Below are 109,786 nucleotides of genomic sequence, written 5' to 3' on the forward strand. Positions count from 1 at the left end.
ATGTCCAATATTCTGTTTAACCACTGGCAGTCCACCCTGAAAATGACAAGCAAAACGTCAATGGGCCTCCAGGTTTGCCATCAGTAAAGCAAACATGGCCCACTGTCTTCTTGCTATCTGAGCAGACAGAAAGGCTGATTGATAGACAAAGAGACAGACAAACTGTTAAGACAAAGATTACAGTAGAATGGATGTTCATTCATGCTTTAGGATTACAACTTTCTATTTTAAACCTGCCCTCCCAAGACAAGTTTAATCCTCTTCACAAATACCTTAACACTCACTGTTACAAAATCAACATTAAAACTGTTTCACTGTCCACATTTCAGTTCACCTAAACACGGTTTTAGTGGAATTAATACCACAGTTTTAGAATCCACCTTAACACTCTCATGGTTTCAGAGTCCAACTTAATACATTCAAGGCCGCATGAGCTCATTGTGAGTCCTGCTCAACACTTACACTGTTTGAGTCCACCTTAACACTCACACAAACTGTTTGAGTCCACCTTAACACTCAAACTGTCTGCCTTTCCACAGACACCATTTAGAGTTCACCTTAACTCTATCCTGGTTTCAGAGTGCACCTTAACAGGTCCACGTAGTAAGGTGTGGGGAACACAAATTAAAGTGTGGGAGCGACTTAATAAGGCGCTGGAACGATATATTTAATATATGTAAACAACATATTAAGTATTTCCCACACATTATTAAATCATTCACGCGTCTTAGTTTATTCTGAAGGGACTCCACGGGTGGAACTCCAAAAAAAGACTACATCTGAAACTACAACTCCCAGAAACCCTCGACACACGACCCGGAGGCCGCGCATGCGCAACAGATGCTATTATTTCGTCCATCCCGCAACGCTGATAAATGGAGGATCGTTTTGATAAAGAATAATATTGTTTCTGCGCGGAAGGGAGCTTCCATTGCGCTCCGGATTATAACCCCATGGATCTGCGAAACACCTGAACACCGTTCTGCGGGAATCCCGGGCTCGGCCGCGGGAGATTAAGGACCGACTGCAGTGTTAGTGTTAATGTAAATGTAGAGTACTGTGTGATATAATAACAGCTGGACATCAGGGCTCCGAACCCAGCACCGGATCATTCTCCTCTTTTTTGAGCCGAAAAGGGGCTGAATCCGCCGGATCCGCTCAGCTCCAGGCGGCAGAAGGGATGGCGCACCTCCGTGTAAGGCGTGGGAACGAGATAATTAACTTATGATGCGTAAATCGTGGCCATGATATAGAAGGGGAAGGGGCCTTAATAATGGGGTCAGAGCAGTGATTTATAAAAGTATCGGATTGAAATGACTGAGCTGTGATAGAGAAGTTCACAACAAATTTATCTTGTCTCCATGGCTTGTTAAGGTGTGCGAACAAGATAATTTTGTTTTGATGGTTAAATTGTGGTCAGATTAATGTATTGAGGCCATGTTGTTTTTATGAATTCATTTGAGATAAGTTATGATAGAATTGTGTAAGATGAAGCCACCGTTTAATATGTTGTGGTAACCCCATAACTAATACGTGGCCTTCAGATCATTTTTTTTACTGGAACAATTTATTTTTGCCAATCAACGGTGGCACAATCTGTTTCTGTTCAGAATAAGCTTACGGTATGGAGCAGGTTAGGTAACCAGGCCTTTGTTTTTTAATAAGGCGTGGTCACAAATGAATATGTAGTGGCCACAAGTTAATATAAGAGGCCATGAATTATGTTTCTTGTGACCACAACTGAAGAAGGCCATAAGTTAATATATGGAGGCTTTCTCTGTCTGTCTGTGCGTGTTCAGAATGCCCGTCTGGACCCTGAGGAATACTTTACGAAGCAGGAGCGTATTGGGAAAGGCTCGTTTGGAGAGGTCTACAAAGGCATCAATAACCGCACGAAAGAAGTGGTGGCCATAAAGATCATAGACCTGGAGGAGGCCGAGGATGAGATTGAAGACATTCAACAGGAGATCACCGTTCTCAGCCAGTGCGACAGTCCATATGTCACCAAATACTATGGCTCTTATCTGAAGGTACCCTGCCCACAATACTTAAGCCTTTTTTCAGCCAAGACGCAGCATTTTTTTGCTGATTTTTATTTCCTTGTGATTTTTTTCCCATATTCATAAGTGAATAATGGTTCAGCTGGCAAATTATCCGGTTCAGATCTGCTGCGCCAAAACTCTTTGGTCTCTGAGCTCTTTCTTGAGCTTCTCTAGTTGTACACGCCCATGGATCTGCGTTCAGAAAAATGTATTGTTGTTTGGTTCCAGCTGGGAATAACATTTTCTGGTTCTGGAACATGATTATTTTGGTGGAAATGAGCTGAACGGTTTGAAACTGCATGCACAAATGCAAATGGGAATGGAACAGGTTCCACTAGGAAAAGAGCTATTACAGTAATGCACTGGTTTCTTTGTGATATGTCTGGAGTATGTGGTACATCAGAGAGCCACCACACCCTTCAAGTCATTACTTGCCAGTGAACAAAATAAAAATTATTTGAGGTTAAAAATAGATAATCCTTTTGCAGAAACAAGAAGAAATTTAGAAAATGGGAACCCCAACAAGTGTGTATCTCACCACCAAACCTGTCACCATCAGATTCACAGCTCTTAAAGCTTTTATTTCTGAGGGAGAGCAGAACATACAGCTCCCTCCCTTCAGATCTGGACATGTCCACAGCTGTCTGTCTCCATCAAGGAATATGGTGGAAGGCAGGATGGTGACATATTATTAAAAATCTCTTGTTCAGTGTATGTTCACATGCCCACCAACCCACACACTGTGAAAAAAGAAAAAACAAGTTTTCTGTGAGCGGAGTGAGAAAACATGGGATAAACTAGCCATTCTTATTCTGCTCCACTTCTGTCGTCAAGCGCAGGGAATTTAGAACCACCCCGCCCCCTCGTCTGAGTCTGTCCAATCACAGCGTTAGTTTATGTGCGGAAAAACAGAAATAGGGCAGTTTAGACAGGAGGAGAGCACTGCTGTGGGGCTTGTGTGTTTTCGATGGGAGCAGGTCAAAGACATTTCATTAAGAAACAACTGTTTCACTGTGCTGAAGAGGGTGGATAGTTTTTAAAAATACTTAAATACATTTTAAAAACTGATTTTGATCAAAAATGAAAAACTTTGGCAGTGGTCTCGGCACTGATTTTGTTTTTAATGTGCTCTAATTGTCTACTAGGGAACTAAACTATGGATCATCATGGAGTATTTGGGAGGAGGCTCGGCTTTAGACTTGGTGAGTTTTAAAGGATGCTTGTCTAATTCTCAATTGAGGGTTTTGTAGCAAGAGCATTGAGAAGGTGCTGAAGGTGTGCGATCTGTTGCTGATCTTCTGCCCACAGCTGCGTCCAGGGCCGCTGGAGGAGACCTACATCGCTACAATACTGAGAGAAATCCTCAAGGGTCTGGAATATTTACACTCGGAGAGGAAGATTCACCGTGATATTAAAGGTGATTGTCGGGAAAACGCACACACACACTTCCACAAACAACCATGTACGCTGCTTGGTGCACTCCCTAGTCATAGACAGTTTGCAGATAGCATAAATGTTCTTCTTAATCACTGTGAGCTGCTTGCCAGTGTGAGTGTATGTTACCCGAGATAACTGAACTGAGCCCCATGTGTTTTCCTCCCAGCTGTGTAAGCACTACTTTTACTGTTACATTCTACAGCTACATTCTGCTTGCTACATGCTACTTATTTTTATCAATCGTTCCAATGCACAATCTCTTTGCTTTGTTTTGTTTTGTCAAGACTTCCAACAGAGGCTTTGTCACATGACTGTGTCTCACGAATCAAATGTAGCCACTAGCGAAATCTGACTCTGTTTCACCAATCAAACAGCCAAGCTGTCACATGAACGCACACTAAATCCCTGTGGTAAACACAAGCGTCATGTGCAGAGTGCCTTGTTCTTCTTGTTGTTATTCTTTGTAATCTCTGCCTATTGAGCCCATTGGTTTGTTAGTGAACATGTAAATACACACACACACACGCTTTACAGTTTACATATAACTTATTTACAGATGGCCTTTTTCTTGTTCTTATTCTTTGTACCCTCTACCTATTGAGTATGAAGGACCAATCCTGACGAATTTAAAAATAAATAAACAAATTAATAAAATTGGAGTTAAAGAAAGAAAAGAAATATGGGACATAAACCAAAAACAAATAAAAATATCTGGTGGAAAATAATACAGTTTATATATTTATGCATAGTTTTAAATTTTGTGCATTTATTTATTATTCTTTATATTTATTTCTGTATTATTTACAATTTTTTCTGCATTTTTTTTTTTTTACTTTTGTTTGGTTTACATATTAATTTGTTTACTTTCATTTATTTATTTCTGTATTTCTCTCTCAGTATATGCTAATGAAGAGGGTGTGTTTTTCATGCTCACCCTCAAGTTCAGAACAAAGCAGTTAATTCTAATATATGTCAGAGCACAAATGTTGGGGGGAAGGTTGGTGTTGGATCTGCTCAGAGAAGCAGCTGCTCCCCTCAATGAAATGAAGCAATGTATGTATCTGCTTGTTAAGTGTGCTGCCACACCATTTGATGGGTCCAATCACACCTTTGGTCCTGTGTCATACCTTTTTATACACATGTGTTTAATGTTTGACTAAAGCTGAATGCCTTAATCATGGGATCTCAGTTCAGTAGTTCAGAAAAAATGAATGAATTCAACGTAAAAGGAAGCAAGCGTGACTTTGGCAGTACTTATTGCACATTCACAGCTCATTCTGATGTGTGTGAGCTGCCAAGTGGACTGATTGTGCTGTTCCATCGCATTGTACTATGGGTATATCAAGGCCACCGTTACTATACCGCATATGGAGCAAGTCATGTACAGTTGATCTACAACGTTTAGACGCCATGATGTCATTGATGGACAGCCCTCTTATCATATAAGTGCAAGAAAATGTGCATACACAAATGTTTAAAAAATGAAAAATAAATTAATTGAGAGAGAAAATTAAATGCATGTGCAGGTAACCACTCATTTTAAGTTATTGTGGCTGTATTTAATTTGTTACTTTTGTAAAGATTTAATTTATTATTGTTTTAATTGTTTAAGAGAGATTCTCTCGCTCTGAATTTGTGTATTGCTGTTTGTCCATTGGTGTATTATTTAACATCCTGGTTATTAAAAGAGGTTATGCAGCAATTACTCAGTACTCAATATTTTTTTACTCTTAAGTAATTCATTGCATGACTACTTTAACTTGACTCATATTATTCTGAGTAAAATGCTACTCTACCCACCTCGAAATAAGGGAGACTTTAGTTAATGCGGCTAGTCGTCGTAAACTAAAGTAGGTGACGATGTGATGCAACGCTTATACAGAGTTACAATTGAAAACTATGATTCACTGGTATACAACACAATACAAGGAATGTAATGAAGATTCTCTCTCTCTCTCTCCTCCCCCTTCCCACTCCCTATCTTCCCCTTCATTGACTCTTTTTAAATTCTTCCTCTCTCCTTCACTCCTCTGTCTGTGTGTGTCTATTTCAGCTGCGAATGTGCTGTTGTCTGAGCAGGGAGATGTGAAGCTGGCTGATTTCGGAGTGGCAGGTCAGCTGACGGACACACAGATAAAGAGGAACACGTTTGTGGGAACTCCGTTCTGGATGGCTCCAGAGGTTATTAAACAGTCTGCGTATGACTTCAAGGTGAGTCACCTGTCCAGGCTTCGCCCACAGAAATGCTACTTCATAGCTGTGGTTTTACAAACCTGTGCTTCATTTCACTCAAGCTAATGAGAAACTGTAGCACATGACTCAATGTGATGCTCCATGGCATCTTCCTAAATTATCGTTAATGCAACGTCCGTGCAGCTCAACATGCTTGAATGAGAACACAAATGACGTTACCAAACAGATGAACACAGTGTCTAGAATCATACTGAGTGATGGGTGGAGCGGGAGAAGATAGAGATACTCTGTTCGATTCCTGGTTACCGATGGCTGTGGTGTCATTGGGGGTTGAAATTGTGATCTCCAGATCATAGGGATGCTGGACAGCATTATGTGGTGACATATACAAAATTCTGTGGGGGTGGAAACCAATATTAACTAATCATAACACATGATCTGTCCACCCCAGCCAATCAGCAAGAACACTCCTCTAAATTCCAGTTAATACAGTGATAAACAAGTAGGAATTCGACTCACTAGCACAAGGTCAGGAACATGGGCAGAAGATGTGTGTTTGGTTCACTACTAATAACCACAACCCTGTTCCCAAAAAGCCTAGGGGTTCCGACATTTACATTGGGATAATGTAATGTGGGATAACAGACAATACACTGTTCTGTTCCGTTTGTTTCTGGCCGGACTGATTCAGTAACCACCCTTAGGTTTTATTCTTTTATTATATCATTTTAATAATGTGCAGTTTATTTATTTGTTTGTTTATTTTTTGTTATATTTTAATTGTTTTAAATGCATTTTCTTTCTATTCTTGCTTTTATTTAACTGCTTTTTACTGTATCTTGACTCTGTAAAGCACTTTGAATTGTCCTTTTGTATGAAAGGTGCCCTATAATAAAACTTGCCGTGTGTGAGTGATACGGTACTCACTGCTGGACTCTCAGCTGAACTGACAGGCAGTGGCAATAATGATCCCTAAACTCATACCTTAATAAATGTAAAGTGCATGTTAATATCCTTTACCCAAAATGAATTAGATTGAACTGAATCAATTCATTTGACTCTGAATCATTTAAAGAAACAGGTTAAAAAAAATTGATTCAGGAAATTGGTGAGCGGAACACTTTTGACACAGGAACCAATCAAATCTCACTAGGTAAAATCATATCCTTCCCACATTACTCCACTCCCAATTGTCCTGTTTCACTCGTCACATTAAGGATATACATCACCTCAAAGAACTAAAGAGTTGAGATTTCCATTTCTTGCTGAATTTAATAAAACCATGAGTATTTGTTTGTTATGTTTAGGCAGATATCTGGTCTCTGGGCATCACGGCGATTGAGCTGGCCAAAGGAGAGCCGCCAAACTCTGACCTCCACCCTATGCGTGTGTTGTTCTTGATCCCCAAAAACACGCCGCCAACACTGGAGGGCTCCTACAGCAAACCCTTCAAGGAGTTTGTGGAGGCGTGTCTCAACAAAGACCCGCGATTCGTGAGTATTTCTGCAGCAGGAGGTTCTAGACAACAAGGTTTTTGTTGAAGTAATACACAATACACTTGTCACAAAACCATTCTATTATCATATTAACCATCATTGTTTTGTACTTTAGGTCTGCATTTGTTTATCTTGCGCTCCTCTGGATCTGATCTGTAGTTTTAAGGCTTGTGCTCGTTGGCAACATCATCTGTAAAAAGATGCTCCTGAAATCTGGTTGGCCGAGGCCCATTCTGAAGCACATTGACACATTAAGTACATGTCCCAAAGTTTGTTGTCCCTGTTCTCTCGTGGTTCAGAGCAAGCCAAGTAGGGATTAAACTGTGACATGTAAACATTGCTCTATGCCACGCAATGCAGACATCCAGCAAAAACTTAAAATCTCCAGCTGCAGCAGAGATCACATTTGTTTTTAACCGACTCATGATTGTAAAATTACACCATGGTGTTTTGAAGAGGTTCAAATGCTCCTTGGATTGGTGGCCGACCAAAGAATTCAGAGAGAGGTGGACACTGCAACAAGGAAGGAACAAACTCTGCTACTGTGTTCAGTCCCCAATAGCAACAACAACAACACGCCAATACACGATGAGTAAACAACACTTAATATTACCGCCGCCGCCGTTGTTGTTGTTGTTTACAAAGCCCGCTTTTCCCGATAGAGACAACAGATAGAGTTTTGAGACAACACCGGGGAGTGGAAAACCAACCAGGGACCAAACAGAGAGTAGAGTAGATACCATACGGTGGAAAACCACCTTATGTGTCCTTGGGCAAGCCTCCTAACACTGCAGTTGCCCAACACTACAACACCTCTGTAATAACTATAAGTCCTCTGAATAAGAGTGTTTGCGAGATGCTGTAATGGTACACATGTATTGGATGCAACTGTTTGACCAGTAGAACAGTAGACACTTTGGATTTACCATGATCAAAGCCAGTCATCAGCTAGAGAGGTAGACATCTCATCAGGTCCTCCCAGGATTTTTAGAAAGAATTGGAGTTGCTCCCCAGGAGATGTGGTCATAACATACTCTTTGTGTTGCCTCTTTGTGGGTGGAGTTCACTGCTGTTCCTCTGTTTTTCAGAGACCCACTGCTAAAGAGCTTCTGAAGCACAAGTTTATCACACGCTACACCAAGAAGACATCCTACCTGACGGAGCTGATCGACCGCTATCGCCGCTGGAAATCTGAGGGCCATGGGGAGGAGTCCAGCTCAGACGACTCAGACATGTACATATATTGTTTGTTTAATATTTGTTGAATAACATAATGTTACAGCATTGAAGGATCATGTTATTTTTGAAGTAGCATCTTCACCCAGAAGAGTTTAAAAAAGAGGGCTCCCGAGTTCACTGCCGTGAGTCCTAGAGATCACAGTCAGCCTCATTCTCTTTCAGCTGACATTACAGAGCTGGGCAGTTTGCACTCTTCTCTGACACATGTGACACTGTTTAGTTTTGTATTTGCAGCATTTTTAAAAGCAGTGGGCTGCCTCACATGTAAACATTGAAACATGGATTCATATAATAATTAGGGAGAAATTTTGGCAAAAATATATATATATTTTTTAAAGAAAACTGTTATTTAGATTAGCGAAATGATTTTTTCGTCTGTTCACTCACATAAACAGGGGTTGTGTGAGCAACAGACGCGATGGCAGCAGGTGCCCGCGCCATTTATAAAGATTTATAGGTATTTCCAGAATGAATTATGTACTTTTGTGTGCTTGTGTATCTTCAGGGATGGAGATGGAGACGAGAGAGACCAGGGTCCAATATGGACGTTCCCCACTGTCCGAAACACCTCCATCAACAAACTGCAGAAAGGATATCCCAACACAGACTCTGAGGTCAGACACAACCACACACCAGTGAACAGCTGCTTTTAATGATAATAATAAGTTACTTATATTGGGGGTGGTATGGGCAGATTTATTAGTGTTTAATAAGACTGAATGTACTGAAGTAGATGCAGTGTTTTACAACCTGGAATTACTTTACTGATGTAGCTGCTGATGCAGTGCTTCTGAACGTAATCAGACGTGAGAACAGCGTTTTCCCCACAGATGTAGACGTTCTCTTTAAACATCAACTTCAAGAACTGAGAGCTCACTCACTGCCTCATATCACTAACCTGAAGAATGCACTCCTGTGTCTTGTTAACTTTCTCTGGTCCAGTTTTTTGCCCCTAGACACTTTTTTTTTTTTTTTAATCTGCTTCTTGTTCCAAACCTAGAGCTCATTTTTAAACCCCGCTGATTCACTGCAGTGAGCCACACAGAACCAGCTGATGTTCCACAGCCCCCTGGGATTAACTGTAGACTCCATGAGCTCAAACTACCTATGAGATGACATAAACATAAAAAAGGGGGAAAAAGTGTATTTTAACAGAGCTAGCATCACAGTGAACACAGAGAGCAGCAACAGGCAGCTTCTTAACAAACAGTGAAACTATAGGGGGCTCTCATGCACTGCACACCTCTTAATGGAACAAAAACCCATTTCCCAAAACTCGGCAAACAGCTACAGAGTTCTCAGAGAACACTTTCAAAAGGTAGTGGGGACAAAAGCAGGCATTTTTGAGTGTTTTGGGACATTTTGTTTTTTATCAAATTATGCAAAACAGTTTAGAATATTGAAGTACAGAACATGAAGGAAAACTTACAAAAATAAACAAAACATGCAGGATGCGTTGCTAGTTTCCCAATTCCCGTTGCTAGTCATCCCAATTTCCCAATCTAACTTAAATAGAACCAGTTTGGTTTTAGATAAAGAGGAAGAAATACACAAAAAGGAGGAGTACGAAGAGATGATTAGTGTTGATTAAAATTTATATAAAGAGCGGACTTCAGTTTGTCTTTTGAAGGGGCATGTTGAGTTGCAGACAGTTCCAGATACAGATCCCTGAGTGTGAAATGGGAATTGGCTTAATGTGGTTCTGTAGAAGGCAGGATGGAAGTTGTTGGAGCTTTTGGTGAAGTATTGATGGATATTAAATGTATGTTGAAATATGTTTTGGAAGCAATCTGGAAATCTGGGTTTTTAAGCTAAAATAATGGGTGAGAACAAGTATAATATGAAGAGGTGATCATTCAGACAAATCAGTTTTGACAGATATTCAGATAAATATTCCACACTGATACTGTTTTTTACCAAGCACTGCGTATTCAGATGAAACAAGGACAGAGATTTATTGTTCTGTATGTATGCTTCAGTACAAAGACTCTCAAAAGCCTGTCCCCAGAGTAAATAACACTGATTTATGGTAATGATCATAACAATATTAAACCATAGTTCAGAACTCTGAAATAGGTCACTGGGATGGTCTAAATGACAGATTAAACTGTGTTTGTATTGTGTTATTGTGTTCTCAGGCGGCTGAAGTGAAGAGACAGCCCAGGTCTCAGTGTCTGACTGCACTCGTCTCCCCCATCTTCAGAGAGGTACGCTCCTTTGTCTCTCTCTTCACCATTCACATCTCTACATTTACACTTGTAGACATTCCTTCAGATGAGTAGGTTCAGCTACTTACAGGTGCATCTGTTGCACAAAGATTAATCTCCAGATAAAAAGCACAAAATGAAATGGAAAGCTCTAGAGCAGCTGCACATGAGTAAGAACACCTTACCCAGTGCTTTGTGTGTTCTAGAGAGATACAGAGCCCCATGCATTGGGCTCAGGAGCAGAGAACCTGTGATCTTCGGGGTGATGGAGTACCATCCAATAACTTTGGGAGTGTGTTTGTGTGTGTGCGTTTGTGTGTGTGTGTGTTCCAAAACTAACCCTCCAATATCATTACCTAAACTCACTCATGATTATGTAGCCGAATGCCATAACACAGCAAGGGTTTAGCATTGAGCGTAAATCCTTCACAGAAGAGCAGAAAGTCTTACTGCAACAAAGAGGAACCATTCTGATGTTGGATAAGTAGATGGTTCAGGGAAGTGTGTGTGTTGAGATTTTTTTTTATTATTATTATTATTTTTTTTTTTATACCTGCTCTGGTCTTTTTCTGCAGTTAAAGGAGAAGAGGAGGGTGAGTGGAGGGGGAATGGGGGCAATAGAGGAGTTGGAGAATGCCTTTAACCTGGCGGAGGAGTCCTGCCCAGGAATCTCTGACCTGCTGGTCACACACGTGATGGAGAGAGTGTGCAGGTGAGACCCAACACTGGCACTAATTCCTCCCCATACTGATTGGCCAAAGGGAATTTTTGTGGTCAAAGCGTGTGTAGAGTACATACCATAGAGTGGAAAAATCACCTTAAGTTTCTTTAAGTTTGCTCTAGACCAGGGGCACCTCACTTTTTTGTGGTCCAGAGTTCAATATTTGAAAATGACATGGACTGCAGTTTAGATTTGAGCGAGAACATGTGTAATAGTATTACTGTTTTTAAACTGATTTGTTTATCCCTCAGGTTTGCTCTGAATGGAAATGGAAACTCCGCCCCCTCGTCACGGTGAAGCCCAAACTGGACCTCTGACGCCTGACCACATCCCTGACGGTTACCATAACTACCATACAGACCACACCCTTTATCTCCATCTCTCCACCCCCACAGATCTTTTTAATTAGTAAATATTTTTACATGTTTCTTTATAGAAGGAGAGTATTTAAGAGACACAAAAGCCATGACATTGACAACGCTGTGTTTACCTGTTAGATCAAAAATCCTATTATAAAAGTTTATGGAAATATGAATCTGTGTGATGTCCTTTTGTGATATTGATGCATGCAAGGGTCTGGATTTCTCAGATCTGACATTTTGAATTTATACACACACACACACAAACACACACACACACCTGTTTTTTGCAGAACATGTCCCCAGCTATCAGTAATCAAAACTGGGATGCTCACACCACCCATTTGTACTGCTGCTAATGCAGTGTCATGGGAAACACAGATTGCCAAGGTCCTTCACCTCATCTGACAGCAGTCATCAACTGCTGAAACAGCAGTGACAGTTATGGACAAGTTAATGACCTGAGGGCTTCAGTTAATCAGTTAATCCAGACAGTAACACCGCTCTCCACAGCTGTGTTTGGAAATGTGTGTCAAATCCATCCAAGCACACAGGTCCAACCAGTAAACCGGGTTTTTTTTTTTTAAACCAGTACTGTAGAGCACACAGGTCCAACAAACACACCAGAGATTCACAAGTACCGTAGAGCACACAGGCCCAACCAACAAACCAGTTCCGTTTTACTGCACACAGGTCCAGCAAACATACCAGGTTTTATCACTAGTACTGTAGAACACTTGGGTCCAACCAAGAGTTCTGTGTTACTGCAATATTATAAAGCACACAGGTCCAACAAACAAACCAGGGTTTCAGTTTGTAGTTCTTTATGTCTATATATTATTGTGTCCCAAAAAAATTTATAGAAGACGATCTGTATGAAGTCATAAGAGTTCTAATTATAAATAGTACCACACTGTAGATATCTTACTCCTTCGTTTAAACAGACCATATACGAAGTGTAAACCATAACTATGCTGTAAAAAGTTTATTTCCATTTTTATGTATATCTGCCAATCTAACTCTCATTCAGTCTGGCTATAAAGTCTGTTTATGATTTTTAAAGATGATTTTTGAAGTGAGGTGAATAATGAACAGCCGCTCAGATATAAATTAGTCTTTTGGAGAAATAGTGATGAATTGGATAAAATAGTGAAAAATGTGATTTTTTTTTTTTTTCAAAATATCTTCAAATTAGACATTTCCTCTCTTCTAGATATAGGGGAGTTGTGAATGGATATGACCAGTACAACTACACAAAATACAGCCATAGAAATCTGTTTCAACTGTCAGGCACAGAAAGGCACATTGGTTCATTCTTTTTGGACCTGTAATAAAATCAAACACATTTGTGACATGCAGTTTGCCATGTGCCCCTCGCTGTACCTGCTGGATGATATTTTTGATTTCTTGAAGCCAAATAAGGCACTTTTTTGCTATAAAATCCAACAAAAAGTGTATCTTACTACTTTGGTCCTCTCAGTGAGCCCCATCACTGACCTCATGGCTCTCTCAGCTGACATCCCTCCTTCCCCTTGAGAAACTGACATATGACCTGCGTCAGAGTTCGGAAAGGTTTTGGCAGATATGGTCCCCTCTGGACCTACCTGGAGGGTCTTAGGTAGAGTTTTTCAGAGAGACTGTTGTTTTTTAAATATTGTGTGTGGCTACGATGTATGGTGCTATTACTATAATTGATGTTCGCATGCAAAAAAAAGGCCTTATTTGGGCAAGGGAGGGAGGGAAGAAATTCATACAGAAATGTACATTATAAAACAATATGTTTAAATCCATATTCACTTTACATATTTTTTTTAGAATTGTTCCTTCATCTTCTGTAACCATTTCATCCTGTTCAGCAGGTGGTCTGGAGTACACCTTTATCATTGGCTACAAAGTAGGAACACACCATACACAGTGCACCCGCAAACCCAGCTCCCATACACACTCTGCCACACCACCTACCAATGTGTGTTAGGACTGTGGGAAGACCTGGAGGAAACCTGCTCAGACACACAGAACACACCCAGGACTTCACTTTAATGAAATGATTGGAACGATACAGAACTGCACGGAAAATTGTACAGGCTTTCATAAAACCTTTATTACAGTACAAGATTAAAGCCAACAAGTTTTATTAGAGAAAGTTTTCAAACCGTAAAAGTGGAATGTTAACAGCTTCAAAATAGGGATAAAAGTATGGACAAAGGGGCGATTTACAGAGACACATTGGAGCAGACAGGAAGGGGACAATCCTGCTGCTATGTAACTTCTTGTTTGAAGAGACGATGAAGTCTCAGAGAAAGGGCAGTAGGTGCACACAAACACAGCTCACCATGATATGGCCAGGGCTTATTAATATTTGTGATGGGAGGAGTTTCTGGCATGCATCAAGGCCTATAAACATAGAAAATCAGTCCAATACCTCACTGCAATCCTGGGAGTTTCACTGCACCAGTCAACTTCATATCATACAGCTGTTTCTCACAGCTGGGGGACAGAATCCACAGAGGCACATACAGCATATACGTAATCACGACTGACGACCACCTTAACAAACACATATTTTCATAACAGAAAGGGGGGGGTGGGGGCTGTTACCTGTAATTTATTCAATTTATTCATAATTTCCGGGACTAAACAACTGACACTGCACAGTATTTCATTGATTAATCATAATCACAAATATGTAAATGAGGCCTCTAACCATGTTGTCGCTTCCCGGCTAAATGCCCATATTTGCACGTCCAGATCTAAGATAATTTTCATTATCAGAAAAAATTAACCAAGCTTTCAATAACTGCTGATAATGTGGGAATCAAAATGGTTCTATTCTGCTCCGCTTTTGAGGTCCGTGTGCAGAGACTTTAGAATTGCCCCGCCCCCTTGTTTGTCCAATCACAGCACTGGTTAAATGCAGCAAAACAGACTAGTGCGGAGACAAAAAGAGCACTACGGCACTCACTCGTGCAGCAGGATGATATTTCTGGACAAGTTATCCCAGGTCAAAAAAAAAAAAAGTCCGTCCTCCATACCAGCATTTACAAATCCTATTAACATCCAAAAAAAGTGGTTCAGTCATCACAGTAACTGCCTAACATACTCTGCCGCTGCAGTCTTTTCACAGTGTTAGTTTGGAACCCGCTGGCAGGTTCTTGCCCCATGATTAAAGGGATTGATCAATGGTAGAGGAGCAGCTACAGAATTTAAAAGGAATGATTTGGCCAGAAATGTTAACATGGTTTGCGATAACAATGCTACCATTCACAGCCCACTGGCCTCGGTTCACAGAGAGACATGGTTATCATTTGGGGAAAATGTATTTCCTGCAAGTGACTCTCTTTCTGATTATCAGCAGCATGTGGCCAGAGGAAAAAATATAATTCATAAAGGTTCCCATATCAATGATTCTGAAACCCCCCCCCACCCCCCCCCCCACCCCAAAATAACCCTACTTTCTGGTGTGTATGCTCCAAACTGGTTATAGGCATAGTTCAATATACTGGTATAAAATAATGTCATTAGAAAAAGCATTTGGGTAAATACAAAAAAAAACAAATAAAATAACAATAATAATAATTACTATAATACTGCTTACAAAAAGAAATATAACAAAAAACCATTATCCCAAGTAAGAGTAGAAGAAACTAAGAAAGTGGCAAGCAACACGAGACATGGACCAGCCTCCTTCCCCCTCTTCCTCCATCCTTCCTCTAGTCTGCCCTCCTCTTCTCTGTTCTGTCCATCATTCGCTGGCTCATGCTCAAATAACAGCTCAGCACCTGCAGAAGTACATTAACTGCTTTCAATTTTCAGAGTTTATAAACCACATGATGCTCCAGTGCCTCTCTCTTAGTTGCCTCTAAAACATGAAAAAATTAAATATATTGGGGATGCTGCTTTTAGCCTCTACGCTTCAAACCTCTGAAGCAACCTACCAGTAGAGGTGGGAGGAACTGAAAATGCCAGACAAATTAAAAACCTGTGTGAACATAATAATAATAATAATAATAATAATAAATGTTTAAAAATTGAAGTTGGCCATTTTCTATTTAATTTTACTATTTATTATTTATTCTATTTGCTCACATCTTTAATTCATTAACCATTAATTTTACTTATATGCCAATTAATTTGAGTTACATTTCATTTGTTTACTATTAAATACTTAAATGATTTATAGCTAATCTATTATTTATCGTATTATTTTACTATTAATCATTGTTTTTAATTGGAAATGACTTGTTCTTTAGCCTTAAGCCCATTTTATTTTTTGTTTTGTCAATCATATCTAAAGCACAAACAAGTGTTTGTAGAAACCTTTTACAACAAGTGAATTCACAATTTTAAGGTAGACCCTGTGTGGACGCCGGGTATTATCTCTACTTAAAGACATAAAATGCTGGTTGTGGCGGCACGGTGGCGCAGCAGGTAGCGTCGCAGTCACACAGCTCCAGGGGCCTGGAGGTTGTGGGTTCGATTCCCGCTCCGGGTGACTGTCTGTGAGGAGTTGGTGTGTTCTCCCCGTGTCCCCGTGGATGGATGGTTACAGATGATGGATGGATGGATGGATGCTGGATGTGCACTAGTTTACAAACATTTGGCCACCAAGAGTATTCTTCTCTTGTTTTAGTATGATACATACACATAATTAATAATATTAAAATCTAAAAATATAATTGAAGTCACTGTTTCTGAGCTGTAAGTGTTGCCTTAATTTTACCGTGCTGTTCATGCATGAGGTCCACCTCCCTCGCCTTCGCCGTGCATCTGCATCTGCGCCTGCATTTTCGCAATCATCTCCTGCATTCGTCTCAGCTGCAAGACACAGACAAGCAGTTTTAAATAGTGTTAAACAATGATAGCTGTGTTAAACTGAGTCGCTAGCGTTCACGTGCCTCTCGGACAATTTCTATTAAAAGGTGCACGAAGCAATTTTATCAGACGGGTTGTCAGTGTTATTGTTGTTCACCTACCTAGAGGAGCACACCCCAAATCTTGACCAATGTACTAGAGCATTAGTCAGGGCGACATCTAGAGGCCGTGTAGGTGAACCACAATAATAAAGACAGCTCTTCAGTCCCAACATAAAATTATTTATCATGTTCTTCACATTTTAAAGTTTATAAGTACTAATTAAAAGTGAAATTACATAGCTTACCGCACCTTTAATGCAGCTGTTTTTGGCTATGACCCAGGGCTGCTAATCTCATGGCTCATCGGCCTACTACATTTATCTGGAGAGATAACTCTCACTGTGTGCTCTGAGAGCTTTCACAGACTCAGATGACATGAAAAGGCGTTCGAGATTCTGTATCTAACAAATCTGAGCACATCTATCATAAGTAGGAACAGTGCTGAACAACAGTTAATGGGATGCTCAGGATCCATCTTCACAACGTCAGTGTTATTAAATTGGGTGTGCGTGAAGAAGTGGAGGTGTGGGGCAGGCTCTCTTCATCAGAAATCTCCTCAGATGAAAGACTGGACTGTAAGCCCTGTCTTGTGAAGCTTTCACAAAGGCACATCAATTAACAGCAGGTCAGGGGTGATAAATGTAGCTCAGTGCCATTCACGGACATTGAAAACAGTGTTGGCTCCACCTGGTATTAGTCAGCAGCTCAGTGTGTTTGTTTTTATTTACCTCAGCCTCCTTCTCCTGCAGGATCATATCTTTGTCCATTTCCTCTGGCTCCGGAGCCTTCCTAAAGGACACACACACACACACACAAAACTAAGGTTTGAGGAGCATCATGCTCAACTCTCACTTTCTTCACTTATTAAAAGTGATGATTAACTACAATAGCTTTTACACCGTTTTCGCCATCTAGTCTGAATTCAGTCAATTAGTCAAGACATGTTTTGAGTGTGAAGTTGGCTTCTTTAGTTTTACAGTGGAGCAATGAGGTAACACTATGGTTTAAATTATACCTTCACAAATAAATTAATATTTAAATAAAAGGATTTCTCTGTATTCATCTGTGTGATAGGTGCAGTAAAATGTTCTCACTTCTTATTCAAATCTGTGGTTACAATTGAAAAAAAGTGTTTATGTTGAACTATCATAATCATAGTTCGTAACAGTGCTTCATTTATTCTCAGCATTTTAAGAGTTCCCAGAGTTGTGAATGTGAAACGATGCCTGGTTAAAGGTCAGAAGTGGCAAATACAGCATGGAAGAGCGAGTTTTTGCTCAGCATTGTGGAGGCGCAGCAATATGTGAGGCAGAGAGACGTGCGTGTTAGTGAGCAAGCCAGCAGTTTGAGTTTGTGTGTGTGAAAAAGGCAGCGTGTATGTGTGTGTGTGTGTGTATATATGTAAGTTATTGGGAAAGTGAGATTGTGTGTGATTGTGAGAGAGAGGGAAATTGAACATGTGAAAATGAACATACAAATGTATGTTTTAATGTGAGACAGGTTGTGAGAGAGAGTTAGAAAATATGCATGTTTGACTGTAAGGTGGGTTGTTTGTGTGTGTGTATAGAGGCAGTATAAGCATCAGGCTGATACAATCAGAGCTTTGAGCGAGCTGTGAGCAGTACCTCCCCCTCCTTTCCTCTAGGATTTGGTGTATTTAGATATAATTAATGTAAAAACAGATCTATTTTACAGAGATCTACTGTGCCTGGATCTACGAGGCTTGGCTCCAGGATGTACTGAAAGAGATACGCAGCTACACTGCCACAGGTTAGATTCACCCTTTTTGGGCTTCTGAAATACATCAACACATCAGTCCAATCAAACCTGGAATATGCCCATTCACAGTTACTGATCTGACATTAAACACTCTGTTTATAGACACCTCTTATAAAGAGTGCACTCTACTTTGATTTGAATGAACTGTGTTCTGTGGAGCGAAGGAGCTCTATTAAATACGTTATGGATGAGCTGGAGCCTTGTTTGTGATCCAGCAGTACTGACCTCACTGATGTTAACACGCATGAGTGCCATCAAATTCTCACAGAATTCGGCCATATAGTGTACACTAAATTAAGTACTTTGACACATTCATAGTGAATGAGATTCTAGGAAAACTAGGAAACCCTCTAGAGACAATTTCTCTAAAGAAGCATTTTTTTCATCAGTGAGGATGAAGTTTAAATATGATTAGCCTTTCCCCATGTTCTTTTGGTTAGATAAAGGCAACCTTAAGGGGTTTTCCAGACCACTAATCTTGGCTAATTCTTTCATTGTGGAGATGCTTACAGTTTCAGGATGTCCTTAACCTGTATATAATTAAATGCTGTAGACAGCACTACAGGGTTTGTTTATTGTGGTAAGGGTGGAGGAGGTGAAGAAAGACAAGCAAAGCAGTACATACGCAGGAGACAGAGGCAGAATGTAACCATGGGAGGACAACCTGCCGCCTCGCTTGAGGCGCTCGGAGCGGAAGTTCTCGTAGTGAAGGTCCTGCGTCACCTCCTGAAGATCCTGCATGTGAGTGCTGCATAAACACAGGGCATAATTATAAACTCAGAATTTCATTATAAGTTCAATTACAGTCGGTCCATGTTAAATTAAACTACATTAAATATTATGATATTTAAAGTAGACATATCTTGTTTCCACAAGAGAACACAGTTGTGGTTCTTAATGAAACATCTGTGACCTGCTTTGGTCAAAACACCATAAGCCCCACAGCAGCATTCAGTCCCTGTCTAAACAGCCCTGTTCAGTTCCTGTTCTCTGTGCTCGTTGTGAGTGTTTTGCTGCATTTAACCTCCTCTTTGCACTCTCACATAAATGCAGGTCCAGCGCTGTGATTGGACAGACTCAGTCGAGGGGGCGTGGCAATTTTAAATTCCCTGCAGTTGACATCAGAAGTGGAGCAGAATCAGAACGGCTCTTTTTATCCCATGTTTTCTGACTTAGGCAGCACACAGGACACTGACTGGGTGGTCTTGTTTCACAGTGTGTGGGTTGGTGGGCTCCAGATTCACAAAATGTGGACATACAGAGAACAGGTGACCATTTTCATATGTCCAATTTAGTTACCCTTCTAACTCTGTAAAGCACTGTGGAGGAACTCCTGTTGTTTTAATTATTTTACTCACTTACCAATGAAGTTGAATAATTTAAATAGCCTAATTTTCTGAAATGTTTCTAAAGTCTGCTTTATTTATTTTTATGCAGTCAAATAAACTGTCAAAAAAGAGTTAACACTTTGCTCATTTTGCTGATCGGACACATTTTTCAGAAAAACTTTTCCATCTGCAGGGAGAAGCAGTGATCACATCTTTGAAACTCAGGAGCAGAGTGTAACTTACATGAGCATTGTACGGAGCTTCAGGAAGTCGTTGTGTTCAGGGTTTTCTACCTCCACAACACCCCAGGGGTATAAACGCCCACGAACCTTCTTCCCCTTCGCTTCGATCTGCTGGTTAGAGCCCACCACCGCAAATGGGATACTGGTCTGGAAAGAACATTACAGTCATAAGTTATACTCAAACTGCTAATACAGCAAATTAAGTAAAACTAGTTTTGTAAGCAAGAGCAAGTTAAAAGCACTCAGTAAAGATGTGTAAAGATGTCTAACAGTTATTATACTGCAATTCATCTTGACAGGTCTTTTTTTTTTTTTTTTTTTTTTTATATTAAACAAATCTAAATGGCTCAAATTCTGTCTGAAATGTCCTGCATGTCTAAAATAGAGCCATTTAAATTCAGCCACAACTCTACAATTTAGAGCATTACACTGATTAGACGACACAGAGAGCTGGTTGTCTTTATTTTTCCTCTTTATTTATCTACTCCATGTCCTGTGTGTGTCAGAGCAGCTCAAGCTATGAAAGTAGAGCTGGACTATATGGCCAAAATTTATATCAGAATATATTTCTTAATTTCAGTGAATATAATTCCGATATCAATGTAAACAATAAAAAAGCCACAGAAAAACTGCCAAGAACTGAAAGCAACATGACATCACCATCAAATAACAGTCTCTTGGCTTTTGTCAATATTAATATTTTTAAACTAACTTTAAAATAGAGCGCAAGTTACTGACAACAGCGCCCCCTATTGACCGTTAGTCAGTGACAGATGATGTAAATATTGTATATTGAAATATTACAAATCATATTATTGTTATTGAAATATTTTATTTTGTGAGATCCACTTTCTTGTTTATTGCAATGAGACACAAGTGTACCCTACAGAATCAGATGTTGTGTATTGTTGTAAACATCAGAAAACCTTCAGAATCCTTGTTTGCTCCTTGAAGTCCTCATCCTCGTCTGACTCAGCGTCTGGGAGGTGATAGATCTTAATGCCGTGTTCATCAATCTCATCTAAAATCTGAAGCACAATTTTGGTTTATTTATTTACTCATTTACGTGTTTTTCTTTTTGGCTGATTTTCATTTGTGAATCATACAAAACTAGTGGACTGTCTCTTATGCATATCAAGACAACAGACCGGGAGATAGGAGGGGGAAAATCCATATCTGCAAACACCCTCAGATGAAAAGAACACTAAATATGACACACTAAGACGAATATGAAGAAGTCACCAGATGTTATTACAGGTGCCTGGGAGTTTTGAATGATACAGTCGTAGGCAACAGCATTTTTCATTACAGGCATGATTTTTTTTTTTTTTTTTTTTTAACTTATTGGAAAAAAAATGAAACATTAAAGAACACATTCTCCCTCTTTTCTATGATTAACTACAGAATCCCATTTCTTATTTTGACTCCTGCCACTTGTTTTTGTGTGTCCTCTTGCCCCTTGGAGCTGAGTTACAGAGAGCAGTGGTTAAAATCTCCCTCCTGCAAAACGAGATGACCCTTCAAGGTCCTGATATGTCATTAGAACACAAATAAAAAAAAGTGCAGCGCTTCATTCCCAGGTGACTAGCGCTGCTCTGTAGCTGCTCTGCACCAGTCTCCATTGATATCAGAGGAGCTTTAGTTACATTTAAGGCTTCATTCACCTTCAGAAGAGTTCCACAATCATATATTATACCACTCTCCTAACTATTCTGTGATACGGAGCTGAATCCAGATTCTTATTCTGCAGCTTTCTGTTCAAAACTTCCAGTTCCACCTTAAAAATTGCAGTAGACAGCTGTAAATTTCCAGTCCCACCTTAAATGGTAAAGCAATTACATTCTGCTCTCTAACTACAGACACATCAGTTGCTACTGTTTTCTGCTTGTTCTGAAGAATTGTGTATTAATGTTTTGCTGGTATTTTGAGAAAATTCACAGTAAACATTTACAACATTAATGTGATTCTTGATCCCCGTAGTAACAGGTAAAGAGGATTCTTTGAATGCCAAAAGTAGATTTCAGAGCGTTACCCTGCGTTTCAGCCTCTCTCTCTCCTTCAGAGTGAGTGTATCAGCTTTGGCAATGACTGGAACCACATTCACTTTGTTGTGAATGGCCTTCATGAACTGGACGTCCAGAGGCTTCAGACTGTGAAACAGAGCAGAAAGGGGTTAGCTATAAAACAGGAAGAGCCGCTAAAGAGCTTGTGACTTAGGATTTTAAAAAAACAAGCAAAAAACTAATAGGAAAATCAGGAGTTTAGGAATCACTGCTTTTCAAACCCCTGTTCATTTTAATGCACAATTTGTTTTAACTTCTGATTTACTGCATAAAACATTCAAAGATATCTTATTTTTTCAAATGAATATTTATTTCCAAAATTTAGTAATTATAGATGAAAATTCACACTGAAATCTCTTTTGGGTTTGTCAGCTGTTGATCATGTGTTCATTTACCTCCATAAATAAAAATCAACAAAACAAAAAACTGACCAGGGGTACAGTGGATACTCCAGTTTTATTTGAAGACACATATTTACCATTATATATTAAATTGAGGCAATAATTAATGACATTTTTTAAAAGGTCATTCATGACTTTTGTAAGTTCATATTACTCCACCTCTCTTTTCAGATTTCAGACGTTTCAGAAAGATTTGCCTCACCCGTGTCCAAGAGGAGAAATGAAGTAGAAACAGCAGTGAACACGATTATCTACAATGTGTCTGCGGTTCAGGCCACTCTCGTCATGAAGATAGCGCTCAAACTGGTCATCGATGTACGAGATGATGGTGCTGAAACTGAAGAGAGATCAGGGGTCAATACTAAGCCCTACAATATTTAATAACTCCATTTATATTTATGATATTTCACAGAAACTCTTATTGAGAGCAAATAACTATTATGTATCACGATAAAGATGTAGGCGAATGTAGACAGGAGTCAAGAACCAAAGTTCATATCAGTGGTGTTACACACTATGCTACACTAGCTACAATAATAATTAGAATTATGATCAAACCACACAGTCAAAAAAAAAAAAAACCCCACACCCATCCGGTTCCTTTGTTTCCTATGCTATCTGTAAAAGTGCAGAGTAGAATTTAGTTGAAAAATCAGTAAAGTCTAAACAACTGCCCAATGATGATATTTAATTATTCGTCTTAGATCTGGCAATACAAATATCCGATATCAATGTGAATCTAATTGTTAGACATAATTCTGTAGGATTCCAGTAGAGTTACACCCCCCCACTGTACTCATAAAAGGAGAGAAATGCAGCAGGAAACGTTTCCTCTCCGAGAATTCCACCGTTCCTCTCTCTGACCGAGGCAGACGGCCCATAAAGAGGGCAGGAAGAGGGCACTCACTTCCTGTATCTGCTCTCCCACTAAAAACAGCTGCTCCAACTTCCCATAAGACTGCTCATTTAGCCTCACCAACTCACCACTTCTCCTTTTCCCTTTTCCGAGTAGTGCCACTAATTTAAAGGTTCTAAGGTAACTTTAAAGCCACAGCATTCTTTAAGCGATAGAAAACAGCACCCACTGCATCAACCAGAAAAACTTGTTTTGCAAACTCATTATTTTCTAAAAATGACACAAATTTTCAAAATGCTTACACAATGTAAACAATTCAGAGCTGTACGATACAGCCAAAATTTGTATCACAATATATTTCTTAATTTTGGTCGATGTGATATAATTCTGATATCGACATGAACAATAAAAAAAAGCCACAGAAAAACTGCCAAGAACTGAAAGCAACATGACATCACTGTCAAACAACAACCTCTAGGCTTTGTCAAAATTAATATATTTAAACTAACTTTACAATGGAGTGCAATGAACTGGAGGCAATGCCCTGTAATGACCGTCAGTTTGTGACAGATACTGAAAATAGTATATACAGAAATATTGATAGTGTATTTTAAAAAAAATAATAAATAAATAAAATAAAATAATTATTAATAATAAAATCATTGTTATTGAAAAATGTTGTATTGCGATATATAATTGATATTACATTATTGATCAGCCCTAAATCTATTTTAGGGCAGTTGTTTTCAACCTGTTGGCCGTCTACATCCCCAAGCCTTCAGAACACAAACACAGAGGACATGACCACAAGGGACGGACAGATGCATCCAGATCGGGATACAGTTAATTTAGAGAGTAAAGGAGCATATTTGATCACATTTACTTTAAATCCTGAAGAGATTTTACACAGCTCACTTGGTCTGGGAAAAATATAGGGCCAACGTTAGCTTTAGATGTTTTATCCTAAATGTCAGCCTACATGGCAAATCAAATTAGCATGTGATAAAATTTATTAAACCCGTACCAATCCTGGCTGTTAATAGCGTCTCCATATCCAGGCGTGTCCACCACAGTCAGACGAAGTTTAACACCACGCTCCTCAATCTCAACAGTGGATGCCTCAATCTGAACTGTGCGCTCGATCTTCTCTGAAAATCAAAACAGAACAAAATATAAACATCAGATCATTACAATGTGTGAGTAAATATAATCCGCCTGCAGTCACTGAAAGGAATATTCAAATGATTACAACACAGGATTTTAACATCACATTTTACTGCATCTTAAATTTCATTCAATAAAGTGGTATCTGTCTGTCTTTTTTTTCATGTTTTTGTCTGTCTGTTTATTGTGTATATGTGAAGTCTTATTCGTCTCTCTTTTAAAGCAACACAAGGCAAGCTTTGGTATTTATGCTCCTTATGTCTCCCCCTGCTGCTGCAAAATGTAATTCATTTTTACCGCACTGTCCTAAAATTAAGGAGGAATGGAGAGGGGGTGGTTTACTACCCTCCCTCAAAAGTTACATAGTGCAATTTCTGCAGTGCCGAGCCCCGAGTAGCAATGACAGAGGCTTTGTGCTCCCCGTTACAGCTCAGTGGATCATTACAGTGATTTTGGAGCTGTAACTTTAAGGTTAAAATATCACATAGTGCCCCTTTAAGCAATAGCCACTTTTCCTGTTTATTTGATGAAAGATTTAGTTCAAAACAAATGTAATAATATGGTTTGGATGAATGATCATATTAATAAAATGGTCAGTGTATTAAGATAATACAAAGTATTTGAAAACTAGGAATCATAAGGAAATAAACATCAACATAAACAAACACTAAAGAATTTGAATAATTAAGCACAGCCCAAAGGTTTTATGTCCAAGTCACAAAGAACACATTATTTATGAATTCTGGGTGAATATACTTTACTGACCTGCAGCTCCGGGGATCACCCTCTCTGGGTAAAGGTCAGTGAGGAACAGGCTGTTGATCAGAGTCGACTTTCCCAAGCCAGATTCACCTGGGATCATCAGTAAACCCATGGTTTAATTGAAAGGCTTAGTAAATGAACTACTGTGCATCAAAATAAACAGGCACACAATCACTGGCACTAGAACCTCTGGACAGTGTCACAAGGACAGCCCACCTCCCGGAACCAGACACACGGAAACTCACCACACTCCTCACAGACAGCCACTGATCCGAGGCAAATATCGTACACAGGGCGATTGATACTCATTTGCACAGTGTTCGGTAAGACAGTTCTTTCGTTATATGATAACAACTCAGATGTTGTGCACTTGGGAGTGTTTATTTATTGTCAGTGTTTATTTAAAAGCAGCAGCCTGAACTATGGCTTTAGATCCACTACAAAATTCGAAAGAGGAGAAAATACTTTAGTTTTAGGAAAAACCACGTCAGGCAACGAACTGTGCTCTCGCAAACGGGAAAGCATTTCCCAGGAGGAAAATACACTTTGAGTGAATAAAAATCCACCTTATTCAAGGACAGTCGAGAGTGTGGCATACTCACTGCTCTCAGGTTCTCCCCGCAGTGCGCATTGCTTGGCATTACTGATAATTCCAGATCGCTAGCATTTTGAGTTGTCTGCTCATTAGCGCAGACAATGTGCACTAGGCACAAGGTATCGGACGTTGGTATCAGAGCCTCATTAGCGATTACGAGTAAATGAACATGGTATGGGTATTTGCAATATTCAGGCATCTAATTTACACCTCACTGATTAGTACCTACTTGGTTGGAACCTGGCACTAGCAGGCAAAAGTGCCAAGTCGAGTTGTGTAGATTCCATGCAGTGGAAAAGCACCATAACTTAAAAGTATCTGTAGTACCACTGTGCCGCCTGCAGGTTTTCCAAAACAGTGATGTTAGTGATTAATAAGATTTTTCAAATTCTCTCTGGCTGCTGTGTTCATGCATCAGCAGGCATTTCTGAGACAGAAACAGTCACTACATTTTGATGAAAAGAAGCAGGAGTTGTGCATTTTAAATGACACAGCACAATGAGTTCCATGACAAAACACCAAGAGAAAAATTTTCCATTTTAATTTCTGCTCGTCTTTAAAGCAATACCAGGTAAGATTTGATATTTTTGCTCCTGAACTCTAATGAACTCAAGGCAGAGTTGGTTTCTTATCCTCTCCAAAAGTACATAGTGCAGTTTTGACTGTTCTGAGCCTGGAATATGGGAACAACAGAGGGTCTAGTCTCCTTATTACACGACAGTGAAGGATATATATAAATGATAATTTTAGGCTCTAAACTGCAAGACCTAAATTGTGCAAATGTCAAATAAATGTAAATGTAATTTTATATTCTAAACACTGACAAGATTTGACACCTCACTTAACACAAAAGGGAAAATATTGAAAAACTTAAGGCCTGAATTAACTAAAGTGACCATGTAGGAGTGAGGTCTGTTGACATTGTTAAATTAAATTAATATTTTATTAATCTGTTTACTTTTTCCGCATGTAGGGTCTGAGTTTGTATTTATTTAAAGATATTAAAATATGCACTGAACACGTTTTAATGTTAAGCTCAACAAAAACAATAAATCTCTGCAGAGGATGTGCACATATTTTTAAACAAAACATGTAATTTGAGCAAGGGAGGCTCAACAAAAGTGCATATGATACAGTCTTTTCTTCCCCTTTATATTCAGTGCTGACTTCTGTTCTCATTTCTCCATTCACTGTCAGTTTGCTCCACTCCTGTAGAAGACTATTGGCTGTTATATCATTGTTTGCTGTGAGCTGAAAATGGCCAATCGGCTGCTGCATTCCAGGCTGATTTATTTTAAGGCAGAGAAGCAACTCTGCAGTGAACTGAACCCTTCCCCCATTGACACAACTGAACTCAAACATTCAGAGAAACACGACGGCATGCTTCAACAGCTGAGAAACAGTGGAGAGACAGACAGCGCCGCAGACACAAAATCTTGGCAGCAGGACGGATTCCCACAGTGAATTCTACAATAAGGAAAAAGCAAGTTTCCTCCCATCAGAATTCCAGAGTCAACCCACACATCTCTCTAAAACATACTGCAACTCTTCTTTACCCTCCTCCAGCACATAATCATGGTTATGATCAACATAATAATGTGTATTAGGTGTGACAAATAACACAATAAATACTTAAAAGCATGATTTTTTTTTAAGTCTCTGTGTACTCCGTATAATACATTACTGAATATAAATATCATTATGACAAGTGATTCACACAGAAATCAGAATACATAAATACTTTGTGAAACACTAGTTTCAGACCATGACAACTCTCACACCAGAGCAGGTCAGTGTGTAAAATCAGACAATAATCAGACAATAAAATCAGCCTTTACTCACCAACGACCATGAGGGTGAACTCAAAGCCCTTTTTCACTGATTTACGGTGAACTTGGTTCGGGAGATTCGCGAAGCCCACGTATCCCGGAGTCTCAGGGTTAGTGAACTGTCCCTGCTGATGAAACCATAATAAACCAGTTCTTAAATGACATATTTAATAAAAAATACTTGATTAACCCCATCAAACCTAACTTATCACCAGTGATGCACTTGTCTTATGGGTGTTTGTGGCATCAAAGGATACATGTTTTCTATTGAAAATGCTGCACTCATGAAAAGTAAAGTTAATTTCTGAAAGGCAAATGAGGATCTCAAACATTTCCCATGAAAGTCCTTATGAATCTCAGCCTGAGAAACAGCAGACTTTCAACAGAGAGCACTGTAGAAATCTGCAGAAAATCAACAGCATTGCAGTGATTAATCGATTCAACTCATGCCCCTTTCACACACGCGCTGTAATCCAGAAATGTTCCGGAGTTTACCCGGAGGAGCTGTGTGTGAATGCGACCACCTGCAACATTCGTCCCGGACATTACCCGGACTTTATCCTCCCTGCGTCCTGGTAAAGACTCCAGGTGAAGTTTGAGTCAGCGCATATGAGAACGGAGCAGGAAATGTTAGTTTCTCCTGCACATGCTTCAGAAACTCCAGCCCCAAAACCTAAGGCACATTTTTCGTTCCTCACGGAGCAAGTGCGTCTGACGCAGAAAATCTCCCGCCGTGCATTGCATGTGTGAAAGACCGCTCCGGGACACCTCCAGATCCAACACTCTGGAGTTTCTCTAGAAATTCTCTGGAGTTAATGTGTGAAAGAGGCATTAGTTACTCAAATAAAACTGTTAATACAATGAAGTGTGTGTATGATTTGGTGACGTCTGTCCATTAATAACTATAGTTCAGAGCACCTCTAACGAAAATTCAATGTTTAGTTTTGAGTGTGTGTGTGTGGTGGTCTAAGAAACATGGATTCAGACAGACAGGCTTTCTTATGTCACACACCTTACAATCCTGTCAACCTGAGGCGGGGTTTCTCAGCTGCAGACGAGTGGCAGAGGGATGGGTAAAGATAGAGAACTAACTACATTCCTAGATATGTTCAAATTGATTGAGGAAATGTTTAGACAGTGAGAGAATGATGCTGTGGTGTTGGATCCTGGTGGTATTTTGACCAAAGCCTGTCTCATGTTTGACTAAAACCCCAGGGAACTCTTAACTTGTGGAATAGTAAGTGAATATGTCCCCTTTAATGAAGCATATATATTTTACTCATAGAAAATTCCAGCTCATTCTAAAAATACCAAGTATGGGCATGAATTCAAATGTCCTTAATGCACACACATACATTTCAACCAATTAAAACATATGTATACTTAAATGTACTTTAAAATGTGCCTAAAATAATATACATTAACCTTGGGTAACTGGAATTAATAGCACAGACATGAACAGCCACTTCTCACATGAAAGAACCGAAACTAAAGCTCTGTTGTAAAGTAGGTACATACCTTCATTTTATCAGCCTGAGACATGGTGAGCTGTGATCCAAACCTGCAAAACACACAGCAGATATGCCCCACGTTAGCTCTAGACTTCTGAAAAACACCTTAAACATCACTAGTTACTGAGAAAAATCACCAAAGCTGGAGCTGTATCGACGTTGCAATGGTCCTCAACTCACACACGCACCACAGTAAAGTAGCTTTCAGAGTCTCAGAGAACAGGAAGTCTGCACATCCTCGATTCAAAAACGCATCTAAAACCACAGAAAGTACAACCGGTACTCTTTTTTCCACCTCCTATGAGCTCAACACTGCAGTGAAGGCTGTTTACCTCATGCACAGGTTTTACAAGATAATCTTTGTTATATATTTGCTGTTCTATTCTAGCTCTCTCTGTGTGTCCATCTGCCTGTTCTGTCTGTCTATCCATTAATATACAGGGTGTCCCAAAGGTAAGGAGACAGGAAAGAAAGGAGACACCCATATTTAAATAAAAAAAGGGATCTAATACACAAGATGTAAGTGTAAGAGTAAAACCTGCTAGGCCTTGGTTGCCTCTTGCTCTACAGCTTGTGTCTAAAACCGGATCATTATCTTTTAGTGTTTCCCTTCATTCCTGTCTATTTACTTTTGGGACAACCTGTATATACACATGATAAAATTCCATAAAATAAATTATTTAAAATATCCTAAATCCTTTAGAGGTGAAGGACTTTTTGCTCCATATTTAACATTGTCCCCCTAGAGACAACATGGCAAACCTCTGATTTACATGAACAGAACTGTCTATTTTCTATATTTACTTACTTACAAATACATCTACTCTACCTGGCCAAATAGAATATTATACATTAATATAAAACATTTGGATTTTTCCAGCATGTAGTTGACATGTTAATTTGGATGGTTCCAAAAACCATGTCACTGCCCTGCCTCCAACAATGACAACAGTTAAGGAGATGAAATGCTGAAATCAGTGGAACTAGGTTCAGAAGAGTGCAGTACATTTTTAAACCCTGAATGGCCTGAAAAGCCTGAATCTATACTTGTATTTTCCTACAGTTGTATTATATTAGTTATTAAAATAATTCCAGTATATACGCTTCGCAGTGCATTAAGGAGGAAAAACTGCCTGCATCCGAGTTGTTGCTTAATGACTATTATTTTCACAAAATAACAAACAAACAAAACACACCTTACCAAATAACTCCATGGCATAAATCCCACTTAGAGCTCTCTATATAATCACAATACCAGCTTGAAGTACAGATGTTTTAGCTGCTTCCTGCCCCACAATGTGACACCCACTGCATACAACAACAGACTGATGGGCTCACGTTCATGCTCAATAAAACCAACAATGAAAAGTTTTAAAAAATGCCTTGATCTGCCCCTATACAATCCATGAAATCAGACTGGAACATCCCTAGGAAAAATGGGCTGCGTTTAATAGTGAAAAAAAAGACCTCACACACAAAATACAACTCACTAATCAATTTGTGGCCCTCTGTTTCCAGAGCCATGAAAAAAAAAGGTCATATCAGGTAAGAAGAGAACCACATGAAGGGCTGCATTAAATTCTGAGGGTGCTTCAGTCGGACAGGTCTAGGATAAGGAACATGATGTGGCAGTAAAAGGAAGTCAGCTGAACAGATCATCCCAGCAATGCAAGTCCTTCCCTAATGGCACAGACTTATTCCGGGACAACATCGAAATTCCTTGGGTGCAGACTGTGAGAGACTGGCTTTGTGAATCATTTTCACACATGAAGCATTTTGTGGCCACCAATGAGTCCTGACCTTATGACCTAAAAAGGAATGTATCTCTGGATGGACACAAATGCCATGATATTGTCTAAGATTGTGGAAGCAATGCCACGACGAATACACACTGAAATCAAATGATCTATATTTCAGACAGCCCTGGTATAATTAAATTTCCAGTTGTGGTATTAAGTGAAAAAAGGTGATCACAAAACTTTCCTACACGTTTTAATTCACAATTAATATGTATTTGCTTAATTCAGCATATTTGGAAGGATAAAATATATAATAAAACATAAAAAGGGATGTGTGCAAAAATCATTTCCCCTATCAAAATGTTAAACTCAGCAAATACATAATTACTGTGCATAAATATTTAAAGAATCATATTTATGCGTGTCTTCTAATTTGCTCTTATTTTAACCACTGGTGTTCAAGTTCTAAAGGAACTTATCCTGGTATATGGCAGAGAATTAGAAGAGTAAATGTGAATGCACAGTATGAAATTAATTTAAAACAGTTGAATATGGGAAGAGGAATCTTTCTCTTCTCTTTCAGAACAAATTCTATTTTAAATGGTTAAAAAAGATCAGTTTCACCGAATGAGCCAAAATTATTTTATTTTAAAACCAAGTTCTCGCTTACACCTGAGTCAGGAACATCTACAACCTCTAATTCGTGAAGAAATATGGTCTTAAATTTAAATTAACATGTTTAGTCTCTACTTTTTTCAGGCTCTTTTATCGAATTCCGCGTTCCACCTTAAAAGGCGCCAGAACGTAACTGCTGGGCCATTTAAGGTGGAACGGAAGGATATGTTCAGCTTCGTCTTTTCGATTGACCACGATTAATCTCACATACTATTCTGATATTGTTTATAACATTAACATAAATCAATAGACGCTGACAAACATGAATAAAAAAGAGAATGTTACATTGTCCTACCGTTTTCCTTCAGTGAAGCAGTCTCCGAATAGCTGAAATTCCTGCAGCATTAAAGGGCGGCGCCTCCACAGTCAAACACCAGGGGGCACTACAGCTGCTTTCAAAATAAAAGTCTAAGTTTAAGGCAGTACATTTTCATTTTATTTTATATGAAATATTAATGTACATTTTAAGATGTCATTTCATGGAAAACATCTTATTCAAAATTTTTATATCTCATTTTCCCCATTCCGCTTTTAAAAGAGTATAGCTACTGCACTGTTTAAGGTGGTAAATTTGGTATTTGGAGTATGAATTTACTGTTCTGGTAGAGACGATTAACCCATAGAAGGATTTTTTTTTCTTTGGCTAATATATTTATATGTTACATGTTACAATCTTGTTATATCTTTGTCATCTATATCATATTGTTTAAAGGGGAATTACACTCATATTTCTATATAAATCCCCAAAAGTGAAATGTTTATAGAGTGTGGAAAACTGAATTTCCCTTGGCATTTTAAAGACCTACTCTTTTTCTAAAAAATTAGGCATTTTGTGAATTTGCACATTAATTTATGGCTCAAGGTTCCATCAAGCCACACACTGCGAGGATAAAACTAGTCTTTCTTATTTGTTACTTTTTTCATCATACATAAGACTTTAGATTTTTCCAATCACAACACACGAATAAGAGCATTGACTTAAAATGGAGAAGAAAGAGAATGGAGCAAAAACAGCTAAAATCCAGAGCTTCTGCTCCTAGTTCCCCACTTCTGTGTGCTCGGGTCTGGGTGAACAGCGAGTGGCTCATTGTCATTTAAAGGTACAGATGCTGAAAGCAGCCATTCTAAAATGAAATAATAAGATGTTCATGTTCTATTAAGGACCAGTTTAGCTCCCATTATGGAGATTTGCTGGATGCTCACTGGCATCCACAGTTCCAATAAATTAAATTACATTTAAATGAAGAGAGGTTGGCCGGCACGGTGGCGCTCCAGGGTCCCGGGGTCCTGGGTGGGATCCTCTCTTCAGGTCGTTGTCTGTGAGGATTGTGGTGTGTTCTCCCTGTGTCTGTGTGGGTTTCCTCTGGGTGCTCCGCTTTCCTCCCACAGTCCAAACATACACGTTGTGTGAAACTGTTTAGAGCTGTGACTGTGCGTTTGCATGTGTAAATCTATCCACAAATGTGTGTGTGAAATTTTCCACAGGTGTGAGTGACTGGGTGATTATGTGAAGCTGTCCACATGTGTGAGAGTGTAAAATTGTCAGCATGTGTGAATGACTGGATGAGCGTGTGAATCTTTCAACAGTCGTGAGTGACTGGATGAATGTGAAAATCTGTCTACAGGAGTGAGTGTGTGAGTGACTGGGTAATGATTCTGGACTCATCACGACCCTGAGCTGGATAATAAACTGGATGAAGGGGATTGGTTCCAGGACCAAAATCCACAGATGATCAAGTCCTTTAATAAAATGTCAGTGTTTTTGTGTTTGAACTTAGAAAACACATCCTCTGTACACTTTCAATCATCTCATTTCAATCAACACAGTGGAAAGGCTGAATAGTTGAGTACTGTGTTTTTTATGGATCAATGACCAGAACAAATTGTCTGTACATCCTGTAAGTGTTAAAACTCTTTTAGCAGTGTTACCACTGTTACTGCTGGAAAGAAAAAGTTGAAAGTGATGAGAGAAATTAATCACACACACACACACACACACACACTAAGGGGACAGTGAGACTCAGTGATGTGTCATGCTCCAAATCTTCTTAAACTACGCTCATAATCTTCTGGATGTTTTAGTGTGAATAGGATTTAAATCTTACAGAAAGAATCTCACACTCATCCGGCAGTGTGTGTGTGTGTGTGTGCCCTTTTCACCAGCTCCCCGGCCAAACTTCCTTATAACACACCCATAACTTTTCAAATAAAACACCTCTCTCAACAAACACTGTAAGAGCAAATCACACACACACACACAAACACACACAAAAATGGCATATCCAAGACTTTAGACATAAGACTGCCCAAGAGGGGCAAAAGCAGACCCCTTACTTAGAGACAGACCAATAGGGATTATTCAAAATGTTCTATTAAAAGCCACTCAATGTTGATTGTTTATTCCTTCTTTAGAAGACTTCCTTTTTTGGAGATAAGAGGTTTTGTTATGATGGCGATGAACAGCAGAATTTCTCAGTAACTCCATAAAATTAAAGAAAACCAGTGTAAGTTATGAGCTCTTTAATGGAGAGGATTGAACATGTGGAAAAGAGCAAAGTGGGGTTATAGAGGAGAAAATGTGGGGTTTCAAACAAAGTGGCCATACAGTATAATGTTTAGAAATATTGAGGTAAATGAACAGCTGAATGCCTGATTAATTTGAACATTGTGTGTGTGTGTGTGTGTGTGTGTATATGTGTGTGTGAGACAGAGTATTATCGGTGTGTGTCTTACTGTAAAAATGTGTGCAGATTGTGCTAAATTACATAAAAACTCTTCATCGTCTGATTTCAGTCAGGTAACATGTGGATAGCTGACCACAGTTGATGAATCAGCTTCAGTGCAGTACATTTAAGCTCCATCCAACAGTGCCTAATTTACATATCACTGACATTACACACAACCAATTTCATTCAGATGTTTTGGTTGTGAGCCAATTAATGTGTTTGGAAGCTCTTAGGAGGAGTTTGGGATTGAGTAGTGAGTGACCAAACTTTATAAAGTATTAAAAGGAGGAAGTGGAGGAAATAAACATTAAAATAAACACAGTGCTGATTGGTTTTAAACAATTTTAAACATTTAAATTTCAACTGTAATTGAAATAAGCTTATAGATTAAATAAGGTATAGAGAAAAATATTTTATTTAATTATTTTACAGCTGACAATGTAAAAACTCTGATCCTGAAACTTCTGAAGCTCTGTTTTTCGTCATGTCTTGTTTATTTTCTCCAGCACGGCGTACATGCGCACAGAATTGTGGGTAACTGAGGGCCAGAAATAGCTCAGAACGTAGGCTGCATTTCTAGGCTGCACATGAAGGGTCCTTCACATTGGAACAGCCTTCTATGACAGAGTGGCCTAGGCTTTGGGACACAGCTAGTGTGGATTAGAGGCTGTTGCTCCACCTACTGTGTTTAGGGTGGAGTTTGTGGGCGGAGCTAGTTATATAAAATAAAAGCACGGTGTAATGTCTTTAAACGAAACATGGTGCGATGTGTGTTTATATCAGTGCTAATGGACTGGAGCACTGTGTGCACAGATTATTGTTATTGTTAGTTCCTGCGTCTGTTCTTATTGTTCTGGCTTTTTTTTGGGTGCTGTTCAGATTTACACACACTCAAACCAGACAGGTTTGATCAGGGAGATTTGCCAAAAGAGAAACATGATTAAGGTCCAAACTGCACTTGTTTCATGATCAGATTTCACCATATGCTGCTTTAATAAATAACTAAATAAATAAAAAAAAGTCCAAGCTGTAAATACTGAATGCACATTGCCGGGTCACTGATCCTTTCTAACATGTCTGACATTTCAGACCAGCGTAATCATCATCACATCCTCTAAGACCCAGGCTGAGCTGCTCTTAAGCATGGTTCTGCTTACCAAACACATTTCCCTTGCAAGCTGGCAGCTCATTTACTGAGAAACGTTAGGGATCTGCGGCCTGCGGAGGGCACTTTCCCTCTCTCACGTCTCTGCGAGAATTTTGCTGACCTTGTGATCCTGAGGCCTGGAGGGAAAAGGCCTGATCTGGGTTTATCTCCAAGTTTTGGGGGCATTAACGTCCCCAACCCGAGGGGAAGGTGGTGCGTGACACGTCTCAGGATTGGAACTGTCGCCTCGCACTCCTTAAACACACTTTACTAGCAATATTTCCATGAAAGGCAATTACAGTAGCTTGACTTTCTCCAAATATGATTAAAATAAGTGTGAGCTTCACCGAAATCCCAGCAGCGCAAAGCTGATCTGAAGGACTCCCTTCATAAATGTGTGTGTGTGTGAGAGAGACACCCTGCTGGGTGGACATCAGAAACCCAGAAATACAGGATGGAGAAAGTCTGAGGTGAATCTATACAATGTTAGGATACATATATAATCAAATCTAATTTATTACAACGTATTCATATTCCAAACTGGAAGACGCTTCCCTTACTTTCAGTGTTAACTAAACAAAATATATATTTGATTCCAGGACATTTATGAAGTATTTCTTTAAATCCATTCATCATGAAATTAGCATGCGGTGTAAAGTACAGATTTAAAAGTACATACACAAAGATACAACTTCTGAGACTGAACTTTTAGGGGACATGGCCTTTCTTTGAAAAGAGTGGACGCTGGAATGAAGGCATAGAGTGGACATAGTAAATATGGAAACATTTGATGTTACATTGCTTCCTTGTAGCTTTTCCTGTGTTTTGTGTTTTGCACTTAATTACTGTTTGGACTGGAAATTACATACATTAAAGATTTTGCACAGAACTGTGCCCATTAGCTAGTACGGACACCACAAAAGAGCACATGTATTTTATTTAACAAAGTGATAACGTTATTATCATGATTACTGCTAGCTCATTCAGTGAAAGGGTTTCTAATAAAGTGGCCATGGAGTTTTGAGTTGCCACCCCCCTTGTGGGAATATGGTTGTGGGGGTGGGGTGGGGATGATCTGTATGGTGTTTTCACGGATTTATTTCTGATTCTTCCTGCTGGCGCTGATATCTGTCTCCAGTCCAGCAGCAGCAGCAGCAGCAGAATAAGACATGTCCTCGGAGGAGAACAACGTGAAGTACGAACCAAATCTGTTGCGTGTTTCTTTTCGCCAGCGGACAAAGGCCAAGTGTGCGGTTTATTTTTCTGAGAGGATTGAGTGGAGAACGCACAAAGACGATTAAGCCCTCAGCACTGACTCAAAGCAGACGACACTCTCAAAGTCAAAGACCGCTGCAGCTCTACGCATGTCTGAGCTGGTTCTTTCTTTGACCCTTTAAAGGCACAATTTTATTAATAACTCCCTTGTTCAATGCATTTTAAGATTAATGTGTGGCTCTGGAGCCCACCAACCCACACAATGTAAAAGAAGACCACACAGTGAAAACGTGGGATAACACGAGACATTCTGATTCTGCTCTGCTTCTGACGTCAAGTGCAAAGACTTTAGAATCGCCCTGCCCACTCATCTGAGCATGTCCAACCACAGTGCTGGACCCACGTTTATGTGAGAGCGTAAAGACAAAGCTAAATGCAGCAAAACAGACACAATGAGCGCTGAGAAATAAGAGCACTGGGTAAAAGCTGAGAAAATGAGAACAGGGAAGGAAGAGAATCCAGCGAAAAAACAGTTAAAAAAACAGATTTTCTGCTCCTCGCTTCTCACTGCTGTGCACTTTGTTCGAGGAAACAGCAAGTGGCTCATTATCAGTTTAAAGGAACAGGTGCTGAAATTGGGCATTCTGAACAGGGCTGTTTAGACAGGGGGAGAATGCTGCTGTGGGGCAAGTGAGGTTTTGACCAAAGCAGGTCACAGACGTATCCTGAAGAACCAGAAATGTGCTCTCTCCTGGAGAAGTGTTTAAGCATATAATCACAAATACTAAATTACTAAAGTGTGATTACACAGCTACAGAAAACTTTGTTAAGAGTTATAACAAATTACCTATACATTCATATGAATACAGGAATGACAGTAAGTGTTACTGTTGTCTTTAAATCAGGAGCAATGTTCCATTTTCATCAATGTATCTTCAATAGCAGGGGTATTAAATCTCATTTTTACATTTTTCTATCAATAATCTCACATAATGTTCCCAAAATATGGCATTATTGAGACCAAGCACAGATCCTGAGGTTTGGACCATTCCAGGGATGATATTTTAGCAGCTACACTAAACTAATAGGTAACCAGTTCCATAAATATTGTTTGTTAGGTTATGGTGGTAAAAAAAAAAAAGATTAATTGCCTCTTTAATAGCTGATCACCAGAGATGAGGCTATGTTTTTTTTGTTAAATAGCTGCTTTTTATCTGGTCTCATTGTAATAGTGTGATGCTGTTGAGGCTGATTGGGTGCAAGGGGCTGAAGGGGGCTAAAGGGTGAGGCTCTCTCCTCACTCCAAAGCTTACTCTGAAACTCAGCTCCCACTCATTGCCAAATCCCCCTCACAAAGCGAGACTGAAAACGAAGGACTCTTGGCTCAGGAACACGCAGCATATTCCATACTTCCTACAGAAGAATGGACCACACAGCTTCTACCTGAACACAGCTTCACGGATCATCTCTAATATCTATATTTCTTTACTTCTGCTGACTCCAGCCTCTGTGGATCAGATAAATGCTCCTTGAGGAAGATGTCGAAGCCGGTGGATCACGTCAAGAGACCCATGAATGCCTTCATGGTGTGGTCCAGGGGCCAACGGAGACAGATGGCCATGGAGAACCCAAAGATGCACAACTCTGAGATCAGCAAGAGGCTGGGAGCCGAGTGGAAATTGCTATCTGAGGCTGAGAAGAGACCCTACATTGACGAGGCCAAAAGACTCCGAGCCCAGCACATGAAGGAACATCCCGATTACAAATACAGACCCAGGAGAAAGTCCAGAAGCTTGATGAGGAGTAACGGCTTTCCTTTCTCTCCTCCATTCCTCGGAGAGCCTCAGCAAACCAGAGAAGTTCTGTCTTTCTGCAGGGACACTCCTAGGTATCTCCATCCATCTGCATCTACCCAACCTTCTCCGTTCTTCACTGGGAGCCACTTCAGCACTCTCCAGAAGCTGAGAGAACTGCCCCATGCTCTCTACACATCCACACTGGGCTTTACACACCATAACGCACTCTGGGGGCCACTGGGGTGTCCATCACAACCGGCCAAGCCTGGCTACATTGTGCCCTGTAACTGTCCGCTCTGGACCACCTCCAGTTTACAGCCCCCTGTGGCTTATTTACTGTTTCCTGGTGTGGGGAAGACTGGACTCAGCTCAGACTGCTCAGCGAGTCTGGGATAAAGAGCGGAGGAGGACAGAGCTCTGAACCTTCTACAGTGGACCAAAGTCTGGTCAACTATGGGTTCATTAATTTCAAATTATTTGTCAAGGTTTAAGGTGTGTGTTACTGATAAGAGAGATGTTTCTGTAATGGTCCGGTCTGGTCCGGCCCGATCAGGTCTGGTCAGGTCATATGTCATTCAGAACAGGCAAAAGTTTGAGCCCACTAGAAGGAACCTGATTAGTGTAAATTCTCTGAACTTCTGAAAATATCGAACTCTCTGCAGCTTCTTATTAGGCGCTCACTAGAAGTGCAGACTTTTAACGTGGCCCCAAAAATCATCCAGTTTTTTTACACTGGGTCAAATGATGTTTGTTTGATCAAAGTGAAAATAGGTGAAACGTGGAACAGATCTGAAGTTTATCTGAGGCTAGAATTAATGTAAAATATTTTTATGTTTTGTCTTATGTTTGTATAATCTTTGTTTGGTTTATATATTTGGGTTTAATAAACCAGTTTAGACCATTTATTACCAAAATATGTTGGTAATAAATGTTTTAAAATGTTTTAAAATGTTTAGATGATTGCTACTAAACGCAAATAACACGCTCTGTTACACCCCAGGAACACAAGAACTCTATTTTTTATATTAAGACATCCATGTTCTTAAAAGTATGTTTTCAAAGTGAAAAGGGGTAAAACTGGAAGAAATCTGAAGACCTTCTGGGGTTTAAATTGCTATAAAACACTGTTTATTCTTCTTCTATACTTTACATTGTTTGATTTATTTTAATATAAAGTTTAATAAAACTAGTTCAACTATCTACTACCACATAAACCAAGAACCCAAATGTTTAAGGTGGCCTGAATTTTTTTTTCTTCAGTGCACACCAGTTAAACTGCATGTTCTTGTTGATTTTTGTGAAGTGAATATAGACTACATTGATGTTAAATGTTAATTTTGTTATTATAAATGTTGCGTTGTTTGATTTAATAAATACTGTTAAACGTTTTACTACTCCATCGACCAACCACCAATTCTTTGCTGTGAGTTTACTGCTGTGGCACCTCTTTAAAATGACATGGGCAATAGAAATCAATAAAAATTATTTTACAATTTAATACCAAATATAAAGCAAGTTTTTTCACGCAGCGTGTCAGGAGCCTGGGCATAGGTTTCCTCCCAGAGTCCAAACACATGCTGGTAGGTGGAGTGTCTGTGTGAAATAGTCCACATGATTCCGGATAGATTCTGGACTCACCAAGACCCTGAACAGGATGAAGCTGGATGAATGAATAAATGAAAATCTCAAGAACTCATTTTAGAGTCGGCTGTTTTAGAATCCTAGTTTGTGTAGGTACTTAAGTGGTTTATTTCTTGTTCAGGTGTGGGACTGGACTCAGCTCAGACTGTTCGGTCAGTTTGTGATAAAGAGCTGAGGAAGAGGAGCAGAACATAAAGAGGAGCATGTGTTTGTTCTTTTTGTCCAAACTACAGAAATAAAGAAATCCGAACCTGGAATTGTCCTTGATTTTTTTTCCATTGATGTTTTAACACTGAACAGTGACTGTGAACAGTGTAACATCACACAATGAAATCAAAATCTTGCATGAGCTGACCAAGGCAGTGCTGAAGACAGACACTGATGGAGGAATCTGGAACTGAAAGACGAGGAGTGGCCTGAATCCTCTGCCTCTTATTCCCAGCGCTCTGATTGGTGGATTTAAAAACGGCCTGCTTTATTCTCGCTGCGTCAGACGGCTGATAAGAGAGCGGCGAGTCCGTTTCACCCTTTTGTTTGATTCTAAGATATGGACAAGCATGTGATTACATACGGACTGGTTCTTTTCTTTAATTAACCCCTTAAAACCCACTCTTATTTATTCAGTGACTACTGTGAAACTAATCAGTGCCTGGCCACTTTGTACATCTACAGTTACAGATTGGAGCCCATCTGTTACTCTGCATACTTTGTAACCCCACAGCACTGCTGTGTCTGATCCACTCGTACCAGCACAGCACACACTAACACACCACCACGTCAGTGTCACTGCAGCTTTTCACAGTTTTGCCTTACATTTGATTATTTCTTACTCATGAGACAAGCGGATGAACTGTGTGGTAAGTGCAGGCTCTAAGCAATGGATCCATGCCATATTTGATTTTGCAAGTAGAGGAGGACATATTTTATTGTGATCTGAATATGATGAAATGTTACTGTAGTGACCAGAATGTAGTCAGAAATATCAACTCAAATATCCATATGAAATAAAAGTGCTACCATTAGCATAATTATGTAGATAATATGGCTAAACAATATGATGATTAACTCCAGATGTATAAGGGTTAAATCCCAAGGAAAATGCATCATGGGGCAGTGGCTGAAACTGGAGTCTAGTGTGAAGTGTTTACTCACCGAGTCAAATCTCACACAGAATACAGGACTGGTTCCTTTCACCGTTTCCAAACCACAGCTCTGTCCGCCAAACATGACGTCTCATGTGTAAAAATCAGAGACCATTCATTCATTCATTATCTGTAACAGCTTATCCAATTCAGGGTCGCGGTGGGTCCAGAGCCTACCTGGAATCATTGGGCGCAAGGCGGGGAATACACCCAGGAGGGGGCGCCAGTCCTTCACAGGGCACCACAGACACAATCACTCACACCTACGGACACTTTGGAGTCACCAATCCACCTACCAACGTGTGTTTTTGGACCGTGGGAGGAATCCCACGCGGATACAGGGAGAACACACCAACTCCTCACAGACAGTCACCCGGAGCGGGAATCGAACCCACAACCTCCAGGTCCCTGGAGCTGTGTGACTGCGACACTACCTGCTGCGCCACTCCAAATCAGACACCACACTTCATTAAATGCATTTCCAGGTTTAAATAAATCTGAGGAAATTAGACATAAAATAATAAAATAAAATACAAAGCTACAGAACAAAAACTGATTAAAAGCAGCAGACAAAGTGGAGCACATAGCAACAGTACAAGACCTGGCTGTGTCTTCACCATAGCTCTCCCTATCAAGTACTGCACTGTAAGCTTTCATTAAAGAAGAGAACATCCATCTCCACCCTCACTCGCTTCAGACCTGAACACATCCACATCTCTGTCTCCATCCTTCCGCTGTGTGAAGAATAACTCAACACTGTGGGTCTGAAAGGACTGACTAGGATCAGGAGCAGCAGAAAGCACAACAACACTCTAAGACTGAACAGTGGAAAGGTGGAAGATTGAATCATCTCTGAAGAAGGACACAGAAATGGTCAAAGTTTCTGTGTCATTTTTATGTTGAGTGTGAAGTGCTCTTGAGCAAGGCATCAAACCCTCAAAATGCTCCCCATGTGTTGGGGATGGCTGCCCACTGTTTGGGCCCTTATGGTACCTTAGTTTTCAATGTATCCACTATTTTGTTCAGTTCAATTTACTTAAAATGTTGACGTAGCATAACAAGCAGCTGGTGTTTTTGAGTCATGAGAGAAAATGAAAAATGACAGAAACAAAGATACAGAGTTTTGAACTGGCAGTGATGATACACAACTGAGTAATCAGCAAAGGGTGTGCAAAAGGTTGCCAGTCTGAAGTGTTCAGAAACACCACCAGCATCATAGAATGAAGTTTGCACTTGTGTGTCTACGTGAAAACAAACAATCAGGCTGAGATTAGAGCTAGAGACCCGCCCTGTCCGGCTTCAGTTCACTCTCCAGCCTCTCACTCACCACTTCACAGCCCCAGAGTCCAAAGAAGAAGAGGAGGAACATGGCCAACACCATCCTACAGAATGCAGGGTTTGTATTAGGGTTAATTGGAACGGCTGCCATCATTGCTGCCACAGCGATGAACAACTGGAGCACCACCGACCGCCAGGGAGACGTAGTGACCACCGTCTACACTTACAAAGGACTGTGGCAGGATTGTGAAGTGGCCAGCTCTGGATTTACAGAGTGTAGGCCAATGTACGGGCTTCTGGGATACTCAGGTCAGTCTTAGTAAACAAAAATCAAGGGCTATGGGTCATTAACCTAAAGTAGGGGATCTGAATCACAGTGCCGGGAACTCTAAGGCTGTGTCTGAAATGTCCTAAATGCTGTCTCCCGAGGCGGCACTCTGAGAAAGGAGTCTGGTCCGAATTGTGTGTTTGTATAAAATGTTTCTTGCTGAGGTTCCTACACTTGGCTGATTGTTGAAGGCAGCGTATATGTATCCTTCACTGTCTTGCATTTCCCATAATCCTGTCTGTCAGGAATCATCAGAAGAAAATCTGCAGAGCTGTGGCACACTAAGCTTCTGTACAAATGAATGTTCTAGAAACAGTTGTCTCCAAAAGTTATAATCATATCCTAGTAACGTTGTGACAGATTATGCCTTTGAAATGTGTCCCAAGGATCCAGTTTTAGGTTATTTGATGTGACCTGATGCTACTTTAACAGAACGCAATGTAATAATTTTACCTTTAAATTACAGCTTCAAAATCATTGTGATGCTCCACTGAGTTGTGATAAAGAGAATAGGGCCACTGTCGTTTCTACTCCAGACTCAGCACATTAGAAACTACACTATGTAACTTTGAGAGGAGGGCTGGATAAATGGTCAATGAGTTGAATTAGATATAATTGATGCAACTGTAAAAAAAATGAAACAGGGCCAAATGTGATTTGAGTGTCTTTTTGAGGACTGAATTGAAGTAAAATACTGATTTTGAAACCAGGGTTGCTCATTCCTGCTCCTGAAGACCTATCACCCTGCACAGTTTAGTTCAAACTCTAATCAAACACGCCTGATCCAGGTAACAGAGCCTTCAGGTACATTTGTATATTAGAGCTAATTTTGTTGGATCTTAGCTCTCCAGGACCAAGAAAGAGCAGCCCTGCTATAAACAACATCTTGTTCCTTGCATTCTTGATTCAAGTAATAATTAGAGGTAACATTGTGTAAAAACCATATATTTACAGTGTAGTGTGAGGTCACCAGGACAGGGATTGGGAACGCCTCAACAGGGACAGGAAAGAAAAACGCAGCCCTAGCACTAATCTCTGGGAAACTGCAAACTAAACTTTCAGTGAATTAAAAAATACTCCAGGAATTCACAGCTTTGTCCTTCTTCTGCTACCTGCTTTTAATTATTCAGTATTACCTATGAGTTATTCTATTATTAATTATTAAGTATCTATTAATTATTCTGTATCAGTTATCAATTATTCAGTATTATGCCTTATTTAATATAGAAATAGATTTTTTCAGTATCTTGTAAGAATTGTTCAGCATTTACTATGCCTTATTCAGCATCTATTGTGAACTATTCAGTATCTAATATGGATTATTGAGTATATATAAAGTATTACTTTATAAGTATTATTAAGTATTAATAGCCATCAAAATGATATCGTCTCTCATTTTAATTATTCATATCATTGCTTTCCAATTGAAAATGTAACTCAGTGTTTGTGGATGTTTAGTTTACTATGTAATTTGAACACACTTCACACTGTGTGAACATTTCATGATGATTGGACCAATAGAAATGCTCCAAATTTACTTTAAATAAAAGCTTATTATATCGACTTTCATTGAAAGTTAAGAAAGTTTTTTCCTTCTCCTGTAAAGTTACTGTTTTGAGAGATAGATGTTTCATTGGATATTCATTGGATAGTGCTGATATGGCCACAGGTTTAAAGTTAAATCTGCAGTGTGTAAATTTAACTTTATACCTTTTGATTTCCCCATAACAGTATTATCTATGAGCCTGAATGTCAATGCTACATTTGGAAAATTCATACTTATTTAGACAGAATCACAAAGCCCTGGTGTCCCTCTAAGTTTCAAATAAAGAGCCTGAGATGTGAATGCACAGCCGTGTCATTGTTCCTGCTGGAAGTGTACACAGAGATGATGAATACAGAACTAAACTGTAGGCCCACATTCAGTCAACACTCTTATCAGCAATCAAACAAACAAGAAACAGCAGAGAAACGGCTCAAGTTCCCATTTCAAGTTCACTCTTAGAGTCTCTAAACAGCAAAGAAATGACTTGAATATTAAATCATGTTTAGATTTACCTGCTCTCAAATGTAATAATTAATATAACATGAGTTGTGAATAGCACACATCACAGAGTTGGCTCTTTGACTCTGCTCTGCAAAGGATAGAAGGTGAAGTTCAGAAATTTCCAAATATACTTTTGGAATATGGAGATGTGATGCCCCTCATTTAACTAAACTGTAACTCACTCACTCATGTTATAGGAACTGCTCCAGGAGTGATGCTCTTCAGTGATTTACTTCAATGACACCATGTGTTTTAAATTTCTTTTGAGTAAGAGTAAAGGGACTGTTGCTTTGGGTGGCACAGTGGAGCAGCAGGTAGTGTCGCAGTCACACAGCACTGGGTGACTGTTTGTTTAGAGTTTGGTGTGTTTTGGTTGGGCGGTTTCAGACAATGAATGCATGAATATCCTGCGATTTATATTTGTATGCAATATATGCAAATTGCATATTTTGTTTTTGTATAAGAGAAAATTATTTATGCAAGCTCTGCAGAGAACAGATGCATGCACATTTTAATACACAATTACTGTATATTAACTTATTTTATATAACATATGGCCTGTTTAAAAGTTGTGGTAGATTTTTCTTTTATATTTTCTGTTTTATTTTGTGCTATGTGCTAAACTCAATAAATGATTGTACTATTACTACTACTAATAAAAAGGACTGGTGCCCCCTCCAGGGTGTGTCCCCACCTTGCGCCCAGTGGTTCCGTGTAGGCTCTGGATACACCGCGACCCTAAACTGGATAAACGGTTACAGATAATGATTAATTTTCATTCATTCATTCATTATCTGTAACCACATATCCAGTTCAGGGTCGCGGTGAGTCCAGAGCCTACCTGGAATCATTGGGCGCAAGGTGGGGACACACCCTGGAGGAGGCACCAGTCCCTCACAGGGCAACACACACACACACTCACACCTACGGACACTTTAGGGTTGCCAGTCCACCTTTGGACTGTGGGAGGAATTCAGATAATGAATGAATGAATAATAATAATACATTTATTCATTTATTGTCTGTAAACTCTTATCCAGATCAGGGTCACGTGGGTCCGGAGCCTACCCACAACCACTGTGCGCAAGGTGGAGGGAGCACTGACACTCACCGAGAACGGGGCTTGAACCCACAACCCTAGGACCCTGGAGCTGTGTGACAGAAACGCTATGTGCTGCGCCACCATGCCACCCTCTACTATAATAATAACAATAATAATAGTATTTTTTTCCTTTACCTTTATGTAGCACTTTTCATAATTCCAGTGATGCCTACAACCTGTAGTACACAGAACAAAGAGCCAAGAAAAGAAATAAAGAAACACAAAAGTACATTGAAAGTATATTAACAATCTATGAGGAGACACTTATTCTACTAAAGTGTGTTCTCTCTATATGAATTGTTGAGTTATTTTCATTTGTAAATTAATTATGTAATTATACCTGCCCATTTAGAATGGCTGTATAATGAATGTGTGTGTGTGTGTGTGTGTGTCTCAGGTCAGTTCCAGGCTGTGAGAGCACTGATGGTGGTGGGTATAGTGATGGGTGTCATCGCCACTGGGATCTCCCTGTTTTCTCTGAAATGTTTTAAAATAGGGAGCACCGAGGACACCACCAAGGCCAAGATGACCCTCACAGCGGGCATCATGTTCCTCATCGCGGGTAAACAGAGCAAAGTATATGTAAAGTACATGTCATTATTTTTACTCATGCAAACATTTCTTGGTGAATTGGCCAATGGAAATAATATAAAATACTTGCATTAAAAAGTAGTTTTAATTAAAAAAATTAGTTTTAGTAGTTTCGATTTATGTTAATAAACATGGAAAGTTTGGTTTGCATTTAAAAGAACACTACGTAATATTGTTAAATATTATAATATTCTTAAAACTATAACTTCAGAATCAATTAACTGACCTGTAATAGGGAGAATATATTGTCTGTTGGTGCTATTCTGGGCTCAGCACTGCAGAAACTATACTGTGTAACTTTAAGAGGTGGGCAGAAATTACTGTAGACAAAATGAGTCGTATGTAAATATTTTTGCAGTTGTGGTATCATAACCACGATTGATTTAATGAAAATTGTCACACTTTTTTTTTTATCTCTCATCGCTTTTTGTAGGCCTCTGCGCTGTTGTTGCAGCATCAGTGTACGCCAACCAGATAGTGGCCAGCTTCGTTTCAGCCACCTACAACTCTTATAACCCTTATAACAGTGGCATGGGAGATATGGCCATAGGCATGGGAGGAATGAGCACAGCCACTACGTAAGTCATGGAGAAAATCAACAGACTCTGGAGGTATAGCTTATTATTTAAGACCAAAATCATCTAGACATAGAAGAACCAAGTTTTCCACATTTCAGTTTGTGCTCTGAGAGACACTGGACCTTCTGAGAACATTTCATTGACCACAGCTCACTCACTCAGGACTAAATGAGATTATTATTCTCCTCAAGTTACTCTTACTGCAGCTGCTGTTGCACCCAAATAATATTTTGACAGGAGGATGGATTAAGGACACTATACACACACCTCTGAAATGTAAGTGTATCTAACTGAACACTGTGAATAATTAATTCATTCATTGTCTGTAAGCACTTATACAGTTCAGGGTCACGGTGGGTCCGGAGCCTACACAGAATCATTGGGTGCAAGGTAGGAACATACCCTGGAGGGGGCACCAGTCTGTCACAGGGCGACACACACTCACACGCTCACACTTATGGACACTTTTGTGTCATCAATCCACCTCCTAACGTGTGTTTTTGGATCGTGGGAGGAAACCGAAGCACCCAGAGAAAAACCATACAGACACGGAGAGACACACTAAACTCCTCACAGCACAGCGAATAAGCAGATCCAAATACAACTAACTCAGCACTGAAATAAAAAAACTGATATTTTTTGTCTCAAAATTCAAGCCTATTTTGGGAAGGTAATTTTAATTCATATATTATTTTCGTTCATGCGATCATTCATTGTTTGTGACAGGTTATCCAGTTCAGAGTCGGAGAGACATTATTTTAAAGGGTACCACTTTAAAATAAGAGTACATTTATAAAGGTTTACACATGGTTTAAAAGTCTTTTTATTAATGGTTATTAATTATGCTGTAAATATATTAAAAGGCATTATTAATTGATTATAACACAAAGATAGAAAGGGCAACAGCAACCTGTTGTTTGCCAAATAGTGAACCCACATCCATCTACACTGTTAGATCTGAATACTGGCCTAACTTTGTAAAATTTTGTTAAGACAGTCAGATGCATCACATATTAACCATTTATCCACCAAGTTTAATGACTTATCTACCAACAGACTGTCTTTTTCTTTTTTTAGAAAAAAGGCCTGGAGCTACAAATAAATAAATAAATAACATGTAAAACTGTACTTTTAGTATTAAACAGACAAATTAAATTTCACTGTTTTCCAAACGCTGTTCAGCCCTAGTTGTAATATGAACACATTTGCCTTCCTCCTGTTCCCTGGGGAGCAGTCACCTTACCAGGTTGTGCTGTTTGTTTATTAATGCTCAGATACACGTTCGGGACCGCCCTCTTTGTGGCCTGGGTTGGAGGAGGAGTGCTGGTGATTGGAGGGGTTCTGAAGTGTGTGGCCTTTAAAGGGATGTATGCTGAATATACACCGTAAGTGCCTGTAAACAGAGTTTGAATTACTGGGGGGATTAATATCTAATAATATTTAAATGAGAAACCACTCTTGTATGTTATGTTTACACATATTTTTTTTAAATAATTCAACTCACGTGAAATGAAAAATCTAATTTCTTGGTTGTCTTGACTGAACCTGTTTATGTTCCATAGAGTGGGTTCCAGCACAGGGGCAGCCATGTTTATAATAGGTTTAATGTCGTATCTCTGACACATGCAAGCCACTAGGTGTCAGAATAATGTTTGTTTCATAAAATGAAAAAGAAACACTGCAGTAAACATGCCCTATATTTCCCTTGCATGTTATTTTTCCATTTCATCTACATCTAGAAATAAATGGGATGCTTTTTTGCTTTGATTGGCTGTCTTGTATTTGGCTTTGTTCAAAGAGCAGTCTGTGCTGAATAACTGGAGTTACACTACTGCAGACTTGAAGAGGCGCATATATGTAAACAGACTGTTTGCTGTGACTTTCTTTATGAGAAAAACTCCACTCTGTTCAAAGTTACAGATGTCTCCTAATACTTTAGGTTTCTTAGCTGTAACTCTACGCCTCTGCTACTCTCCTGCAAATCATAAGCCCCAGCCTGTAAGCTTATGGGATTGGGTGTTTAGGTTTGTGACATCAGAAACATCAACTATCTGAATCCATGTTTTTGAGACTCTGTTTGGAATGCTGCAGTTTCCAAGTGGAAATATTCAGCCATGGCCCAGCCAATTATTTACTCAGGGTACACCTTCAAGCATAAATACCACCACATGCACATGCTAAACAAGGCTAAATAACACTGCACATGGTAAATAAGGCTAAGCTATTAATATATATTCAATTCTAATTGAACACTTCATGAATCGCCGTTAGTAGAATCATTAACTGACATAAAATTATAACAACAAAAATAAGCAAAAAAGTGTGCTAAACTTATTCAAATACTTTTTAAATGTTTTATTATACATATAAATGTTTTTTTAACCTTTAATTTAACCAGGCAAGTCATTAAGAACATATTCTTATTTACAACAGTAGCCTGGCAAGCAGCAAGGGCTACTTGAGGAAAGAAGGGTTAAAAGAGGATATATATATATATATATATATATATATATATATATATATATATATATATATATATATATAAAAAGAAAAGGAAAAAAGATAAAGTAAGTTTGCTTACAGGAGTTATATTAATTCATTCATTCATTATCTGTAACCGCTTATCCAGTTCAGGGTCACGGTGGGTCTGGAGCTTACCAGGAATCACTGGGCACAAGGCAGGAATACATCCTGGAGGGGGCGCCAGTCCTTCACAGGGTGACACACACACACACACACACACACATACACACACACACACACAAATTCACTCACACCAAACTCCTCACAGTCATCCGGAGCAGGACTTGAACCCACAACCTCCAGGTGCCTGGAGCTGTGTGGCTGCGACACCGTGCCGCCCATGGGTTAAATTAATAAACAAAATTTTAAGTTCAAATAGCAGAAAAGTAGGTATTTGTATCAGTAATAACTTTTCTGATGTAATTTTTGAAAGCTGATTCACATAAAAGTCTTTTGGGGCAGATGGCTGGAATGATGCAAAGCCAAAAGTGGAATTTGTCTTAGGGACTTTTAGTTGAGAACTGTATCATCTGCATATAAAGAATTACTTGCAGCAAAAGGAATACTGTTGAAATATGCAAATCTACATTTCAAATAAATATATAACTATTCCTGCAAATCTTCATCTCTTTCTGCTTTGTTTTGTAGCACCTACAAAGCTGTCGCATACAAAGTTCCTGCTCAGTCCGCTGATGGGGGCAGTGAGAAGAAAACGAGGGAGCAGAAATATGTGTAAAGTGTGCCTTTATTTCTGCGGATGCTTGCGCTTCAGTTTTTTTGCCGTGTGAGATATACAAGAAATTTACTCTAAAAAATAATCTCCATTAACTCCTGGTGTTTTTAATAGTCTCTCATTATTGTTTATGATGTTTGAGATGTGGAGAATGCTACTCACCCACTCCCCTTTCCCCAAAGATACCAGTTAATCAATATAACATTTGCCATTTTTTAACAATAAACCAAACTGATAAATACTGATCTGATCATTCTCTTATTACAGCCCACTACGAGACTAAATAAACACAAAAACAGCGTATGTATCAGGTGTAAATAGAACAGTGGCCAATAAAGTGATTCTAATTTAATTCGATTCATCATTGCATTAAAAATCCAAAAAAGCATATGTGTTGTGTTGCATATGTTGTAAAACATTGAGCGTGTTATTGGGGTTTTAATGTGATTTATTTCCACAAGCCTAAATATGTAGAATTAAACGGCACCAAACTGATTTCTTTTATTGTAAACGAAAAGCTTTTATTAACTTTAAAAAATGAAAATACATTTATTTATTTTTTATTATTATATGTTATATTATAATATAATGATATATTATATTCTAATATTTTATTTGTATTATATTATAATTATTCTTTTTTAGCTTTTATTATTACATAAAAGGGCAGCACGGTGTCGCAGCAGGTAGTGTCGCAGTCACACAGCTCCAGGGGCCTGGAGGTTGTGGGTTCGATTCCCGCTCCGGGTGACTGTCTGTGAGGAGTTGGTGTGTTCTCCTCTTGTCCGCGTGGGTTACCTCCCACAGTCCAAAATAAACGTTGGTAGGTGGATTGGCGACTAAAAAGTGTGAGCGTGTGAGTGAATGTGTATCTGTGTGTCTGTGTTGGCCTGTGAAGGACTGGCGCCCCCTCCAGGGTGTATTCCCGCCTTGCGCCCAATGATTCCAGGTAGGCTCTGGAACCACCGCGACCCTGGACTGGATAAGCGGTTACAGATAATGAATGAATGAATGAATGAATGAATATTACATATAACAACATATATGTTTTCTAATATCTAATTTCAAGCATAAATGTCTCTTAAGAGAAAACACTTAAATGAAGAAGCCATAACATATCAATTAAGAGCATGTATACAATACACGTGTATAATGAATTATCAATTTATAAACAGAGGAATAACATTCATAAGATTTCAGATTTAAATGTTTATGAACAACCATAAGACAATCTAGAAAATTCCATCAAAAATACCTAGGAACATGTTCACCTCTTTGGTCTGTTCTGTTTCCTCCCTGTAAACAGGAATAATCAGTCATTTCGTTAACATGTCAATAAATAACTTATTTATAATAAAATAAAAGCATGCTTTTCACACAGCTGACAGGATGTGTCATGCTCTTGCCCTGTCTCGTGCTGTCCTACTCTGTTTTATGTCTGCCATGTGCTCTGTGCTCTTTTAGCACATGGCTCTGTGTTTCTTTTGGTCCCTTGTCTCCGCCCTCTCATTAGTGTTTCCACCTGTGTCTCCTTTGCTGATACGCCCTCTCGTTATCTCCCCCAGGTGTTCCTAGTCTGTACTCCTTGTATATATAGTCCCTTTGTTTCAGTTCTCCCTTGTCTGGTCTTGTGTGTAGATGTTTGTTTCTATTTCCCAGTGTTTTACTTCTGTCTACACCAGTTCACAGCTGTTTCTTGTTTGTTCCTGTTCTGTTCTGTTTGGTTTGTTTTCTGGCTCTCCTGCTTGTGTTTATTTTCATATTGTGTTTTTGTTTTGTATATAAAGTTACTCCTTGCATGTACGTCTGCTTCCACATCTACCTACAGCCATGACAGAAAACAAACCAAACAGAACTAAAAAGACATAAACAGGAAACTGCCGTGAACCGGTGTAGACATAAGTAAAACATTGGGAGACAGAAACAAACATCTAGACACAAGAACAGACAAGGGAGCACTGAAACAAAGGTATTATAAATATATAAACACACAAGGAGTAAAGACTAGGAACACCTGGGAGAGATAATGAGAGGGCGTAACAACAAAGGAGACACAGGTGGAAACACTAACGAGAGGGCGGAGCTAAGGTGGAGACAAGGGACCAAAACAAACACAGAGCCATGTACTAAAAGAGCACATGGCAGAGAAACAGACATAAAACAGTGTAGGACAGCAGGAGACAGGGCAAGAGCATGACAGATTATTAGTCCATTGCTGTTTAGTGATTGTTGTATGTGATGTCTAAGTCTGTAAGCTACTGAGACCTTGAATTTCCCCTGGGGATCAATAAAGTATCTATCTATCTAGATAAAAGAGCACATGGCAGAGAAACAGACATAAAACGCATTAGTACAGCACGAGACAGGGCAAGAGCATGACAGGATGATGTTTTCTTACCGGACAGAACACTTTTGTTCTGTGTTTGATGAATCTCTCTTTGTGAAGATGTTAAATCGTCCTCCAAGTGACATATTTCTGGCCTCGTTCAGTTTTGGTTTTAGACTTTCGATTGTGTTTGTAGATAAAACAGGACTTAATCTCTGTCAGACACATATAAAATCACTCTGTGGGGTGCAGACATTTCTGTTCTAGTCTTTTCTTATTTACTCCCCTTCTGCTTTTTTCATTTTTATCATTTTCCATTGTTCACACTAGCTGAGAATGGCAGCTGTTTCCAGTGTTCTTGAAAAAACTGACCAGAAAAATGTTAAAAAAAGACTACAATCTCATTACATTAACTTTCTGATTTGCTGATTGGTGATGATAACTAATAATCTGTAAATCCTAATTTAATTAGTGATATTGAACCTACTGTAAGCTTTGGGCTGGACTGTAACCACAAGATTAATACACATAGTCACAGTAATGAGGAGTGTATTAAGGTGTGTTAAAGCAGGGAAAATATGTATTATATTATCATGAGGGATACCACTGGGCTTTTTGGGCTACCACAGACCTGCAGAGCCCAAAGTTGACTCCTAAAAGTTGAAAACTCTAAAGGTAGGAACTTCTGGTGACAGGAAACGCTGATTCAGAGAAACAGAGCCTTGCCCTTAAGTGAGTTACTGCCTGAGGAACCCTAACCTGCTGTCTCAAGAGTCAACCATCACCTAACTACAGGTGGGATACGATCAGTTTTGTTACATTGCTTTGTACAAACGGATTTCAAAGAAGGTCAAAATAGGCAAAGAAGCATTATAACCAATTATTAATTTTTAGTGTGTGATCTGGGAATACTAACCAATCACAGATGGTTCAGGTGAGTGTTTCTATTGGTGTTTAGATGATTCAGAACTTTCCTATTACCCTTAAACATTTGGGTAAAAAATTATGCTATTCAATATTGAATGATTTTGAGGGTTCCTGAATGAAGTATATTGGAATCAGGGTCTTTAATAATATGCTGAAATATGAAGTCTTGTCCACAATGTGATTTAGGGGTCAGTTGCCTGGACATGAATTCAATCTAATCTTAAACTAAAGTGCAATGTCAAAGAAGATTTACCACTGAAATACATTTTAAGTCTAGATTAAGGTTACTTTATGGAACTACTATCCTGAGTCTAATTGGAAAACTCACAGTCACTGAGGCTGAAGCTGAAGATCCAACCCTGAAAATAAAAGTGTATTTATATATTATGAAGTGTAATATCGGAAAAATAAAGCAACAGAACAAAAGTCAGAAGTTTGCTGACTGACCTCAGTGTTGTGTTGGATGTAAATGACCCTGGTTCTGCACAGACAGGATGAACTGAATTGCCACAACCTAAAACAATAAACAAAATGCCAGGTTTCAGAGAACAGTGAGAAAGAGGGCTCCAGGTCCCTATGACACTCACAAACATTTTTCAGAGACTCTGCGTGTCAAAAGATGAATTTAATATTCTGGTATACAAAAAATAAAATAAGCATTACCTGAATTAGCGGTTAGGGTGTGTTTTACATTGTCAAGCCCTAACCACCCTATAGGAAGAGAGGTTTAAAGGAGAATATTAAAATTAAATCACTTGTTTCAGTAACTTTTGTTGCATATTATGTCCTATTTCTTTTGAAAATTTGTGTACTACTCTACAGTTTTTTGTGTGAGTGTGTGAATATGCGGCATGTATCTTACCCAGGCCAATTATTATTATGCTTTATGATTGTGCTATAAATTGGGCAGAAGTGTGTTCCCAGTAAGGATTTGTGTTCAGTTCATGTTATTTATTCATTCAATCATTATCTGTAATCACTTATCCAGTTCAGGGTCGCAGTGGGTCCAGAGCCTACCAGGAATCATTGGGCGCAAGGCAGGAATACAGCCTGGAGGGGGCGCCAGTCCTTCATAGAGCAACACAGACACACACACACACAAACGGACACATTTGAGTAGCCAATCCACTTACTGACGTGTGTTTTTGGACCATGGGAGGAAACCAGAGCACCCGGAGGAAACCCATGTAGACACGGAGAGAACACACCACCTCCTCACAGACAGTCACCGGGAGCAGGAATTAAACCCACAACCTCCGGGTCCCTGGAGCTGTGTGACTGCGACACCTGCTGCACCACCGTGCCACCAAACTTTGAGCTCTCTGTTGAGTCCTCATTTTCATTCTTAAGAAAATATACAAATTAATAAAAATAAAAAATCAACACCTGCTGTTTGGCCAAACTGGGTCTGTTGGTTTTCTGTGTATGAAACATCGCTGGCAAGCACCAAGTTTGCATCATCAATATCATCCCACTCATCCAGGGTTAGGTCAAAGTTCACATTTAGAGAATCTGATGAGAAGCTGCTGTCCGCGCTGTGGTCTAGCAGTGAGTTGGTTGAGGGAATTCTGGTTCTATTCACAGGTGTTTGGTTCATGTGTCTCTCTGAGTTGTTTCCCCTCATGTATGGATCTGAAACAGCAAATATGAGTATTAGTTATCCACTTGTTCATTTTCCATCCCAGGACCTAGAGACCTAATAATGATATTTACAGCTGCAGCCCTGGGCATAAAATACTGTTATCCCACAGACCTTTAAATACCTTAGAATTTCTATTTTTATATTTTCTTTGTTCTTCTTAATTTATTTAATTCTGTTCTCTTTAGCAGCTAATGTTCTGTCTACCTTTATTTATGTGAATCATACTGAATTTCCCTTGTGTATGAAACATGCTCCATAAATATACAGGGGATCCCAAAAGTAAGGAGACAAAAAAGAAAGAAAAACACCCATATAAATAGATGTTGATCCAATTTTAGAAACGAGCTGTGGAGCAAGGGGAACCAACAGGCCTTGCTGTTCCATTACATATTTTGTCTAAAATTGGATCCAAATTTATATTTTTTATTTAATTATTCATTTAATTTATTTCTTGCCTTATATTATATCCTCGCTAGTATATAATTTTTATGTATTGTTTATGGAAAGTTGTAGTTTACTTGTAATTATGTGGTTATGAAAAACAAAATTATAATATATATATATATATATAACAAAAGTAAGCCATACTTTGAAGTGTACTGGTAGGAGCAGATGTCTTGAACATTTTTTTCTGCACAGTGTTCTCCATTTTGGAATAAAATTCTTCTGGATATTCTCTGTAATCTGTAAATTGAAAACATGTTTTTATTTTGCTGGCCTGGTCAGATGGAAGTTCAGTGCTTCCTCATACAAACTGTTTCATGTTAAATTATTCTGGAGAAGTTTGGCATATGTGCTGTACTTGTGTTTCAATGTTTAAAGGCTTTTCCCATTCTCTCCACTTCAATTTACTTTGCACTTAAGTTGCTGAACACTAAAAGGACAAACATTATAATGTTTATGCTTGTCCTGTCAGTGTACTCTCTCCTGTGGCATGTTTTGGTGGTATCCTGGAAAATGTTTGTGCTTTTAACATGAAAATGCAGAGACACTTTGAGACTGAAAGACACAGTGAGTTCACAGATCAATGTCAAAATGTTGGACTATTTTCTAGGCAGTTTAATTTATTGTTTAAATATATGTTGATTACCATAGGTCAAAATGTATGTGTGTAAGATATCTCCCTTTGAGACCCTTATGTATTATCAGTTACATTATAGTATAACTCAGTGCTGTTCTAAAAGCGTTGTTGAATTTGTTTAAAGACAATTGGTAAAGCTGTTCTGATGTAATCAGGCCAAGGCCTAAGGGTTAAATAAGCAGGCTTGGAACTCAAAGGCAGCTAGTTCAAGCCCTTGAACTGGCAGAAAAAATGGGGTTGGGGGAGTTAAGGAACAGTCATTCAACATCCAACTGCTCCATCAACATCCATGGCTGAAATGTCCTTGAGTAAGACACTTTCCCCCCAACTGCTCCCCAGGCTCTGTGGCTGACTCCCCACCAGTCTGGGTGTGTATGTGCTTACTGACCCAAGTGTGTGTGCTGAAATTGTTCACTTGTGTGTTTGATCGTGTGCTCTCTGCCACAGACTGGATAAAATGGGAGTTACATGTTTATTGTATGGTTGTTCAATAATAACTAAAGTATGTTTCAAAAATCAGGTCATGACTGCGTTACAGAAATCCATTTATAAATCAGTATCTAACTGAAAATATAAGAATAATAGAATAAAGCTTTATTGTCCTACCAAAGCCAAACGATTTTCTTTGGTTTCACCACAATCACAATACAACACAAAACAGACATAATTCAATAAACAGAAAAGATAGTAAGGGTTAAAAAACAACAACAACAACATACACAATTATTTTTCCTGCCACCTTTATCAATCTAGCCATTTTACTTTTACTTAGTAAAAGTCTAATGCCCATACCAGACAGAGATATTAAACACCAGTACACTCTCTATCAGGCTGACACCTTTTCCATGATTTTATTGTCAACCCCTAACTCCTGATCAGTCTCTGACTGACTTTCTTGCATACACTTTCCACATGGTCTGTAAAACGTAGCTGGTAATCCAAATGTATTCCCAAATACCTGAAACACCTCACACTTTCCACAGATTGGTTATACAGTGTAAATTGTGGGAGAACGTGTATGATTTAAAATAAGCTCCTTTGTTTTTGCGACATTAATTAACAAAGAGCTAGATTTACACCACTGTTCTAACATTAGGACCTGAGCAAGATAGTAAGAAAAAGTTCCTCATAGAAAATAAATGTGCAATTGCTCAGTTTTCAAAAACAATCATCTACTACATTTTTTCCTGTTTGGAAAAATAGTTGCTTGTACAGGAAATGGCCCCTTCTCCTACATTCTAACCAAAGCGCACTAACTGATCTTGAATTACAGTGCCATCTGCTGGACACAGCTTTAGATGTGCTGGTTTATTTCTCTCTCTGTTGTAAAGAGACTCCACTTGTACTAATATCTAATTCTGGCTTTGCTAAATATGTGAAAACATTGAATATTAGTCCTTACCATCATATGACATCTCTGTAGATGTGGTATAAATCTGCTCTGGCTCAATGCTGTGAGACACAATTTGAGGATAATTCTGGCATTCCTCAACCCTTTGGGGAAAAAAAGCATAGTAGACGGCATAAACGCTAAAACCAATACTATTACTACTACTACTATTACTACTACTAAAACACTACTAATATAGGAGATGTAGTAATAATAAACCATAAATGTCTTCTAAAGACATCAGACTTCGCTTCAAATTATTCTGGATATTAAGCAACTGAATTACCCCCAAACTATTAGCTGTCTCCAATTCCACTTATCAGTAAGCCTTCCCCAACTGCACACAGTGCCAACAGCCTCAGGAGGATGGAGACAAACATGTGCTTCCTCCAAGAAGCCAACCCACCAATACTTTTTGAACACAAAGCCACAGAACAGCTAAATGCGCTGAAGGAGAACGCAAACTTCACAGACCTGTCACATCAGCTAAACAGGCCCTCATGCTATCCAGCACTGCAGGCAAAGAATGGCGGCGAGGTGGCTCTCCTACCCACCCAGATAATGAGGCCAATTTTGATCTTAGTGTCAGATGGCTGACGTAACCATCTGTTGATTTTTTGTTCTGAGTTGTAAAAGTCTTTATCGACTGTGAATCACCTTGTGTGAGCTGGAATTGTCTCTTTGGGTTTGTAAGAGAACTGCTGCATGTTTCTTCTCTCTGACTCAGCATTCATCCGCATCTGCGGAAAAAGACACATTAAAATCTAAATTCATTCATTCATTATCTGTAACCGCTTATCCAGTTCAGGGTCGCGGTGGGTCCAGAGCCTACCTGGAATCATTGGTCGCAAGGCAGGAATACACCCTGGAGGGGGCGCCAGTCGTTCACAGGGCAACACAGACACACACACACATTCACCTTTGAGTCGCCAATCCACCGTTTATTTTGGACTGTGGGAGGAAACCGGAGCACCAGGAGGAAACCCACGCGGACACGGGGAGAACACACCAACTCCTCACAGACAGTCACCCGGAGCGGGAATCAAACCCACAACCTCCAGGCCCCTGGAGCTGTGTGATTATGACACAACCTGCTGCGCCACCGTGCCGACCGATACATTAAACTGACTAACTGAAAAGTTAAAAAAAGATATGCCAGTGTTTTTTTTAAGTCTAAACTTAAAGAAAGGACACAGCTAAATCTGCAATGTAAAAGAAAATGTATTTCTAGTTGCAACAGGTATTGTCTCTGTCACACAGCTCCAAGGTCTTGGGGTTATGGGTTCAAGTCCCGCTCCGGGTGATTGTCTGTGAGGAGCTTGGTGTGTTCTCCCCGTGTCCATGTAGGTTTCCTCCAGGTGCCTCCCACGGTATCCTCCCACGGTCCAAAAACACACGTTGGTAGGTGGATTGGTGACTCAAACATGTCCAAAGGTGTGGGTGTGTGAGTGAATGTGTGAGTGTGTGTCGCCCTGCGAAGGACTCGTGCCCCCTCCAGGGTGTGAACTGGATAAGCGCTTACAGACAATGAATGAATAAATTAATAATTTCTAGTTGATGATGACAATTAACATCTAAAATTATATTTTTAAAAAACATTCTATTTTTCTATTAAAATTCAATTTAATTTTAGAGGAAGGTCAGATGGTAAGATACAGATTCTAAATAATAAATTATATTCTGATTACAGCTGCATATTCAAACTCAATTTTCATTCTCCTATGTTTGATAATATGCTGACCTGCCATAACATTAAAGCCACTACACTCACTGTCCATTCTCTCAGCTCCAGTGACCACACAGGTCACGCCGTAGTTTTACAGTTACAGAACATAGTCCTTCTATTGCTTTGCATACTGTCTTAGCCCCATTTATCCCCCCCTCACAGAACAGTTATGATGATTCTGAGCACTGCAGCGATACTGATGTGGTGGTGGTATTAGTGTGTGTTGAGCTGGAGCATACACAACACACACACACCAAACCCCTCCCAGGGGATTAAACCTGGAGCTAAGTGATAGCTACACCACCTGTGTATATTCCTATTCCTTTTACTAACTTTTACAGTCTTTGTAATTTTGTAATAGACAGTAACATGGTGACACGACGTAAGACGCAGAGGTTTACCTTTAAGCGTTTGACAGGCGTCTCTAGGAGCTTCTCATTCCTCATCTTTAGATCTTGGAGATACGATGAGAAACTAGACTCTGGATTCAGAGGCCTTTTCATCCCCATCTGCACTCCAATTTTACCTAAAACAACAACGTCTCATCACATCTCTGATTATGCATATTCATCATTATCCAGAGTCACCCATATTTCTGCTGCTCTGCCACTCACAGCAGTCGTGACCACAGAACTCCTTGTTTTTACAAAGATGATTACACTCCCTTTTTCCAGGTTCTGTCTGAACAGGATCTGCAGCGAAGAGAACAAAATTAATTCAGTAAGGAAATGTCATTATGTATTATATGGCCAAAGGTTTGTGGACACCTGCTCATTTAACTTCTGAAATGATAACTTTTAATCAGGAGTTTGTTCCTTTTATACTTGAGCACTGTTATACTTGACAATAGAAAATTGCAGTTCTTTTTATACTTGAGTGCTTTTATACTTGAAGATAGAAAACTGCTGTGAGGAGTATGTTGCATTCAGGTACTTGAATGCAACTCAGATGCAGCTATTGAGAGCTTCCCACTTAATTTCATGCATTCTCTGAAGCTGAATTCACTAATTAAATACCAGAGAGCAGACAAATGGCAAGTATTGTATGGACCAGATGTGACACCAGACATCTTGCCAGTTTAAGGTGGATCTGTGGCTGAGTCAATGCAACTCACCTGACTCACCCTGAGTCAACACTCATTCATGGTCAAACGTGGACCATAAGATAACTGCAGATGTGCCACATTTGGCCCAAATATTCATTGTTATCTGAGAAGTGATGTGTAAAACGTGTTGGACATTTAGTGCACCTATAGCAAATACAGACTGAGCACTGTGTGTGGTTTTGGGGATGTGTTCCATTATTTTTACTAGGAAATCCACAAAGCCTGCTGTTTTACAGTACCTCTGCAATCAGACAGGAATGAGGACTGATTTCTCTGTGCAGCTGTGTAAGATTTCAGCTCTGAAGTCGAGGCTCTCTGTGATGCGTGCTGGAATTTCTGAAGTTTAGATTCTGAAGTCTCCACTCGGTACGTCTCGGCTCTGAATGTCTTTGCTCCATAGTAGAAGGCACTGAATTTCTGCTGGATGTCCAGTCCCACTGCACAACATATACACAAACGCAGGAAAAATAAATCATCACAATATTTGAAGGTGTTTTAAACAAACAAACAAACAAACAAAAAAAACAATAAAAAATAAATAAATCTGTGGTGCCTCATTTAAAAATTATAGTCTGAAGCTGGGATTCTCTTCAGCACTGAAGTGAATTAAACAGAAATGTTAATGTTCTCTTTCAGATGAAACATGTCATGTAGTTTTCTTTACCTACTGACCATATGATATCCTAAGAAAAACTCTTGCCACAATCTTTTACAATAATATTTTTTCTTTTTTTTAGTATTTAGTTTATAATATCTCTGTAAAGTATTTTGTGAACGTAAAGCTGCTATATACAAACCCATTTCCAGAAAAGTTTGGACAGAGTGTAAACTGCAGTAGAAATATGAATCTGTGATGTGTTAATGTCCTTGAAGCTTTTTTAAATAAATTTAAAAAAAAGCACTGAAAAAAAATGTCCAATGTTGCCACTGAACAACAGGTTTGTATCTTGCAAATGTAAAAATGTTAACAATTTATTTTTATTTATTTGATTATTTTTACTGCATTTTACAAATATCCTAACAAATCTGGACATGTGCAGGGCTTGCAATAAATCAAACGTTCATCTTAAATCACTGAAAAATTATATGCAAATTGCTGACGGACATTGAATCCATCTCACCGTATTCAGAGCTTATTAAATTGATGCTGATCTCATCAGCCTGCGATGGTCTTGTGACCTCAATCTTCCTGGACCAGCTCCCAGATCTCAGAAGTAAAGTATCTCTGTTAAGTAAAATTAATTATTTCATTCATTCATTGTCTGTAACCACTTATCCAGTTCAGGGTCGCGGTGGGTCCAGGGCCTACCCGGAATCACTGGGTGCAAGGCAGGAACACACCCTGGAGGGGGCACCACAGTTAAGTAAAATTGGACATCTATATTATAGTTTCTGGATCATTAATAACAAATAAAAATTTTTTAATGCACATTGAATATTTATCTCTGGTTTCACCTTTAACTCTGGCTGCACAGAGGTTAGAAAAGTAAAAAATACTCCTGATCCCAGAAAAAAAAAACAAAAATCACAAAATTGCCATCTGGGTAATAATCCATTAGAACTTCATCAGAGAAATCGCATAAGGAATAAAACAATGCTTAAAGTTCCTACAGTTGTTTTCTTAAGAGAGCAAACCCTAAGGTTTACTTAAAACAAACATTCATTCATTGTCTGTAACCGTTTCTATAGTTCAGGGATGCGGTAGATCCAGAGCCTTCCTGGAATCACTGGGTGCCAGGAACACACCCAGGAGGGGGCACCTGTCCATTGCAGGGGAATACACACTCACACATTCTTATAACAAACAGCCTTTTAAAGATAAAATTTTGAGACAAAAGAATGGGGATCTCACGAGATCTTTTGCTGAAAGACAACGTTGTTGTCAGAATCCCCGATGAGGAGAGAGGTGTAATGATGATCAGGAGCGGTTCTTTTGATTAGAAGCTGCTCAAAGTTCTTCAGGTTCACTGTAACCTGGATCTCTGCTGTGGAGACGCTGTATCTTGGAAGCTGAGGAATTAGATTAAATAGAGACCGTTTAATGTAAAATTGCTCATGATCCCCACCATAAAGGGTACCTACACCCTAAGATTTTTATTTTGCCTTAACTACTGTTAAAAATACAATAAACTGTTCATGCCTTAAATATAAAAATGAATTTATAAACTCTCAATATAACTTGTTTATTGTGGTCAATTATGGGTCTGCAGCACCCCCTTCAGGATCAAATCTGCTATAGGCAAAAACAATGTTGATCTGAACCATGGTATGATGATATATTTCATTATGCATAGTAGTCTGCCAACATTCCCGCCCCCTGATGATCCTATTTTCATGCCTTGCTCATACTGGGGGAAAAGTGGTATGCATCCAGTGGTATGGTAAGTGCCTTTTCTTGCTGCACTTGTCTCTTGACTGTAAACGACATAAACAACACAGGAGTCCCCCAGCCCCATCTAGAGTGTCCCTCACATTCTTCAAAGTTTAGCCATAGGAAAAAGATCTAGGGGGTGTAGTTACCCTTAAAGGAGCGAGCAATTATTCTCTCCAATGATTCTCTTTCAAATTATGTAACATCCGTTATACTGACACTTCGTGGCAGGGATGTATTAAAGATTCAACATTAAACCTGTTCGCCATCTTGTGGGGAACCCACTCTGTGCAGCATGAACTGGTTCTTTTTTATCCCTTTTTGAAATCCCTGTCTGCAGACCATTTTTACCATTTTACATTTACATTTATGCATTTGGCAGACGCTTTTATCCAAAGCGACTTACAAAAGACGATCTAACATTCGAACTACAGCACAAATTATACAAAATACCTTACATTAAGTGCAATATGCCAGGAAGTAATAAGTGCATTAAAGAAAGACATTCAGTGCAAAAGATACTCTCAGAAGAGCTGGGTTTTCAAGGATTTCTTGAATGCGGAGAGGGTTCCTGTTGCTCTGATAGTGCTTGGAAGCTCGTTCCACCAGCATGGTACCAGAGATGAGAATAGCCTCAACTGAGGGCGGGCGCTAACGTATGGTTTTAAGAGTCTATTGAGGTAGATGGGAGCAGAACCAGTGAATACTCTGAAGGCCATCATTAGTGATTTAAATTTGATGCGAGCAGCTAAGGGTAGCCAATGCAGCTCAACTAATAGGGGCGTGATGTGTGCTCTTTTAGGTTGGTTGAAGACCAGGCGTGCTGCAGCATTCTGGATCATCTGTAGCGGTCTCACAGCACAGGCCGGAAGACCTGTCAGGAGGGCGTTGCAATAGTCTAGACGGGAGATTACTAACATCTGAACAAGGAGCTGTGTGGCATGTTGAGTTAGGTATGGCCTAATCTTCCTTATGTTGAATAGGGAGAAGCGGCACGATCGAGCTACAGCGGTAACGTGATCTGCGAAGGTCAGCTGGTCATCAACCATGACACCTAGGTTTCTTACAACCTTGGTGGGAGCCACTGATAGGGACTTTAGCTTGATCCTGATGTTGTGGAGAATAGCTTGCTTGGCTGGGAGGACCAGTAGTTCAGTTTTGGATAAATTCAATTGGAGGTGATGTTCCTTCAACCATGTAGATATGTCAGAGAGACAGTCAGAGATTCGAGTTGCCACTGAAGTGTCTCCTGGAGGAAAGGATAAATAGAGCTGTGTGTCATCTGCATAGCAGTGATAGGAGAAGCCGTGCGAATATATGATTGGGCCTAGAGAGGTGGTGTACAAGGCAAAGAGGAGGGGTCCCAGCACTGAGCCTTGGGGCACACCTGTGTTGAGGTGGTGTCGTGCTGATGTTTGTCCAAGCCATGACACATTGAAGGATCGATGAAGGATTTTTTTTACCAAAAATATATACGTTCCAGAACCCCAACAGCTCAGTGACAATATCCATTGGCATGTCAAGTTGTAGAGGAAAGAAAAATGAACACCCTCGGAGTATGTGCAGAAACTGAAAAGGCAGTTTAGTTTATTTAGTCCACCATCTTATTACTGCTGTTTACTACAACCCCAATTCCAATGAATTGGGTTTGTGTCCCAACTATTTTGGAATGTGTTGCAGGCCTCAAATTTAAAATGAGTGAATATTTGCAAAAAAAAAAAAAACAATGTTTATCAGTTTGAACATTAAATATCTTGTCTTTGTAGTGTTTTCAATTGAATATAGATTGAAAAGGATTTGCAAATCATCGTATTCTGTTTTTATTTATGTTTTACACAACTTCATAACTTCATTGGAATTGGGGTTGTACAACTGCAGGTTGTGCAACATCCTCCACTGATGACACATACTGCATTTCCCTCATAACTGGTGCAAATGTAGGGGTTTTTGCTGGGCATCCAGTTGACTTGGTTGTATAAGCTGATCAGAAAGCCTTTAGATTCTTTTGCTCATGTGAGCAGAAATGTATAGAACAGGTGTCAATAATAAATGATAATTTGCTACTGTTTGGTTGTAAAAATAACTGACTGCTCCTTTAACTCAAATATAACATCAGCTTCCAACATGTCTGTAGTTCAAAGCTTAAACCCCACCAGATGGCATTCAAGGGGAATGCCAAAGCCTGATTTTCACCTCTGAGAAGATCCATGTAAACAAGAGTTTACAAGTTTAAACACCACTGGTCAAATAAAGTTTTTGATGAACACATGCTCTACAGAACACATGCTCACATGGTTTATTTTATTTTTATAGTAAAAGTCAACATTAGTTTCAGGTGAAGTTTGTTGTTTGGTGGAAAGTTCTCTATAAACTGCCAATTATAGGCCCTGCAGAAATAAGTTTTACAAAAAGCACAATTTAATATGGATTTTTTCTGTAAAACATTAAATTCAACTAATAAAGGTCATCATCATCATCATCTTCTTTGCCACTTAATCCATTTCATGATACTAATAAAAGTGACTTTATTTAATAATGCAGAAATGTGGTCTCTGTAGATTTTACTTATTTTTACTCAGAAAATCAACAAATCATATTATATAACCAGGACTGACTTTTACATCTGAGTGTATTTTAAAATGAATTGACGAAATATGTCACCTGCTCCAGAATAATTTCATATTTTGGAAGATTGCTGACTGACTCTTTGATCTGGTTTCCAAAAGGAGGGTGTCGATTCACAATCTGGACAAAAGAGATATAATCAGAATTTTTTTTGATTATTAGGACACTTAACAGAACAAAGCAGGGCACTTGATAAATCAGAATTATTTTGAATATGCATTGCATTTTCCATAGAGATTGCAGGATTGGCACGTTTTATTTATTTATTTATTTATTTATTTATTTTTATACTGAAATCTTTTAATATTTGCTGATACCAGTACCAGTGTAATTTTTTTCTTTAAATGTTGCTAATCTTTTTTATAATTCAAGCTATTTTCAGTTCAAGCACTAAATTGCTTAGATTATATGAGGCTCACAAGTGTGGAAAAAATAGTATAACCAGGCATTTTTTAGTAACTATTCAATGGAAGCTCCAAACTGTTGCTATATTTCTGTCCTATTCCTTGTTTTCCTTCACTAACAAGTGTGGTGTTTTCTCCTGTTATCTGATCAGGGCAATCTCTTATATTAATAGTGAATATGCTTTTATCAACATGTACCAGCTCGAGTTCTCTGGCATTAGTGATTTCAATCTTGTTGAAAGATGTCAGTCCTGCGTTCACCATAGCAGTCGCTAAGGACAACCCTGGAAAAAGTGAGGACATCAAATTAACTGGTTTTAATTTGTGATTATCATCTGTACATTAGAACCAGGGGTGTTGAAATATTTTGATACAATTCTATTTAAAAAGTTAGACACTATAAACAAAATGATTTTCAATGTAAACAAATACAACTAATTTCTTTCTCTTTAAGGGGTGTGGAAATAGTTTAGAAAGTGATCCCACCAATCTTATCCAGCTGCTTGGAGACATATGGGGAGTTTTCCCACAGCTTGGCTCTGAAACACTTGGCCAAAATCAGGGCATTGAGCTGAGCGGAGAAATTCTTTTTGGAGTGGTGACTAAGAAACTCGGACAGGCCTAAAAATGCAGATAAAATACATCAATGAAATATAGATGATACGGGGAAGATTGATACAGTAATATACATACTAATATACTAATACAATACATTCACAATAATCCCTTCCTGGATCAGGGCCTTGTTGTGGCGGAAGGGCTAATGACTTCCAGGGCTATGTTGTCGGGAGCTGTTAGCTCCCAGTAGGGTCTCCCATGGCGAGACAAACATCCAGACAAACATGATCCAAGAAGCATCCCTATGACTACAACATTTAAAACTAAGTGTACCCTGCCTGGGAGAGGGTTACCAGGAGCCAGGCCTGGGGATAGTGTCCGATAGCGATCACCTGGTTGCCTGGCCAGTCGGGTTCAGCCCGAAAAAGCAATCATGTGGGCTCACCACCTGCAAAATCCAGAGTAGGGGTGCGGTGCAATGTCCAATGGGCACAGAGCGAGGGCAAAGGGGCCCCTGTCAGCAGAAACTGGTTCTTGGCACATGGAATGTAACCTCATTGAGGGGGAAGGAGCCGGAGCTGGTGTGGGAGATTGAGAGATACCAGCTAGATATAGTTGGACTCATCTCTACATACAGTGGGCTCCGGAACCAAACTCCTCGAAAGGGGGTTGGTCACTCTCCTACTCAGTACTTGCACAGGGTGAGAAGCGCTGGGTGGGTGTGGGGATACTCACAGGTTCCCGGCTGGTAGCCGTACAGGGTTTGTCCCGGTAAATGAGAGGAACACCAGAATGCAGCTCCGGCTTCCAGAGAGGAAAACTTTGACTGTTGTGTGTCCATATGCACTGAACAGCAGCACAAATTATTTTGCCTTCATGGAGGTAGTGAGTGGCGTTCTAGAGAGGATTTCATGCACTGACTCTATTGTTTTGCTGAGACTTCAACGCTCACATTGGCAATGGCTGGGAAACCTGGAGAGGAGTGATTGATCTGAACCAGAGTGGTGTGATGTTATTGGACTTCTGTGCTAATAATTGTTTGTCCATAATGAACACCATGTTCGAACACAAGGTGGCTCATAAGTGTACTTGGTATCAGATCACCTTGGGCCAAAGGTCACAACTTTGTGGTTGTGTCTTCTGATCTGATATGGTCTTCTGATATGTTTTGGACACATCAGGTAAGGAGAGGGGCTGAACTGTCAACTGATCACCATCTGGTGGTGAGTCGGATCCGATAGTGGGGAAATCTGCTGAACAGACCTGGTAAGCCCTGGTATAGTGAGGGTGTACTGGGAAAAGCTGGCAGAGGACTGGATTTCAACTCTCATCTTTTCACATGTTCCAGAGAAGGTAGGGGGAATGGAGTCTGAACGGACCCTGTTCCGGACCATTGTGGAAGTGGCTGCATATAGCTGTGGTCAAAAGCTTGTTGGTGCCTGTTATGGTGGCAACCCAAGAACCCGTTGGTGGACACCAGGGGTGAGGGAAGCTCTCAAGTGGAAGAAAGAGGCCTTTTGAGTTTGGCTGGCTCGGGGAACTCCCGATTCTGCAGATGAGTACTGGCAGGCGAAAAAGGCTGCAGCTGTGGCAGTTGCTGAAGCAAAATCCAGAGCATGGGAGAAGTTTGGAGAAGCCAAGGAGAATGACTTCCAGGTACCCTCAAAGAGGTTTTGGAAAACACTCCAACAGCTCAGAAGGGGGTGGGGGTACACTGTCCAAGCTGTGCTCAGTAAGGATGGTGAAACTCTAAACGACTGAGTGTATTGTTGGGCATTGGAAGGAGTACTTTGAGGAACTCCTAAACCTGAGAAACATGCCTCTTGTGCAGGAGGTAGGACCAGAAGTGTCTGGGGTGTCAGATTCCATTTCCTTGGCTGAAGTCACTGAGGTGGTGAAAAGGGGTGCCTTTGAAAATGTGCCTTTGGATTGGCGGGGCGGCGGCTCCCATTTTTAAAAAAGGGGACCGGAGAAAGTGTGCCAATTATCGTGGCATCACACTTCTCAGCCTCCCTGGGAAATTCTATGCCAAGGTGCTGGAGAGGAGAATCCCTCCGATAGTCAAACGTAGGATTTTGGAGGAACAATGCTGATTTCGTCTTGGCCATGGAACTATGGACCAACTCTACTTTTTCACAGATGATTGAAGGGGTGTGGAAGTTTGCTACTTCACTCTACACATGCTTTGTGGGTTTGGAGAAGGCGTATGACCGTTGTGATGGAAATTTGTTTATATAAATGATTTATAATCAATAGAGATATTTAATCAGCAATGGCCACGCATGCTTGTGTAAACTGAAATTGTTTTATTCCTAATTCTCTGTGTGAGACAGCAGACTTATGTGTGTGTGTGTTTCAAATAACATATTGACACTTTCCGTTCAATCAACTCCCTATGTCTCCAGACCAAGGAGGTAGAGGGGGAGGCACAGGCCACGTCTGGAAAAGTGTTAGAAATACAGGAGACAGGGGAAAACAAATGGTGGGAAACTCAGAGTTTTGGGAACAGGATACAGTGAAAGATGACTGAAATGTAAAAGAGTGAACAGATGGTGTACTTCAAAGGGTTTTCCATGTATAAAAAGACGCTGATCAAAAATGGTCAGCAGAGAGGTGAAAAACAGCGTTACGCGCACGTCCCTCTCTCACGTTGATTAATAAATGCTGTCTTACTTGATGCCGACTCAGAGACTAAAGAGCTGTCTTATTTTCTGTCATGATTTTCCACCACACCGTGTTCCCAGAGAGATTCTGTGGGAGGTGGTTTGTGAGTATGGGGTGCCAGGGTCGCTCCGGCGAGCCATGCGGTCCTTGTACTCTCAGAGTTTGAGTTGTATTCGCATCCTCGGCAGTAAGTCAAGCTTGTTCAATGTGGGCATTGGACTCCGTCAGAGCTGTGCCTTGTCTCCACTCCTGTTCCTGATGTTCATGGACAGGGTGGCGAGGCACAGATTGGGACAGGAAGGCTTCAATCGAGGAATTTGGGAGGTGGCAAATCTGCTGTTTGCAGATGATGTTGTTCTTCTGGCTTCTTCGCAAGGAGGCCTCCAGCCTCCAACCTCGACTTGAGCAGTTTGCAGCCGAGTGTGAAGCGGTCGGTATGCGGATCAGCACCTCCAGATCTGAGGCTATGGTTATCTACTGGAAATAGATGGCATGCTCTCTTCAGGTAGAGGATGAGAACATATCCCAAGTGAAGGAGTTCAAATATCTCGGATTCTTGTTCACGAGTAATGGGAAGGGGGATCGTGAGATTGACTGTAGGTTAGGTGCTGCGTCTGCAGTAATGCGGTTACTGAACCGGACCATCGTGGTGAAGAGAGAGCTGAACCATAAAACAAAGCTCTCAATTTAACGGTCGGTCTACGTACCCACCCTCACCTATGGTCATGCGCAGAGGACTAAATAACAGTGCAAGCATTTATGTTTTAACTTAAAAACTGCCTTATTAGATATACATAAATTACTAATAAGTTGACAGAGTGAAAGCCTCACCAGAAGATGATGCTTCTGTCAACTTTCATTCCACTTGAAGTTGCCCCCATCTTCAAGGGACTTTATTTTTATTATTTATATACATAGATTAAAGCTGCTCCATATATACCACCCCCACCCATCCTAATACTATGACAAGATACAGACTACCAGAGGGGCAGGGGACAGATCACCTATGACACTATGACTGGCCAGATGTACAGGACACAGAAAATTTTGAAAGGATTCTTCTGTCAATTTAATATTAGATATTTAATTACTACAAAATTTAAAGCAGCCTTTATAACTAACTGAAACCTGAGATAACAGCTGATAAGGTGTCACCAACAAGATAAATATAATAAAGACATTATGACACTTAAGTCATCACGAGCTAAATAGAAGACTAGGAGAGTAAAGGAGAGTAAATTCTTGATATGTAAAAAAGCCATGTGACAAGTGAAAGAACAGCGCTGTCTCCTCACTCATCGTCCAAGGCTTATCTGTCATTGAGCAAAAACCTAAACCCTCGGTGGTTGCTGGGTTGATTTCCTGCTGCTCTGGATGAGTGTGTGAGTGTGTGTGTGTGTGTGTGTGTGTGGGGACAGGTTAATTGCAGAGGTACAATTTTGTTTTACTGCTATACAGTGACAAAATATCGATATAAAATCAATAAAATCAATATATTAAATTTCATTTAAAAACACTAGTTATCACTCCAATGGATTACATTTGCTAACTCTGACTCCATTCCTGAAAATCTTCCCTGTGTCCTGTGTGAGTCCAAACTCCTGAATTGGGATACAGCCCAGCTGAGCCTGGATCAGACTGTGGTAAGAAACAATAAATACACACACTAAAAACAATAATAACACAGGTTATTCTGCATTTTTGTTCATCTTACTTAACAATTGTGAAATTGTTTTAGTTACATTTAAGATAATATTGTTATTATTTACATTTATTTTGTCTTTCCTGTTTTGTGCAGAAAGACTGAATTATAGTTTCATAAAAACACTTAAATTATAAGTGAACAGTGTAACACATTGATAATAGTTCTGACAATTCACTATTAACAGTTTAATCAGACAAGAAACATGTTTTTTAAGTTAACTGACTGTACTATACAATTACAATTAAACACTAACATTACAGTGTCACAAACCAGTTAACTTTCATGTCGTTGCTTTTGATCTTCCCTTCCATGGGATACCTAAGAATAAATGTAGAATTTGTCTCACTTAGATGATGATCAAAAAATAATAAATATATATTTGTATATTTCTATTTATAAATATATATTATCACCACAACCCTGAAATAGACAAGTGGAAAAGATAATGATGATGATGATGATATATATTATGCAATATAGCGTGTTTATAAATATTTTGGACCTGATGGTGGCCCTGTTCTTGTCTTTGTTCAGTGTGTTCAGTGTCCTCTTCTCATTCATTCTCAGCTGCACATCACTAAACTCCTTCCCCTTGGAAATCAAATCAATCTAAAAGAGAAAATATCACAATACAAAATTGCATATATTTTTTTGTGAATTATAAAAGGTTGGGAAAATAGCTGTGGTAAAAAATATATATATTTGCCTCTTGAAGAATGAAAAATATCCCAATGAGGCAGATGTCCTCATCCAGTGAACTATATTTTATATTATGTTACAATTGTAGGTTAGTGCCATGTACAGTTCTACCCTCCTCCAAAAGTTACACAGTGCAGTTTCTGCTGTGCTGAGCCCAGAGTAGCAATGATAGAGGCACTATTCTTCCAATAACAGATCACCGAAGCATTTTGAAAATATTACATAGCGTTTCTTTAATCTAGATAGTAATTGTTCCTTTTCCAAGTTCTCCTGAAGGAAGCACAGTATTTAAAGTTATCATCCAATCCCTAGTTTATCTGTATAATCCTTCTGTTGTTAAATGTTGTTAAATTATTTCAAGTGAAATGCTCATTAAATGAACCTGAATTAATTCTGAGATGACTGGAGCATCACAGAAAAATCTGAAACTAAACTTGTTCTTCTAATTTGCTACTTTATTAATGATAGAATTCTTGCTACTTTTTCGTTACAGTATGATGTCTGCTTGGTCGTTGGACTACTGTCAGTCCTGCAGTGACACTAAAGAGTGGAAAAACTTCAGCAGCGCTGCTGTGTCTGATCCACTTGTACCAAAACAACACACACTAACAAACCACCACCACGTCAGTGTCACTGCAGTGCTGAGAATGATCCATAAGCAAATCATACCTGCTCTGTGGAGGTCCTGAACATTTAAGAACAGGGGGAAATGGAGCAAAAGCCACAGATAGACTGAAACTGTCTAAAACTGTAGAACTACAACGTGCACCTTTGGTTCAGTAGAGCAATTAATGTAGAAACAAGGAGGTGGCTTTAATATTATGGTAAACTGAAGTATATTTGTTTGCATTTATAATATAAATATATCAAATATTTACTGGCAACATCACACTGCCAAGACACGTGATTTTGAGAGAAGAAAGAGAGTGACGCTTACCAAATCCGACAATGTTTCTAAACCCGTCACTTTACTGAACTGCATCATGGTATCAAAGGCAACATAGTACCGCGCCATGAGCTTCCCACTCTCTGTGAACAAGAATAAAACAAAACCACGATTGTGTTCTCAGTTAAGTTAAGTGGCATATCCTTCAGAGATCCAGGGAGCACACTTCTGCATGTTTTAACTGTATTTTCCTTATTTAAAGGTGTAAAATATTGTATGTGTAAAGGTTATAATTAGTGCTCTCAGCGGTAATGAGAGGAGTGACTTTTTCACTTAGAAAATCAACAAAATCATTAACATTGACCAGGGATGACCAAAATTTGTATAAGCCTATCCTTAGACAAATAAATGAGATAATGAACAGAATGTGAAACAGAGAACAATGAAAGAATATTTTCAAGACTTAAAGAAATTACATTTAATACAAGACAAATGTGAAATTTTATTTTAAATAAAACCAGAGTACAATTCATCACCCGTTGGCTTGATATTTATGTCTTCGTCCATTGTGATCAACTGAAATGAGGCCAGGGAGTTCAGATTTCTTAAACAGAGCTCTAAAAACAACAAACAAAATGAATCAGTCATTATTTTAGTGACTAAAGTCAGCAACTTTAGAGGAGTAAATGTAAATATGTGCCTGACCTACCCTGCAGTTTAGTCTCGATTCCACATTTGTCAAGATCAGCAGAAAAACCTGAGACATATGTAAACTGATTTCAGACTAAAGTGGTTTGTTTTGATGTTGAGGCTGAAACTTTGAACAAAAGTTGTTTTCTTTAAAAATACCACACTTTAAAATTAGCTGTTTTTCATATAAAAAAAACAAAACAAAAAACATCAGCACCACACTTGTTTCAGATCTGAAAAAATCTACAAGGGTTTGTTTCAATCCTCCTTCTGAGCTCAGCAGTGCAGCACTAGGGGTGTGAAAGGATGTGGATATGGAGGAAATGTAATAAGAGGCATGCTAACTACAAGAAAAATATAATACAATAAAATCAGGCCCATTTTTGCTATAGAAATGGTTCAGATAAATTATTTATTTCTTCAACATTGAGTATTTGCTCTGGTGACTTGGGCTAAGCCAACACGGGCATATTTAGGTCCAGAGAGTAAAAATCCTTCCTTGTTTCAAATAAGGCCAGTTAGAGAGGTCTCCTTACTTTTGGGACAGCCTGTAGTAAACCAAACAGAAGATTTTTATTGTTGGAACCTGCTGACACGCCTCCACTTTAGTCTGTCCTCCAGGTTTGGATGTGTATCACTGTTGATTATAGTGCTGAAGTAGCACTAGTATTGAAAGGTGTAGCTGTGTTTCTCAATGTTGTGTTTCCTGAACAAGTTCCTCCTGGTGAAGAATGAGCTGTAGTGTCAGCCTATCGTGGAAACTGGTGACAAGCTCAACATCACACCCTTCACAAAATCACATTTTAGTCTTCATGTCTTCTCACTTCCAATCAACTCTGCACTTTCCAATTCTTTGCATTTATTGTAGTGTGAATAAAATGTGAAATGTGAAATGACATGGCCACGAAACCCTGGGCAATTGGAAATATTGCCCCCTGTTTAACCTTTGCTAGTTGTCAATTCAATGTGAAAGACTGTGAGCAGCAGTTACCATAATGTGTGGGATTCTTCAAGGCTCGAATATAGAGGAAAGTGGAACGAATCCAATCCAGTGCCATGTTAACATCAGAGATAGTGTGAAGGACAATCTCAGCATTCAAATGCTCCACCAGGTTTGCGTGTAAGCTGAAAAAAGAGACTGATTTAAACTCTAATAAATTAATCATTAAACACCATTCAATTCAATACTGAGGTCACCCAAGCTTTAAAGGAGGCATATGAAAAACTGATGAGCCTACCAACCAACAAACTGTGAAATAAACAAACTAGTCCTTATGATGTGGGCTGCCTAAGTCAGTAAACATGGGATATAACAGGCTTATTTTATGCTGCTTCCTAAGTAGAGTGCAGATTTTATCACTGTCCTGGAAATATTGTGTATGTTTATGTGAGAGAGCAAAGCTGATGTTAAACGCAGCAAAGTAGGCACAACGAGTGTGGAGCAATAAGCGCATTGAGTAAAAACTGAAAAAAAAATCATCATTATCATTTAAAGGAACAAATGCTGAACAGGGCTGTTTAGACAGGAGGAGAACGCTGCTGTGGGGTTTTGACCATATTAAAAACCAGAACTGTGTCCCCTCTGGAAATAAGGGGTCTAAGATGTCCCGTTTAAAAGTTGTTATTATAAAAATTGCCATTACACAATCCACATGGCATCATACCTGCTCTCTATGGTCTCAGAACCACTCAGTAACTGCAAATATTTATCTCTGGTCTGAGAACGGGTCATAATCACAGCAGTTGCTGATGTATCGAACTAAAGAAAATGTAAAAACCTGTTAGTTGTCTATGGACAAGTATCCTCTCATAAAAACCATCAGATCATCTACTACAGCACCAAATGGTCAATGATTTATATGCACCTCTTCTATGAAGCTACTTTAAGCTGCAACCACTGTTGAAAATTTTCAGTTGTACACAATTTGTACTCTACATTGTCTATACAAAAGCACTGTGAACAGAATGGGAAGCCCTGGAGCAGCTGTACATGAACCTAATTTCACCATTCCCAATCCCAAATGTGGGATATGGCGGTATAACCTCACCCAGCATTTGAATGTAAAGAAACTATTAAACTATGTTAAACTATGTTCCTTGGAGTGATGAAAAGGACCTTTGGCACCATAGGCTTTAGTTCAATACTACATGTTCTGGTCCTGTGCTTTAGTTAGGTACCTGTGGCCTGCCTGCTCTACCAATCATTTGAAGCATGTCTGCCTCGCTGTACTCTTCACATGATCCAGCGACATAGTGCATCGTAGATTTGATCACCACCAGGTGAGCTGGTAGGTTCACACCCATCGCCAATGTGCTGGTGGTAACTGTGCACATAAAAAATACATTTATAAATCCTTTAGTTGTATTAGTTCCTATTTACAAAGGAAAACACAGCACAGGCACAGCACAGAGTGGAAAATACCCTTAACTGTGGTAATGCAGCCCTGAATGGCTTAATGTTCAGCATTATATAACATTAACAAATACAACAATACACAAAATATTAATGTGTAATATTTAAAGAACCACTTTTAAACCTGTTATACACAGTCCCAAAATGGTAGTAAACTTTCAACTATTCCAAACTTTTGTGAAACGTGTCGCAGGCATAAAACCTTCAAGAAAGTGCACTGAATATTGTGTTTCTGTACAATTTAATAAATTGCCCTCAGGAGTGAGTGTGTGAGTGACTGGATGAGTGTGTGAAATAGTCCACAGGTGTGTGTGAGTGACTGGGTGGGTGTGTCAAAAATGAATGAAGCACTCACAGAGGACGGGTAAGTCACCGACTGTAAAAGCATCTTCAATTACTTTCCTGTCTGACGCGCTGAGGCCCGCGTGGTGAAATCCAACACCACACAAAATCAGATCTTAATGAATACAGACAGAAAAACACTATCACTTTACAAAACAAGCTGATCTCTAGGACCCTCATTTAAAGGGGACATATTATAAAAAAAATCCCTTGTTCAGTGCAATTTCACATTAATGTGTGAATCTGGAATCCACCAAACCACTCACTGTGAAACAAGACCACCCATTCAGTTTTCTGTGTGCTGTTTGAGTCAGAAATCATGGGGGTAAAACGAGCTGTTCTAATTCTGCTCTGCTTCTGACATTAAGAGCAGAGACTTAAGGATTGCCCCGCCCCCTCGTCTGAGACTGTCCAATCACAGCGCTAGACCAGCATTTATGTAAGACGAGGTAAAACGCAGCAAAACAGACACGAGAGCAGAGAATAAGAGTACAGAATCGCTCCTCACTGCTATGCGCTCTGGTCGGGGTAAACAGGGAGCGGCTCATTATCATTTAAAGGAACAGGTGCTGAAAGCGGGCGTTCTGAACAGGGCTATTTACACAGGGGGAGACCGATGCTGTGGGGCTTGTGGGGTTTTAACCAAAGCAGTTCACAGACATTTCATTAAGAACCAGAACTGTGTTCTACTGTGGAGAAGTCATAGAATATGTCCCCTTTATTGCAGGTACACACTGTGATTACTGTCAGGATAATTGTAGATTACATAAAAAATGTTTGGTCATGTGGTTATCAGGAATTCAGGAAACAAATAAAAGAGGTGTACATACCTCTGAGTTTTGAATCAAGAACAGAGCTGGCATATTTCATCAACCTATAAGTCAAGAAAATGAGCCACATTCACCTTGAATTTACAAATATAATACATTTCTCTATAAGAGAAAGAAAAAATAAGAACATAAGCATACCTATGTCTGTGATCAATGCTCAGAATGAATTTGGCATCCTTGGCGAGCACTGCAGCAGACTGTTGAACTCCTTTCCTTGTGGAGCAAAACTTGTACAAAAGAACTTTTTTAAATCAATAGCAATCAAAGAAATGCAAGAAATCAGTGAATCTCACTAATTAATAAAGCATTGAATGAAATAGAGCAAAAACTAACCTGCGATTATTTACCATCTGTCTTTATACCAGATGATTTAATTCTTCATTTTGTCTACAATGGCCCATCAACAGAGGACATATTGTGCAGTCATACTCACCACCAGTGTAGGCTTTTGGTCAGAGTAGGTCTGAATGATGCTGGCCATTTTGTAGTTGAGTGAGAGGTCAAATCTGAATTCATTCTGGTTGCTTCCAAAAGGAAATCCCAGCACTACTTTCCTCAGTTTCACAGGCCTGTGACTCTCATCCATCTCCAGACAAGTGGCGGGGCCCTGATCATCTGACAGCCAATCAGCTATCTGTAAAATGACAGAAATGACTTCAGAAAATCCCACAAATAATCCCAGAGTCCTGGGTGACTAGGGTGACTGTGTGAATTTGTGATATAATCCCACCAGCATGTCCTGGGCCTATCCCAGGGCCCCCTTCCAGTTGGATGTGCCTGATGTACCTCCAGTAGGAGGCATCAAGAGGCAACTTTATCAGATGCCTGAACCACCTCAACTGAATCCTCTCAACACCAAGGGGCAGCGAATCTACTCCAAACTATGCCCTATGATCAAGGAGAGTACACCCAGCAACCCGTCGCAGAAAACTCATCTCGTCATTACCCAGAGCTCATGTCCATAAATGAGAGTGGGGAGGTAGACTGACTGGTAAATTGATAGCTTTGCTTTTTGGCTCAGCTCTCTTCACCATGATGGTCCGGTACAGTGACCGCATTACTGCAGACACTGCACCTAACCTACAGTCAACCCCACGATCACTTTTCCCATCACTCATGAACAAAAACCAAGATATTGGAACTCCTTCACTTGGGGTAGGTTCTCATCCCCTACCTGAAGAGAGCATGCCATATGTTTCCGGGAGATAACCATGACATCAGACTTGGAGGTGGTGATCCACATACAGACCGCTTCACACTCAGTTGCAAACTGCTCAAGTGAACACTGGAGGCCTCCGTGTGAAGAAGCCAGAAGAACAATATCGTCCGCAAATATCAGAAATGCCACCTCCTGAGCCCCTTGACGGAAGCCTTCCTTTCCCAGCCTCCAGCTCGCCACCATGTCCATGAATATCAGGAAGAGGGGTGGAGACAAGGCACATCCATGACGAGATGCAATGACCACATTGAACAACTCTGAGAGTACAAGGACCATATGGCTCACCAGAGCAACTCTGGCACCCCATACTCATGAACCTCATCCCACAGAATCTCTCGGGAAACACAGAATCTCTTGGGAATCCACAAAGCATGTGTAGAGTGGAGTAGCAAACTATCTATGCCCCCTCATGTCTGTCAAAGTCTGAAAAGGAAAAACCTGCCCTGTGGAATTTATGACTTGATAACTGCAGGGGTTCAAGTAGACAATCTGGGTTTACATTGCTCTCTGCAGGGGTCAAAGAGACCATGAGAGCAGTGCAGAGTCAGTGCACAGTTAGTGCATGCCTTTAATGTAAAGGATCTATAGTTTACTCACGTGAATGGTGAAATTTGGTGTAGAAAACATCTTTAAAAAATATATTAATGGGAAAGTGTCATTGATAGGTAATAGTAAGGCACATTTTGGATGGTTTGTCCTGTTCAAAGTGTGTCCAGAATTGGGAAAAGGGAAACTCCAACCTGGAGGAACAGGAGGGCCTTGCCCTTAAGTGAGGTACCTGTCTTTTACAAACTCCTGACGGCTATACTAACAGCCTTTAGCTTGACTTTTTAACCTCCAAGTGAGGATGAAGGCTTCAGTTCCTCACGTTATAACTACAGAACTTATAAAATTGTAGTTATTCACAGCAGTAACGTTACAAAAATCAATTCCCACTCTATAAAATCTATTCAATTAACAGGATTTTTGTTTTGCTGTTACATATTTTTGGCCATAACAAGTGTATTTGTGATCCACTCTATGAATTAATACGCAGACAACACGTTTAAGGGGTAGATCTGTAGATGTCTATGTGGCACAAAATTGAATTTCCTCACATCACAAATGTTAGGGATGGTGGCAGAGACTGCAACAAATCTCATGCTTCTTTTAGAATCTGGATTTTCAGTCAGGCAGAAGTGTATGGCTTTCATTCTGCTCACCACAACCTCAAGAGTGGGCCCTCGGCTCGAGTCTTTCACCACGTGGACCTACAGCAAAGTGAGAAAGGAATGAAAAGGCTAAAAAGATCTAACACTGACTCTAAATCACTGCCTCTGCCCTTTCAGGAAGACCTAATAATAATAATAATCATCATCATCATCATCATCATCACCATCATCATACACACCTCATCAATGAGGAACAGCTTGACAGAGTGCAACAGACAGTTGTCCCTCCATTTTCTTGTCATACTGTCCCATTTTTCCTTTGAAAGGAAGCATTATCGTTAACAAAACAGTTAAAGTCTATTTAAGTTCAGTCTGGTGCTGAATGATTTTGGGACATATATTAATAATGTGACTATGTTTTAAATGTATTCCCTATCAAATGTTTGTGATTCAAAGCACTGAACACAATATGACAGATGGCCTTTTATCTAAGTTGTGAAGTCACAAATCATAAGTGCTTGCTTGCTTCTGATTGGTCACACTCATCTAGAGCTCTGTGCTAATATCACTCTTTATAACTTGTAGACTTTAAAAACAACCGCAGCAGTTCGTAATTTAAAATTGTGAATTTGATATAAAGTTTAGTAAAATTTGGAATTTGATGTTCCATCAAAAACACAGGAGCCCTGGGTATAACTTACAGGTGTGGTCAAGATAAGATGAGAATCCTGGATTTCAAAGAAGTCGTCAATCTCAGTGTCTCCAGTCAGTTCTTTGCAATTCAGTCCAAGAGGTCCAAACTTCAGCTTCCAGTTGTCATATCTCTGAGTGCAAAGGGCTTTAATTGGTGCCACTGAGGAGAAAGAAGAAGCATCACAGATGTTTGGTTTAAACAGTGATGTAAGAGAAGACAGTTTCACTCTCTGTACAATACAAATTAAGATTAAATTATCTTTATTAAAATGCAAAAATACATGTAAAATTCACAGTGTATAAATGAAATATATAGGATTTTATGTTGAGTCTATGTCAGAAGTCGTCATCCTTTCTTGAGGACTTTGAGGGGATTTAATAACATATGTAGTCCAAAATATGCATGTTTTTAATTAAATAAGAGGTTGGTGGATGCCTTTCTGGCAGGTCCAAGTAAGTGGCATACTAACAACAATTTTGCACTATATTTGTGCAGTGTGGGGCAGCCATGCTGCAGACTAGGCCCCAAATCCCTGTTGAGGAAACAAAAATGTTATACGAGAGGAGGAGCTAAGCCTGAGGTCTTAGGCTCACTGAGGCATGACTGGCTCCGTCCACTCCCCCTCCAGAAGTTCAAGAAGTTTATTGTCATTTCAGCAGTATACGGTGTTTACAGTTCACAGTGAAACGAAATAGCGTTCCTCCAGGACCAAGGTGCTACATAAGACAATACGCAACATTAAAGTGTATAAAGTGCAAAGCTAGTGCAAACATAAAACAGTGCACACACAATAAAGTGCAAAGGACATAGAACACAAAACAATACACAACATTAAAGTGCAACTAGTACAATCTAGTGCAACATAAAACAGTGCATACACGTTAAAGTGCAAAAGATATGGCTAAGAAAAATACAAAACAATGTCCCTACAGTACAATACAATACAATGTAATACAAGACAAGGCAAAAACCATAAGTACGGAGGGGGTGAGGGAGAGAGACACTGCAATTTAAAGTGTATTTGTGCTGTAAACGGTAACTGGATGTAAACATGATGTAAACCGGATATGTGTAAACAGTACACTCATTTACAGTCCAACAGACCAGTGTTTGCGTGAAGAAGTGTGTGTGTGTGTGTGTGTGTGTGTGTGTGTGTGTGTGTGCTTCTTCAGTCCAGTCTCAGTCTCTAGGTGTTTAGGAGTCTGATAGCATGTGGGAAGAAGCTGTTACGGAGTCTGGATGTGAGGGCTCGAATGCTTCGATACCTTTTTCAGGCCAAAATTTAAATTTTGTACACATTTAGTATCAAAATAAGTTCCTTCTATTAAAATGCATCATAAATCAACTTTTTAAAAGGCAAATTCCCTAATCATGCATTTAAGTTCATTTGTAAATTAGTGTAAAAAAGATCTTCTGTAACATAATGTAAGAGGTCTGCCTGGGGCTGGGGCGAGGCTGCCTGCTAAGCCACCTCCAGTCACTAGAGGGAGACAGAGACACTCTTAATTTGAAGCAATTAGTTCCACCTGGGCTACTCCTATTACTCCTACTCCTGGAAGCCAACACACACCTCAGTGCTCACTCTTGGGTTTCTCTTTTCAGAGTGCTGTGCAAGCCTGGCTGGTAATTTGGTAAAGGCTCTTGAGTTTTCTCCTGGGTCTCTATCTTCTGTTTCTCCACCAGAGCGTTCTCTCTGAGTTTCTCTGGTTTCCCTTGGGATTAAATATTTTCTTTTCTTTACCATTTTTGGTATAAATAAATAATTAGATATAAAATAAGTTGTGTTCTATCCAGAGGCGATTGCTCTAAGACTGCAAGGGAAGCTCGGCTTCCCCTAAAATGTCAAAAAACAAGTGATCAAATATATACTGTTGTGTGTACATGTCATTGAATAAATATGCACTACAACGCGCTCAACTTTTGTTCAGAATCAGCTTCTTATCACTGGTAAAGACGCGGTTTTCCTCTCAATCACTCCCGCACTTCACAGTGATTTAAACAGTGCGGACGCTGAGCGACCACAGAGTTCAATAGCGAAGCAGAGACGTGCAGCGAAACGAGACGAGTCATTGGATAAATGCTGGGCTTTGTCCCGCCCATCGGACGCTCAGCGTCTCTGGGGGTCTATGGGGCAGTGGGCTGGCCTCGGCTGGTCCGGACGCTCAGCTTCTGCATGATGATTGGATGATCTGTCTGAGGCTGAATCCCTTTTTGATTGACAGCGAAATGAGCGAATCAGCGATCCTTTGGTGTAAAGATCCGTGGGAGCATTACATTTTCATTCTGTTCTGAGTTGAACCGGAGATTTTCCGAAACCTCTTAGCGGCATTTTCTTTGTTAAAAACGACTAGCGACAAATCGAGCTTCTATTTCTGGTGGGTTTTTCGTAGCTGCTTGTGTTTGGAGACTGATTTCTATCGCAGTTTCTGTCCAGCGGGTGCTGCTGAGCCCCACCACCGTCACAAAGCACTCACAGGCGGACACACTTCACATGGGCCAAGGCCGTTTTAAGCAGCCTAGCTCTGCTGGCCTTTGAGAGGACATTAGTCAAGGCGAAAAAACGCCTTGTTGGTACGACAGGGTCACAGATTATTTTCTTGAAAAGGACCGGAGGGTAGAATTTACGTATAAATAAACCGATATATTTTATGATGTAGGCCGAAATTAAGCTTCCCCTCCTTGAAAGACCAGCATCCGCCACTGGTTCTATCTTTAATTTGTTTTGTCTCATCTTGTCCTTCCCTTTTGTTTTGGGAAACTCTCTTGCCTTTGTTTTGTTTTGCTCAATTTTGAGCTGATCAGTTTTCCCCTAATATCTTAAATTTTCCTCTCGTGTTTCATTTTTTTCCCAAGCACTCAACATCCAGAGGGGTTGTTTGTGTGTTTCTGCACTTGAGGCCTATTTCTCTAGTGCTCTGTTGGTGGCTTGCCCTGTTCCAATCCACCCCTGGGTGAGCTGCCACATTACACATAAAGCTTCCTCCTTCGGCTGTTCTGATCAGAGGTCACCACAGTGGATCATCCGATTCACATCATCAATTTGGAACAGTTTTAAGCCGTATACTCTTCCTGACACTACCCTCCCTATTTAACCGGACTGGTGCTATAACGCAATGTATTCCAGTGGCTAGGTACACACACTTACACCTGTTGACAATTCTCAAGAGTTGCCAATCCACCTACCAATGTGTGTTTTTGAATTGTGGGAAGAAACTGGAGCACTTGGAGGAAACCCACGCAGATACGAGGAGAAACACCAAACTCCTCACAGACAGTCACCCTGAGTAGGGCTTGAACTCACAACTCCAGCATACTGGAGCTGTGTGACAGAGACACTACCTACCGCGCCACCTTGTAACATAGGGCACATAATGAATCTAAAAACTAAACTATTCAATAAAAGATTTAACTTTTTACAATAAGGGTATATTAATGATACTTAAGGTCTGTAATAAGCCTTACCTAACGGTCAGGTAATTTAACAAATGATCACTAAGTAATGATAAAAAAGAACTAGCATTTCTTTTATATATAATACTAAAATGTTCATTCTTGTTCTATTATTACTTAATGATTAATTGTGATTTTACTTCATTGTTTAGTAATGCTTTTATGTAGCATTAATTACATAAAAGCATTACAAAACATATTAAGCATTTATATTTAATTATGTAATTAGCCCTATCAATTAAAGTTTCCCATTATTGTAAACTGTTACCAAATTATTTTAACTTACTATAAACAGCTTTGACACTGTTCCAAGGTTCGTTGTTCTCCATGAGCAGTCGAATAATGGCCAATTCAAAGAGCACGGTTTTCCCTGAGCCTGTGGGGGCACATGCTACAAAGTTCTTGCTGGTGTAAAGGACCTGAAACACAGCAGTAATTCAGAAAATCAGCTAATTTAAAAAGTGTTATACATTGTAATGAAGTGTGAAAGTATTTAGGTGTGGGTAGTATGACAGCTTTCTATCTTTATTATAATAGTTTTAGGCATTTCCAAACTTTCAGACAGCTGAAATCTGTACCCATCATACAAATATCTAAACTTATCACAAAAAGTAAATAATTTTGTTTTTAGTAGATTATTTCTTTGTTGTAAAAATGCTTCTTGGCAATAAATCTTATACTGTTGGAAAGCCTGTTAATCTCTAATCTCTAATTTCGCTTTTAAATGGTGCCACATTTGTAAGAACATGCATTTATGGGATGAGCAGGAGAGCTGAGTATGTGGGTTGCGTCCATGAAAAATTGGCCAAATCCTCTCTGCCAAAGCTAAACAGCTTATTCTGCCATTGACTCGTTTGGTGGACTGCATGATTGAAGTATATACTGAGACATATTGGCAATTTAAATTTTTTTTTTTCATTTAACAAACAGGAGCCTCATCAGCATGTGGAAGAACCATACACAGCAGCCTGGCACCACCACCTCATGCTGGTCACCAGCCTGGTCACACACTGCTGTGGGATGGCATCCCATTCTTCAACCCGCATTTGACACAAGTCAGCCAACGTGGTTGTTGGTCACTCTGGCACGAAAGAGCACGCCCAAGCTGATCCCACAAGTGTTCGATGGGGTTGAGGTCAGGACACTGGCAGGCCATTCCATCCTCCCCACTCCCAAATTCTGGAGGTAGTCTCTGATAAACCCCGCTCTGTGGGGGAGAGAGTTGTCATCTTGGAGGTACCAGACTGTGGAGATTGCCACTGGTTGCTGAATTTCATCTTGATATCTCTCTGCATTGAGACTACCTCCAATAATGACAAGCCTTGTTTTTCCAGTGCCTGCCTCCACCAAAAGATGTTACTCTATTGGTGCAGCAATTAGCATAGCATTCTCCACGTCTTCTCCACCCTATGATCCAACTGCCATAGGCTGAATCTAGACTCATTGCTGAACATAATTCACATGTTCAGGTTCAAGTGCATGTATTGCCGACACCAGCGCAAACAGGCCTGATGGTGAAGGGCAGTCATAGCAGGCCTCCTGGCAGCCCTATCCAGATCAGTCAAACGTGGCATGCCGACTCTTGGAGCAGATACCTACTGACCACTATAGCAGGGCCCATGCTCACAAGTGTCAAAACATGTGTCAATAGCAACATAATAAGCTGTTTGGCAATGGCAGAAAAGATTTGGCTACAACCCACATACTCAGCTCTACGGCTCATCCCACAAACCCATATTCCTTACAAATGTGGGACCATTTTGTAAGAGGTCAGCCTGGGGCTGGGGCGAGGCTGCCTGCTAACCCCCCCCCAGTCACTAGAGGGAGACAAAGACACTCTTAATTTGAGGCAATTAGTTCCACCTGGGATACTCCTATTTAAGGGATGCCAACACACACCTCAGTGCTCAGTTTTGGGTTTCTCTTTTCAGAGTGCTGTGCAAGCCTGGCTGGTAATTTGGTAAAGGCTCTTGAGTTTTCTCCTGGGTCTCTATCTTCTGTTTCTCCACCAGAGCGTTCTCTCTGAGTTTCTCTGGTTTCCCTTGGGATTCAATATTTTCTTTTCTTTACCATTTTTGGTATAAATAAAGAATTAGAAATAAAATAAGTTGTGTTCTATCTTTAATTTCTTTTGTCTCGTCTTGTCCCTCCCTTTTGTTTTGTGGAACTCTCTTGCCTTTGTTTTCTTTTGCTCAGTTTTGAGCTGATCAGTTTTCCTCTCCTGTTTCATTTTTTCTTAGCACTCTTAACATCCAGAGAGGTTGTTTGTGCGTCTCTGCACTTGAGGCCTATTTCTCTAGTGCTCTGTTGGTGGCTTGTCCTGTTCTAATCCACCCCTGGGTGAGCTGCCACATTACACATTTAATAGGGAAATTAACAGGCTTTCCAATTTATTTATTTATTTTTTCCCAAAAAGCATTGTTACAGGAAACAATCTACCAAATGCAAGTTTCCTTACTTTTCCTTAATTTGACTGAATATCAATCAGCTATGATGTCATTTGATTTTTACCATTTGGATTTTTCCTTTGCATGTTATTTAATACATTTTTGTACACACTGGTTAACAATCCTTTCACTCTCCTTCCTGTTCACTGCAAATTGTTCTCCAACTCCAGAAAAGCTAAATATCATTATTATATATTGTGAAAATGTCTTTATGTAACCGCGACCCTGAACTGGATAAGCGGTTACAGAGAATGAATGAATGTCTTTACGTACTGAACATTATGAATGGTACTTACATCATCTAGTGCTTTAGACTGCACATAGTTGAAGTAGGGGAACTCTTCAAAGACACTCCTAAATTTAGCAGCTGCATACACATCATTAAGGTAATCATGGAGCAAGGCAATATTAATACTCTAAACCTACAGCTGTGTGAGGATACGAATCTCAGAGACAGAACGAAGGCCTTCTGGTCCAGATGATCCTTAAATCACAAAGAAAAATACTTTGATTTATATTTCTTTAATAATTTTCTTTTAAGTGTTTACCTTTTTGTTTTATATATGAATCAAGATATTCATGCAAAACACCCAGGAGAAGTTTAAACTCTAGGGGGCGCTGCTAGTTCCCATTGCTGCATGCACCTTGTACTCCATTAACAAAAAAGGGTATGTGATTATTAATCTGTGTTGGCTATATTTCAGAAACCACTGGATGCTATGTGAGGAGTCATCAGCAGGCGGTTCCTAAATCAGGAGCTTGTGTCTGATTGGCTCAGTTGGACCTTACACGGGGAGTCAGTGAGGCGTTCCTAAATTGGGAGCCTATGTCTGATTGGCTCAGTTGGACATTATGGAAGGTGTCTGTGAGGCATTCCTAAATCAGGAGCTTGTGTCTGATTGTAGATGTTTCTCTTCTGCAGATTCTTTCCTGACCTCAGGGCTCATATGGACTAATCTACCTTATATCGTCGTTGTTCAAAGAAAAACATTTCTGTAAATAGAAATGCTCCAAAATGACTTGGAATAAAATATTTTTACATTTACATATACTTATGTATGGACAGTGAAGAATGTGACAGCCATTATTAGTGCTCTGTACTACCTTGAATATCAATGGGCTGTGCAGTCAGGGGGATTACTGTTGCTTTTCTTGCACTGATGTCTAGTCTTTGTTGTGGAGAACGGTGTCCCTCTGTATGACCCGGCTCTATGAAGGGGCTACAGGTAGCTACAGTGTGCACTGGGGGAGGATGCTCAGTTGCCATAGTGACATGACTGAGACTGAGGTCATGTGTAGGGGATCTCTCTGGACCCGACACACTAAAGCTCTTTCTCATCGGAGCTTTGAACAGCCTAGAAATTGGAAATAATACAGAGAATCACATTATCAGCTGATGATTTATTGCACTGTCAAATCTGTGCGAACACAATAACACGAGCTTCATAAAAGGTTCTTTTGTGCATGTAGATGTTTCATAAACACTGATCAGCCATAACATTATAACCACCTCCTTTTCCTTACACACATATACAACAAACAACTTCTATAGACTTACTGCCTTAACATATTTACTACATATTTTCTAACTGACATTTACCACACTTAAATATGATTAAGTGTTACAATGATATAACTCAATGTTATAATACTTTAAAAATGTTAAATAATATCTCCCATGAAAAATGTTACCCCCATCAAATGTTTTATTCTGCAAAAAACTGTAAATATGTATTAAAATGTGCAGAAGTGTGTTTAGTGTAAAGTATGTGACTTAATGTAGTCATGAGATTTAAAACCACACAAATTTAACCCATTAATTACTGCGTGTACCGTGTTCTGAAATGAGAGCTGGGTTGCAAAGTCCTATTTTCCACAAAAGTATCAAAATTCATCTGAGAACCAGGGCAGGCTTTATCACTGATGTTCAGAGAGTGGTTTCTGTTTAAAGGGGTTCCAGAAGCCTGTACACCAAACATCTGCTCATCTGCTTTATCGTTTTTTCTCTGGACTCTCTTCAAGGTGCTGAAAACAGGTCTCTGGAAAGGCGGCAAAAACTTCTTCACCTTCTGAGAGTAAGCTTTGTGAAAAGGAGAGATGTTTAAATGACTTAGAATTATAAAGACACATTCGTAATCAGTAATATTAAAATGTATTGATTAGAACATTCAAAAATTAAGATTCAAGAGTGCATTTAATGCAATGTAGATTAAAATTTATCTTAAGTGGAAAGTAAAGAAAGTAAAAACCATAAGTGAATCTCGAGACCTAAAACTGCTGCAATGCTTAAGGTTTAATTCTAAGATCAAAGTTTTAGAAATTTGTACAACTGTAATTTCTTGTGGAAATGGTTGAAAATGGTTCTAGGTGTTAGAATCAAAGTCATTGGTCAGAATGTAACTGCTGCATGATTTTAAGGAACTTAAATTAAATTAAGAAACTTATGTATTTATATAGGAGCAAGGATTTTTTTCCAGTTTTTTTGGATTGAACAGTGTCCTGGGTTTTGCTTTCTTATATTGTTTTTCCATATTATATGAAAACTATTTTTATTTATATATATTATATAGGCATTTCTGTCACTCTAAGGGTGACAGTTATGTGACATTTTGTTGTTATTATTGCATTATTTACTTGCAATGGGGAAGAAATATGGGTGATGGTTTCTGTATCTTAGTGTTTACTATCATTATGGTACTCAGGTGTGTGTGATCTCTCGTGCTTCCTTGTTTTGTTTTTTCTTTTCTTCTTAGACATTTTTTTTTTTTTTAACTAGGGCCTGCAGAGTTCAGTGTTTGCAGTAGGGGGCGCTCTAGCTACAAAAGGGCTGAGATTAATGCATGCGTGAAGGGGGCTATTTCAGTTCTTCACACCTGTGCCATGACAATGTAGCTTGTGTGTTAGCAATCACTGATGCATAAACCAGACTAAGGAAATGTAAATGATTATCTTACTTACTACAAGCAGAACGTGAGTGTCCTCTTTTAAATTAGTTTGGGTTTTTGGTTTGGGGAATATATTTGAGCTCACTTCTGAAGCAATTACATCCTCACTGTTACAGCTGGGTTTAACTTCATTAGTTTTTTTGTACCACCGCTATCTTCTAAATTTGCTACCTAAAGTGGGTGATATAAAATTATATACATACATCTTCTTCTTTTCTGCTTCTCCATTTAAGGGTCGCGGTGGCAACAGCCCAGCAAAGAAGCCCAGACGTCTCTGTCCCTTGCAACATCCACCAATTCCTCCTGGGGGATCCCAAGGCGTTCCCAGGCCAGCCGGGAGATATTATCCCTCCAGCGTGTCCTGGGTCTACCCTGGGGCCTCCTTCCAGTTGGACGTGCCTGGTATACCTCCAGTGGAAGAGCAGCAACTCTACTCCGAGCTCCTCACCCACCATGGAGAGTGGTGACCCGTCGGACCCGTCGGAGAAAGCTCATTTCGGCCGCTTTTATCTGCGATCTTGTTCTTTCGGTCATTACCCAGAGACTGACCGGTAAATTGAGAGCTTTGCTTTATGGCTCAGCTCTCTCTTCACCACAACGGTGCGGTACAGTGACCGCATTACTGCAGACGCTGCACCTATCCTACGGTCAATCTCACCATCCCTCTTCCCATCACTTGTGAACAAGAACCCGAGATACTTGAACTCCTTCACTTGGGGCAGGTTCGCACCCCTTACCTGAAGGGAGCATGGCGAACAGGTCTGGACTGAAGATCCAGACAAACATGATCCAAAAGCATCCCTATGAGTAAACCCATTCAAATTCAGTGTACCCTACCCGGGAGAGGTTTACCGGGACCTACCCCTGGAGCCAGGCCTGGGGGTAGTGTCTGACGGCAAGCGCCTGGTGGCCGGACAGCCCACGTAACCCGGCTCAGCCTGAAATGGCAACATGGCAGGATCATGTGGGCTCACCACCCGCAAGATCCAGAGTAGGGGTGCGGTGCAATGCCCATCGGGCACAGAACGGGGGCTAAGGGGCCCCTGGCGTCGTGGAACTTGTCAGCGGAAACTGGTTCTTGGTATGTGGATATAAAATTACCTAAAATTAAAAGAAATGAAATGTAACATTTTCCCGTCTTAGTTGGGCTGGCGGTTGGGCTGGCATTGGCCTATTTTTATGTACAGCCTTGTTTTTTAGATCATAACTATTGTATTGATTCTATTGTATTAAATGCGTCAAATGTCTATATACAGAAAAGTGTAAAAGAATAAGAGTGTAAAAAAATTGGCCACACCACATTGCCAAAAGTCTGAGGACATTCCTTATATACTGAACTCATTTACATTAACCGGCTCTCACTGTGTACATAGATGTTTGTTAGCTATATTTGTATAATCCCCATACAACACTTGCAAATAGTACACTCTGAAGCAGCTGGACATGAGCCTCAGGTCGCTGGGATAAAGACAGTCTAGAAAAGTATAAAGACATTGGCATTTGGCTGTGGAGTGATAGAAATGTATTTTCCGCATATATGCACCTCAGTTCAATATATTGTATTTCGCTATCAACACGTTACGTGATTTTAAATTCTTAAGTGAGTTTGTACATAATTTTGAACTTAGATGTTACTACGTGGATCATTTTCACTCACTTGCTGAAGAAAGAGTGTCTGTCTCTTTCTGAATCTCTTGAGTCGTTGGGATTTCTGAAACTGATGGTGCTGCGCCCAGCTTCCAGGCATTTTGCTCCTGATATAATGGGTTCCTATGAAGATTAGGTAGGTAGATGGTTATAATGTAATATGACTATACTATATATCAGATTTGGTCAGTCTTATCAGCAAAGAGCTGGTGTGGCTGCTGGTTTTTGTTCTAAATAACCAGGAGGTCACATGATCAGTTTTTTTTACTGAGACCAACTAATCAAAGGAGTGAAATCAGGTGTGCTCTGGCCTGAATAGATTAAAATCCAGCTGCCATACCGGCCCTTTGAAGATACGATTGCCCATCCCTGCTATATATACTTTAAGATCTGATTGTTAATGTGCTGTCTCATATTAAGCCTGTAACAATAATTTCATAATTGATTTATTGTGCAATATACAGACATTAGCTCAATAATTTCTGTTGACCTCAGTATTGCCCCTTGTGTTTACTAGTGTTTGTTTACATAAGAATTAAGGACACAAGTATTTCAGCCCCTTGCTTTGTTTTGTTCTCTGGTTTTCTCTGGTCTCTCGGTTCTGTATCTGTTATGTGGATTTGTTTAAAAACAGTGGTTTTATTTCTATTTATTTACTATATTTAAACATGTACTTATATTCAAGTTCCAATGTCAGTATATTCTTAGAAACTAAGTTTTTGATCAAATGCACAGCTCTTTAAAGTGGTGTAACTGCAGTACTATGCTATTAGGCTATTTTTAAACAAGTGGCATGAAATGGTACTAAAATGACATGAACAATGTTTATTGTAATTATTTCTAGGATAATATATTTATCTACCACCACATAATGATTATTGTGACAGGTGTACCTAATCCCCGGCTCAACAGAGGCCACTGTAACCAGATCATCAATGTTATTCATTTCACCACTCAACTTACACTTTATGTACCACTGGTCTGTCAAAAAACAGGCTGTCCAAGGATAAGCTGAATTCTTCAGGCTCTGACATCCTCTGCATTTAACTGAACACAACCTAGAGACAGGATCTGTAAGAAAAACAAAAGAAGGGATCCAATCTGATTTAAAGAGACCATGTTGGATGACTGTCGAGATCCTCCTCCACGCTTCAGATTAGCTGCCCACGCTCCTGCAACCACCAAGTGCCTTGAAGCTGCCCCTACACTGAAGTTCTCACGGACTACTAACTATTATCACCAGTAGATTGACCAGAGGAGGATGGGTCACCCCTTGTGAGCCTTGGTTCCTCCCAAGGTTTCTTCCTCAGCTGGGGGAGTTTTTCCTTGCCACTGTCGCCCCTGGCTTGCTCACTTGAGGGTTTTACAATTTGTTTTTACATTTCATGTCAAATCTTGTCTTACTGGAATTCTGTGAAGCCGCTTTGTGAAAACATCAGTTGTGAAAAGCGCTATATAAATAAATTTGATTTGATGTTTAATATTGTTTCCAGTTTTAAACTTGTAAATAAACAGTAATTACATGCTACAGTTAAACAAGTGCAGAAATGTGTTATCTGTAGAGGTTGTGTTCACTTAACAACATTTCAAGAAAAGCTGGGACATCGTAAGTAAAAAATAATCATGTTAAAATATAATTTAAAAATGTGATGTTATTTCTTATTTAACTGACATTTTTAATGTTGTCACTGACTAACCCAAATGTATTTGATCAATGTAAAACATTTTAAAATGTTATGCTTAAAAGTTGGCACAGGGCAAAATAAGAGTTAAAGATTTATAAAATATTCAATTTTCACCATTTTGTATCAGTTCACAATAAACAGGCGAATATGAAGGTTATAAAAGGAGCATCCACCAAAATCTCAGTCTCTGCATCAAAGAAGGGCTGTCATCACTTTATGCCAAATGTTATGAGCGAATTGTCAGAGTATAGATCATTTTTCAGGGCAATATTGTAAAGATTTTGATCTTTCAGCATCTATCATAAATGATCCTTTGAGAAATTCTAGAAAAATGCAGTCTGTTGGGCAAAGCCAGGCACCACTGCCCTCAGACAGTTCAGCCCTCAAACAGTACTGCAGGAGAAAATGTCCACCTACTGTGATACATCTAGCAACATGGGACCTGGAGGACTTTGAAAATCTCTTACATAATAGAACGCTATACACCACCTGTATAGTGAAACTCTGCAGAATTCCCTGGACCTGAAGGTCATCTCATATGGTCCAAAAGAAAAAAAAAATTCATCAGACTTTGAAGTAACAGATCACCTATTCCTATTAGCTTACAAAAAATCCTAACATCTGTAAATAGAATTAAATGTTCACTTTAAAATTGTATCACTAGCTATCTGAGTAACGTTTTATGAATGCAGACAATGCTGGGACTTATCACATCCACTTATATTATTATTTTATGGCACTAATGTTACGGAATAACTTGCAAAGAACAGAATAAATGTCAAATTTAAAAACAACCGTATCGTCCTGGCCTAAAATAAGTCGAGCAATCGAACACAACCTAGCTAGTGATAGATTGTGGTGAGGTAAATAGCTATTATATATCAACTTCAGAATGGAATCAGGTCCTTGTTTGTATAAGACAGAATATTATTGCTACCTCTGAGAGATTGTACGCTGTTGTGGTATGTTTAAAGCCATAAAAAGGTTTCATTTATTTATTTATTTTTTGCCTGAGGCGTATAAGACATATAGCTGATAACATTACTTAGCCAACCTTTAGTAAAACCGTTCTCGCGCCACAGTTTGAATGTGTTACCGTTTGAAGTAACATTTAATTTATTTTAAGATTTTTTAAAATGTATTTAAACGTTTTTGACTCGACTTTATCATTTCAATATATCTTAGGACGCTATATTTAAATGTTGTGACTATGAGAATAGCAACGACTGAAATATTAGTAAAATCGGAAAATGTTCTCTTAGCTAACAAAAACTCGTTGACACGAAAGGGTGAATCTGATCAACTGATTTTTCAGTCGGTTCACAATGAAGAGTCGGTTCTTTGTAATCACAAGCAGCGTTTGAGGGATTATTCATGTGGATTTGAGTCAAAGAGATCATTTGAAAGATCCAATTCAAAGAGCCGACACTCTACTAGTGAACTCCAGCGCCTGTGTTGCAGCGTTTTCGAAAAACAGTGAAATATACAATGTTTAAGGCCGGTTAATCGGTCAAAACAAGATCCGTAACAGTGTTGTGTGTAAAAATATACAGGCTGTGTGGTGCTATATTGATTTTATTCCTTGGTTGTGTCATAAACAACCGAATGTGCACCCGGTTTAAATGTGTGTATAAGCCGGCTGGTCATATTAGAGACTCCGGCGAGTTCAGTGTCGTTTATTTTCACAGGATAGAGTAGTAAAACTGGATGTTGTTGGCTGTTTACGATCAGATAAGAATATATATATATCACGAGTAAACCAAAACACGTGGAATTAAAGTGTTTGATGTGTTTTTAAGTCACTGTAAACCGCTTTTGTCGCCTTTCTTGCTCGTCTTCTTTACTGCTTTCCGAGTAGGGTGTTTTATGCCACCTATTTGGAATGTACCACTCCGTTTGTGGGGGACGCTATTTATAAGATTGGGGTGAAATGATATAATTTAATCAGATTTACAATACTACAAAGTGGTTGCTTAATATTATAAGACTTATATATTTAAATTCAAATTATTTTTGTCGTATGTAGGCCCTTTATGAAATGTTTTTATAAATACTTCTCTCTGCGTCCCCCCAAAGTGATGTCATGGTGTTATCCATGGACCATCGCAAGACATGGCGGCTTGGCAATGGATGGAAGGCTTGGGCTTCAGCGAGGAAAAATGAAATGATTTCACTTCAATATTGTTGTTCTCGGTCTCAGCAGCGGAAAGGTATGACCTTAATGTGTCTGTGTGTAATGTTTATGGGCTTAAGGCAGCCTCTTCCATGTACATTTTGTGTTTCCAGGCTTGATAGGGAGCATAATAGGCAATGATTGCTGCCTTTGCTCTCATACTCACAGCATGCACCATACAAGAAGAATAAGGTGAAAAGCAAAGGCAGTGTTTAAGATGCCATTAAGACAGACAAGATACCTTTTAACACCCTTGGCACTGGCTAAAATTTCAGGTTTGAACATGCAGTTGACTGTAAGTCAGACTGCTTTGATAGGAATTGGTCAACAACACATAGCAACTGATTGGGATATGATCATGCCTCCTAATAATTGAACTGAACTGGTGTTTGGTGTCAGCTGGTTTGTGATCTGTTCATCTTTTTCTTATTTCTAACAAGTTAAATACACCCTGGGGCATGTGTGGTCTATGCCACTGGACCCAAACTTTTTCCTTGCAGCGCTTCATATATTTCAGTCCATAACAAAATCACATAAGCTCTATTTAAACCGTTACCCACTTAGCTGAAATCAAATAACTAGACTGCAGTAGTAATGGTAATAGATCATATATTCAACAATAACACATGACATGATGCAAGAGAGACCGTTCTAATACCTAAAATGGATTTATTTTTATTCTGTGAGGGGTCATTTTCACATTCATCATCAACCACATTTATAAATCAGTAATATAAAATTATGTATCTGTATACCAGTTGCATGTACATTGTAATTGTTAGCCCCCCATGATACAAGCAAGCGAACCTTTTAATCAGTCGCTGAATATTTTTACAGTCTGCGCTAAGCGTTCTGACCAGTCCCAAATGATTGTTATTTAGATTAATTAGTGCACACATAACAACAAACAATATCACATATGGGGTTCAAAAAGGTGTTTCTTCTACACCAGAAGCTACAGCCCCATGCATCCACATATATAGCAATATAATTTTGATTAAATAAACAAACATCCCTCATTGCTGCCCTCTAAAGGTGATATTAACGCACAACATATAAACAAACATTACATGCAACTATCCCGTAAATGTTTATTAGCAAAAATTATATATATAACCTATACTCACTGCTGCCCTCTAAAGGTTACATTCAAGTTTCATTTATCCACACGAAAAGCCAGGTGTAAACACCACCAAAACCCTCTGTAATCTGTTTACGATTGGATCACTTGGAGGTGCTCAGAGACAGATCTCACATTTAAAATAAGTGTAAACAGAATGTGTTTTCTGTGTCTGGAGAGAAGCACATGAGCGGAAACACGTCATTTGAGAGGAGGAATATCGCCAAGAGTGTGTTTTTCTGGAGATCACTGGACTGATTTTTTTTCTCAGACGAACTTGAACATCCATTGTCGTAGGTGAAGGAACGACAGGAATTCTGTGTCCATTAAATCGAACACAATTCTTTCGCCAGTCTTGAAATTATGAATGCTGTGATGTGTTTTTACACAGGAAAATAAAATCGGATCTTATCTGGTCAGACTGGGTACACATTTTAATGACTAGTGTAAACAAAGTCTGGTCAGAGTAAATCCAGATATTATCTTGATACAAACAAAATATAAATACCATGTTATAAACAAGCCCTAAAAGTGTTATTAATATACAAATAAATATTACCCAGCTGTTCATTAAATGTTTTATTAGCAAATGTTCAAATAACATTACACACTGCTGCCCTCTAAAGGTATTAACAAAAATTAAATGCCATGTCTGTTAATAGTGTTAATAGTAAACATGAAGTAAACAAACATTGCTCAATACCACCCTGTAAAAATGTTATTAACAAACATTGTATAAGTCTCAATATATAATTATTACCACTGCCATCTAATGGCATAATTAAAAATCAAATTAACTAACATTACTCACCTCCTATCTGGGATACTGGGCCTTTGTCATACCTGTGGTTGCTTTACAATCAGAGGGATTAACAAAACAAACACAGTATTACCTGGAGAAGTATATAAATAAAATAAAAGTAACTTCAAATTTTTGTGATCAAGCACTGTATGTAAAAACCTTTAGAGAGCAGTATTTGTTTATTTTATTGGACTAAAGATAAACTGTGATCAAACCATAAGACACAAGACTAAAAAAATAAGAACGTGATTAAAATGTAAGATCTAAACTATCACTGCCCTCTAGTGGAGCTATCGCATGGTTCTTAAATATGGCAAAGTATAATGATAGGGAGAAACTCATTTATGAGATACACAGAATTTCTTAGTGTAATCCACTGTTTCCTGTTGTAGCATTGTTTTTTTGATGGTCACCTTTCCATAAGCATCAGAAAAATAGTCTGTGGTTAGTGGTTTCACATGTCAGTTAATGTTCCTTTCCTGTTTCATGGCAAGACTGTGACTCAAGCAGCCAGACTCTGTGAAGGTAGCAATAGTAGCCTAGCAAAGTTAATCTGCAATATTAAAATAGTAATTTACTAAAAAAAACAAACAAACAAACAAAAAAAACAGGACATTCATAGTGATAACACTGTTTGTTGCAGTCAATCAATAATAAAATAAGATTTTCCAAAATTTGAATCTAGCTGCAGTTTTTGAATTTTGAGCCTAGACCATATGAAGGATAAATGGATAGGATAAATGAATGAATGGCTGAGGTGAGTGGTGGATCTTAACCGCTTCTGTGAGGCGACTCTAGAGGGGACAACTTAGACACAGAAAAACTGGACAATGACTGTGTTTTGTTTAGGAAAGAAATATTAATTCGAAACTTAGAAGAGCTGTGCAGAAATGTAGATGTTACTATATTAGTGTTAGATGACTTTCGAAACATCTCTTGTGAACGATTTCGGACACTACCTCATGCAAGTTTTTACCAAACAATGCTGTGTATTATGGGTATATTTTGTCCGCTAGGGTACAATGCAGACACCACAGACACCACATTGCAATGTGGTGTCTGTTTTTTGGACACCACTACAAAATGATGAAACCCTAAAATAGTGCACTATATAGTAAATAGGGCACTGTTTCAGACACAGCAACAGTAGTCCATCTGTTCCACTGCATATTTTGTTTGCCCCTTTCACCCTGTTCTTCAATGCTCAGGATACCCATAGAGCAGTTATGATTTGGGTGGTGGGTCAATCTCAGTACTGCAGTGTTAGTGTGCGTTGTGCTGGTACTAGTGGTATATTACAACAGCAGTGCTGTTGGAGTATAAACATGCAGTGTCACTGCTGGACTGAGAATAGTCCACCAACAAAAATATCAAGTCAGCAGCATCCTGTGGGCTGCTTCCTTTGACCATTGATAAGGATGAGAGGATGACTAGTTTTGGCAGGTTGCATCCTCCATAGGGCTAAAGAGCTAATTATTTTTGTATTTTGTAATGTTTCTAGCCAAAAACAAATTCCAATATCAGATCAGTAATGACTCATTCCTTTTCATATTCTTATCTTTATTTTATTTTTTTTACATTTTCTAGACACAGTTTGGAGGTATGTCTGCTCTGATGGAGATCACTAAGAGAGAGGAAAATGACAACTCCATGACGGAGTTAAGCAACCAGACATTCTCTCTTGGAGGAAGTGTGTTAGAACCACGTGAGAACATGACGACAAACAGTGACCAAGCAGATCTCCTGACGCACGTTCGCTTTATAGAGTCCATCTGTTCCGAGGGGCCGGCCAAAGCTGCCTACGTCAATGGTTCAAGTTCGCCCAATATTTCAGATGAAATCCTGTTGGATATCTCCAAAAACGTACCAGGATTCCTTCCTAAATCTCTGCATGCACAAAACTCGACTGTCACAGCCAGCGTCCAATTTGAAGAGTGCGATCCACTCAGGAAAGACGGAGAAATGACGATAAGACAGATGCTGACTGCTGAAGATGTTGAAAACCGGGGCATATGGGGGTTTGATGAAGAATCTCCAGAGGACTCGATGGACTGTTATGATGACAGTGAGGACATAGGCTGGAACCCACAGAAGGAGTTCATGAAGTTCCTAATGGAGGATAATGATCGTTCTGAAACAGAGGAGAAAATTCCCTCTATCCCTTCCACCACTAACCAGAGGAGAAGGAAGCGTAAAATGGACATTGTGGTGAAGGTAGATCCTTCCGAGGAGCTTAGCACTGATTTGGCACTGGGCGAAGGCAGTCAAGTACACCACAATCCTGTCAGTAAAGGAGATCTTCAGAGGAAACGCCCAAGATCCTTTTCATCAGTTTCTAAAAACACAAAGTACTCAAATGGAACTACAGAGGCCTTGAAACGCTTTATCCCTAAACAAGCAAAAAATACAAAGTATCCCACTCCGGGTTTTGTCAGGAAAGACCCAAACTCAGAGGACGAACCTGAAGTTTTTCGAAGCAATAACAAATTTAAAGTGAAATCTCACTCAGTGAGACCCACAAAAAATCATTCATATACTCCAGATCGGAAGCCATTCGTATGCAAAGAGTGTGGAAAATCATTTTCTGATCACAACTCACTTTTAAAACACATAACTATTCATAAGAAGAAGAGACAGAAGGTTAAAGGAGCAGATGGACCTAAAGACGAGGGCAAGGATGCAAGGTTACAGTGTCCCCAGTGCACGTTTGGAACTAACTGCCCCAACTCGTTCGTCCAGCATGCAAAAACCCACGAGAAGGATAAACGGTATTATCGCTGTCAGAAGTGTCATTTCGTGGCAATGAATGAATCTGAGCTGAGAGGTCATATGCTTTGCAAACATCGAGTCTCAGATTTTCAGGTTACAATGATGGGGAAACAAGATGGGATGCAGGAACAGAAAGTTCGTGCATCTGAGAGCAATGCAACAACTCCATATCCAGTGTCATTCTCCTGCAAACTGTGCTCGTTTAAAACGAAAAACAAGAACATCCTTAGGAACCATTTTGAGATGTTACATCCACATGCTTTTAATGAAAATTTGATAGAAGGCTTGCATTTCATGCGCATTTTGGAAAACAGCGACCATCCTACATCTCTGTGCAAATTGCCCACTGTAAGTTCACAGTCACCAGGGAGGAAACCTAAACAAGTCCTTTCTGAGGAAACAAGGAAAAAAGAAAGCCCCAAGTCTAAGGAGGTTCCCAGTATAATAAAAGCAGAGAAAGCAAAACGAAATGATAAATCGGTCAAAAATCAGTCTAAACTTCTCAAATCGCTTAACACGCTGTTGTCCCAGAAAAGACGCAAGGCCTCTGAAAACGACACTAATCAGAAAACTGACAAAAAGAGAGTTAAGATTCTGGATGTTGAGAAATGCAATGAAGATTCCCTTGATCCAGAATCCATTGTGTCTGGGAAAGAGAGGCTGAAATCCCCTTCCAAGTGCAAGGGGAACCTGTTAGCACTTAAGGAAAGGAGTTCAGCTAGCGCTTTAAAAACTGATGTTAGCAATAATGATGATGGTTCCCAAGTAGAGAAGTCAGGCTCTAAGTATAAACATTTAACACTGGTGAAGCCGTCTTTAAAGAAATCTCCTTCCAAAAGAAAAATGTCCACCCCGTTCCATAACATGCAAGGCCAAGACATACTGATAAACTTTCCCAAATGTCGGCAAACTTTGAAAAATATGGATGTAACTGTCAAGTGTCATGAAAAGGACAATGTGAATAACGAGGATGGCCTTATGTATGACTCCAGCGTCCACCCTACTAAAAAATGTGATGTCAAAGACGGTTTATACGCCAACAGCCAGTTATTACGCAGACGTTTGTCTCTTAAGAAGGGAAGCCCAGGCAGTAAGTCAAAACAAGACATGGGTCAGACTTTTTCGATCAAAGAAGAATGCACGGAAACTGAAGTGTTTTGCAATACTTCTCAGTCAAGTTTAGCTTCGGAAGATGAGCTCAGCACAGGCTGTGGCACAGACCTGAAGTCTTGCCCCTACTGTCCAGCTGAATTTGAGTCTGGGATTAGCCTCTCCAACCACATAAGAGGGCATATGCACAGAAAAAGGGTTGGATTGGACTACGTTGAACATCACAATGAATCCCCCAATAAAGTGCCTCAGGTTAAGCGAAGAACAACTGCAGCGTCTCAAGTTAAAAGAGGTGACAGTTAAATTTTTCTCTTTTGATTGTGTTATCCAGGCATTTCTGGACCTTGTGTATGTGGGTTTATTTCTTGCCATTGTTTCTCTTCTGAGCCCTTGCATTTATTTCAAATACAGAATTGTGTTTGTTTTTAATGCAGTGCGGTCTGAGGGCTGGAAGACCACGGCCATGCATTTTTGGTTTTGGGCCTTGTTTCTTTTGTATAGAGGTTTCTCCTGATTCTCTTAATTGTTTATTATTTATCATACAGTCTTAAAAATTATGGTTCTTCAAGAGCTTTTTATTTAAAAAGGCTCTATATAGAACACTGCACTTGAAGAAATTTTCTTTGCATCATGAAGGTGTTCTTCAGATTGTTGGAAAATGTCCTATGGTTGATTCTGTATAGAACCTTTTAGTAAAGGGTTTTATATGGCACCAAAAATGGTTCTTCTTTTGTTACAATGTCAAGACTGTTCCAGCAGAAGAAACATTTTTGGTGCCATATAGAATCCTTTTCTGAAAGGCACAGCTGGCCAGCTAAAAGACACTTGTATTTTAGCACACCACAGCAGATGGTTTTCCAGCAAGCAGAGGCTCAAATCACACACATTTAGAGATGCATGTCTCTTTTATCCCAAACTCAGCTCTAAACTCACAACTGTGGTGGGTTACTGGGCTTGTGCCCCCCCCCCCCCCCCCACAGCCCGTTTTCAGAGTGTGACATGAGCAGTCAGTGAGAGCCCATAACTCTCCCTCCCTGTAGATCTCTTAAATGCACACAAATGAATGTATTTAAACACCACACACACAACGTAAAAACTGCCCTCATTTTGAGATACCATCCACATTTTTAAATGCTCCATCAATTTGAAGAACCCCATTCACAATGCAAAGAACATTTTAAACAAGCAAATATATCTCCACGTTCAGGTTTCTATATAGAACCATTTTCTTTACTGACCCTTGTAGAACCATAATTTTTGTGTTTAGAGGATGAAATCTCCAGGATATTGGCGTTTTTAAGTTGAAGAATGTTATTCTTTAATGTTTGAACTGTTTACCCACGCAGTCTTTCTATGAGCAATGAAACCCTCTTCATCTTTATTTCTGAAAGACTCATCGTCTCTGGGATACTCTTCTCATGCAATCATGTTACTGAGCTGTAGCCAATGAACATGATTATTTGTTAGATGTTTTTACATTTTATCATTAGACAACTTTGTCACATTTTTGCCTTAATTTAATGCTGTTTCTCCTTGTATCAACACCCCACATTTAGTTGGCTGCCTTAAAATACCATTTAAATAATTTGCACATCATTGCATTATATTAATTTATATTTTGCACAGAATACCAACTTTTTTGGCAATGGTGTTTTATTTCAGGTTTCCATTTCATCTGGGTCATTATCTATATTATGGGAATATCACTAATTTCCTTTTGCCTTGCATTAGATGTCTGAAGTAAGTCTTGAAATAATTATTTAAGGTCCACCCATTAAAAATGTTCACAAAATGAAATAGTTAAAATGTGAAGTCAATTAGAGAGGTTTGGTGTGAAATGCTATGTTTTAAAGAAGTCAGAATTGTTCAGTGGTGGTGGTGATAAGGACTAGGCGCCTGAAGAGTTTATTATTTCTAAAAGATCACTTAACTGAAAGACTGAGTTGTTTAAAAAAACAGTGGTGTGTTGATGGGGGCAGCACGGTGGCGCAGCAGGTAGTGTTGCTGTCACACAGCTCCAGGGTCCTTCGGGTTGTGGGTTTGAGTCCTACTCCGGCTGACTGTCTGTGAGGAGACTTGGTGTGTTCTACCCGGGTTTTCTTCCGGGTGCTCTGGTTTCCTCCCATGGTCCAAAAACACAGGTTGATAGGTGGATTGGCTACTCAAAATGTCCATAGGTGTGAGTGAATGTGTGTGTGTGTGTCACCCTGTGAAGGAGGTCCTTGCACACAGTGATTCCAGGTAGGCTCCAGCCCCACTGCAACCCTGAACTGGATAAATGATTTCAGACAATGAATGAATGGTGTGTTGATGCTGTTCCCAGACTCTCAGGGGAAGGAAATTCTTATATATTCCCAGGATATTCTCTTATTTATACTGTTCAGCTCTCCTGCTCATGAGAAAGGAAAGCAGGCCAGTGTTGGCAGAATAAAGTAGTTTTTATGTCTACCCTGAGTTGATCCTTTTTGTCCTATCCTTTTTGTAACAGAGGAGGACTTGCAACAGATGGCAAAGTCGTCCAAGGAGAAGTTCACCTGCCCAATGTGTAGGGAATGGTTCGACAACAGGAAAGGATTAACCAATCACGTTCGGGGGCATCTGAAAAGACTTGGAAAAGTATCTGCAGCTGCGAACAGATCACCTGTAAATACACTTAAGGAAATGATGCGTGACAAGAAGCAGTTCCTCTTGAAATTACAGGCCCTGGAAAAGAAGTGTCGTGCCACAAATAAATTATATCCCTTCGTAGTAAATAACGGCCTCATCTACTCCACTGCTAAAGTGCAGCGTTTCGGACAAAGTGTGAAACGCTCTGGACAGAATTCTTCTCAGTCCAGAGAGGAAAAGAAAAGGACAGAGGTTAAAGATGCGATGAAAGGCTCACCGTCAAGTGATCTAATAGGAATCCTGAAGAAGAGGAGAGCACACGAAGAGGCCAAAGCCAAGAGCACGTTCTACACTGCAAGGAAATCTCTTCTTGTTTCTCCAGTTAAAGAGTGTGGTCCAGCACTACAGCAGTGTAAAGCACTACACAACGCAATATCAGGTAACTTTAACCTGCTTTTTTTTGTTGATGGACACATTTCTTCTGAAACACACAGTATTTCTGTGAGGATTCGATGGAATTTAGCTTTGAGAACCATAATGAGGTAAGGTGCTGATGCCGAATGAATTGTCTTGGATCCCAAACCACACTCCAACTTAATTTCATCACATTTTATACAGACTCTGTGTGTGTGTGTGTCTGAAGGGTATAGGCACCACAAAAAAAAAATTAAACCAATCACAGACATCATCTCAATTGAGAGAGGATGATGAGAGTGCTAATACATTCTTTAAGGAAAGAAAGTCTGGAAAATTAACAGCAGAATTAGTGCTGCAAAAAGGGGGTGCAGATAGTTTCTGAGAAATATTTTTGGAAGAGTTATGGAAGGAGGATGCATAAGAGAATGAGGTATTGTGCAGGACCTGCCTTGCCAAAGTTGGGACACAGAAAGGCAGGACATCCAACCTTTTTCATCACCTCAAGCAAAACCACAAGACGCTGTATGAAGAGTGCCTTGCAGCAAAGTCATAGACTAGGTCTCAGACATCATGTGCCAAGTCTAAGCAGGCGTTAGTTTGTTCTAAAATAAGTATGCTATATATAAACATCACTTCAAAAATCAAGTGGAAAATGTGTATGTGTTAAGAACAGTAAAATGTGGAGAGTGTGCCTCTATTCCATTCTGTTCTGTAGAAATGAAACCAGAAATGTGTCAAATTTGAAACCAGAGTGCGCAGTTGGCAGAGACCAGATGCTGAGACAGACACTTATCCTCATTTGAGCGAACCCGCCCCCTTCTCACAGAGCCCAGTCTCAGACACACACCATTATAATAATAATCACTTATAATCCTGGGTTTTTTTAAGCCCCTCCCACCCTTGATAGTGAAAATAGTGACCTAATACTAATGTGCAGCTGCTTCATTTTATTTAATACTTTTTAGTGATTATATAGGCTGTGTGTGCAATGAAGTGTGAAAATCCAGTGTTTAGTCTTGTTTGTGTGTGTGTGTTTGTGTGTGGTATTTAGTTTTGCTAGTGTGTGTGTATGTGTGTGTGTGTGTGTGGTATTTAGTCTTGTTAGCATGTGTGTGTGTTGTGCTTAGTCATGTTAGTGTGCGTATGGTGTGTATTAGTCTTGTTAGTGTGTGTTTGGTATTTAGTTTTGCTAGCATGTGTGTGTTGTGCTTATTCATAACAAGGTTTCCTACCTCACTCACCTAAGGAATGAATCCCATCAACTCAGGGCAGGGCTTTCCAGCTGCAGGCGAGCAGTGGAGGTGTGCATGGAGATAGAGGTGGGGACATTCATTGTTCTAAAAAATGTTGTTCTTCTCTTTTTCAGACAAAAATGACCACAACAGAAAAGTCTGTGCTCACTGTAACACCGCTTTCCACAGTGGCATTAGCCTGTCCAATCATTTGCGAGCATATGCGCGTAGAAAAAGAAATGCACTGATGGAAGGGACAAGTAAGTATCTTACTATTTCTGAATAAATGAAACTAGAGTGTGAGTTGGGAGTGTAATCAAAGGGAAACTGTGTTGTCCGTTTGACAATGTGTCTTGATACCTGTGAATTATTGTGAGCGGTTATGCTGGGATCAGACTGCATTAAATTTTCTGAAAGTTTTGTATAGGGATATCGGACGTCTGACCAGAATATAATAAATAGAAGTGAGGAATTGGTTGTGTAATGTGACACAATTATAGAACAGTGTCTTGGATGCCCTACAACACCCTGACAAAAACTCTTTTTGCCTAGATTTTCTGCTATCTGCTCCTTGACACTGGCCAACAGAAGGGCAGATTGCACTCTGGCACACATGTAAAAATGGAAAAGAGAGGGAGGGATGCTGCTGCTGCAGCTGTGAAGTAGATCTGTGAAACTGAGAAAAAGAGGAATATATTTTTCCATTTATGTAATATACCTTACATTAACACAGTACCTCAAATTTTCTTTGAGGGTTTGATAGCTCATACCGTTCTCTTCATGACACTGTGGTCCACAGTTGCTTTTCCTTCTTCTTTTACTTTTTGCAACACAAAACAGATCAGACATGATCGACAGCTTCTTGGACCACCTCCACGATTACCTGTAAACTCACACAAGAACGTAAACTATGATGGTCAATGTCAGATGCATAGTGTTGCCAGTTTCCTGTCCAAAATATGGCACAAATTTATGACATTAATCTGACATGGCACCCATTGGGAAAGATAAAAATATCTGTGTCCGATCCTGGCATTTTTCCTGACCTAGTGTGATTTACTAGGAACTTTCATTCTGCTGATTAAGTGTTTTAATTACTAAAAAATATTTTTAAAATGTGTTTTAAAATCTTCACCCAATCTTTCGTCATTTTCGATTCCACACCAGGTTCACGCTGAACAATTTTAGTCACCAATTGCTCTTGGAGATCATGACAAATCCTCAGGCCACAGGCAAAACTGAATTGTCTGCACACTGTGTTTTGTACTGCACCATGGTCCTGGAGAAATACCGCTTCCACTGTGTACTCATATATAACTGAAGTTAAAATAAAACGTCTTGAGCTTGTAATATTTTTGATAAGTTCTATTTTGTAAGTTCTATAATACTGCATGTTAATATACACTGGCTTCTCAGTAATACGAACAGTCAGCTGCAAAATATGTAATTACCTCCAACTCTCTGCAGAGCAAATGATTCCAGCTGCCCATGTTTCCTTATGAGTTTTATAATCTGTATGCTTTTCTTCATCATACGTGTGCGTTTGCGGCAAATCAACACAAAAACAACATATTGCTTGTTTCTGTGCATCATTTCCGACGAAAAAGGTACCTCATGCTTGACTTAACATCACTTCTTCTGTGTTCTTGTGACCTCCTGGTGAAAGATGGTGTAACTGATAACCCAGTGCCACTGAACAGTTGTGTAATGTAAAAACAGTTAAAGGTTACAAGAAAACACATCATGTAGTGTGAAGAGTGCAGCGATCTGATGACTTTGAAAGTCATGTACACAGCAAATTCACCAGTGTTAATCACTGAGAGTGTAAATATGTAACATTCGCCAACACTCCCAGTGTTGATATAACACTGGTGAATTTGCTGTGTAGTGTGTAGGTGGCATTAGCTATTATCTGAGCACTCTCCGTCACACACAATGCTCCCAGCACTGGGAGGGTGAAAACAAGCATGTGTTTCCTCCGAGACACTGCCGCCTCTTCTGAACTGCTGCTAATATGTCAGGGTACCGTCAAACTAATGCTCTCTCGCTGATTGGCCATGTACCACTTGGGAGACCCTGTTATGAGTGCTGACAGAATTAATATTAATTGTTATTTATCTGATATATAGAGAGTCCTGTATGCGGCTAGTTTGGGTGTTTGTAACGAGATTAGAAACACAGGCAGAAGCAGAAGTGATTCTGCTACTCACTGAAATCACTGAAATCAGGCAGAAAATCAGCATCACATTTGGATTCACAGCAAGTTTTACTTCAAGCTGGAACACATTTACTATTTTTACCCTTAATTCTGAGGCCCCATCCACACAGATTCATTTATTTTTAAAATGTATTTTCCTATCTCATTTTTAAAAAATATCACCATCTGACGAATACCGCTGTGTTATCATATCAGTCCAGTAGGGGGCCATAGTACCTCTTGGAGAGAGGCACCAAAACACCACTACGCATTTCAGAAGTTTAAGCCCAAATCACTCCATACTCCCCATGTAGTGCACTATGTAGTCTAAATCTTAACAGTGCATTATATATTTCTAATACAACATCATTTATTATTTATTCATATGTGTGAATCTGAAATCTAGTGTTGTCTGTGTGTGTACAGTGTAGTTTATGACTTATGTACTTCACTATGTAGGGAAGTAAGGAGCTATTTGTGTTTCAGTCAGAGACAGAACGCTGTGTGACGTCAGTGTTTCTGAAAATATCCATTTACCTTCCATGAAAACGAGAACAGTGACAAGGGTGTTTTCAAATATATCTACCTTGGAGAGTGTTTTCGAAAACCTCCATTTTCAGTGACCTACAACACCATTTTCATGTGGACAGGAGGCCAAAACACAGACAAAAATGGGGCCTGATTTTGTGGGAGCCATTTCAGTGCCTCTCTGTAAAGCAGCCAATCAGAGTTCCTCAAATTAATAAACCCCACTGAGAAAGTAAATAACAGCTTGTTCCATTCAGGTTCAATTGAAAGACTAAATAAATGCTTTTGAATAAGGCATCTCATAACAACGTATGACAATATATAACAATAGTAGCCTGACTGTTTAACTTTTGTAATAGTTGTGTAAATTTGTCAAATTTTTTGCAGCTTATGACTGTAAGACGAGGAAGCAGAGATCAAGGCCATGGTCAAAGAAGAAGGCTTATCCCCTGCTACATGCTCCAGAGGAAATATACAGACTCACATGCAGGTACCTCATCCCTGTTGTATTACTCACACTTGCAGCCTATGGTGAACACTTCACATGCCCTTCTTGTAAGTGTGCATCCAAACACACTGTTACCCACAGTTCACTGCGGTTCTGTCAAATTTCACTCCCAAATCAACTAGAAAACAGATTGGTGAATAATATACTCAAACTTTGTCTTTGTTAAAGAAATAGGTTTGTGAAAATCAAATGATATTACACAGTACTATTACACAGTGCACCCTTCAAGTGCATTATAGTTATTAAAATCACCACGGTGTAGCTCCTTGACACTGAATATCTCACATTAAGAAAGAAACTTACTGCATCCAAGCTCTGATGCTTATTATTTTTTTATAACAAATTAAACAATAGGAGTCTCCACAAACAGCTTGTATAAATTCCACCTTGTGCAGGAAGTGGAAACGTGATGACGCCTGACTGCGGTGGCCAGCAGAGTCAAATCACAACAACATTTACAAAGTGTGATAAATTTAAGAAACACCGGTGCTAGAGGGAATATTCACATTGGTCACAACCGGCTCGAGGAGGAGTAGGGAGTGTAAGCTTCCTCTTAAGAGGCACGGACTTAAGATTGAGCTCTAGAAAGCCGATGCAGATCAGTAAAATAATGCTGTGATCTGCCCCGATACCAATCTTTGAGATTGAATTGGAGAATCCCTAATGCTTACAAAGCATTATTACTTAGTTACCTAGTTATAACTAGTAAAATAAATAGTTTTTCCAGTGTGAGTGTTCCACGTCTGTTGTCAACTGCCTGATGTCTTGAATGCAAGTAATTAAAGTGTTTTGTGCTTGTTTCTGTGCAGGTTTTGTGATCTAGTCTTCCAGGGCCCTCTCTCGGTGCAGGAGGACTGGGTGAAGCACTTGCAGAGACATATCATGAACACTGCTGTACCGCACACTGGAGCTGGGATGGTGGAGGTCACCTGTTTCCCCAAAGAAGAGAGCTCCGATACGGAAACACAGGCCAAACCCTGCTCCTGAGCCCCGCAAACACACTCACACACACACCATACACACCACACGCAGCTCCCTACATGCTGTGAAACCTGACGTATTTGTAAATTATTTTCCCTGCTCCCTCTGCAGTTTCTCTGGTTTTAAATATGAGGGAAAATTTGGATTTTCACGCTTGTACGCACAGCTACATTCAGCCCTCAACACAACCCTTTTTTATAGTCCTTACGTCATCATCCTGGTGTTTTATACAAAACTCATTATAAAATGATTAATAAAGCTCATGGTGGCTGAGATTTCATCAGAGACCAACACCAAAAGACAACTGTTTACCTCAAGACACTTCACAGACCTTCTCCGGGTGGCTCGTATTTAAAGAAGCCTCTGCAAACTCTGAAATAATACTGTATACCTTTTATTACCGTTTTTAACGGCTTTTTCCTTGTTGTTTTATAAATCAATTTCCAACCCAGTTATACCTTTATGTCCACACTCATATATGGTGCAAATGTATAGGAAAAGAAAAGTAGATATATTTACTTATTCAGTTTTTTTGGATCCATAATGTACGACTTGTGTTAAACCAAACAGGTCCATCACTATTAGAGACTTCAACTGATTTCTGTAGTCCACGTGTCATGACTTCATTGTTACTACACCGCTCATTGTTGCCTCGTTTTAACCGTCATTCACAAAAAAATGTAAGGGTTAAAGTCATTCTTGCTGGAAAAATAAGGAAGAACCATTAACTGTTACTTTATATTTGCAGTTATTTTTACTGTTATTTTTGTTATAAACATTTTTAAATAATTTATGTCCAAATGTAAATCTTGAAAGATTTTTTTTTGTCGTGCACAATAAAAAGGTTCTTTTTTTTTCTTTTTTTTTTTCTGGGATGTCTAACCCTTTGGAGTATGGATACTAATATTAAGCCGTGAATGTACTGTTGTCACACTGTGTGTGTGTTAAATGTTTATTATGTATGTGCCACGTTTCTCACTCTTGCCAAGGGCAACATCTTTTTCTTACATAAAACTGGAGAGCAAGCGTGGGGTAATATGGTTTTTGTTTTATAAATCATCTGCTATACTGTGCTAAAATACTAACTTTAAATGATTATAAGCCGCTCGCTCTTCACCTGGGCACAAAGCAGTGAGGAGCGAGAAGCTAAAGCTGTTTTTTAGCCATTTTCTCTCGGTTCTCTTTCTTCGTTCTTGTTTTCTGTTTTTACTCAGTGCTCTTATTACTTTACGCTCATTGTGTCTGTTTTAGTGCGTTTAACCTCTGATTAAGGTTTATGCTGTGATTGGACAGGCGACAGGGTGGTACAATTATAAAGTCTC

The 109,786-nt window shown here is 39.5% G+C and overlaps 6 protein-coding genes across 10 annotated transcripts; 4 read left to right on the forward strand and 2 right to left on the reverse strand.

Annotated features, from left to right (window-relative positions):
- Nucleotides 1-792: 792 nt before the first annotated feature.
- On the forward strand, nucleotides 793-11,858 carry stk25b (serine/threonine kinase 25b). Its single transcript, XM_066662224.1, has 11 exons — nucleotides 793-1,195; nucleotides 1,800-2,030; nucleotides 3,188-3,244; nucleotides 3,351-3,459; nucleotides 5,533-5,690; nucleotides 6,980-7,165; nucleotides 8,257-8,402; nucleotides 8,913-9,021; nucleotides 10,546-10,614; nucleotides 11,190-11,326; nucleotides 11,587-11,858. Exons 1-11 carry the CDS (start codon nucleotides 1,181-1,183, stop codon nucleotides 11,630-11,632), a joined length of 1,263 nt encoding a protein of 420 aa, XP_066518321.1. The 5' UTR covers nucleotides 793-1,180; the 3' UTR covers nucleotides 11,633-11,858.
- Nucleotides 11,859-13,725: 1,867 nt separating this feature from the next.
- Nucleotides 13,726-31,948, reverse strand: septin2 (septin 2). 3 transcript variants are annotated; one of them, XM_066662241.1, is made up of 13 exons: nucleotides 31,847-31,948; nucleotides 29,145-29,187; nucleotides 27,640-27,754; nucleotides 25,206-25,292; nucleotides 24,301-24,424; nucleotides 22,623-22,757; nucleotides 21,989-22,106; nucleotides 20,883-20,984; nucleotides 19,958-20,103; nucleotides 19,051-19,134; nucleotides 17,336-17,396; nucleotides 16,415-16,509; nucleotides 13,726-15,473 (listed from the first exon to the last, which is right to left on the reverse strand). In XM_066662241.1, the coding sequence occupies exons 1-12, from the start codon at nucleotides 31,894-31,896 to the stop codon at nucleotides 16,423-16,425; spliced, it is 1,152 nt and encodes a 383-aa protein (XP_066518338.1). In that variant the 5' UTR covers nucleotides 31,897-31,948; the 3' UTR covers nucleotides 13,726-15,473; nucleotides 16,415-16,422. The 3 variants fall into 3 exon arrangements, with proteins under 3 accessions (XP_066518338.1, XP_066518330.1, XP_066518347.1); XM_066662233.1 differs by having other exon boundaries at nucleotides 19,012-19,134; XM_066662250.1 differs by lacking the exon at nucleotides 31,847-31,948 and adding an exon at nucleotides 29,275-29,386 and having other exon boundaries at nucleotides 19,012-19,134.
- Nucleotides 31,949-38,177: 6,229 nt separating this feature from the next.
- LOC136709025 (transcription factor Sox-14) lies at nucleotides 38,178-38,831 on the forward strand. The gene has a single exon (XM_066684030.1). It carries the CDS (start codon nucleotides 38,178-38,180, stop codon nucleotides 38,829-38,831), a length of 654 nt encoding a protein of 217 aa, XP_066540127.1.
- A 3,750-nt stretch (nucleotides 38,832-42,581) lies between these two features.
- cldn18 (claudin 18) lies at nucleotides 42,582-50,937 on the forward strand. The gene is made up of 5 exons (XM_066641158.1): nucleotides 42,582-42,805; nucleotides 46,371-46,535; nucleotides 46,998-47,142; nucleotides 48,417-48,527; nucleotides 50,314-50,937. Exons 1-5 carry the CDS (start codon nucleotides 42,586-42,588, stop codon nucleotides 50,399-50,401), a joined length of 729 nt encoding a protein of 242 aa, XP_066497255.1. The 5' UTR covers nucleotides 42,582-42,585; the 3' UTR covers nucleotides 50,402-50,937.
- Nucleotides 50,938-51,417: 480 nt separating this feature from the next.
- hfm1 (helicase for meiosis 1) lies at nucleotides 51,418-92,582 on the reverse strand. 3 transcript variants are annotated; one of them, XM_066677822.1, is made up of 42 exons: nucleotides 92,510-92,582; nucleotides 91,299-91,406; nucleotides 90,346-90,458; nucleotides 87,577-87,823; nucleotides 86,848-87,098; nucleotides 86,186-86,227; nucleotides 86,040-86,110; nucleotides 83,583-83,715; nucleotides 79,854-80,005; nucleotides 79,392-79,469; nucleotides 79,099-79,251; nucleotides 77,216-77,416; nucleotides 76,921-77,009; nucleotides 76,783-76,826; nucleotides 75,966-76,067; nucleotides 75,376-75,521; nucleotides 74,862-74,956; nucleotides 74,189-74,322; nucleotides 73,217-73,264; nucleotides 73,044-73,124; nucleotides 72,559-72,650; nucleotides 71,425-71,531; nucleotides 71,193-71,240; nucleotides 70,758-70,855; nucleotides 66,482-66,616; nucleotides 66,194-66,279; nucleotides 65,628-65,711; nucleotides 62,448-62,605; nucleotides 61,717-61,820; nucleotides 60,835-61,032; nucleotides 60,105-60,182; nucleotides 59,892-60,016; nucleotides 58,422-58,504; nucleotides 57,777-57,868; nucleotides 55,882-55,977; nucleotides 55,038-55,283; nucleotides 54,669-54,719; nucleotides 54,315-54,362; nucleotides 54,099-54,165; nucleotides 53,980-54,010; nucleotides 52,797-52,939; nucleotides 51,418-51,694 (listed from the first exon to the last, which is right to left on the reverse strand). In XM_066677822.1, exons 2-42 carry the CDS (start codon nucleotides 91,376-91,378, stop codon nucleotides 51,631-51,633), a joined length of 4,494 nt encoding a protein of 1,497 aa, XP_066533919.1. In that variant the 5' UTR covers nucleotides 91,379-91,406; nucleotides 92,510-92,582; the 3' UTR covers nucleotides 51,418-51,630. The 3 variants fall into 3 exon arrangements, 2 of the variants coding, with proteins under 2 accessions (XP_066533919.1, XP_066533926.1); XM_066677829.1 differs by lacking the exon at nucleotides 54,669-54,719; XR_010803949.1 differs by lacking the exons at nucleotides 51,418-51,694; nucleotides 52,797-52,939 and having other exon boundaries at nucleotides 54,632-54,719.
- Nucleotides 92,583-94,145: 1,563 nt separating this feature from the next.
- znf644a (zinc finger protein 644a) lies at nucleotides 94,146-109,428 on the forward strand. The gene is made up of 6 exons (XM_066680110.1): nucleotides 94,146-94,230; nucleotides 97,703-100,286; nucleotides 102,483-103,040; nucleotides 104,385-104,510; nucleotides 107,363-107,465; nucleotides 108,293-109,428. Exons 2-6 carry the CDS (start codon nucleotides 97,718-97,720, stop codon nucleotides 108,468-108,470), a joined length of 3,534 nt encoding a protein of 1,177 aa, XP_066536207.1. The 5' UTR covers nucleotides 94,146-94,230; nucleotides 97,703-97,717; the 3' UTR covers nucleotides 108,471-109,428.
- Nucleotides 109,429-109,786: the final 358 nt, after the last annotated feature.

This window comes from Hoplias malabaricus, chromosome 1 (assembly GCF_029633855.1).
Source record: "Hoplias malabaricus isolate fHopMal1 chromosome 1, fHopMal1.hap1, whole genome shotgun sequence".
NCBI classification, from domain to species: Eukaryota; Metazoa; Chordata; class Actinopteri; order Characiformes; family Erythrinidae; genus Hoplias; species Hoplias malabaricus.

Excerpts from the sequence above, each read along its gene's own strand:
- hfm1 (XM_066677822.1), bottom strand. The coding sequence starts at position 91,378 with ATGCAGAGGATGTCAGAGCCTGAAGAATTCAGCTTATCCTTGGACAGC. Across the intron at positions 87,824-90,345 it reads AGACACTCTTTCTTCAGCAA|CTTACTCTCAGAAGGTGAAG; the intron begins GTGAGTGAAAAT and ends CTTTTCACAAAG. Across the intron at positions 62,606-65,627 it reads ATGAAATTATTCTGGAGCAG|CTTCCAAGATACAGCGTCTC; the intron begins GTGACATATTTC and ends CTAATTCCTCAG.
- cldn18 (XM_066641158.1), top strand. The coding sequence starts at position 42,586 with ATGGCCAACACCATCCTACAGAATGCAGGGTTTGTATTAGGGTTAATT. Across the intron at positions 42,806-46,370 it reads CGGGCTTCTGGGATACTCAG|GTCAGTTCCAGGCTGTGAGA; the intron begins GTCAGTCTTAGT and ends TGTGTGTCTCAG. Across the intron at positions 46,536-46,997 it reads CATCATGTTCCTCATCGCGG|GCCTCTGCGCTGTTGTTGCA; the intron begins GTAAACAGAGCA and ends CGCTTTTTGTAG.
- znf644a (XM_066680110.1), top strand. The coding sequence starts at position 97,718 with ATGTCTGCTCTGATGGAGATCACTAAGAGAGAGGAAAATGACAACTCC. Across the intron at positions 103,041-104,384 it reads ACTACACAACGCAATATCAG|ACAAAAATGACCACAACAGA; the intron begins GTAACTTTAACC and ends TCTCTTTTTCAG. Across the intron at positions 104,511-107,362 it reads TGCACTGATGGAAGGGACAA|CTTATGACTGTAAGACGAGG; the intron begins GTAAGTATCTTA and ends AATTTTTTGCAG.
- LOC136709025 (XM_066684030.1), top strand. The coding sequence starts at position 38,178 with ATGTCGAAGCCGGTGGATCACGTCAAGAGACCCATGAATGCCTTCATG.
- stk25b (XM_066662224.1), top strand. Across the intron at positions 7,166-8,256 it reads TCAACAAAGACCCGCGATTC|AGACCCACTGCTAAAGAGCT; the intron begins GTGAGTATTTCT and ends TCTGTTTTTCAG. Across the intron at positions 8,403-8,912 it reads AGCTCAGACGACTCAGACAT|GGATGGAGATGGAGACGAGA; the intron begins GTACATATATTG and ends GTGTATCTTCAG.
- septin2 (XM_066662233.1), bottom strand. The coding sequence starts at position 31,896 with ATGCTGCAGGAATTTCAGCTATTCGGAGACTGCTTCACTGAAGGAAAA. Across the intron at positions 29,188-31,846 it reads TGCTTCACTGAAGGAAAACG|GTTTGGATCACAGCTCACCA; the intron begins GTAGGACAATGT and ends TGTGTTTTGCAG. Across the intron at positions 22,758-24,300 it reads GCTATTAACAGCCAGGATTG|TTTCAGCACCATCATCTCGT; the intron begins GTACGGGTTTAA and ends ATCTCTCTTCAG.